At 34.5% G+C, this 144,179-nt stretch overlaps 9 protein-coding genes across 16 annotated transcripts in view; 4 read left to right on the top strand and 5 right to left on the bottom strand.

The window, feature by feature from the left end:
* The first annotated feature begins 2,358 nt into the window (after positions 1 to 2,358).
* On the top strand, positions 2,359 to 8,919 carry LOC133315617 (casein kinase 1-like protein HD16). Of its 3 annotated transcripts, none has more exons than XM_061517270.1 (17): positions 2,359 to 2,848; positions 2,976 to 3,086; positions 3,176 to 3,249; positions 3,354 to 3,423; positions 3,517 to 3,572; positions 3,685 to 3,756; positions 4,785 to 4,879; positions 4,988 to 5,054; positions 5,149 to 5,278; positions 5,356 to 5,574; positions 5,681 to 5,811; positions 5,902 to 6,076; positions 6,230 to 6,320; positions 6,471 to 6,628; positions 6,729 to 6,917; positions 6,998 to 8,316; positions 8,394 to 8,919. In XM_061517270.1, exons 1-16 carry the CDS (start codon positions 2,759 to 2,761, stop codon positions 7,055 to 7,057), a joined length of 1,788 nt encoding a protein of 595 aa, XP_061373254.1. In that variant the 5' UTR covers positions 2,359 to 2,758; the 3' UTR covers positions 7,058 to 8,316; positions 8,394 to 8,919. The 3 variants fall into 3 exon arrangements, with proteins under 3 accessions (XP_061373254.1, XP_061373253.1, XP_061373255.1); XM_061517269.1 differs by having other exon boundaries at positions 2,360 to 2,848; positions 5,669 to 5,811; XM_061517271.1 differs by lacking the exon at positions 2,359 to 2,848 and having other exon boundaries at positions 2,974 to 3,099; positions 5,669 to 5,811.
* A 12,115-nt stretch (positions 8,920 to 21,034) lies between these two features.
* On the bottom strand, positions 21,035 to 28,406 carry LOC133315631 (uncharacterized). 2 transcript variants are annotated; one of them, XM_061517295.1, is made up of 10 exons: positions 28,097 to 28,406; positions 27,793 to 27,872; positions 27,624 to 27,701; positions 27,298 to 27,410; positions 27,124 to 27,189; positions 25,415 to 25,516; positions 24,709 to 25,273; positions 23,339 to 23,544; positions 23,014 to 23,177; positions 21,035 to 21,401 (listed from the first exon to the last, which is right to left on the bottom strand). In XM_061517295.1, the coding sequence occupies exons 1-10, from the start codon at positions 28,225 to 28,227 to the stop codon at positions 21,266 to 21,268; spliced, it is 1,641 nt and encodes a 546-aa protein (XP_061373279.1). In that variant the 5' UTR covers positions 28,228 to 28,406; the 3' UTR covers positions 21,035 to 21,265. The 2 variants fall into 2 exon arrangements, with proteins under 2 accessions (XP_061373279.1, XP_061373280.1); XM_061517296.1 differs by having other exon boundaries at positions 27,793 to 27,912.
* Positions 28,407 to 31,935: 3,529 nt separating this feature from the next.
* On the top strand, positions 31,936 to 44,974 carry LOC133315642 (amino acid permease 8-like). The gene is made up of 8 exons (XM_061517308.1): positions 31,936 to 32,076; positions 33,403 to 33,502; positions 41,990 to 42,223; positions 42,333 to 42,426; positions 42,949 to 43,166; positions 43,446 to 43,579; positions 43,886 to 44,113; positions 44,552 to 44,974. Exons 1-8 carry the CDS (start codon positions 31,936 to 31,938, stop codon positions 44,972 to 44,974), a joined length of 1,572 nt encoding a protein of 523 aa, XP_061373292.1.
* A 5,683-nt stretch (positions 44,975 to 50,657) lies between these two features.
* LOC133315636 (amino acid permease 8-like) lies at positions 50,658 to 60,306 on the top strand. Its single transcript, XM_061517303.1, has 7 exons — positions 50,658 to 50,881; positions 52,181 to 52,414; positions 57,417 to 57,510; positions 57,895 to 58,112; positions 59,242 to 59,381; positions 59,515 to 59,736; positions 59,845 to 60,306. The coding sequence occupies exons 1-7, from the start codon at positions 50,818 to 50,820 to the stop codon at positions 60,265 to 60,267; spliced, it is 1,395 nt and encodes a 464-aa protein (XP_061373287.1). The 5' UTR covers positions 50,658 to 50,817; the 3' UTR covers positions 60,268 to 60,306.
* An 8,996-nt stretch (positions 60,307 to 69,302) lies between these two features.
* LOC133315633 (endoribonuclease YBEY, chloroplastic) lies at positions 69,303 to 78,196 on the top strand. 2 transcript variants are annotated; one of them, XM_061517298.1, is made up of 12 exons: positions 69,303 to 69,811; positions 70,244 to 70,495; positions 70,610 to 70,705; positions 71,195 to 71,384; positions 71,522 to 71,590; positions 71,671 to 71,771; positions 72,047 to 72,139; positions 75,347 to 75,418; positions 76,112 to 76,231; positions 76,313 to 76,363; positions 76,816 to 77,004; positions 77,741 to 78,196. In XM_061517298.1, the coding sequence occupies exons 1-12, from the start codon at positions 69,413 to 69,415 to the stop codon at positions 77,906 to 77,908; spliced, it is 1,800 nt and encodes a 599-aa protein (XP_061373282.1). In that variant the 5' UTR covers positions 69,303 to 69,412; the 3' UTR covers positions 77,909 to 78,196. The 2 variants fall into 2 exon arrangements, with proteins under 2 accessions (XP_061373282.1, XP_061373284.1); XM_061517300.1 differs by having other exon boundaries at positions 71,195 to 71,378.
* A 3,940-nt stretch (positions 78,197 to 82,136) lies between these two features.
* On the bottom strand, positions 82,137 to 85,562 carry LOC133315627 (early nodulin-93-like). Of its 3 annotated transcripts, none has more exons than XM_061517288.1 (5): positions 85,326 to 85,443; positions 84,311 to 84,559; positions 84,051 to 84,112; positions 83,105 to 83,180; positions 82,137 to 82,718 (listed from the first exon to the last, which is right to left on the bottom strand). In XM_061517288.1, exons 2-5 carry the CDS (start codon positions 84,441 to 84,443, stop codon positions 82,621 to 82,623), a joined length of 369 nt encoding a protein of 122 aa, XP_061373272.1. In that variant the 5' UTR covers positions 84,444 to 84,559; positions 85,326 to 85,443; the 3' UTR covers positions 82,137 to 82,620. The 3 variants fall into 3 exon arrangements, with proteins under 3 accessions (XP_061373272.1, XP_061373271.1, XP_061373273.1); XM_061517287.1 differs by lacking the exon at positions 85,326 to 85,443 and adding an exon at positions 84,650 to 85,301; XM_061517289.1 differs by lacking the exon at positions 84,311 to 84,559 and having other exon boundaries at positions 82,139 to 82,718; positions 85,326 to 85,562.
* Positions 85,563 to 89,820: 4,258 nt separating this feature from the next.
* LOC133315629 (RNA polymerase sigma factor sigC) lies at positions 89,821 to 94,342 on the bottom strand. 2 transcript variants are annotated; one of them, XM_061517292.1, is made up of 7 exons: positions 94,109 to 94,342; positions 93,761 to 93,837; positions 93,100 to 93,663; positions 92,778 to 93,008; positions 91,474 to 91,614; positions 91,169 to 91,369; positions 89,821 to 90,223 (listed from the first exon to the last, which is right to left on the bottom strand). In XM_061517292.1, exons 1-7 carry the CDS (start codon positions 94,215 to 94,217, stop codon positions 89,942 to 89,944), a joined length of 1,605 nt encoding a protein of 534 aa, XP_061373276.1. In that variant the 5' UTR covers positions 94,218 to 94,342; the 3' UTR covers positions 89,821 to 89,941. The 2 variants fall into 2 exon arrangements, with proteins under 2 accessions (XP_061373276.1, XP_061373277.1); XM_061517293.1 differs by having other exon boundaries at positions 90,088 to 90,515.
* Positions 94,343 to 102,304: 7,962 nt separating this feature from the next.
* Positions 102,305 to 106,807, bottom strand: LOC133315620 (amino acid permease 6-like). Its single transcript, XM_061517277.1, has 7 exons — positions 106,680 to 106,807; positions 106,320 to 106,553; positions 105,158 to 105,251; positions 104,812 to 105,026; positions 104,501 to 104,643; positions 102,952 to 103,179; positions 102,305 to 102,837 (listed from the first exon to the last, which is right to left on the bottom strand). The coding sequence occupies exons 1-7, from the start codon at positions 106,756 to 106,758 to the stop codon at positions 102,412 to 102,414; spliced, it is 1,419 nt and encodes a 472-aa protein (XP_061373261.1). The 5' UTR covers positions 106,759 to 106,807; the 3' UTR covers positions 102,305 to 102,411.
* Positions 106,808 to 142,410: 35,603 nt separating this feature from the next.
* The window catches only part of LOC133315657 (CSC1-like protein At3g54510), a 10,832-nt gene continuing 9,063 nt past the window's right edge, over positions 142,411 to 144,179 (bottom strand). The window contains 4 exon segments of the mRNA XM_061517323.1: positions 142,411 to 142,599; positions 142,957 to 143,190; positions 143,410 to 143,688; positions 143,916 to 144,179. The exon segment at positions 143,916 to 144,179 is cut by the window's right edge and continues 16 nt beyond it. Coding sequence (XP_061373307.1) covers positions 142,450 to 142,599; positions 142,957 to 143,190; positions 143,410 to 143,688; positions 143,916 to 144,179 — 927 coding nt within the window. The 3' untranslated portion in view covers positions 142,411 to 142,449.

Below are 144,179 nucleotides of genomic sequence, written 5' to 3' on the forward strand. Positions count from 1 at the left end.
TTTAAAGGTGATGTCTTTGCATGTTAATGGGTTAAGCAAGTAACTAACATGTGTATGAATCTGTATAGACCCAAAAATGGAGTCTTGAACGCATTTAATTGGTAAAAGTTAGACCTTTGTTGGATATCTTTGCGAAATGCAGAAACTGCATTCTGTCGCGAAATATCCAGATATTTGGTCGATAAATATCCGGATATTGATATCCGGATATGGATATCCGGATATGGATATCCGAATATGGGGATCTGGGTATCCGGATATGGATATCCCGATATTGCCAGTGAGATATCCGGATATTGATATCCGGACATGCCCCCGACATATATCCGGATATTCTGGGATTTCGAAGAACAGTAGTTGTGCTGTTCATACAGTAGGCTATTGGCGGTTTGTGGACCCTAGATTGATGAAGTTGAACTTCTGTAATAATTGGACTAAGTCAGAATCAAGTGATTAATGACTTATGGTGTTGTGGGAAGCCTTAAGACGTAAAACGTAAAAGGAAAATGTAGTCTTTATGTCTATGCTATTGAGCTATGAATGTTGATATGCTTGCTGGTCCTAAATCAGATTATGATCTGCTGTGTTTGGACATTGAGCTTGTGTGGACTTGACTTGGATTGATTGCTTAAGAGGTAAGCTTTCGTGTCCTCGGTTTAGCCATGTTGTGGTTCCACCATGTCCCATGGGAGTATGGTTATATGCATGTTGTGTTACATGCTTTGAATATTTGAAATGTTGTTGAGCTTTATGTGTAATGACTTTTAATATGCATGTGTTGTTCCATCTTGACGGTAAGCCTGAGTATGTGGCGTCATACAAGACGGTGATCCGGGGTGGATGCAAGTGGCGTCTTGCACTATGTGTGAGTATTTGACGTATATAAATCCTGCATTTCTCTGGCCAGTAGAATAGAATTGACACACATGACATGATTATCTGCTGCATTGCACTATTTTAGAACTGATGATGATAAACTGCTTTTGAACTTATATTGCACATGTAAGTGAGCTTGGGGTGGAAGATCCTTGAGGACCCGTTGTCTTACTGAGATTTCTTGTTTAGAGATCTCACACCACGTTTGGGGAATGCTTATTTTAGGTTCAGGTAGTATGGGGACTGATGCCTCTGGCGGCAGGAGGCCAGAGCTTAGTTGATGATATTGCTGTTAGTTATGCTAACCTGTATGAATGCTGGATTTGGATGCTGTTTATGTTTTCTGCACTTATATGCTTATGTTGCTGTTGTTGAGACTGATGTTGGGCTTTGTTGCCTTGTTTGAGTGAGCACGAGGTTTGTCCATGCCACTTTGTGGTTAGTACTTTTAGTTGGAGCTGTATAAACTGTTAGATGGTCCGGTCTACGTTTTGTAGTTCCGTGACTAGAGACTCATACTTATGTTATTTAATTAATGAGGTATTTCAGTTAGCTGTTTATTGCAATGTGCATACATGCGATGTTTTGAAATTGGTTAAGTAATCAAGTTGGTAATGTTTAATGACATCATAATTGAAAAGAAAAAGATATTCCGCATTTTTAATTAAGCGCAGCTTAATACGATAATGATAACATTACCGGATATATACGGGGTGTTACATTTCTCATGAGTAAGATATACATAAAAGTATACATGGATCTATGTGAAGAGAAGAGAAAAAGAAAAAACTTTATAGGCTCCGTACATTTTAATTGTGTATAGCGGTATAAGAGCATATGTTCGATCATCTTCATATCACCTTTGGGAGGAATTTAAAGCCTTAATCATGAACCCGTCCCGAATCGATGAAGTGATGAAATATTTTAAGAAAAGATAAAATTATCTCCTATAATATAATAAATACTAATCTCATTCTTTAAAATGAATGTATCTTAAATAAAAAAAATAAAATAAGATACATGAACGTATGTTATTTTTCATTATATATAAAAAAATATGGATAGGATATTCTTATTATCAAATATTGTTATTATCATATCTTAATCGTTGATTTTAGCCAATCAACGATTATTATTTATTGCTAATTAATAATTAATTAATAAGTTTGATTTATGAAAATAATAATCATTGATTTTGACAAAAATCAACAGTTAATATATAATAATAATATTATTTGATAATTACATTATTTACTAGTAACAATATCACATCGCAAGAAATATGTGATAAAAAACATACTTTTTTTGCAAACCACGTAGACATATATGATAAAAAAAACTATACGGACATAGATAATTCTGAAGCAAATCACAGAGCCATCCGTGAACTTTTCCCATTATTTTTTTGTACGTGTGCTGCTACGTTGCCCAAAATACCTGGAATATTTTTGTTTTGATTGGTTGATGGTGTCTTCGCTTTGCGATTTGCTTGCTCAATCCTCTCTGTTGCTTCCATTTCTACTTTCCGCTGTACATTACATAGATTGTGGAATTCCTGCGGATTATTCTGGAAACTTCATGACTCTTCCCATACTGATAGAGCTCTCCCCTTTCATGCTCTAAAGGCAACAAAAGCCTTTCCTAACAGCAAACGGCACCGTTTCATAACCCATACTCAAACCCGTACCCGAATCCGATTACCCTACCTGACAAACCGGCACTGCTAAGAACGCGCCAGAGGAGAAGAAGAACAACCACCGCCGCGCACACCACGAGAAATCGGAAGACGATACGTTTGTTACGAAACCGATCACCATCTTTTGAATAACAAGAAGACGCGCCTCCGCCTAGGGTTTCCAGAGAGGAAAAGAAAGAAGAAGCCATGGATGACAACCACGACAGCGGTGGCCGGAGCGCCGACAAGGCTCCGGCAGCCGAAGACGAAGGAAGCACAGCTCCCATTCCCGAGAAGGTTCTTGTTCTTGTTCTTGATCTTGTTATTATAAACCAAGTATTCTTTTGTTACATATTGGAAATTTAAATTTAATTTTAGTTTTTTTTTTGGTTTTTTTTTTTGTTTTTTGGTTTCTTGGTAACAGGTACAGGTAGGTGGTTCTCCGTTATACAGAGTACAGAGAAAACTTGGGAAGGGAGGGTTTGGACAAGTTTACGTTGGTCGGCGCATCGGAGCCGGTGCCGGAGCCGTAGAGGTTTGGCATTAGTGTGTGTATTCACATTGTTTGTGCTTAGATACATGTTTGATTCTTTATTATTCACATTGTTTTTGCAATAATTGCAGATAGCTTTAAAGTTTGAGCATAGAAAGAGTAAGGGGTGTAATTCTGGACCTCCTCATGAGTGGCAGGTTTACAAGTGAGTGAGTCATCTTTTCTTTCCTCTGGCTGCGGAAGTCTTGCTTAAATTTTAATTGTTTTTCTTTTCTTTCTTCTTTTTTATTTTTTTATTTTTTCAAATAGTTCATTAGGTGGTAGTCATGGTGTTCCACGAGTTCATTACAAGGGGCGGCAAGGTGATTACTATGTTATGGTATGTGTTGAGAAAGAAATTCTTTGATAGAGGGATTGGGGGTTTGTTTTCGTTTCTTTTTTAATGTTTTTGTAACCTGACATTGCATTACAGGTCATGGATATGCTTGGCCCCAGTCTATGGGATGTATGGAATAACAACTCACACTTGTAAGTTTCTCTCTGAGACTTAAAATGTTAGTTAAACGTGATGCGTCTTATTTTGTTGATGTTGTAATGAATATTGTATATCTAACTTTATTTTTCTCTTTTGTGGCTTTAGGATGTCTGTTGAAATGGTGGCGTGTATAGCAATTGAGGCTATCTCCATATTAGAGAAGATACATTCTCGAGGGTGATTCTCTTTTTCTTGATTCTGCTTATGATATATGTCTGGCTTTTCTTTTGTTGAATGGATTGGATATAGTCCAGAATGCTAGATTAATCCATATCAGGGTTTTAAATTGGGGTTGCAGTCATGGTTGTATTGTGGCTGTTGCAGCTGATACAGTCCACAATCATGGCCTGATACAGTTGCGACGGCCACCATAACCGAGATGCTGCGGCCCATCACGTGAAGCGGTCTGCAATATAAATCCCTGATCCATATTAGGACGTTTTGGCTATGTCAGTGGCCTGACCGGTCTCACCTTATGCAGTTATTTAGGTTTTCTCTATCTTTAGCTTGTGAGAAAAGCATGACCAATAATTTGTTATTTCCTTTTGGTGACATAGAAAGAGCAATGTGTTTTATACCTCTGGTTGAGTAGCATTTATATGAAAATAAATTGGATATTTAGATTTTATGTTAGTTTCCTTTCACTGTGTTTTGGTACAATGGCAACTTGAATGTTTGAAACTATGAGTATGATCTCCTGCAAACTACGAAACCCCTCACCTCTAGACAGCTCCTAGTGTCTTGTTTTCTTTCACTGTATAACTGAATTTCTCTTATGTGTGGGACGGGGAGGGGACTCTTTTTATTTATAATTAGTGTGTATACCTCCTAGATAAAGATTATTGTTTTCTCAAACCATTTTTCAAACCATAATCTTGTAAGTTAAAACTGTACCATCAGTATATATAAATTTTGAATGACTTTTACTGCACAAAGGATTGTATTATATTTGTTGAAATTATAAGGATTTTGGTGGAAAAGGAGTGAAAGGAGAAAAGTGACTGCAAATAATATGAGATTAGATTGATATGGGATGTAATGGATTTGGGGTAGATACAAACCACTAGCACATATTTATACTAATAATTAGGTCAAGTACTAATGTTGAATTATAATATAATAAGACCCATAACCGTAACTTAAGATTCTAACGGTATCAATCTCATTGTTATAAAGAATCTCATCATGTTGCTGATATTTTTCAGTTATGTGCATGGTGATGTAAAACCTGAGAATTTCTTGCTTGGCCCCCCCGGAACTCCTGATGAAAAAAAGCTGTTTCTGGTTGATCTTGGATTAGGTAAATATACCATCTCATCGTTGAAGCTTTGGTACTTCCACTTTCATTTAAAGATTTGCCTAATTTCTCATAATTTGTCTATGCTTTCTCTCCTCTTTTACCTTGCAGCAACCCATTGGCGTGATACTTCAACTGGCCTTCATGTTGAGTACGATCAACGTCCAGATGTATTTAGGTATTTTATATGCATATTTAATTTTGTTATAAACTTCGTTAGCGAAATCCAGGCTTCTGTTTGATTTGCATCTTGCATACCATTCTTGCCATAGGGGAACAGTTCGATATGCTAGTGTGCATGCTCATCTTGGGAGAACAGGTAGCAGGAGAGATGATTTGGAATCTCTGGCTTACACGCTAATCTTCCTTCTTCGTGGCCGGCTACCTTGGCAAGGATATCAGGTTGTCTTTCAAATATAGTCAATTTAGTGTTAATAATAAATAAAAATGTGTCATTCTAATAAAATTGTTTTTTGCAGGGAGAAAATAAAGGTTTTCTTGTCTGCAAGAAGAAGATGGCTACCCCCCCAGGAACTTTATGTTCCCTTTGTCCTCCACCTTTTCGGCAGTTTGCTGAGTACATAGTGAATTTGAAGTTTGATGAAGAACCAAATTATGCAAAATATATACCACTTTTCGATGGAATTGTTGGTCCAAATCCAGACATCAGACCAATAAACACAGATGGTGCTCAGAAGGTATTAAATATGCTATTGCTTCAATATTTTACTGTTTACTGTTTTTCAGATAACGGCTGAGCGTTGTGCTATTTTTTTGGTTTGTGCTGTGAAGCTTATATATCAGGTTGGACATAAGAGAGGAAGATTGACCGTGGAAGAGGATGATGATAACCAACCAAAAAAGAAGGTCAGAATGGGAATGCCAGCAACACAATGGATTAGTGTGTACAATGCTCGCCGACCAATGAAACAAAGGTTTCCTTCTGAAATTAAATAAGTCTTTGCATTTGATATTAAAATGCTCAGAGTTTAAGTATTTTATTTATTTATTTATTTATTGTTTAGGTACCATTACAATGTTGCTGATGTCCGGCTATCCCAACACATTGAGAAGGGATATGAGGATGTACTACTTATCAGCAGTGTAGCTTGTTGTTCTAACCTTTGGGCACTTATTATGGATGCTGGCACTGGTTTCACTGCACAAGTTCATCAACTCTCATCCTACTTTCTTCCCAAGGTTGAGTTGTCCTTTAGTTTAATACTGTTAGGAAGTTGTGGCATTGTGTTTGATGTTACCTATATTAAGTTTATATTTGTTATAGCGTATTCTGTATTGTATTTGAACTTAATGCAGGTTGAAAAACTAATATAACTACTATTATTTTCATAGGAATGGATTATGGAACAGTGGGAAAATAATTATTACATTAGTGCCATAGCAGGAGCTAATAATGGGAGCTCGTTGGTTGTAATGTCCAAAGGTAAGTCCTTGAAGCTCTATTCTTCAGGCTTGGGTATTTTGGTGGCAATAGTTGACTTTACTGTTTTAAGGACCTGTTTGCATACTTTGGCCGGTTTTATTGTGTTTATATTGTTGTGTCTCACTTCTTTTGGTGGTTTGTTGGTTTTAGGGACCCAATATTTACAGCAATCCTATAAAGTGAGTGATTCATTTCCGTTCAAGTGGATCAACAAGAAATGGAGAGAAGGATTTTACGTCACTGCTATGGCCACTGCTGGAAATAGATGGGCAATTGTTATGTCCCGTGGTGCTGGATTTTCAGACCAGGTTTTACTATTTCTTTTAAAATATTTTTTAATTAAAATTATTAGTTCTATTGAAAAACCATGTGATTTATCTTTGTTTTTCTTTCTAAAATCAATTCCAGGTTGTGGAACTTGATTTCCTGTATCCTAGTGAAGGTATTCATCGAAGGTGGGACAATGGTTACCGGATCACTTCAACTGCTGCTACATGGGACCAAGCTGCTTTGGTTCTTAGTGTTCCAAGAAGAAAACCAGCTGATGAAACTCAAGAGACACTCCGTACATCTGACTTTCCTGGTACTCATGTCAAGGTAAATACTAAACCTAATTTTGCTCTAACCGCTTTCATTTCTGATCACAAATACTTATAGTTGAGATATCGTTTATGCAGGAAAAATGGGCAAAGAACCTCTATATTGCATCTATTTGCTATGGGAGAACAGTTTCATGAACTATGAAGTTGTTTGAAATTTCAGCTTTACATCATTTTGATTTCTCGCATCATACTGCCTGCTCTTACATCTTCCACTCTGGGAACTGGAGATCCTCTCTCTTACAAGTTCTTTGAACAAAGCAGTTCAGCATTGATGTATGCTAAACCTTTCTTTATGGTCTCCATCACTTATCGTATGATGCAATACCTGTGCACTGTATTCAACTGTATCATAATGCTTATGAGCAAATTTAGACCTTTATTGTCTATTGAGATGAGTCTTCTGATAGTAAGTTTGTAGAGATTTGAACAATAATTACTGTGTTGAAGGCATGTTTGCAGGCTAGGCTTTTATTATTGATAGTATTTTGCAAATATGCAACTTCCAGTGAGAACTGGATATTTTGAGCTGCACAACCTTGTACTTAAACCTCTTTTCTCTTTTGACTTAAACTACTTCTGGCCTCTTGGATGTCTTGAGTTTGACCGTAACCTTAAAGATGGAAAAACAGACTCTGGGAGCAGTATGTAACTATTTAACTTTTGTAATCACAGTATTTTTTTTTCGTGATAATTATATTTTTATATTCAGTTACATTCAACTTGGTTTTTGACAGACCACAATGCCATCATTTTATTTATGTAGAAGCCACCCTAGCAGGAAAATGCTTTTGTTGCTGTAGGCCTGTAGTTACTTCCAATTCTTTCTTCCTTTCTTTCTTTCCGGGTTCATCTCATTAAATGTAAACAGGGTAGTGATCATGCTCAACTTTTATTTTGATGCTGTGCTTTTGACAATTTTGTTTTGCTCTCAGAATGTAAATTTATATAAATCTCTTTTGGGTGAACATGAATTATTTAAACTTTACCACAAAAGCTTTAGTTTGGAAGAGTATGGTATCTACAGGTGTCATTCTTTGTAGCATATGATTGTTTTAAGAGAGGAGCCATGTGAGCATGCTCACTTTCTAGGTATTGCAAATGATAGCCATCTATCTGCTGCTTATGTGACTCTGGCAATTACATCGCTTCATTGTTCTAACCGCATTTTTCTCATAGTATCGAAAATCTGCATTGTCTCCTGGTCAGTCATTCTAAATGACTGGGTGCTAATTTTGTTAATTGTTTCTACAATTATGCATGGCGGAATTCATTCTTTATTCTGATGAGCAGTTGGCAATCTCGGAAGCTCAGCTGTTGTGATACTGTTTACACTTTTTTTGTGCCTGATCATTATTGACTTGTATATCCCGAGTTTACCATAACATCTGGAGCAGGTATTTGATTCTGCAACTATTGTTATTTAAATCTCTGATATATTGTGCAGCTGAAATGTTTGCGTACTTTGATCTAGATATGCCTTTATATCGATGAAACATTTGATGTTCATTTGGCCTGACGGCACAGAGTTTCAGTTCCTGACAGGTGGTAATTGTTTTCTTTGCTTGTTTATCTCGTTATCTGTTATTTTATTCACATTTCTCTCTCAATAAAATCTAAGGTTCTTTGGATACTTAATTCAAGTTCAGTGGCAATGGCTGTGGTAACTCGGAGATTTGTACATGTTGGTTCATACCGTGATTATGATTTTGGAGCAACCCATATTTTGGTGAAAGCTGTTCAAGGAAATGGAGCTTTTGGATCTGAAGCTAACTTCAATTTGAGATATTTTAAATTGTCAGAAAACTACCATATTTTGAATATGCAATCAATATCAGCTAGTTTTCATTGTGTTTGAGGTTCAATAGATTTGCCTCCATTAGGAGGTGTAATGTTGGTATGGGTAATTCTTGAATGTTGGCTGGGGTTCATGTTCAATTGTTTTGATATTTCATTTGTGCTTTAATGGTCCTGCTTTTGGTAACGTAATAAAATGTAGAATTGTGTTTCTCTGATATTTTGAAGGCACCGTAAAATAATTTAATATGAAACATATAGCAAGTTTGCCAAAAATAATCATGGCAAAATTTTGTTTTTGAAGGAATCTTGGCAACAGGGTTGCTGCCTTGTGACCTCGTGGTTTTCGTGGGTTTCTGCCAAGCTTATGGGCGTTTGGTACAAGGATTTTGGCCGAATTTCCAGGAAATTGAATTTTTTTAAATTTTAAATTTCTGGATATTATCTAAATTGAATATAAAAATTATATTTTTGAAAATCGAGATTCCGGAAAAAAAAAAAAATTTCTCCTCTGCCTAAAGCCCAAAGGAAATCTGCATCTGATTTGTTGGATTTGGAGCTCGTGACATTTGGAACTTCTTTGCCTGTGTTAAGAATCCTGTGAGCTAGAAACATCTCAACATCATACCTGCAGAAAAGCCTGACCTTCAGACAAATGAAATTAGTGAAGAATGCTTCAAGAGAATGGTCACAAATACTGTCTGTATATCTGCATGGAGAACCATTCGCAAATTGTACAAATTTTAATAGTGTAGCAGCTCCGTAAATTTATGAAAACTATTCATTATTGTTAAATCATCCATTCCCCTTTTAGGCCTACAAGAAAGCTATACCTCAGAAAAAAAATAAAAATAAAAGGCGTGCATAGTTGACCGTGGTGCATCTTATTTAATTTACATATTAAATTCCATTACTCAATGAACTGAAGGTTTATTACTTATATGGGCCAAAGACAGCGTTGAATCAAATTCAATCAGCCTTTACTAAAATAAAAATATAAATGCATGCCTTGTGGATATAATATGATCTATGATGAAGGACCTATAACTGATGCATGGTAAACATGGCGTCATGGGTTTAATATTGTTTGGATGGATATCTGCACGTGGGATTTCGCCATTGGGAAAGGCTACAAGAGAATGCTTTTCCTTCAGAAAGGTATAGATGAATATTGCAGTGAGATTAAAATATAAATATTTCATATCCATGCCACCAGAACTCATAAATTAATCCAAGAATCTAAGCCAACTGCAATAGTGGATATCGACTCACCATGTTCCATCTGTTGATGGCCTTTCCTCAAATTCCAACTCTGATGGGTCTTGGATATTTTTTCCTATAAACCAAACATTTCAGACTCAATCTCCACTGGATGAACTCGTACGATACCACTCATTACGCGTAAATTCGAAAGTATCTAGTAAAACAAATATATCAAGTGAAAGAAAGAAAAAAATAAAAGGAAAATATAAATATTTTGTTTTCCGAATTTTCTTCATTGCTTCGAAGTCACTTATGCATCTTGACCTTCACTCAGTGTCATTATTTTTATCTAGGGAACATGATCCAAATACCAAGTGCCAACAACACATAAGCCGTCTTATGATATTTCACATGTAAAATAAATCCCTTACACATCAAAAGTAAACTTGCCTAGTTACTATAGGCTTAAGCAGCAATGTTAAATACTCTGCAGGTTTTGACCATTTAACTGCTTGAAAAGTTTACAATTGCTACATTTTTTTTTTTTTTTGAGATATTCCAATTGGTTTATCACTTAACGACTAGTTCAATTCTTGGCAGGTCCTGAAACTAAGGCTTTAAATCCCTTTTTTTTGGAGATATTCCAATTGGTTTATCGCTTCACGACTAGTTCAATTCGTGGCAGGTTCTGAAATTAAGGCTTTAAACCCCTCCCAAAATAGTATTAGTGAGAATCGACAAATAAAGCCCATTAACCAAAGCATTTTTTTATCTCTTATTTTGTGCTTGCGTGTGTAGTAGTGATCGGGTAAATTACAACAGTATAACGCTAATGTGTCAGATGTCAAAAGTATTTAGAAAAGGCAAAAGTATTTTTGCCTCTGCGACATAAATATTTTGTCTGTCACATACACATATTTATCATGATCTAACATTGATTCTTTTTTTTTAAAAAGACGTCGGATCGTGATGAATATGTATAAATCTTTCTGCCATAGCTGCAGAAAAATGAAACCCTTCAGAAATAAACAAAAAAGAGGAAGAAAGATTTGGATAATTTGTATGAGGTCACAGGTTTGAAGCTTATTTTCGATGCGGGTACGTACTCCTTTGCCTAAAAAGGAAAAATGGGTGGAAATAACTATAGAGATGAAAGTAATGTAAAAGTGTTATTTTTTGCTATATTTAGTAAATGATGTACTGACTACTCACTACTCGGTAGGACAAAGTATCGAAAATATTTTTCACATGTTCAAACTTCAGTGCCATATAAAAATTAGAAATAGACAAAAAATAGTAATAATAATAATAATTCAATTGACTAAGGATAGATAAACACACAACAGAAACCTAGAACGTAGAGGCGAGTTGATAAATCAGAATGGATGCATAAACATGAAGTTTAAAACATAAAAACAAAAGTAGTAGCTATGCTAAGAACCTCAAGAATTGCAAGAAGTCTCACCTTCCTTACATTCAAGGTCTTTAGCCACTACTGGTGAGTCGACCGCACTAATGCGTTTGATTAAAAAAATTATGAATTCAATGTAATTTTGAAATTATATTTCAACCTAATACATTTAGTCTCGCCTTTAATGGATGCGGGACTTAGCTCTCTTCCCTTACCTCCCTTTTACGGGTCATTAGGATGTAAATGAATTAGGTTAGATTAAGCTTTGACTTAAATAGGTCGTATAAAATAAATTGGGTCTGTCCTAGCCTGTTAGTCTATATAGGTCCTGATCGGAACAGATCTTTACAACTGGGCCGATCATGTGATCTTCCTCTACACAGCCTGGAACCGTCCATCTTGAGTCAGAGCATCTTGCAATTGGGCCGCTTTATCCCATGGGTCTTCAATGGAACGCGATGGGGGGGTGTACCTGCAAGACACTCTGACGCTCAAGTCAGATTTGGTTCAAGCAGGTTTAATTATGTAGGAGAAGATGATGTACCTTAGGGTTGATACATGTATTTATAGTGGAGAGATGTGCAGCTTGGAGGGTGTCTTTCTTCACAGTGAAGGCAAAGGTTCCTCTCTATTGGTTCTTGTGGGTGGCTGGGATAAGATGCAGCTTGCTTGTCTTGGTGCCAAAGTATTAGAGCTGCCATGTTTAATGTTGAGGAGCTTGATGAGATAAGGCCATTAATATTGTGCAGCTTGATGGCTGTCATGGAGCTTGCTGTTATAGATAAGATAGCAGCTTGTGGAGTTCGGTGTCTGTCATGGTGCTTTTAATATTATGGAGCTTGCAGCCTTCTTGGACTAAGGCTTTTCTGGGCCTTGTATTTGTATAATACTTATCCAGATCAGGTCTCAAATTACAAGTCTGATCAGACCTATATTTAGAAAATAAAAGTCTTGGCCTAAGACTGTTTAAGCCTATTAAACATTCAACAATTAAAAGAATAACTAAAATAACATTACTTTATTATTCAAAATTATTAAAATAATAATTTTATTTAAAATAAATAATATGATATAGGTCGGCCTGTAATCTTATAGGCCCGACATGCGTGAAAAAACCTATAACCTATTTTCTAAATACATTTTTTAAAAAACTTAAGTATGTTCTATTTTATGATTTATATTAGGTCAAGTCTGACCTATTATAGGCTAGACCGCCAGCCTAGCCCATTTAGATCAGTGCTGATAAGAGACTTCAACATAAAAAGCCATGTTAAAATTGATAACAAAAGAATATCGAAATAAGAACAAACAGAAGGAGACACCGATATTGATAACAGTCCCATCTTCCTTCATTCTTCATCGACGTCTTCTTCCATCATCTTTCAGCAAGCCAAGCTAATGTGATGGAAAATATATTCTTGTTTTGAAACATTCAAGAAAAAAAAGCTAATTTTACTTTAAAAATATATAATATTGTTATTATTATTTATTTTAAGAAAATGACATTGTCTAGTATGAGTTCTGGTTAATTTGTTTGGTCTTCTTTAGTATTTTTCTTAGTTTATTATAAATTTTTATGAGAAAGGTTCACTTGTTTTTATTGCGTTCCCTTTGTCTCCTAATTTTTTAGCACATAAGTAATAATCTTTTATCCATATAGAAAATATACTAATTAACACTATAATTACAATAATATTTGAACTTATTTTAATATTTAGATCTACTATATCTGAAAGTAAGGAAAATAAATAAATGTTTTGATCGGACCAGATACGGTAGGGATGGCCCAATGCGTATCAAGCCCAAATCACACACGGTTGAAACTCCTTAGATGGTAACTGGCATGGGCCTGGTACTGTTGATGTGGGATGAGCCTGAGCTATTTGTCCTTCGTCCTTCACGTTGCACCGGATGGGGGTACCTGCGAAGACACTCCGACGCTCAAGTCAGTATCAAAGGCAGGTGTTTATGTTGTGAAAGTAAAGGATAATCGTACCTTGGTGGCACAACGTATGTTTATATAGTAATCAAGATGTGTGTTTGGAGGAGACCTTTCTTCATGGTGAAGGCAAAGGTTCCTTGGTGCCAACGTAGTGTGGCTGTCATGGTTTAAATGTTGAGGAGCTTGCCGCCATGGTGTCTATTAGTAGAGTTGTGGCGAGCTGGAGCTGTCCATTGCTTACTGGTGTGAGGGCGTGGTGGTGTGTTGCCTTGGCCCTTAAGTTTACTGTCTGTAGAAGGTATCCCGTTGCGTGGGGAGTAAGTATATCCTGCATGCTGTGATGAGGCACTGCGCCGTGTATGACGCGATGGGACTATCGCGCCTGGTGTTCCGCGATATGGACATCGCGCTGGTGTGACGCGATAGGGTTATCGCGTCCCGTGCCTGTCTTTTATGCCTTGTTCCAGGTCCTTTATGGGCTTGGGCTTCCATGTGTTTATTGGGCCCTGGTTAGGCCTATATTATATCCGGATCATGTTTTAAATTAGAATTTTAGTTTTAAAAGTTTTGGTTTTAGTTATATTAGAAATGATTAATAACACATTTCATTCATTACTTTAATAGTAAGTTCATTCCAATCATTTGAATAAACCATGAAAAATAACCTATTAGAAATAATTCATTTTTTTTTATCTCCATTGTGTCAGTCCTGCATTCTTTATAGGCGAGATTTATATGGGATTTATCTGCGGGACTAAATACATTAGGTTGAAAAATAATTTCAAAATTACATTGAATTCTTAATTTTTTTAATCAAACGTATTAGTGCGGTTGAAATGCCAAACTTTCATCCAAAATAAAGGAATAATTAAAAAAAAAATAAGAAGGAAGAACTAAAAGCCACAAAAACAAAAAGCTCCTTATGTTAGAAAACCAATGTTTAAAACAAGAAATGGATTCTATTACGTATTATTTAATATGAACGTGTTATATGAGATAATTCTATTACTCTATATTTCAATATTTTTTATCTCTCATTTCTAGTCATCACAAAAAAAAAGTGTTGACTTGGGGTTGTTTGGTACACGAATTTTTCTCGGATTCCTGAGAAACTGAAATTTTTAAAATTTTAAATTTTTAGATATTATCGTAAACTGAATGTAAAAATTATATTTTTGAAAATCGAGATTCCAGGACAAATAAAAATTTCTCCTGTATCAAACGCTCCCTAAGTCTATTTTATGAAAGGTTTGCCAGGTCGACCAGAGGAGCGGATTGATTTGGCAAAACAAGCTAACCGAAACAAACTTATTATAATGGTATAAATGGTTGTAGGAATACATCTTTGATGTTGGTAGTAAAGTGATCGGAGTGCGTTAGCGACAACTGGGATTCGAGAATGTTGTCAATGGCATGGGTGGGGCATGCTATCAGCAACCATGATTGGAGAACTTCCACATAGTGATCAATTGACAACTGAGTATTCAAGAATTTGCTTTGATCAAGAGTTGAAGTCTTGGCTAAAGCAAATTCTTTAGAAATTAGAGCAAAATGTCTTATCTACTCTGTTTCAATGAGAAGACAAGATGATTGGAGGAGATTGAATGAGAATATTCCGGATTATTTAAAAGGGATAGGATATTGTGACACACAAATAATGTTACGCACAATGTTACGACCACATCTTAACCGTTGATTTCCGCCAATCAACGATTATCATTTTTCAATTCAAACTCATTAATTAATTATTAATTCGCAATAAATGATAACCGTTGATTGGCGGAAATCAACGGTTAAGATGTGGTCGTAACATTGTGCGTAACATTATTTGTGTGTCACAATATCCTATCCCTATTTAAAAACAAATAAATTATGTCAATCTTATCTTAATAAAAAATAAATCTTATTATGTCATGACACAAATCAATGTTATCACTTCTTTAGGTTACAGGCATGGCTGGGCATGTGAGAGTTAAGGATCGATGACTCCCATCCCCACACTTGTCATCTGATCTGGATATATATTATCTATTATTAAAATACAAGACCTAAATCAAAAGCCTTCACAATAAAGCAAAGCCTTAGTCAATGAAGGCTGCAAGCTCCACAATATTAAAAGCTCATGACAGCCAGCAAGCTCCTCAATGTTAATGGCTATACGACAGCAAGCTACACCCTCTACATACTTCTGCAAACATTATCTCCAAGCCTCCCACAAGAACCAATAAAGAGGAACCTTTGCCTTCACCATGAAGAAAGACATCTTCCAAGTTGCTCATCTCTCTACTATAAATACATATGTATCCACACTAAGGTACACATCTTCTTCTATATAATAAAACCTGCTTGAACCATATATAACTGACTTGAGCGTCGAAGTGTCTTGCAGGTACACCCCTCATCTTGTCCCATTGAAGACCCATGGGTTAAAGCTGCTCAACTGCAAGATGCTCTGACCCAAGGCACTTCCAGGCCATTTGTGTAGAGGAAGATCACATGATCGGCCCAGTTGTAAAAACATATTCTGATCATTGGCGCCGTCTGCAGAGAAAGGTAAACTTCAATTCCCACCCCAAAAGGTACGCACCATCTGTGTGAGTTTTAAATGTTTTAGTTATTAACCCATGCGCGATGCTTTTCCTGAGATTGGTCAGACTTTAGACACTGTTAACTGTCAAATTAGTCCTACTCAGAGGCGAAACTAGAGGGGGGCTAAGGTGGGCCTCCGCCCCCCGTAAAATTTGTTAGGAAAAAATTATATATATATATATGGTATTTTATTAATATTGCAAAATATGTGTGAATGGGTAAATTACTGACATGCGTGAGCATGCAGAAGCACAAAACCTCAACTGCTCAAATCAAACTTCTGAAAATTGTTCAGCTTGCAATTGCAAGATAAGACAACTGAAGAGGAAGCGCAAACATTTTCATTGAAGGGGGCGTGAGACTCAATCTTGAAACACTCTTCAAGTACCTCTTCACTCTTCAGTGATAGTTAATAACCCGCCTCAGCCTCTTTTATCTTCTTTTGGGGTAAAATTTAAGAAAATGATTCAACTTTTGCATTTTCATTTTTCATTCAGCTTCTCCTAATTGTACTAGTTTGAAAAGTCAAGGGAGATTTTGGTTATGAAGAAGACAAAGAGAAGTTAAATATTTCTAGGATTAAAATATTAAAAAGTGGGGGGCTTGATTCGGTTGTTCATTTCCCAATATATAGGTTATGTGTTTCAAAAAACAAAAAACAAGAGTGTGCAAAAAGAAAACAAAAAATAGTGAAAACAGAGAAAGAGAGTGTCGTAGCACTTAAAGGAGGCGTTTGTTAAAGAAGAAAATTGGGAATATGATGGAATTTTTTTTCTGGGTAAGTTACTAAAATGTGTTTGGTAGGCCAAATTTTTTTTCTGAAATGTTGAGTTAATTTTAATGATGTTGTGTGTTAATTTTCCCACCACATGAAAAAAAAACAATTTCACCCCTTCAATAGTAATCTTCCCCAACTATTTTACATAGAAAATCAAATGATGGAAAAAAAATGTTCCTAATCATATTTTTACTTCACCTCCTACCAAATATAGGCAAATAATTTTCCAACCCCATTTTCTTAGGAAAATGTTTTTTCACCTCCTACCAAACACGTGATTGTGAGATTAAAAAATTGTAGTGTGTTCTCCTAAATTATTCTTAATATCTTTAAATTTCCAACAATTTTAGCTATAAAAAGAATGAAAGGACATATATAACTTTGTGGGTATCTAATTTATTGATAATAGATAACATGATTTATTTTTGGATTCGTCTCTTCTGCAGCAATAGCATATGAAATTTTTTGTAGCAAACATATTTATACATGTGGATTCTGACATTTAAAAAGAAAGAAAAAAGTTAAGATCCGCATGCGTAAAATAAAATCAAGAACAAGCTTCGAAATAAAATAGAAGACCAATTTCTTGATGATTCTTTGATTACATACATTAAAAAAGAAATTGTTTTGAGTTTTAACACGGATTCAATTATATATGAGTTTAACAATAAGAAAATATGTAAAATAAGAGTCAAATGAAATGATCTTAATCTTTGTAATAGATTTCTTTTAAATTTTTTATATTAGGTCTGTATTATATTTCAAATATTTTTGTTTATAATATAATATTTTTTATTTTCGCCTCCCGTCATTAAAATTTCTGCATTCGCTACTGATTGATTATAATATCCATCCCGCCATTTATAACCATCCTGAAATATTACGACATTAGATGCTAATATTTATTTGATATAGTTATTAGAATACCCATCCCGCAAAGATACGTCGTGATCCGAATTATAATATCCAAGCTGCACAATTGGCACGAGAGATAGACGTAGAAATAGGAGCACATGAAATTGATTTGAAATGCCAAAAAGGTTAAAGTTACTAAGTGAGATTGTGAAACGTTGAGGATAAGGAATATATTCCATATATGGACCTGTCTTTCCCATCTCGGACAAAAAGTATTAGTAGAATCATTTATTGAAGTGTTTCAGAATTTTTATTTTGGGTGATCCCGCAAAAGTTTTAAAGGTACCCTAAATGGAAGATCCAAAGTACCTAGCAAGTTTGAAATTTTGATACAAGTGAGATATGATTTCACAGGGGTGTTAGAAAAGCTATAGAAATTAGCTATCCCATTGAAGATCAACCTCAAAGTTGGATTGAAAAAGTGAATGATTATGAACTCCCTTAGACCAATTTTTAAAAAATTGACATTGATTTTAAAGTCTCTGTATAATTGATTTTCACACTCTGGAAACACCAGAATATCAGTGAATGTCGCACAAAAAAGAGGCTTCGCGAAAAAGAGGGCTTATCATTAAAGGCATCAGTTTGATATATGTGGAGTTAATATGTTGGAATTGACAAAGTCTAGTCCGAACACATCCTAAGCTTACGAATCATCTTTATATATCACCTAAATAAGGGTGAATTATGACAAACATAAAATAAGGCCTGTCAGGCTATCATATATGGAATCTTTATGTGATTTAATCACTATTGTGATCATACTTCTTACGAGATTACATAAACTTGCAGGATGCTCATGCGATAAAAATCGTGACATATATGACTTATTTTGACAATCTTATGTCTCTGTTATGAAACTCATGAAAGTTGCAGGGATCCATGAATGATAAACGACGAAGACATAAATCTCGCATGAAACACAGATAAACTCGGAAAATTTTACAGTTGATATATGCAAAATTATTATGAATTGCTTTGAACTGATTCAATTTCATTGAACTTATCATCTTAATGATATGACATTATTCTGTGAGATTTGTGAAAATTACAGGTTTCACCAAACAAAAGAAAAGTCCTCCAAAATAAAGCGCGATGAAGAATGAAAGGAAGATAATAAAACTTCCTCCAAATGAAAGGATCCTTCAAATAAAAGGATCCTCCAAAAGGACCCTTCAAATAAAAGGATCCTCCAAATAAAAGGATCCTCCAAAAGGACCCTCCAAATAAAAGGAAGATAATAAAACTTCCTCCAAGCTACAGCGCGATGAAGAATATGCGAGGAAGATAATAAAACTTCCTCCCAGCTACAGAGCGATAAAGAATATGAAGATAAAGCCTTAACTGGTTAAAACTTCCTCCAACGCGCAATCAAGAACAAAGGAAGGTAAAACCTTAACTGGTTAAAACTTCCTCCAAAGCGCGATACTTCTGGCAACATCAAGTACAAACTAAGCGACATCGAACCACAGAACATGCAAAATAGAAAGGTACGCCAAATATATAAATTATGAATTATGAATTGTATAAAAATGCAGAATACAATTATGAAACTCTCAAGCACCCATACAAAGTATAGACCATAGTTCCAGATAAAGGAACAAGCGCAATGAATTTTCCAAGTTGATAAACCGATATGTCATCTCGCCAATTTATACATCTCACTACTCATGCTCTCAGCATAAGCAGCGAGCTGGGGGCTTCTGATCTGGATATATATTATCTATTATTAAAATACAAGGCCCAAATCAAAAACCTTCACAATGAAGCAAAGCCTCAGTCAATGAAGGCTGCAAGCTCCACAATATCAAAAGCTCATGACAGCCAGCAAGCTCCTCAATGTTAATGGCTATATGACAGCAAGCTACACCCTCTACATACTTCTGCAAACATTATCTCCAAGCCTCTCACAAGAACCAATAAAGAGGAACCTTTGCCTTCACCATGAAGAAAGGCATCTTCCAAGTTGCTCATTTCTCTACTATAAATACATATGGATCCACACTAAGGTACATATCTTTTTCTACATAATAAAACCTGCTTGAACCATAACTGACTTGAGCGTCAGAGTGTCTTGCAAGTACACCCCTATCTTTTTCCATTGAAGACCCGTGGGTTAAAGCTGCTCAACTGCAAGATGCTCTGACCCAAGACGATTCCAGGTCATTTGTGTAGAGAAAGATCACATGATCGACCCAGTTGTAAAAACATGTTCTGATCATCATCTAAATACATGTCAAACTTAGGTCAGCTATTGACAATTATATCGATTGATCTTCAAAAGTTTAGCACTTATTTTAAAAATATTTTTTAGTTTATATAAAATAATGTTTTAATTTTAATATTATGATTAATTATTATATAATTTAATTTAAAATATTCATAATTTTAAGATTGGATCGGCCAGATAGAGCGTGGATCTAGTGCTTGATGTTGGTCCTTGGGTCCAAAGGATGCGTACATTCCAATTTCTTAACACGCTTCTTAACCTGCTTTGATAAGGTGCTTTCAGTTGCAGAGTGCAGACAAAGAAAAGCGTAATTACAATTGTTTTATTTTATTCCATAAATAATTTTTATTTTATTTTCCTTTAACAGTTTAACGTATGACGACGTGGACAAGCCTGCTTTGTTCCCGGGATTTGTCAATAACTCGTACGCAACTTGAATTGAACTCATTTTCCATCCAATCTAAACCAATACATACAAATCCAACATAATCCTTCCATTTGTATATTGGTTTTAATGGTCTAGATTTACTAAATCCTATTTACTTCTTTACTTCTTGGATGCTTAATTTATCACCCAATATATCCATTAAAATGCATCTACTCAACAACTGACCTTGCTTGCATGAAACGCTAAACTTGGCCACCATTGTCCAAATCAGATTTTCATCACATTCTACACCACCCACCTCTCTCATCAGGAGTAAGAAAATTACATATTTCCCCCCAAAATTTTTACCTTTAACGAGCTAACCCAGCTCTAACCAAGTTAAAAGGGCCAAATTGAATCAATGTTGTAAAGAAATAATTCAACTCCAAATTTTAAGGAATTGGATAAGAATTTTTTTAATAATTTATATTATTATCTAACATACCCGCTCATGCAAGAGCTCTTTGGAGTTGAAGCATGGATATTGTATAGATCCAATTTTTTATTTACCTTGTATTTATTTTAATTCCACTAGAAAGTGAAAGGTGGTAAGAATCGAACTTATGACCTTATACTCACTGAAGCTTTGATACCTTGTAAATAACCATTTCAACATAAAATTTTAACGTATTGAATGAAGACCTTTTTATATATTATTCTCTAACCGAAGTAAAGTCCATGGCAACACATAGGATGCCAGGATGATGGAGTTAAACAGAATAAACAGAAAGTGAAAACATAAAACTAAAGCAACACCTCTGACGTTTTTAAGAAACAAAGAGTTAAATTAATGCAAAATAAACTTGTTACAGATCTAGCGGGATATAATCCATAATCTAAAATGTGAAAACACCATAACTACAGGAGTTACAAAAAATGTTGCATCTTAGATTACCTTAAGTATTTTTAAGTTTTTGCAAGTTCTGTGAAAGGCAAGCAATACATATATCATCATTGACCGTACAACATGAATATGGATTTCCACATAAAGCTGAAGATGGGTGATTGTATACAGATCAAACTCATAACTAGGTGGCTACTACCCATGAAGGTCTTAGCGCATTTCTTCTGCAACTCGACAATTACGTATCCCCCAAAATGACCTGGGTTTCAGTTTTTCGTTCTTGGCTGTAAAAAACCACCCCATTTGGGTTTCACATGTGGCACAGTTAGCGATTGTCCTTTGGTACCTGCCAAAAGTTGCAGATTGACTGGCATATTAGCTTCTTATGAAACAACACCCCCCACCCCCCCTAATTTTTTTTTTTTTTTTTTTTTGAAAGTTATACATAATGCAGCCTTTGCTCAAGAAGATAGGGGAGAATATTCAGTGTTAATCACAATTCATTATCTATATCGTGGTATACATTATTGCCCAGACTTAATAATTTTCTTCATCTTTTTGCACTCTTATCACAGGCTAGCAAAGAGGTTAAACAGTTCTTGGGAACTAAAAGTTCACTTAAAGAAAGAAATGTCATTGGAAAAAAGGGCCATTGACACAATAAGGCAAGGGAGAAGGTACAGGCCGGCATTTATATTCATAAGTGTAAATTTATAATCACAAAATAGTGAGGCAAGAAAATCCATAAAATGAAATGGTAGAGACATGTTGTAGGTTTATACGATATTGCTGCTGCCAAGTAAATATCCTAAAACATTTTTTAATGACTTGTGTTACAACAGACTTGGATTCATGGTGAACCCTACACATAGTAACATATCAACCAAACCACTAACCGTTAAACCCGACTAGCGAGTGTGGAGTGGAGGAAATCCTTGTACGTAGCCTTACCCTTGCATAATTGCAAAGAGGCTGTTTCTTGGATTCGAACCCATGACCTTTCAGTCATGAAGGAACATTTTTACCACTGCTCCGGTTCGTCCCCTTACATAGTAACATATCAACCATTCAAAAGAAATGATGAACAGCATTCTATAAAGAAGTTTAGAAAAGAACCCTAGCCCATATAAGTTCTATGGCTACAAATGTTCGCTGAAAGAATCTGACATTTCATTCTACCCAAATACTCAACAACCAATAATAACAATGTCATATACACGGCCCACAAGATAAATGCAGTGACGAGAGGGTAAATGTTTAATAAACACAAAAAAGTCTGCCTCAACTCTCCAGGAGCAACAAAAGTACAGGTGGTTGCTTCTTATAGATTTCATCCTCCAGATTCAGCAGTAAAGGTTATAGAGCAGTTAAGAGTGCAGGTTTACTAACAGATATTAACTTGAAGGGACAACTAGGTATAAAAAGAACGGAATTCAGAGACATAGCTTGACCAATACCCTTAGAGTCACCGATGATGGTGATGTGGTGTCTTGGGTTGGGAGATGATAATTTTCAGAAAAGGGAAGAACGACTAGCTATTTCATTGGAAGCACTAGAATCAAAAATCAAAGACCAACATAATGGAATTGACAAACTATAGAATCACCCATATGGGCTAAAATGGCTGAAAATGGGCCTTGTTGGGCAGCCCTGAGTTGAAGATACTCCTTGTACTCATTATTCTCAATACTTTGTGCTTGAGACTAAGTTGCATTAGCATAATTCTTTGGAAAACCATGCAGAGAATAGCACCGGTCCTGAGTATGTCTCAGGTAGTTGCAATAGGAACCTATTTGGGAACCAATTCCGGCTGATGCCTTTGGCAAAGGAACTCATAGCAGACAATCAATAAGCATGATTTAGAGTTAGATCCTTGACACGCCATATTTATATATAGAGCAACAAGTTTGTTTGTATGTTCAAGACATCCACAGGAAATGAAAATGGACAATACTTACCCAGGAAACCAACTGTATTTTGTAACTGCTGGCCCAGTAAGAGCTAATCCATTTGTCTTGAAAAGAGTCATTATCTCATGCACATAACCACTTGGATTCACAGAAGCACCAAGAGGACCCTCACTAGACATCACCAACATATCACTTCGCTTTGCAATTGTAGTCTGCAAAATTAGAAATATTGAAAAAAGAAAAAATAAACATTAATCTGTGCACTTGATGAAAGTTGAAGAAGAAAATATAGTTACAAAATTGTCTCTATCTATATTGAAACCCATAAAAAATTATGTGCAAATTTGTGGGGCGTTGGTAAGACAATGATTACCTGGCAGCTTTTACATCGAATAAGAGCAATGTTCTCTAGTAATTCAATTTCCCTGCGCAACCTATGTGAGATGCCATCAATATCCAAAAGCTCCTGCTTTGTAGATACAGAAACAGGTATTTTACTGGCAATATAAAATGATAAAACATCAGGCTTCTTAGCAAGAGCATCCATGCTTGGCACCCCAACAATTTGTTTCCACATATCTGCAGATTAAGAACAAAACTATTAGATTTTACTGAGATTAGCATTTTTAGACGGTTTCACAATAAAAGAGACAATTTCAGACATTAATTTTATTTGACATTTTTAATTCATTACCAAAGTTTTCACCTGAAAAAGAAAAAATCAATTACAAAATATATCAAAAATGGTACATGGATGACTTGGACCGATAACCCTTTTGGGACTAAGAGTAAGTGGATAACTTAACAAGACCAAAATTGAGATTTATCAACAAAACACACAGAATTAAGTACCCAGTTATCAAGAACAGGCAAGGCATCCGATTAATGAGATTAGCAAGCATTGAGAACAACATCAACCCAAAATCGGAAAGGGACATGCCCATGAAGTAAGAGGGTCCAAGTTGTTTCAATCAGGTGTCGGCTTATGCATTCAATACAATAGCCCCATTTTGTTAAGGGGTATGAGTACATTATCATGCACATTATCACTCCATAGTATGTGGATAGGGACACCAAACTGAGTGGAGATTTCATTATAAAACTGTTGAAAGATAGGAAACAGCTCAAACTGATTTTCCATTGAAAACAACCAAGTAGAATGAGAGTAAATCATCAATAAAAGTCACAAAATATTTGGACCCCATTAGTAGACACAGTACGACATAGCATGACGACTAACTCTATTGGTTTGCACTAATTTTTCCCCTAAACCCAACCCGATGATTACACCCATAGTATGCATCGACATTATGAGGCCCTCTAGTTGACCAGAAAAATCGATAACAACATTGCCAAGGGCTTATGATCAACAGATTCTCTATAAGCCCAAAGGAGATACTCTATAAATGTGAATTTCCATATGTAATGTTCAGTCAATGTGAGGATAAAAAATATCCAAAATCAAACATCAAGATACGGACAAATGCGTAGGTTGGTTAGAATTATACTTGTGGATTTAGAAAAATTGTTTCTGGAAGTTTTAACACATGCATGACTTCTTCATAAGAATTCTCCATTCAGATCGATATTTGAATTTTAAAATCGTACTGACCAACCACACACAGAAAAGAAAAGTAAGGCTTTATTCAGGGAATAATAGTGATATTATAAATATATAAACCCAAAGTTTTAAACATTAAATAAATGGTTAATAAAGAGGTAGAAGATGCAAAGCAAAATTACCTGCAGCCCTTTGTGCAAGGCAATAGGAGTCAAACATACGATATACCCAATGGGGCCAGAATGCTCTTGAAATTCTATGTGATGAGTAGGCATCTATATTTTTATAACACCTACTAAGCTCTTTCCCTACGGAGAACTGTTTTCCAGAAGTGGAACAGTTCCCAATTCTTGAATCCAGATTCTCAGCATCTTTTCCATGGTCAGATAGCAATGATCTTAAGATGTAAGAGTCCTTTAGGTTGGATCTAATTTCCTGATCTGACTCGTACGCGAATTTATCATCACCACTGCTTGATGATTCATCCAAGTCATGCTCATAACTGGAACAAATGATTGATTGGTGGATTCTCCTTTCCTTTAGAGAAAGTTCACTCTCAAAGCTCTCTTCTGAATCATATTCCCCATTTTCAGACCCACGTACTTTAACAGGTGAATACCTTGAAGGCAACACACTTGAGGTGGCATGGCTACGGGGCAGATTACTTACCCGTGTTAATTTTCCAAAAGCACCCCTTGGAGTTCTCGATGGTATGTCTTCCTCAATAATTTGGATTTCTCCACAAGTCTAAGAAGAACCACCCCAACCAGACAAAGAAACAGGAAGAGATAGACAAACAGAGTCATCAATCATTACTTACATAGCCAATGCTTATGAAGAGAAAAACTGAACTAAAAAAAAAGGCAGTAAGCATGATAATATTCTAACCACTCCTTCCACATCAATCCAACACCTTCTTAGGCGAAAGCGCTGCTGTCCGCAGGTAACCACATTCAGTGAACCATCCTCTAGACGCCCATATTGTCGAATCTGTAGAGATAGGTTTGGCAAGTAATGTAAACAAATAGACCAATTCACATTGATATCAGACTATAGCAAGAAAACTCTAACTTGTAAACACAGATGATTTTTTTATTTCCCCCAACCCACCCCTCCAGGGTTAAGGGTGGTGGGTTTGCTCATTGCTGCAGCAAAATCAGATTAGACAACCAGAACACCCACTGCCATTCCCACTACCAAACCAAACAGCCCACCCACTGCCATCATATCTGATTAGACAACCCTCAACTCTACCACCATCAAGTCCATCGTGTTCAATACCTTGCCACTCATTCCCAATAACCTACCCGGTCTAACATCCTACCTATTGCCTTATGGGAAAAAATTATCCGCGATGGACCCAAGTCATTCATACTACACTCAAAGGTCGACGAAAAATAAACCACATTGAAAGGACAACCCCTTGAAAGAAAGACCCAAAGTTTGATGAGTGGGATGCAGGAGGCTTCTTTATCATAATCTGACGGCAGAATTCTATGACCTCGGAGGTTAGTCATAATTGCATGTTCTTGCCTATTGCTCATGAAATTTGTGACATCCTCAGTAAGACTTGATCCATGAAATAAGACCTTTTATGAGTTGAAAACCAAGATTTTTTTTACCAAACAAGAAACTGGTATGCTAGGGTGCAAGTCCATTGATAAACCTATGGATCCCAACATCAAACTTATACTAGGACATGGGGAGCCGTTGACCAGATATTTCCTTCATTGTGCATGTAGTAAGCCAATTTCTTGACTCCCCATGGGACTTTCATTGGGATACTGTTATTAGGATACTTCAATATATAAAACGGCACCGAGCAGAAGATTATTATTTAAGGATAAGGAGCAAATGTAGATTTCTGGCTAAAAAGTTGCAAACAGGGCAAGCTCTCCTTTCAAGCTACTGTGTACTTTTCGGGGGAACTTGATTTTATGGAATGCAAGATGCAAACTAAGTTGCCAAATCAAGTCCAAAAGTTGAGTATTGAGCAAAGGGAATTGCAATTTGTGAGCTCATTTGGTTGAAGTTGCTCAAATCCCAATCTAAAAGATAGAACTGGATTTTATATGTTACGGGTAGGCGTGTAAATGGGTCAGGTTAGGCCAGACTTTGGCTTTGATAGCCTAAGCCTATATAAAAAAACATTTAGATTCTATACTAGCCTATTAGCCTATTAAAGGCTTGATTTATTGGTCGGGCCTGTCCTATTATAAAAAACTAAAAAGCCTAACATGGCCTGTAAGGCCTACCAAGTTGCAAACTAAAGTTTATAGGCCCAAACCAAACTAAAATATAAAATTTCTTATTCACAAAGATCATATGAAATAATATTTTCATTAACAACACATGAAATAATGTACATAAAGATCACATGACAATGTTCATAAAGATCAGGCCAGGTTGTAGGCCCCTGATAGGCCTTCTAACCCATTTACACCCCTAGTTAATGCGGGCACATAGATGTACAAATGCAACTGTAAATAATTCAATATGAGTTTGTTAGTTAATGCGGGCACATAGATGTACAAATGCAAGTGTAAATAATTCAATATGAGTTTGTTATAAATAGCACATCAATTCAGAGGAAATACCTCTGCAGTTGTCCCAGTGCCTGCTGAGTTCATCCTATGATTTGCAGGATCACCGCGAACTTGAATCTGGAAGGAGCATGTTCAAGCATATCATATCCATGTATTATAATAAAAACTAGAAGATACTCCAAGGCATGATTAATCATGAGCAGTTGTCATAACAAGTTCACCTACCACAGCAATGGTGTAAGGAACGTTGACTTGATTCAAAGCTCTCTCAATAGCAGCCACAAAATTGGATCCAATAACTCTCAGGGGAAGAGTAGCCCCAGGAAAGAGTACAACTCCTGAATATTACAAGGATTAGTCTATGTTTATATGTTTCCCTTCCTAAATAAGAGTTTCTCAATATTTTTCACTAATTTCTAACTGCATGTCTATAAAAGCAGGACCACAACAATGCAAAACCACCAAGGTATCAGTCTCGTTAATCAAATTTTAAGAGATAGAAAAACCAAAAAACACCATACTAAAATCCACGAAGGAGATGACATAGATACCGTCCAGGCAGAAAAGAGGAAGGTTCAATACAGCACCACCATCCAAGAAAGCTGCCCTGTGGTGTTTCTCTTCAGAATCTAGACATGCAATTAATATCGTGTAACATCAAACAATCCAGTTGGAAATCAATGTACCGTAGAAAATGAGCATATACAAAAAAATGCCTACCACCCAGATAAGTATGTAAGGATGGCATACAGGTATCGTAAGTAATTTCACCGATTAAGATCACGCCGCCATAGCCACCACTAGTGCATTCCAAACAGCATGGACAGAAAACTGTCAGTGCTACAGAACAAAAAAAACTCAAATTGGTCTATTAGGACGATATAGCACTCAAACACTATTTTGTAGTGTGCAATATAGCACAAAGTGTAATTCATCAAAATCGAAAAGAATGACAGGGAAATTGAATTAAACACCGGAAGATCGACAAAAGCATAGGTTGACGAAGAGAAAGACGGTAAATTACGTAGGGTTACGGTCGTCGTCAGAAGAGAGATCATCGACCTCTTCGATCTGCAACTCCTCTAGATCGAGCTGGCGAATCTGCTCGATTTGGTACATCTCCCTCTCGAGGATTCTTCTCTCGTCTTCTTCCATTTTCAAGTGCTGGGGTTTTGGTTTTGTCAGAAGCCAGAGGATTCGAAAATGGAAATGAAAGAAAGTTTGTAGCACAAAGCTAAACTAATTATGGCCGCTTTGTGTTTTTATTCTTAGGTTTTGTGTTTTCATTGGAAGGATTCTCAATGTGAATCTCAATCTGCAATTTCCTTCACCAACAATTTCCACTTGTTATTACCTTTTCCCTCCGTATGCCACAGTTCTCATTCAACTTATCCGAAGAAAGAAGTCAAGCCCCATCAAACTATATTCCATGGTTTGATTTTAGGAAAAATTTAAAAGGGATAATTTTTTTTGGTGCTTATCTTTGTCTATCACTTTACAAAAAAAACTATTAGATCAGAATCTTAATTAATATTTAGGCAAAGATAAGCAGAAAAAAAATAGTAATATAACTTATCTCAACTTCAAAACAAGGGGCAGGATATACTTATCACCAAAAAAATTTACCACCTTTACAATTAACGTAATCATCATTGATTTTCGTTAATGTAATGGTTATAATTATTGAATTTATTGAAAATTAATAATTAATTAATAAATGACCAAATAATTTTCAATAAATTATAACCGTTAGATTGACAGAAATCAATGTTGATTAAGTTAGTTATAAAGGTAGTAAATATTTTTAGTAGTAAGTATATCTTTCCCCTTAAAACAAACCCTATAAGTTTTCTCATAATCATTTACCCCTCCCTAAATTTTTTAATTATTTACCCCCTTGCTTAAAGTTGATTTATCATTTATCTTTTGACTTGATTTTTCATCCAAAATTATAATTAACAGTGTTACTTTTTTTTATAAAATATCAAAACTAGCCTTTAAAAAAAAAGCTTTAGTTGATCTTCTTCACTTTGTCACAATTTTTTATTGGAGATCTGAAAGCCCTTTTTGCAGGAGCTACCTCCATTAAAATGAAAGGCAAAAGTAAGACACTTCTTATTTACAGTTAAGCTACCATAAAATAAAACAAAGCCCATAAAGAGACAGAAAATTGTGGAGTCTAAAGAGTAATGGGTACTCAACATTATTAACTAAGCTTGATAGAAAGAAAGAAAAAGAAGATAAAAAAAGAGGAGCATGGAATAATCCGCTGAAGCTCATATTCAACACAAGTCCATCTCAAAGACCCCATTTTCATTTGAATGTAATTTTGAACCTTGATTTTTCAACCTTGTCCTAAATTACATGTCATGAGAGAGAGAAAGTGGGTGATTTTTTTTAATTTAAAATTTAAATAAAAAAAATTATGTTGTGTCTATTTCTCTCTTAAAATGACATAACTTTATGTCATTTAAAATGACAAATACTTTTCCCTTTTTTAATTTATGGTGAGTAAATTGAAAGAAAAAACTTGGCAAAAGTATGAGTTAAAAAATGTGAATAACATCAATATCAACAATATATTTATCCCAAACTAATTGAGGTCGATGATAGATCAACTCAAATGAAAGATACAAAGTGATTAAAAAAAGATAAAAATAAAAAAGATAAAAAATAAAAAAAGATAGGGAAGGGGAAAAGAAAAAAAGGGGGAGATGAAGAGGGAAATGACTAAAAAGAGACCATATGGAACATAGGAATAACAACGAGTCTAACACTCCATCATGCTTATAGCTTTTCTCTATTCTGTTCTAAGGCTTACTGTCTGTCAATCTATATCCCACCCACTCTATCAAGTCTTTTTTACTATCTTCCCCTAACTAAGTTTCGATCTACCTCTACCTTTCTTTGTGTCGAGCTCTTGGTAACAAGTTTTTGTTCTTACGGGAGTATCCATGGGCCTTCTCATTATATGCCCAAACACTTCAATCTATGTTCTCTTATCTTTCCAGCCACCGGACTATTCCTACGCTTCGTCGAATATCTCCATTTTTTATCTTATCCATCCTCGTATAACCAGACATCTACCTTAACAGCCTCATTTCTACTACTCTCACTTTATGCTTATGTTGCTGATGTGTTGGCCAACATTCAGCTCCATATAACATTGCATGTATTATTGCTGTTCTATAGAATTTTTCTTTTAGCTTAAGAGGAATTTTGCAGTCACACAAAAACCCAGTTGCCCTACGTCGTTTCATCCACCCTGCTCTGATTCTATGATTTACATCCTCATCAATCTCTTTACCTTTTTGCAAATTTGATCTCAAGTATCTAAAAGCATATTTTTTGGATACCTCTTGACCAAGTAGACGCATGGGATATTGGTTTACATCTCTTACCAGAGAAAACTCATACTTTATATACTCAGTCTTGCTCCGGCTTAACGTGAATATTTTAGACTTCAACGTGCTTCTCCATAATCCAAGTTGTCTATTAACACCGTCTTTGGTCCCATCAATAAACACAATATCATCTGCAAAAAACATACACTATGGTACTTCCTCTTGAATATGTTTTATTAGTTCATCCATAACTAATGCAAAGACATAAAGACTTAGAGCCGAACCTTGGTGTACACCTACCGCATAGGAAAATAACTTGATGCTCCATTACAAGCTTTCATATATGTCATTGATTGCCTTTACATACTTTGATGGTACTTTTTTCTTCTCAAACCATAAAACTTTTCTTGGGACCCCATTGTATGCTTTCTTATGATCTATGAACACCATATGTAAGTCCTTTTTCTTTTCTCGATATCTTTTCATTAATTATCGCATCAAGAAAATGGCTTCCATGGTACATTTTCCTAGCGTAAATTCAAATTGATTTATAGAAATCTTAGTATCTCTCCTTAAGCGATATTCAATAACTCTCTTCCACGTATTCATAGTATGACTCATTAACTTAATGCCTCTATAGTTAGAACAATTCTGAATATCTTTCTTATTTTTGTAAATAGGCACTAGCATATTTGTCCTCCATGCACTAGACATCTTATTGAAAAGATTGGAACCATTTTATTGCCACATCCCCCAGGCCTCTCCACACTTCAGTAGGGACACCATCAGGTCCCAAAGCTTTATTAGTCTTCATCATCTTTAAAGCCTCCTTAACTTCATGTGTATTAATTCTGCACACAAATCTTCTATTCAAATCATCGTAAGTGTCCTCCAAGTTCAACTCGCTTTAATAATATTACATAACAATTATCTTAGGCGATTTATAAATGTCTTAGGGGGCGTTTGGTACAGGAGAATTTTTTTTTATCGGGAAAAAAGATTTCTGAGAATATGGTGGGATTTTTTTTCCCCAGATAAGTTATAAAAAGGTGTTTGGTAGGCCAACATTTTGACTTTTTGACCCATTTGCCCCTCATTAATTAATTAATAACCATTTTGTCCCTTACCCAAAACTATCTACCAACCTGTCCCTCTTTAATCGATTAACATGAATATTTAATCGATTAAATGGTCAAAATAGGCAAAAATAGTTGACTCGAGATTTAATCGATTAAATCTCTCTCTTTAATCGATTAACTTGAATATTTAATCAATTAAAACTTATATTTAATCATTTAAATATCCCAAATGAACGTGAAAGCATTGATTGAATGAGACAAACAAGAAAAACTCGCTGCGTTCAAAGGGGATGATTAAGGTTTAGTTTACTCTAATGATTAAGTTTTGGCTGCCCCAAGTGTTCGTTTGAAATCTGTCTTGCTGTGAAGAAATACGAAATGGAAGTATTTCACCCCGGCCTGAACTGAAGTTTGAATATGTTAATAAGGGCAGTTAGTACATGCATGGTGGTCATCCTCAACCAGTATATTGTGATTTAGGGACTTCAAAGGGTAATATTGATATATATACTGATTGTAATGCTAACAGTGATGGAAGTATTAGATGTGCTCCAAAAGAAATGAGGGATTGTGGTGACTGTGTATTGGAGCTGAAGTCCATACTTCCAAATGGATGAATTTCTAAGTTGGAAGCCAAAACTCGTCACATGCTGAAGAATTTTTGCAAAATTGAGCACAAAACTCTTCAGAAAGTAGCAATATTAAGCAGCAAATCAATGATAAGAGCTGCGTTAATGAACAAAGATTGGTTCTCACTACGCAGTGAAGCAGCGAGTTTTCCTTGTTTGTCTCATTCAATCAATGCTTTCACGCTCATTTGGGATATTTAATCGATTAAATATCCATCTTAATCGATTAAAGATGGATATTTAATCGATTAAATCTCGAGTCAATCATTTTTGCTTGTTTTGACCATTTAATCAATTAAATATTCAAGTTACTCGAATAAAGAGGGGCAGATTGGTGGGTAGTTTTGGGTAAGGGATAAAATGGTTATGAATTAATTAATGAAGGGCAAAAGGGTTAAAAAGTCCCAAAATTTTCCTAAGATTATTTGATTAAGTTTACTGAGTTGGTGTTTGGTTGATTATGAAATATTAGTAGGAGAAAAAGGATCTATTTACAAAAAAAAATTTATAATTTTTTGCAAATTACACTATGTACTCCCATAAGTACACATGTAACCTTGTGTACTTCCGAAGGTACATAGTATAGTTTATAAACAAAAATTTTGTAAATATAACATTTCTCTTAGTAGGAACGTAGGGATTATTTTACAAAAATAATCCCACCTTTATTTTTTGATTCAAAAAGTATAACGAGCAATTGCTGTCATTTGGTACCAGGTCAATTCACGAACTCCATTTGTGCACATATCGTACAAAAAATTAAGGTTAATTTGGTCCAAATAATCACAGTCTCATTTTCACTTCCCCAGGAAAAAAACAATTTCACCTAATGCATGAACTTTCTGCTACGGTTGTCGTACATATCTTTATACACAACAACAATAATTGGGGAAAAAATTTACCCGAGAAACTTTTTCTTTTTTTTTTGCTAACAAACGTGTAATTATAATATTCTCTAACAAGTTTTTCCAGTAATTGAAATATAATTCTGGTATTAATATATTTAATCCCTAAATTTTCCCAAAAAATATACTAAATTAATGATGCTTGAAAATCTCGAACAGTTCCAGTAAGTAATATTGAGTTGGACAATGTCAAACAGTGAAGTATCACGTGTCAGAATTCCCTTTTTATATATTATTAAATCGATTGATTTGTACTTTTTATTCGTTCAACCAAAAATATTCCAAATTTGCATTTACACACGTGCTCCAGATTTGGAAGCGATCTTCGTTCATTGCAAAGAGTTTCAACATTAAAGAGCAGTAATTGAGGAAGGAGATTGAGCTTGAGATGGAGATGGAGGAGGGTGTTGAATCGAGAGTAATTGCAAATGAGGGTGCTCTTCTTGATGATGATGGCAAACCAAAAAGAACAGGTATGACATTAATTCTTTCATTATTCCTCTGAGTTTTCCAATTTGGAAAATTAAGAAACTTCAATTTGTGGTCTTAGTTGTCTAGTGAGGGAGTAGCTATTATAGAAAACTAAGAGGATTTGAATATGTTGTTATATTTAATGAAATGGCTGATAGCCAATATATACACAAGTCGGTTATACAGAATCAAGGAGGATCAACTAGAATAAAGTATACTGTTCAACAAACTATACATGGAATAATAAAAAACTATTCTTGCTAAAAACTAGGACTTAGTTGCTAAAGGATAAGATCAAAGGTGATCTTCTCCTAACACGCCCCCTCAAGTTGGAGTATGAAGTGACGAAATGCCCAACTTGCTGCGAAGAAAACTGAATTGCTTCATGCCAAGCGGTTTGGTAAATATGTCTGCGAGTTGCTGATCTGTACGAACGTAGGTAGTAGTGATTGTATTGCTGAGAACATGATCGCGTACAAAATGACAATCAATCTCTATATGTTTGGTACGTTCGTGGAAAACTGGATTAGCAGCTATTTGCATGGCAGATTGGTTATCACAGTGCAACTGCATAGGGTGTGAATGTAGAACATCAAGCGAGTCCAGAAACGATTTGATCCATAACAACTCAGCTGTAGCTGCTGCCATTGAACGATACTCAGCTTCAGCGGAGGAGCGAGACACTGTGGGTTGCTTCTTTGTTTTCCAAGAGATAGGAGAAGTACCCAACATGATAAAATAACCAGTAACTGATCGACGGGTGAGTGGACAGCTAGCCCAATCCGAATCAGAATATCCACGAAGAAGGAGATCATTGTCGGATCGAAGGAGTAAACCTTGGCCAGGATCAGTTTTGATGTACCTTAAAACGCGGATGACAGCATCATATTGAGCAATAGTAGGATTTTGCATGAACTGGGAAAGAACATGGACGGAGTAACTTAACTCAGGTCTAGTAATTGTCAAGTAAACCAAACGTCCTACGAGTCTTCTGTAACGTGCGGGATCCGAGAATGGAGGACTTTCTGTAACTGCAAGCTTATGATTTGTTTCGAGAGGGAAGGCACATGGTTTGCACGCAAGGAGACCAGCGTCTTCCAATATGTCGAGAGCGTACTTTCGTTGGCTCAGAAAAAGACCTGATGGACCGTGAGCTATTTCGATGCCAAGAAAATATTTAAGAATCCCCAAATCCTTGATGTGAAAGCATGACTGGAGAAAGACCTTGACATCGGTGCATAAGGCATCATTGTCGCCCGTTAGAATAATGTCATCAACGTAGATGAGAAGAGCAACAAAGTGGCCATCTTTGTGTAAGGTGAATAGGGTGTAATCTGCCTTGGATTGGATGAAGCCATATGATTCAATGGAAGACCGCAACTTAGCAAACCAATTGCGAGGGGACTGCCGCAAACCGTAGAGAGATTTACGTAAGCGACATACTTGATGTGGTTTGTGATGATTGAAACCTTGTGGAACGCGCATGTAAACTTCTTCGGTAAGGTCTCCGTGTAGAAAGGCATTCGTAACATCCAACTGGTATAGGTGCCATGATTTGGCAGCAGCTACCGCAAGAAGTGTTCGGACACTCACCATTTTGGCTACAGGAGCATATGTATCGAAGTATTCTTCTCCAGCTATTTGATTGTTACCGGCAATGACCAACCGTGCTTTGAATCTCTCCACTGTACCATTTGAGTTGTACTTAATGCGGTATACCCACTTGCATGGAATGACACGTTTTCTTGGTGGCAAAGAAGTGAGTTCCCACGTGTGATTTTGTTCAAGGGCATCTATTTCTTTTCGCATTGCTACACGCCACCTTTCATCAGTTACAGCATCCTTGAATGTTTTTGGTTCAACACCAGAAGAAATGGCAGCAAGGAATTGTTGATGTTTGGGAGAGAATCTAGAACAAGAAACAAAGTTAGCAATAGGATAAGCCATACCTGAGGAAGGACTGGAAGAAGTAGAAGAAGCTAGTGGATTATGTGCGATGACTTTGGAGCATTTGAAATCTTGGAGATATGATGGAGGACGGCGAGAACGGTGACCACGTCCCAAAGGTGCAGATGGATGTGTGACTTCTGGGGGCTGTTCTTGTCGGATAGAAAGCTCATTGGAGACAGTAGGGGCAGATTCGGGCTGAGCCTGTTCAACAGGGAGAGTGTCTTCAATTAAAGGGACAGGGTTGGTAACAACTTGGGAATCAAAGGATGGGCTTTGTGGAGCAAGGGTTGGTTCGGGTGATATGGGGTTATGGGGGTTTGGGTCGTGAGGAATATCAGTGGTAGGAATGACTGTGGTTGGTGCAAAAGGAAAGGTGTTCTCTTCAAATACCATGTCTTTGGATACAAAAACAGTATGTGTTTCAAGGTTATAAAGCCTCCAACCCTTTTTGCCAAAAGGATATCCCAGGAACAGACACCGAGTTGATCGAGCTGCAAACTTGTCCAACGGTTTGGGACGTGGATGAGCATGGCAAAGACATCCGAATATGCGAATATGATCATAGCTGGGTGTGCGGTTGAAAAGACATTCATATGGTGTTTTTCCTTGGAGAAGAGGAGTGGGGGTTCTATTGATTAAATGTACCGCAGTTAGAACACATTCACCCCAAAACTCGATAGGAAGACTAGCTTGAAAGCGTAATGCTCTTGCAACATTCAAAATATGTCTATGTTTCCGTTCAACACGACCATTCTGCTGTGGTGTGTCTACACATGATGTTTGATGTATAATTCCCATATCGGAATAAACCTTGCGGAGATTATGAGCACAAAATTCTGATCCATTGTCGGAGTGTATTATTTTGACCATGGTATTAAACTGATTACGTACCATGAGAAGAAATCGAGTTATGTATTGGAACGTTTCAGACTTGGTGGTCATTAAATAAACCCAGACGTTTCTGCTATAATCATCCACAATTGTTAAAAAATATCTTGCACCGGTTAGAGAGGTAGTTTGATATGGACCCCAGATATCGCAGTGAATAAGATCAAAGCATGCAGTAGTTTTATTAATGCTAATAGGGAATACAGTACGAGTTTGTTGTGCGCGTAGGCAAATGTCACAAACTGAAGGAGAATGACCCCTATTTTTATTCACTGTAACAAAAGGAAGAAAGCTTAAAAACTGAAATGAAGGGTGACCCAATCGACGGTGCCAAACATCTGCATTCTGTTGAGTGTGAGCCGCACATGCAGTAGAGATGGATTTGTTGTTGGATGAGTCATGCACATAAACACCAGCTTGCAATCTACCCAGTCCAGTCTTGATCCTCGTTATGGGGTCCTGCAATTCACAGCCATTGTGAGTAAAAGAAATGATGCAATTTGTATCAGCAAGTAATTGAGCAACTGATATGAGGTTGCATTGTAATTTGGGAACATATAACACATTCTGAAGAGAAATATGAGATGTCAACTTAAGACTGCCACTGTGATTGGAAACAAGTTGATCACCATCAGGTAAACCTATTGTAGTGGGTGGAATAGATGTAACATTGGAGATTAAATGGAGGTTCCCTGTCATGTGTTGAGAAGCGCCACTATCCACCAACCAGGTAGAAGGCAGAGTGTGATTACCAGAAAGGGATGTAGTGTTAGCAGACGGTGTAGTGGAGGAAACAACCATGTTGGCAATTTGCTGTAGAAGCTCAGGACTCAGGTTGGGAATCGAGTTTTGGTTGGACACTATAGGTGTTGCAGCTGCTGTTTGTGATGCAGAAAAATTGAATGGGTTGGGACGCTTGTCATTAGCATTGATATTGACAGCGGAAGAATCTGAATCAGAATCAGCCATTGGGAAAGTGGATCGATACCTTCAAACTGATACCATATAGAAAACTAAGAGGATTTGAATATGTTGTTATATTTAATGAAATGGCTGATAGCCAATATATATACAAGTCGGTTATACAGAATCAAGGAGGATCAACTAGAATAAAGTATACTGTTCAACAAACTATACATGGAATAATAACAAACTATTCTTGCTAAAAACTAGGACTTAGTTGCTAAAGGATAAGATCAAAGGTGATCTTCTCCTAACAGCTATATATATAACTAGGAATTGGAGACCTTCGAGTTAAAACGTGACCTGGTTTCGTGTTCATTGCTACTTGTTAATTAGATGCATTGTATTTGCCATTTGCTTTTGTCCATGGCCGTACGCGTCTATGTATCCTTATCTCTTTCACAATATAAAAAACCCAAATATCAGAGAGTTTCGTTTCGATTTGGATCCTTTTCATAAATTTGAGTTGTAACAAATTAGAGTTTTGTGAATGAAAAAAAATAAAAGCAATTGAAATCCTTTTACCCGCAATAGTACAGAGTCCGTTTGTTTGAGGTTATCAAAAAAGTAACTTTTCTCTTCCTTATTTTAAAAGTGTTTTTTTATAAAAGTTAAGTTATTTATATTTTTATAAAATATTTAAATTTTAAAAAAATATTTGACTTTTGACTTTTGCTTTTCTTAGAAGTTAAAAGTTTTAGCTTCTGGAAAAAGTAAATTTTTGACTTTTTTTGTAACTTCTATTTTTTTTAAAGCAGACATCCAAACAAACTAAAAACGAGAAGTGCTTTTTTATTGAAAAAAAGCAGCTTTTGAAGAAGAAAAAAAGCTCATCCAAATGGGCCGAATCGATCTTATAAACTGACTTTCTAAAATCAAGAGTTTCATAACTATATTACAAAAAATGATATGTACAAAGATATTTAAAATTGAATGGGAGTAAACACACAGACACATATATATAAAATTACTTTACATACACAATTTAAATTTTATCTTTTAATTAAGAAATTAAGTATTTTTGAATAAAAATATTCTAATTTTACAAATAAGGTATATAATATGGTCGTATTTTTAGCCTTATATTTTACTTAAATCTGAGTAGGGATGTGCATGGAGCGGTTCATAATCAGTTTTGAAAAAATTCAAATCAAACCGGTTTGAAATGGTTTGGTTTTCAAACCGAACCGGTTTTTTTTTTAAAAAACCGGATTTTATTATCCAAACCGGTTTCAAAACCGGTTTATGGTTCATAACCAGTTTTGATTTAAAACCAGTTTTAAACAGGTTTTAATTCAAAACCGATTTTAAATCAAAATCGGTAATGAACCATAAACCGGTTATCAAGTTCAAAACCGATTTTTTAACAAATTCAAAATCGATTTTTGATGGATTGTGCTATTTTTATAAGTAGTTATTTGTTTCTCCCGGTTATAGGTAGTTGACCAACTATTACTCTCAAGAATCTTCATTGTTTTGGAACTCTAAGGAAATTGTTTCACGTTATTTTTATAGAAAACATTTCCATCAAAATTCTTTATAGAATTCAAATTCCGTCAAAAGTTTTCGACAAAAACATTTTCGTTAAACTTTTTGACAAAAAAATTTCCGTCAAAATTTTTAACGAAACACATTTCCAACGAAAATTTTCGACGAAAAATATTTCCGTCAAGTTTTTTGATAAAAAACATTTCCATCAATATTTTTCAACGAAACACATTTCTATGAAAAATTTTCGTTGACGAACAATATTTCGATAAAAATTTTGACAAAAATGTTTTTCGTCAAAATGCTTTATAAAAATATTTTTCGTCAAAAAATTTGAGGGAAATGATTGGAGGGAATTTAGATTTCGTAAAGAGCTTTGACAAAAAATAATTTCGTCAAAAAATTTTTCTGAAATATTTTTCGTCAAAATTTTTTACGTAAATATTTTTGGTCAAAATTTTCGCTGTAAATGTGTTTTGTTGAAAATTTTGCTGAAAATATTTTTACGTAAATATTTTTGGTCAAAATTAACGCTGTAAATGCGTTTTGTTGAAAATTTTGCTGAAAATATTTTTCGTCAAATTTTTTTACGTAAATATTTTTGGTCAAAATTTTTCGCTGTAAATGCGTTTTGTTGAAAATTTTGCTGGAAATATTTTTCGTCGAAAATTTGGACGGGCATATTTTTTGTAAAAAAATTTGACGAAATTATTTTTTGTCAATTTTTTTTATGGAAATGTGTTTCGTCAAAATTTTTTACAGAATTATTTTTCGTTGAAAAGTTTGACAGAATTGTTTCTGTTGAAAGTTTCGACGGAATTTAGATTCTATCAAGAATTTTGACTGAAATATTTTGGCCCTAAAAAATTTATGTCAGTGATTATGACAAAATCTTGTTCCGTCTCTAGTTTTAACGAAAAAAATTTCGTCTCTATTTTTTACGTAATATGATTTTTGTCAAATTTTCGACGAAATATTTTTCTTTGATAAATTCTGTTAGTATTTGAGACTTTTCTAATAATGTCACATTTAAAAATGATTTATACTTATGTAATTTTCACATCTTAATGCTAAGGATAAAAGATAATACTTATTTGTTCTTTAATTGTAAAATAGTTTGGTTATGGATAACCAATTATTTTTATAGTTTGGTAAATAACCAGTTTATAAAATAAAATGCAGTTTCATATGAAACCGATTTTTAAAAATAACCAATTTTTAAAATGGGGAGCGGCTTGGTTATAGATCGGTTTGGTTCTTTTGGACATTTTGCACATCATATCTGAGTATAGGTCAAGAAGGATAAACATTCACTTTTTGGTTGACGATTACCAAAAAAAAAAAACTGGTAATTAGAATTAATTTTTTTATTTTTACAATTTAATATAGATCTAATGTTCTTTGATAGATCAAGCTCTTTTATCAATATAATAAAGTGTAATTAACTGATAATATAAATAATTTTATGCAAAAATTAAATCTTAAACGTAATGTGTTTGAAATATTTTATTTTATGTTAAAAAAAATTCAATTAAAAACTTCTTGAAATATTTTTTTTAAAAAAAAATTATTTTTGTAGTCGTTACAAAACAAACATGTATTAATCTATAGAGGTAGGATCTTTTGACACTAATGTCAAATTTGAAATTTGACAACTCATCTGAGAGCCATTAGATAAAAAAAGATCAATGATGTCACATGCTTACAAATCAGAGTCGTTGATCTTTTTTGATCTAATGGCTCTCAGATGAGATATCAAAATTTAAATTTGACACTGGTGTCAAAGAATCTTACCTCTAATCTATAACCAAGAAAAAGAACTACCGGAATGAGTTACGGCTCAAGAGTTTAAGATGATAATTATATATTGCGTTTAATCATCCCAAAATAATAAAAAAAGCATATTATTATTGGCTATAGTAGAAACAATTCTAAAAAATATTTTTATGATAGTATTATAATATAACATATTTCAATAGGAGATGCAATCATATAGGTACTTAAAGAAGGGTAAGTATGTTTACCAAAAAAAGAAGAAGGGTAAGAATGACTAATAGAAGATTGATTTGGTGCCAATTAAGATAGAAACTAGTTATCTATTTATTTATTTGAGTTAAATTCAAGTAATTGTGCAATTGGCACTAAAAGTTTTATACATTAAAGATAAGTTTATTTCATTAGGGAAGAGGGCATTTTAAAAAAAAATCCATTTTTGAATTTGGGTAAAATCAGGAGCTTTGCCCATTTTTATTCCATAATCTCATATGAAGGGTTTGAACTAATATTCATAATGAAATATAATCTTTATTTTGAATATTTAGGTTCAAATCATTGGCCAACAATTAGAGAAATTATTTTTCTATATCATTTAACGCAAAAGCTAACTCAAATACATCTTCACCGAAAAATGGTCCTTAGATGAGCGCGTTCTTCAGTAAATTATACAATGTGTAAGAAAATCGAAAGTTTGATCGGAGTGCATTAGAAATTTCAATCGATGAAACGAAAAATTATGGTTGTGAGTAGTGATTACTGATTACTCTCGTTTTCATCATAAACAAGTAATTCCGAATTAATTCTCCTAAAAATTTATAAGTAATAATTTTTATTATATTTTGTTTTAGGACTTAATGTTTATCGAATGGGAAAAGTATGTGTCACTTTAAAGGATGTAAAATTGTGTCATTTTAAGATAGAGAAAAAGATAGATAAATGAGAAGAGAGTGTTGACAAAAAAAGTAAAGGTGTGGGTCCCACCTCTTTGTGACAATGAAATGATATAAATTATGTCATTTAAAAAGATAAACACTTTTCCCTTATCGAATTCATAGAAATAAAATTATCTTTATATTTCCAAAACAATGTCATTTTAAAATAAAATAAAAATGTTTTGAAAAAAAAGCGTATAACAAAAGAGAAATAAAATTTTAAAATATCCTACATTAGTTCCTCAAATTCCAAAATGACATATTTTTTTAAGGGTGTTATGAATATAATGTTATAGACACATAAATATTGTGGGTTTTACTGTATAGAAAAGAAAAAAAATAAAAATAAAGTGGATCTCACACTTTTTCGAGTGAAAATTATGTTATGTAACGGGACATTTCTATTTCCCATTTGATAATTATGGTCCTCTTTCGCAATAAAAACATTTTCCCCTATGGCTTACAAATTTATATTATATTTAACACAAACAGGGACAGCATGGACTGCAAGTGCACATATAATAACAACAGTGATTGGTGCTGGTGTGCTATCTCTGCCTTGGGCCATGGCTCAGTTGGGATGGATTATTGGTGTATTCTCTGTTTTGGTCGTATCTTGTGTCACTCTCTATACTTCCAATCTTCTAGCTGATTGTTATAGATCACCAGACCCTGTCACTGGCAAGAGGAACTGCACCTACATGGAGGCTGTGAAAACCAACTTAGGTACTTAGCTAAACGCCAAATCTCACGTCTCATGTCATGCCACTTCTACTTGATTTCACATTCAAGTTGAATCCTAATTATTTGTGTACGCATGTGTTTCTTTTGATAGGTGGTAAAATGCATGTGGTATGTGGATTGGTCCAATACGTCAACCTTAGTGGGGCTGCAATTGGATACACGATAACTACATCTATAAGCGTGGTGTAAGTTGTTTTATGCTCTTTCACTTTCATAGCATGTGACCATATACAACACTAGTGTAGTGAGTATCCCAACACGGCACCTGTTTTTTAATTTAATAGATAGGGATATATTAGAAAAAGAGTTAAGTTGATGTAGAAGATATGGTTACGCTAGATGAAAATTATATGTTTAATCGTAATAATTTTTTTACCTATTATTGTAAGAAACAAAACAACTTTACATCAGCTATATTTGATATTTTATGATACAACAGCAGAGACACAAAACCTTACAACTGCTCTATGCAGGTTTAGATGGTCATCAATTGTACTAAAAAAAAAAAAAAATCATTCTCCATTAAATCTCGACTAACGAGAGTAGGGATAAGGATAATCCTTATACGCAGTTTTGCCTTGCATATTTGCAAAGAGACAGTTTCTTGGATTGGAATCTGTAAAAATAATTCAATTTTTGGTGACTTTAATTATCGTGAAGTTAGCATTATTCCAAACTGATTTGTTGCAAAATGTTGCATATTTCAGGGCAATACGAAAAATCAATTGCTTCCACAAAAAGGGAATTGCAGCTCCATGCCAATTTTCGAACAATCCATACACGATTGGTTTTGGAATTGTTGAAATATTTTTGTCCCAAATCCGCAATTTTCATAAGCTATCTTGGCTCTCAATCTTAGCAGCGGCCATGTCTTTTGGTTATGCATTTATTGGTATTGGACTTTCTCTTGCTACAATCATCCAAGGTTAATAATTTCCACACCTTTCTCAGTCATTTTTGAGTTCTATATGAATTTGAATATTATATGAGCACGGATAAAGTTCATCATAGATCTCACACAATCTCATCACAAGTCATTCACTTTTTCCCCACATTCAGGGGTACACACATGGCACATTCAACAAGTAAATAAACAAAACAGAGCTTCTATTTTCTTTCTTTGTTTTTTTAATTACTATTTTGCTGAAATATATTTTGTTAATGTTAATGAGGATTTACATTTGGAAAACATGGATTAAAACAGGGAAAGGAAGAAGTACCTCTATAATTGGAGGAAGCAAGGAGCAAAGTTCAGTAGACAAGTTATGGAATATGCTCGTTGCACTGGGAAACATTGCACTTGCTAGCAGCTATGCTCAAATTGCGATAGATATCCAGGTATGAATAAACTGTAAATAAGGCCTTTTTAGTTTCCATAGCACAAAGTTTCACTTTTCCAATTTCGTACTTATAAAACATGGGACCCTTTTTTTAAATGTTTAATCTCTTAATTATGTAAGCTGAGATATGGTTCCTCTTACTCTTAGTATAAATTTGAAACAAAATAAAACTTCAAATGAAGTTAAGGAACATTTTCAGTATCAGTGATTGTATTTATCTGCTAATACATTTGCACTCTCTTGAAAATGAGATATGGTGTGTCCTTACATTAAAATTGTTATAGTGGCGTGGTATGAAAAATAGGACTCTTTAAAGTCATCACCGCCAGAAAATAAAGTGATGAAGATAGCAAACAAGATAGGAATATTCACCATGACAATTATCTTCCTCTTATGTGCCTGCTCTGGCTATGCTTCATTTGGCTCAGACACTCCTGGCAGCATTCTAATGAGCTCTGGGTTTAAAGAACCTTTTTGGCTTATTGACTTAGCCAACGTCTTCATTGTTGTGCACCTCGTTGGAGCATATCAGGTTTTGACACATTGCCTTTAAATTCTTTGTATCATGCTCAACCTGTGATGTACTTGAACCTTTTATCCACAATCATGTAGAGTATATTTGTAATAAGCAAATAGGAATTAATTTAATTTATAAATTTTTTTTTAAAAAAAATTATAAAATAAAAAAAATACTTTCGTCTTAATTTTTTTAATAATATTTTTTTATAGTACTTGTGATTATTAACATGGACCTTGCCTGGTTTTATCAAATGCTATTCTACTTGCAACTCATGAATTTAACCAAGTATGATACAAGATAATTCATTTCAAAATGAAATGAAATAAAATCAATTCTATTTTCTAATAATTCCAAACATAATAGATTTTGCATTTAATTATACTATATTTGTTTGTTTATCTTAATATCACAATGATATAGCCATTGATCTTGAATAAATTATGCATGCAGGTAGTCACCCAACCTATTTTCGGTGTAGTTGAAATGTTGGCTGGTCAAAGGTGGTCAGGATCAAGTTTTGTAATGGAGGAGTACCCAATGAGCATTGGCAAAATGAGATTTAGCTTTAATTTCTTTAGGCTCATTTGGAGGACCATATTTGTCATGGTTATGACTGTTCTGGCCATGGCAATGCCCTTTTTCAATGAAATGCTAGCCTTTCTTGGGGCCATGGGATTCTGGCCCCTAGTGATATATTTTCCTGTGGAGATGTTCATTGCCAAACAGAAGATCAGGAAACGAACAATCCAATGGATTGGACTTCAAACCTTGAACCTTTTATTTATGCTCGTGTCATTAGCTGCGGCCTGTGCAGCCATTCATGGATTGAACCGAAGTCTTTATAAGTACAAGCTCTTTATGTATAAAGAGTAGCTTTTAAATATATAATGTATGAGCTCCAAATTTTTAATGCTCAATTGTTACATGACAAGGATGAGGTAAATTTTGAATTCATTTGTGTTATGTTCTTGTTTAGGATCAAAGTTTTGTTCTTAAGGTTTAAGAATTACAAGTTGTGTTGTGGTAATAAATAAATAACTCAGCAAAAATTGTATGTGCAAATTACATTGAAGGTTTCAAAACCCAGCCAAAAAATATATGAGAAAACTTCAAAAAAATCCCAATAACTTTTCTCGTAATCATTTATCCTCTCTCTAAAGTCTTGAATCATTTACCCCTGACTTAAAGTTTTTTTTATCACTTACCCCTCTAAGTGAGAGGGTAAGTGATAAAAAAGCTTTAAATCAGGGGGCTAAGTGACAAAAAAATCTAAATAAATGTGTAAATGATTCAAAAAATTTGTAAGAGGAGTAAGTGATAATTAAGAAAACTCATAGGAAAGTTTTTGAAGTTTTCCCAAAATATATTGAAGGCTTTTGAAAACTTGAGGACGTAGAAAGCTACACAAGAACTTTTTATTTAAGGACAAGAAAAAAAAGCCTTAAACTTATAATAATAATAATAATAATAATAATAATAATAATAATAATAAGGGGTTAACATTTCTGCAGTTGTTGTACGTGCAGCAATCAAATACTTGCCATATATATACTTGAAAGCATTAAATACGAGAAATCATAACCATACAAAGGATGAAAGCATTAAATGTGAGAAATCATAACCATACACATGTCGTTGTTGTACGTAAAGAGGCTGCAAAAATGATTTTACCTAATAATAATAATAATACAGTGAACTTTCCTAACGGCTACTTCTCATGTATTGCCACTAATCACAATCAGTGTTTAAAAATTTGGCCCAGCCCGGCTATCGACTCGGCCGAGGTCAGGAGTTACGGAGTCACAGGTTCAATCGAGGAGGGGGGTCATGGGATCACTTCGTTGACCCGGTTTTATACATTAAAAAATATAAATATATATCCTATATGAAAAATTCAAAAAAATTAAACCACTAATCATCAAAGATTCAAAATATACTTAACATAATTTAACCAATTACATCTATAAGTCAATATTACACAAGCAATCAAAGTATCAAACACATATTCCAATGGAGATCAAACTTAGGCCCTCGTTATCCTTCTCACGCACCTACAACAACGTGTGCTTTCCTTATTAGAACCTCAACTAATCCATGGCCAATTTAGATGCATTTTTTTAGTAAATAATTTAGATAAAATTTTACTCTATAGGGTTATCAACCATCAAGAACAAATACTTTTCGCATATAATAGATGACTTTTTACATCTATTGAGAGGAGGCACAATTTTCTTCAAGATAAGCCTAAGATCAAGATATCATCATACAATGATTAAATATGTAGATATCGTTAAGTCTGTAATTAGAATTAGATATGATCATGATGATTATTTAGTGATGCCTTTTGAACTTATAAATACTCCTACAATATTCATGGATTGTACGAATAAAATTTTTAAGTCATATGCAGATCAATTTATAATGGTATTCATTGAACATATGATGATATATTCTAGGATTGAAGAACATAAGCAACGTCTTAGGATTGTGAAATAGTTGATACCAAATTAAAAAAGTATGAATTTTGATTAAGAGACTTGAAAATTTTAAGATGTGTGATATACAAATGATGAATATCTCAAGATCCCAGAGAGATCAAAGATAACTATTAAATTAAAAGTTTCTTAGGATTAGCTCCTTATAAGAGGAGATTTATCAAAAGATTTTCTCAATTAGTTATACCCTTAACCTAATTAACAAGAAAATCAAATCCATTTTTGTTAGAGAAATATAAAATCATTAATATAACATCTCTCAACAATTTAAGTTTTTGGGTTGAAATGGTTCTTTACATGATATCAGAGCCGACGTGATTAAGTAATCATGAGTTTGATCCTCTTCTCCGCCATTATATTAATAAAAATAATTAAATATTATGAAATTTCTTAGTACAAGTAAGCTAGGCCTGATGCATCATCCACCATTCAATGGGCTCTCGTGTGAGGGCCATGTTAGAGAAATATAAAATCATTAATTTAGTCTCATCTAACAACTTAAGCTTTTGGATTGAAATGATTTTTTACAATTTTGTGTGGACTAAGGAATGTGATTATTGTTTCCAACACTTAAAAATTATATTGACTATCACTCCTATTTTAGTAATTTGAATCCATTTGGGAAGTTTGAAGTGTACAATGATCTTCAAAGAGAAGGTTAGGGTATGCATTGATTCAAGATATGAATGTTATGGCTCACGCATTTAGACAACTTGCACCAAATGAAGATATTATTGTGCCCATGTTTTGGAATTGGTGGGAATAATCTTTTCACTTAAGATTTAGAGACTGTGAACACCCAATTTTGTCCCAAATATTTAAAAATAATAAAAACATAAAAAAGAAAAAGAAAAAAGAAATAAAAAAAGAGATTTGTCCTTCAATAAGGAAAAAAGGAAGAGAGCAATGAAAAAAATGGAAAAGGGAAGGAGGACCATTTCAGAAAAAGTAACAGCTTTGAGTAGGACCTCTTCCAACCACGATATATTCTTCATCCATCGTCCGATTAAGCTAAAAATCTTTTAGCAAGATCTTGACTCATTGCACATCATATTCAACGATGGATTTGTGATTGGAGGCCTGTACCATTCCCAGAAAATTCAAAACCGAAACAGGTTTCGCGAGCGATTTCTACTGCAAGAAGCGTTTTTGGGAGGACCATTTCTCTCAAACGAACCGTCCGATCGTCCTAAAATTTGGTCAGCGTGTTCTTCTTATATGACACTTCAATCTAGCCGGACCAATTTTCGAACCAGGCTTCCTAGCATCAGATATAAATTTTGAAAGTTGGTCTGTTAGTTTTGTCGGGAAGCCATATTGCAGGGATCGTTTCTCTCAAATGAACCGCCCGATCTTCCTCAAATTTGGTCGGCATGTTCCTCGCATATGATACTTCAATATGACCGAAGAGATTTTTGATCTAAGCACTCTGGTGTGAGATATGGTGGTCGGAAAATGGCTGTCCACAATGAGAAAAAATCACTATTCCTAATAAGTCCCACATTGCCTATCTCTCATCCCTTCATCCTCCCTTCCCCCTATATAAGGAGCTTCTCTCCCTTCCTTCTCTCCCAGCGATCTAGACTTCTGGTATCTTGATACTTTGGTATCATTAGAATATGAGTTTTGTACTTTGGTTTCTTGATACTTTAATTAGGTTGTGTAATATTGACTTATGGTTGTAATTGGTGAATTATGTTAAGTATATTTTGAATATTTGATAATTGGTGATTTGTTTTTTAATATTTTCATATGAGGTAGGTTATACTTACAACCTTTTTTTTAGAACCTCTTACAACCATATCTTAACACCGTTGATTTTCGCTAATCAACGGTTATGATTTTCGCAAATTAAACTCATTAATTAATTATTAATTCATAATAAATGATAACCGTTGATTGGCGAAAAACAACGGTGTTAAGATATGGTTGTAAGAGATTGTAAAAAAAAAAGTTGTAACTATAATCTTCCTCTTTTCATATAAGATATATATATTTATATTTTTTTTAATATATAAAACCGGGTCAGCATAGTGACCCCGTGACCCCCGGTACCCCATGACCCTTGACCTTGGCCGGGTCGATGGCCAGCCGAGTTTTTAAACACTGATCCATTAGACAAATTATATATTCAAAAATAGTAATGATGCATATAATGTTATTAAATATTGTATCTGATAGAGATTCTCCATTTAGTTCTAAATTTTAGGAGGCTTTGGAAAAATATTTATAACTAAATTACATCATAAAATACTTTATCATTCTTAAATTGATGGACCCATTAAGGGAACTATTTAAAATCAAAAGAATACGTCAAAGCATGTGTGTGTGAGAAAAAAAATTTAAGTGATTCGGGAGTTTATGGTACTTTCATTTAAAAAAAAACAGTTGGATTAAATTTTTTTGAGAAAAACTTCAAAAAATTCTGGTAAGTTTCTTTAGCATCACTTATCCTATTCCTACAATTCTAAATCATTTACACTCATAACTTAAGGGTTTCTTTATCATTTATCCTCAGATAAGTTTCTTTATATCTCCTTCATGTACACATCATACTGATCATAGACAATGAGAAATTTTAATTGACTCGTTCCCACTGAGTCAGTGGTGGGAGGGGAGCACTTTTCGTGGGAGTAAGGAAAAACTCTGGCAAGTATTTAACTTCAACTTGTTAAGCACTCTAGAAATGGAAATTAGCAATTTGTTGACATGAGAGTAGAGGAATGGGATTGTCTCCGTGTGAACGCATGACTCGCATCTTATCTAGACAGCTGGACATCAAAGAAACAAAGAAAGGGGCGACAAGTTGTAACAATAGTGCCATTAATATTGGACATTCTGATTTTTTGTAAGGTCTTTCTACAATATATTATTTATATTTTTAAAACTTCACGTGTCATCATATATTTTTTAATATTTTAACTTCAATCACTATCTTATATTATATTATTGAACCCAAAAAAGAGTAAAATAATATAGGAACAATTTTATTTATTGTTACGAAATATATTCATATTCTAACTACCTAACCATGAATCCCTAATGGATAATGATATAATCATCGTAACAGTATAAGATGATAAAGATAATAAAGATAAAATTCTTATCCTTATAAATAAGAGATCAAGTCCTACATCAACTAGGAGATCTACACAGTCCAAACTCAAGAGGTAATCCTTATAAATAAAAGGCTAAAGACTCCTAGGTACACACACTTAACTCATTTAGTACTACTGCCAACACTGTGCACACACTCATATCTTGGCTATAATTCTATTGCTTATGCGCAGTGATTGAGATATTGACCATAAGTCAACCAAGATATCTGTGTATAGGATATCTCTGAGCGCATACCTTACGGTATAATTCTACGGTTTTCTATGACCGAACATTAATATTTTTTTAAAGTTATTATTCTTATTATATATTTTTTTTTGGTGAGGATTATTCTTATTATTTAATTAGTTATTATTGAATCAATTTAAAATAATTAATCAAGTAGTAAGAATAGTAAACTAAAACGAAAGTAAATATAACTTTGCTAAAATAATATATGAGTTAGAATATTTTTACTATCAAATATTTCTATTATTAATTTATTATCATTCTAATTAATGTTGAATTCCATTTTTTAGCCGATAATTTCTAAAAATTTATAAAAAAGAGAGAAAAGAAAAAAATTTAATGTACTCTACAAAATAAATAATATAATTGTACTAAAGTGATAGTAAAAATATTTGGTAGAAAGAATATCTTATCTTATAATATATATGCAAGACCGAAACATTAAAACACAAAAAATAAATAAAATAAGAGAAATTTTAAAAAAAAAAAAATTTAAAATTGTTTCAAGTAAGAAAAAAATACAAATTAATATTTTATTTAAAATTTAAATTAAAAAACTTTCTTCTCGTATAATTTTTATTACTTATATAATTTTCTTAATTAAAATGACATACCTGTATTTTAAAAACACAATCATTAAACCCATAAAATAATAAGTTTCTTCTATATTAAGCCGTGTTGGATATGATCAGTTCCACTTAATATACTGGCGAATTCAGAAGTGCATCGTTTTTTCCCCCATAAAAATTCAAGATCTGCAACTCTAGCAAAGTGAAAAAAAGAAAAGAAAAGAAAACAACCGCGAATTTTGCTATATATTAAATTGGTGTGAAGATACCTTCAGTGAGTTGATAGTTGACAGAGAAGGGGATCTAAATGGATAACACCAAGTCTCTTACGGAAGCGGAACCCGACGATGATGGCCGAATCAAAAGAACTGGTTCGTTTTCTCGCTCTCTCTCTCTCTCTCGCGCAATTTCTTTTCATTTTTTATTCTCGTCTCAGATTCTTGTCTTCAAGAGTTTTATGACCAACTTTTCAATGTTTTAAATATCTCTATTTTTTATTGTGATTAAAACCTTAAAAGTGACGAAAAAGGCGTACAATAATTATGCTACGACGGCAGTGATCTTTCTCCGTTTCATTCAGCAACCTAGCTTCTCCATCAATATTCAATATGAATTCTTATTGGCTCTGGAATATCGAAGATTGGAATTGCCAAAACAATAATTTTATTGAGAAAAAAAAAAAAAAGTGAAGATATTAGTTTTTTTCTTCTTTTCTTTATTAATAACTCACGAATCACCCTTGGCAAAGATGATAAGAGTCTGTCTGAGCCCAGGTCTCGAATTTGAGCCTTGGTAATAAAGTTTTTTTTTTGGGAGCTGTCGTTTTAATAAGGTTTGATAATTGCTCGAATCTGTCCTTTTAATAAGGTTTGACAAGTGCAACCGGATGTAACTCTTGTGTCATGAATATTGGCAACCTTATCCATATTTTAGTTGAAAAATACCGAAGGAAATTATTCCGATATTTATAAATATTTTATTTGCGATAATTATCAAGCATTTATTGATTGTGTTTATTTAATAATTTTGAGAATTTAGGAAATAAATGGTTTGCGACTCGTAAGGAAAGTACAAACAGAACGGTACATGGTGAAGTCAAACGTATAACTAAAATTTTTATGATATTGATAAATAATAATAAAAATTTAGTATATATCATTGAAGCAGATATATGGGACCCTGGAGATAGCTCTGCTTTTACAGATCTTGTTCCTGTCGCTGCTGTTTAGTTCTTAGTTTTTTTTTTCTGTTTTTCTTCTTTGTTTTGGGGCTTTGGCTCCTGTATGTACCTAAATAAATAAAGAGTTGTGTGTTATTGATAATTTGCTTATTAGATCATAAGATTTTTAAATCTGATTTAATGGGTAAATTTTTTTAAATATTTGTATTGACTTTTAAACTACTTCTAACAATCAGATAAATAATAATTTTTTTTACTGATTATTTTTTATTATAAATAGTTAGAGAGATTATTAACCTTCTTTTTATCTTGAACTTGTTGAAATAAAAAAGGTTAAAGTGTATAAAAAAAAAAAGGGTTGAAGTTCCGAGTATGTTGGGTTCAATTACATGGTGTGGCCAGACAATGAACTTTCTTTGCATGAACAATCAAAAGTTAAAAACCACAATAGTTAAGTTGAGCTGAACATATATTGGTTGTTTGTTTACAGGGAATGTGTGGACGGCTACGACTCACATAATAACAGTGGTGATTGGGGCAGGGGTGCTGGCTCTGGCATGGGCAATGGCCCAGCTAGGATGGATAGCTGGTATAGGCAGTATGGTGGCCTTTGCATCCATATCCATGTTCACTTACAGTCTTGTAGCTGATTGCTACAGATATCCAGACCCAATCAATGGCAAGAGGAATTACACTTACGTCCAAGCTGTGAAGGCTTATTTAGGTAATTTACAGAATTTAATCTTTTCATCTCTTTTGTTTAAACACCATCATGTCATGTGAACAAACAATCATAATTATTCAATATCCTGAGAGTTGGTTCAAGACTTCAAGGTGATAATATAAGTCTCATGATAGATAAAAGAGAAGAGTTTCGAATCCTGAAGAGAAGGACCTTTTGGAATTAGGCTTGATTCGGAATTAGTTTTATATTCGTGTGGGCCCTTTCCCGGCCTGGGTTGTGAGAATATATGGAAAAACTCACTCGCCTCAAATGGATAATTAGAGTCATGGAATTCAAAATTCATAAATCAACTTTCAGCAATAAAAACGATCTTTTCATTTTCTCCATTTTATGACGATGATATTTTTATGAATGAGTGACTTGAAAAAGGGTATTCTAATATATTATAGAATGGTAAATAATATGTACAAAGGGTTCTCTATTTATAGAGAATATTTGACCTACTTTTAACCTAATGGGCTTGGCCCAATACAACAAAGGGCTTGGCCCAATACAACAATAAATGACTAAATAAAAACTAAATAATAACTAAATCAATATTATTTACAACACTCCCCCTCAAGCTGAGGAATAAATATTTATCATTCCCAGCTTGCTAGTAAGTTCTTGAAATCTGTCTGAAGGAAGCCCCTTTGTTAATAGATCAGCCAATTGACGCCCAGTGGGAATGTATGGAGTGGTAATCAACCCGCTATCAAGTTTCTCTTTGATGAAATGGCGGTCAACCTCAATATGTTTAGTCCGATCATGTTGAACTGGATTATGAGCTATACAAATAGCGGACTTATTATCACATAGCAGCTTCATAGGTCCCTCACATTTTATTTTGAGATCATCAAGAACAATTTTCAGCCACAGTAACTCACAAATGCCTTGAGCCATAGCTCGAAATTCAGCTTCTGCACTTGATCTGGCAACCACATCTTGTTTCTTACTTCTCCATGTCACCAAGTTACCGCAAAGAAACATGCAATAACCAGTGGTAGAACGACGGTCAGTCACGGATCCAGCATAATCAGCATCTGTGTAGACTTCTAAAGATAGATTGCCATCACGTCGGGATAACAATCCTTTACCAGGAGTACCTTTAAGATACTGAAGAATTCTCTCTACTGCCTGCATGTGTTTTTCTTTTGGATCGTGCATAAACTGACTGACAACACTAACAGCATAAGCTAGGTCTGGTCTAGTATGGGCCAGATATATCAATTTCCCAACTAGCCGTTGATATTGTCCTTTATCAACTGGAGGACTCTCTTCTTCATAGCCCATCTTGTGATTCTGCTCAATAGGAGTATTAGAGGGTTTACACCCGAGCTTTCCTGCTTCTTTGAGAAGATCAAGAACATATTTCCTCTGGCTGATAAAAATTCCTTTGCTTGAATGAGCTACTTCTATCCCTAGGAAATATCTCAGTTTCCCAAGGTCTTTGATTTCAAACTCAGAGGCAAGCCGTGTTTGCAGAATCTGTCTCTCCACAAAATCATCACCTGTGATAATAATATCATCAACATATACAAGGAGCACAGTAAGCTTCCCATTTTGGGAGTGCTTGAAGAAAAGAGTGTGATCTCCTTGGCTCTGTCTGTATCCTAAGGTCATCATAACCTTAGTAAATCTTCCAAACCAAGCACGAGGTGACTGCTTCAATCCATACAAGGCCTTTTTTAATCTACAAACTTTATTTTCCCCCTTCACAGAATCAAAACCAGGCGGGATTTCCATGTAGACTTCTTCTTCTAACTCACCATTGAGGAAAGCATTTTTCACATCAAATTGATTTATATCCCAATTGTAATGGGCAGCAAGGGACAACAAGATTCTCACCGTATTCATCTTTGCAACTGGAGCAAAGGTTTCTTCATAATCAATGCCATAGGTTTGAGTGTAACCTTTGGCCACTAATCGAGCCTCATATCTCTCAAGAGTGCCATCAGAATTATATTTCAGGGTATAAACCCATCTGCACCCTACTGCTTTCTTTCCGTTGGGTCTATCAATAACCTCCCATGTTTTATTTTTCTCCAAAGCATTCATCTCCTCTTGTATGGCTTGAGCCCAATTCCTATCTTTCAAGGCTTCATGTACTGATTTTGGGATTGCAATAGAATCTAGTGCTGAAACAAAGCTTTTGTGCTGCACAAAAAGATTAGCAGAGGAAACAAAGTGGGAGATAGGGTATTGAGTACAAGAGGGACAGGAGGAACAAGTTTTCTTGTGACAAGATTTTTTTCCTTTTCTAAGAGCAATAGGTAAGTCATCAGAAGTAGAAGCAATGGGTAAGTCATTAGAGATATCAGAAGAAATAGACAAATCATGAGAGGAAATAATATTAGAATCAGAAACAGGAGATTCAGAAGAAATAGGAGATTCAGGACTTACCAGTGGTTCAGACGATTGAGGTTGCTGGTGAGACAGTATGGGTTGTATCTCAGGTGTATTTGAAGGTTCTGACACACCAGGAGCAGACACACTAGGAAGAGAGAAGATTGATCCAGACTCAAAGAAGGAAGGGGACGAGTCTTCTGAAGAACTATTCTCCCCCTGACGATGAGGACCCAGGAAATAAGATTCAGATTCTTGAAAGGTGACATCCATAGAAACAAAAAATTTCCGACTTGGTGGATGATAACACTTGTACCCTTTTTTATAAGGGTTATAACCAAGGAAGACACACTTAAGAGCCCTAGGATCCAACTTACTCCGATGTTGTTTATGAACATGGACAAAGGCAACACATCCAAACACTCTTGGTGGAAGGCTCTGCAATATGGGAACAGAAGGAAAGAAGGAAGTCATGGAATGAATAGGACTGATATTGTTAAGGACCCGTGAAGGTAAACGGTTGATCAAAAAAGTTGCAGCTAATACTGCTTCTCCCCAATAAGAACTAGGAACAGATGTCTGAAAAAGTAGTGCTCTAGCAACTTCAAGAAGGTGACGATTTTTCCTTTCAGCAACCCCGTTTTGTTGAGGGGTATCAACACATGTGAGCTCATGAATCATACCTCTGTCTGAAATGAATTGTGACAGGCGTTGATTGACGTACTCAGTACCATTATCAGATCTGAGTCTTTTAATACCCTTACCAAACTGAGTCTCAACCATGTGATGAAACCGAATAAATATCTCTGGTACTTCAGACTTGTCTTTCATCAAGTATATCCATGTTATCCGAGTACAATCGTCAATAAAAGAAACAAACCACCTAGCACCTGAAACACTGTGCACTTTAGAAGGGCCCCAAACATCAGAATGGATAAGAGAAAAATGTTCTCTGCTTTTAATAGTGCTAGAAGGAAATGACACTCGATGGTGTTTTGCAAATTCACAAACATCACAATGAAAGGTCTCAACCGACTTATTGAGAAACAGAGAGGGGAACATAGACTTCAAAAGACTAAATGGTGGATGCCCGAGACGCTTGTGATGGAGCCAAATCATAGACTCTGCAGTAGAAGGATGACGTGTCATTAATAACTGATTTTTGCTAGCATGGTCTGGAAGGAGATGATACAACCCATCCTGTTCATTAGCAACTCCAATTGTCTTCTTCGTGGTAAGATCCTGAATAAGACAATGAGAAGGAAAAAATGTGATAGAACAATTCAAATCAGTTGTAAGTTTTTGAGTGGAGATAAGATTAGTAGAAAGCTGAGGAACATAAAGAACATTTTTAAGAAACAAGGAAGGTTGAATTTGAATGTTACCAGAACCAATAACTGATTTATGGGATCCATCAGCTACGGATATAGTATAACTACCAACAGTAGGATGATAAGAACAAAATAACTCAGTACGACAAGTCATATGATCAGTTGCACCAGAATCCAAAATCCATGAGGTTTTAAAATCAGTGCAAGAAGCAAGAAGAGATATAGAACGTGTGCTCTTACCAGATAAGATCGAAGAACTATCATGCTCAGCCATTCTTTAACAAAAAAAGTTAACAACCAGCGATAAAATCAACCAAACAGAATATCAAATGACCTCTGATCAGAAAAATAATTATAGATCCAGACAGAAGACGAGAAGAATGGTGGTGGTCCGGTCCAAAAACACGGCCGCACGCACCTCCACGCGCCGGAGAAAGGAGCTGCGCGTGGGATTCACTCGCCGGGAAAGGGGCGGCGCGTGAGAGCGCGTGGATGGGCTTCGCCGACTGAGATTTTTCTGGTGTGGTCGTCCGGTGAGCGCACACCTGTCTGTGGGTGGTCGCGGTTGAAAAGTCGCCGGAAAGTGGTCCAAACGGTGAAGACAGATCTGATTGGAGGCGATCGGAGGTGTTTCGGTCGTTTGTGGCGGAGGAACACTGCGTAGAATGATAGATCGGAGGAAAAATAAGGTCAACAATGGTCCCCTTGGTCCAAAAGGTCCCCGGAAAAATTTTCCGGTGGCGGCTAATGGCGGCAAGAGGCAAAGAAATTAGGGTTTTGTTAAAAAAGAAGATAATATGTGCGGAAGCAAAGCCCTCAGATCGAGAGCTCTGATACCAACTTGAAAAAGGGTATTCTAATATATTATAGAATTGTAAATAATATGTACAAAGGGTTCTCTATTTATAGAGAATATTTGACCTACTTTTAACCTAATGGGCTTGGCCCAATACAACAATGGGCTTGGCCCAATACAACAATAAATGACTAAATAAAAACTAAATAATAACTAAAACAATATTATTTACGTGAAATATTTTACACGACTATGGTACGCTAAAACAAAAGATAAGAGCTTCTACATTTACATTATCTACTTATTCGGGTACTCAAAAGGATTTTTTTTGTCCAAGTATTGCTAGTGATTGGCTGGGAAATAAATATTTTTTGTGGGAATTAATGCTCAATAAAATACTTGACGAATAATAAATATACCGATAAAAAAAAAAGACACAGGAAATGGTAGCAACTCTCCCAAGTTATTCATCTGCATATATATCTGGCCTATTCAATTCAATTAGTTCCATATTGCTATTTGATAATAGGTGGAACAATGTATGTGCTTTGTGGATTGGTCCAATATGGGAAGCTCGCTGGGATCACGGTGGGATACACAATAACTTCATCCGCAAGCTTGGTGTAAGTTACTACATCAATAGTTGAATTACGACTAAAGCTTTATCATAATATGAAAATTATATGATCGAGTCTAATTTTTTTCTTCTTTAAATCAATATGCAGATCTTATACTATTTGCAAATTTTTAATTAGGTTTCTATATTTTAAAAGTATGTAACTTGACTCTTATAATTTTAAAATTTACAATTAAATTCTTACAGGAAAAGCATCTGTTTTAACGGTAATGATGGTTTTAATGATAAAAATGTAATTAAAAATTTTTAGAACTCCAGAAAGCCAATTATAAACTTTTAAAATATAGAAATAATGAATAATTTCCAAATACGGATTAATTTAATCTTTTATGTTTTGTGGTTTATGATGATGATGAATGTATTGTGGCAGAGCAATAAAGAAAGCAGTTTGCTACCACAGAAGAGGACATGAAGCTTATTGCAAGTTTTCTAATAATCCCTACATGATCGGTTTTGGGATCTTGCAAATTTTCTTGTCCCAGATCCCAAACTTTCACGAGCTAACATGGCTTTCAACCGTTGCTGCTATCACCTCTTTTGGTTATGTACTCATTGCAAGTGGGCTTACTCTCTCGGTCGTGGTCTCAGGTATTTTCTGCCATTAATTCATTAAAAATGTTTCAATAATCACTACAATGGACTTCTGTCCAGTATATTAGCGGGTTGTCTCTAGTACGGGGTTAAATGAGTAATGAGATACATGCAATGAAATTTCATTATATGACCAGCTAATATAACTCGTATACGGTACAATTTTTTTTTTTTTTTGGGTTGATGCACATTTATATTGGACCTACGAGAAACCACAAAAATCCAAAACCTTATCCTCAGCTTTTTATCCTGGGTAATGATATATATGTACCATTATATAAATATCAAATTTGTGGTGTCATTTTCTTTTGGTAAATTTGTGTGAATTTAAAAATTGAATTGAATAATTGTATTAAGTTGTAGTTTGGCCTTTATGTAAGCGTTTAATATTTTAAAAATTGTGGCTAGAAAATTTTATCACTCTTACTAATCCTGTAACACCACAAGAAGTTCAAAACCGCATATAAATGTCCTAAAATGACAGCAACGCATCAATCTAGTTACTGTGCTTGTTACTTTCTCTTCCTTTAAAATCATTTTATTTAGGCTATTTTAAATGTCTAATTGGGGGTTATGATTCTAAGAATCTTGTATAGAGTTCAAATTAGAAACTAAGTTATACACTGTAAGACTTAGGTTCACTACATCTAACTTTTCTTTTCATTTTTTATTTTTTGGTTTTCTGTAAGCTAAGTAGTCCATCAAATTCATGAAAGAGTAACACACTACTGCACCACCCACATTAATTTTCCCAAAGGAAACAACGCACACACTTTCTTTAAGCACATTGAATTTGTATAAGCAATCCAATGACATGGACAAGTGTATCAATTTAAATCAAAAAGTTTAACAGGGTTAAGTATTTTTTTTAATCATATTAGAGGTGCAAGCATTTTAGTAGTGAAGAAGATATCCAACCCCCACATACTTTTCTAGGACCGAGACCCAGCTGCACATTGATTCCTTATATAAGAATGGTGAAGTAGGTTAGACTGTTTACTTCCAATTGTGTATTACACACTATTGTTGAACTATTAAACTGTAAATTAGTTCTTTTACTGGTTCAATGACCTGTCCAGTTTTCAAAAGCTTGTGTATAATTACATAGGCATTTTGGGCATGGCAGGAAAAGGAGCTGCAACCAGCATAACGGGAACCAAAGTGGGGCCAGGACTATCTCAAGAAGATAAAATTTGGAGGGTTTTCAGTTCAATGGGAAACATAGCACTTGCTTGCACTTATGCTACCGTTATTTATGATATAATGGTAAAACACACAACTATTACTTATTATGATCACTATTTTAAGAAATCAAAAGCAAATAAAGAGATGCAACTACTATAGCAAATTGGAATTATGTGTTGTTACAGTGAATCTGATTATTCCATACTTTGTATAGGACACATTAAAATCATATCCACCAGAAAATAAACAGATGAAAATGGCTAACGTGATTGGGGTCACAGCAATGACAATAGTTTTCCTGGTATGTAGTAGCCTTGGCTATGCTGCTTTTGGCGATAACACACCAGGGAACATCTTCACTGGATTTTATGAGCCCTTCTGGTTGGTCTCTCTGGGGAACGTATGCATTCTAATCCACATGATTGGAGCATATCAGGTTTGATCATTATTTTTTAAATTTAAAAGTTAATACTAACATTGTTCTTGTATATTTTGGTTGAAGTTTGATGTCTAATATATGTGAGAATTCAATATTTTGTTACAGGTATTGGGCCAACCATTCTTTCGTATAGTTGAAATGGGTGCTAACATGGCGTGGCCACAGTCAGATTTCATAAACAAGGAATATCCAATCAAGATGGGCAGTGTAACAGTCAGGTTCAACTTGTTTAGGCTAATTTGGAGGACGATATTTGTGATATTGGCCACAATTTTGGCCATGGCTTTGCCATTTTTCAATGAGATTCTTTCCCTGCTTGGAGCAATTGGGTTCTGGCCTCTAGTTGTATTCTTTCCTATACAAATGCACATTGCCCAGAAACACATAAGAAGACTTTCATTGAAGTGGTGTATGCTCCAACTTTTAAGCTGCCTGTGCTTCCTTATTTCAGTGGCTGCTGTGGTCGGTTCAATTCATGGAATTAGCAAAAATCTCCATAAATACAAAATATTCATGTATAGACAATAGCTCTTTTGAAAACCAAAATCTGAAATAAATGCAGCTAAATTGCCCTTTTATTTTTTCTTGGGAGATGACTGAGCTCGCGTAAACTAAGTGGTCAATGGCAATTATATCTACATATCATTTTTAAGTGAAGTATGTAAAGAACCTTAGGATACACTATCCTAAAAGCTAGCTCAAAGGGTGGGAGTGCCGAAGGTCTTATAAACTCCCACATTAGTTGCTCTTCAACCAATGTGGGCCTATATATCTCAACACGCCTCCTCACGCAAGAGCCATCTTGGCTTGAAGCGTGGATTATGCAACAGGCTCAATCTTTGGTTTATCTTTTTGTGCTTCCACTTTAAAGTGGGGGGCGGTGAGGATCGAACCTCAAGCTCTGATACCATGTAAAGAACCATGTAAAATGGACTATCGTTGGTGGAACCCTTTAGCAACTAGCCTTGCTTTGTATTTGAGTATAGAACCATCTAGATTGTACTTTATCCTAAAAACCCATTTGCATCCTATAGGTTTTCTACCAGAAGGAAGAGATACAAGATCCCAAGTCTTGTTCCTGATGAGAGCATCATATTCATCTTGCATAGCATGAAGCCAATTGGGATCTTCCATTGCTTGAGTTACAGTTGTGGGTTCAAGGGAAGCAGAAAATAATTTTGGTTTGAAAACCCCTGTCTATTAGCTACTGGAGGAGAGGCAGTAGATGCACTAGGTGAAGCTGCAAGGACTGGAGGAGATGTAGTTGATGCAATAGGTGAGGCACATGGGGACTTGCAATTAAGGTCAGTAACAGGTGCAGTAGTTGAAAAAGTGTGAATAGCTGGTACAGTAGCTGATATAGTATCATTGGAAATAGAATTAGTAGATAGTTCAACATGTGCGATATTCGAAGACATTAGAGGTGCAACAGTGGGAATACAAGGAACTGACATGTGAGTAGATATAGAGGAAGTAGGTACTGTGGAAGGTACAGTGGATAAAGGTGGATGATTAAATGGAAACTGTTGTTCATCAAACAACACATGACGTGAGTAAATGACTTTACCTGATGGTGTAAGGCATTTATATCCTTTGTATGAAGGATTATAGCCTAAAAAGGTACTTGGTGCAGACCTATAGTCCATTTTATGGGAATTGTATGGTCTTAGATATGGATAACACCTACAACCAAAAATTCTTAGGAAGAAGTAATCTGGTTCCTTATTAAACAGAACCTTACATGGAGATTTATTTTGAAGACTGGAGGAAGGTAGGAGATTTATTATGACAGAGGCAGAAATGAAGGCATCCTCCCAATATTTCTGTGGCAAATGAGAGGCTGCTAACATGGATAATCCCATTTCAACAATGTGGCGATGCTTTCTTTGAGGGGTGCCATTTTGTTGGTGGATATAGGGATATGTGAGTCGATGAACAACTCCATGGGTTTGAAGAAAAGGTTTGAGAGCAAGATACTTTTTGGCATTATCAGTCTGCAAGCATTTCAGTTTTGTATTGAGTTGAACTTCTGCCATTGTTTTGAAATGAGGAAATATAGAGTGCACTTATGATCTGGACTTCATAGGATATAGCCATGTATATTTGCTAAAGGCATCAACAAAGCATATATAGTATTTGGAGCCATTTGTGCTATCTATGGGAGCTGGACCCCAAATATCTGTATAAACCAATTCGAGTGGTGTGTGATAGACAGTGTTAGAGGTAGTAAAAGGGAGCTGATGCATTTTTCCCATACAACATGCACAACACAAAGGTGGTTTTGTATTATTGAATGGAATTTACAATGAGAAAGTACAGATTTTACAGTTGAAAAGGAAGAGTGGCCTAATCTGCTATGCCATAGTTCTAATACAGAACCAGAATCAGAATGACATTTATTGTGTATGGACTGATCTGCAGTTTGCACTTGATAAGCTGAGTGCTTGAAAGACTTTATTGAATTTGCTCCATCAAAGGCATAAAGACCATCTTTAAGCTTTCCTTGGAGAACAATCTCCTTGGTAGCCTGAGATTTCACAAAACAATTATTAGCATGGAATTCAAAGAAAACATGATTATCCCTGGCAAATTGTGATACACTTAGGAGGTTCTTCGAAAGACCAGGTACATGGAGCAGATTAGGTAAAGAAAAGGATAAAGAATTGGAAGAGGATTGTAAAATTGAATTACCAACATGCTGAATTTTCATACCTAATCCATTACCTATTTGAACTGTATCTGAACCTTTGTATGTAGTCTTTGACAACAAGTTTGATGCATCAGGAGTGAAGTGGTTCGAAGCTCCTGAATCAGGATACCACGTTGGATCAAAGACTGAATAGAATTCAGAGGTGCTGTCATCTTGATGAGCAGATGGACTGTTTCCAATGATTGCAACATTTGCTTGCAAGTTTGGAAGTGAAGATTCACCACGTTCTGACCTGCTGTTGAAAGGATTTGGAAATCCCTGATTGAACCTGTTGTAGCATTCCCATGTTGTATGGCCAGGTTTGCCACATAGCTGGCATTGAGGTCTTCCACTATGCTGCAGATTGTGTGTTCTCCCTCCATATCTGCCTCTAAAATTATTGAAGCGACCTTCTCTGTTGAAGTGTGAAGGATACCTCCCAGCATGTGATCCATAAGACTTTCTAACATTCATTTGCGCCAGATTGGCTTGCATCAGGCCAACATCAGTTTTTCTGTGTTTTTCCAGACGTTCTTCTTGAGCCATAAGAAGAGCCTCTATTTCACTTACAGAGTATGGATCAGAGCTAGCTTTTGGGGTGGTGTATCCCAAGGTTCTTTACATGGTATCCAAGCTTGAGTGACTATAAGGTCACAAGTTCGATCCTCACGACCCCCCACTTTCAAGTGGAATTAAAATAAAAAAGCACAAAATGGTAAACCAAAAATTGGGCCTGTGCAATTCCACGCTTCTAGCCCAAAGGGCTCTTGCGTGAGGGGGCGTGTTGAGATATATAGTCCCACATTGATTGTGTGGACAACTAATCTAACCTTTATAAGGTCTTGGACACTCCCACTCTTTGAGCTAGCTTTTGGGGTGGTGTATCTCAAGGTTCTTTACAAAGTATATCTCCTTATCTTAGGTCCAACAAGTGGTTAGCTAAAATAACTTGTTCATCGTCTTAATTATGGACTTCCCATTAATTTTACTTTTTCAAGTTCAACATGTTGGCATAGCTTGCCTCTTCAAGAATGATCATGTCATTTCTTTAGCAAGTTGTTTCCTGCTTTTATGTTCAATTTAGTTGTTGGACTTGGATTTGGTTTTGGCCATTGACTCTCTCTGGTTATATGAAATGACTAGAAATGGATTCTCTCAGTGTCATTTTCAGTTTTTCCACATTATAAGGTTATGAGAGAAAATCACAATCCGATATTATTTTGAAAGATAAATGGTCTCCTTTTCTCTTTGATCACTTTCCATTCTAATATTTTCTCTTGAAGACCCAACTACAGTCGTCATGAAAAAGTTGTTCCTTCCATGTAAGATCCAAAGAGTTAAATTTCTGGTATCAAAATCGATATCATTAGCAGCAGAAATTTTAAATAGACCGATTTAATACAAGAGATATACAATCCTATCTAATAAATACAAAGGATAAGTTATGAGTCAGCATCTAATCAAATGAGTCATCCTAATAAATATAATGAATCTTGATAAATACAAATGATAAGCTATGAATCAACAACTATTCAAATGATAAGAATGAGTCATGATGAGTCATGATCATATCTTCTCCAACACTCTCCCTCAAGTTGGAACATGTAAAAGATGCTGCAATGCCCAACTTGAGAAGAAATGTAAGAAATGCAACATGGCCTAAGGCTTTTGTAAAAATATCAACAAGTTGTGATTTGGATCGAACATGAGCGGTAATAATATTGTTGGCCATAATATGTTCTCGGACAAAGTGGCAATCCAGTTCAATGTGTTTAGTATGTCCATGGAAGACCGAATATGCTGCAATGTGCAAAGCTACCTAATTGTCACAAAATAATTCCATAGGTCCATCATGTGCCACCCCTAATGATGTAAGGAAAGCTTTGAGCCAAACCAATATTGTTGTAGCAGCTACCATAGACCTATACTAAGCTTCTGCTGAAGAACGTGCGACTATCACCTACTTTTTAATTTTCCATGAGACTAGAGAGCTGCCCAACATAACAAAGAATCCAATCAGTGATCAACGAGTTAGAGGGAAGGAGGCCCAATCCGAGTTGCAGTATGCGTGTATCTTCAAGTCACAATTGAACTGCAAAAGAAGACCTGGGCCTGGGTTCCGTTTCACATATCTAAGTACCATCATGATTGCATCAAAATGAGCTTGCTTTGGCTGTTGCATGAGTTGTGAGAGTATGTGAACAACATAACACAAATCAGGCCTAGTAATGGTGAGGTAAATAAGCTTGCTAACTAGTCATCTGTAACGCTCCGAGTTTGCAAATTCCGGTCCATCCGTCAAAGCCAATCGATGATTTTGCTTTATAGGAAATTGGGCAGGCTTGCTGCCACTGGGTCCGATTCTTCAAGGATGTCCAGGGCGTATTTACGCTAACACATGTAAATTCCATTCTTGTTATGGGCTATTTCAATGCCAAAGAAGTATTTTAAACACCCAAGATCTTTTATCTTGAAACACTTATTCAGGTATTCTTCCACCATGCTATAGGCTTCTGTGTTATTTCCTGCTAGTGCAATATCATCCACATAAATTAATAAAGCAAGAAAGATGTCACCTCGGTTTAGAGTAAAAAGAGTGTAATCTGCACGAGATTGCTAAAAACCATATGCCTGCAAAGATGTTAGCTTCGAAAACCAGTTCCTAGGTGACTGGCGCAACCCATATAAAGACTTCTTTAAACGACACACTTTATTTGCAGAACCATTGCTGAAACCCGGTGGAAACTTCATATAAACCTCCTCACTCAAATCACCATTCAAGAAAGCATTGTGAACATCTAACTGGAGCAATTCCCAAATCTTTGCAGCAGCTACTACCAAGAGCGTTCGAACACTAACCATTTTTGCAACAGGTGCAAAGGTTTCACCATAATCATCACCAGCCACTTGATAGTTCCCTGTGATCACCAACCTTGCTTTGTATCGTTCAATTGTACCATTAGAATGGTACTTTATTTTGAACATCCATTTGCTTGGAAGATCATGCTTCCTAGGAGGTAATTCAGTTATCATCCAAGTGTTGTTTTTCTCCAATGCATTGATTTCTGTTCTCATGGCTTCAATCCATTGTGAGTCTTTCATAGCCTCTCGAAAATTGTTTGGCTCATATCCTGCATCAATTGCTGCCACAAATGCTCTATGTTTTTCAAAAAAATTAGACATACTAACATAGTCAGTGGATGTGTACCTTGTACTTGAGGAGAGGTTGGTCTGGGTGATGTCATATGTAGTCATATGTGTTTCTGCCGAATTGCACTCATAGTCTTGTAAATAGATTGGAGCTTTTCATGTTCGTTGCTCTCTGACTTATGTTCTACTTCCATCAGCAGGATTGTTTGCAGGAATGTTACTAGGAATCACTGCTTGTGAAGGAATACCCCCTTATCTGCTGCAGGTGTATTTGTTTGCGCACCTGCTAGTGATTGTGCCTCAAATGTTGGTACATCGTCCTAATATCTTCCACTCATTTAACTGTTGTTGGCAAAGAAGAACCTACTTCCTCTCTTAGTACAACAGGAGAATCTGCTTCTGCAGTTTCAAACGAGAACACCTCTTCATGAAACTTCACATCTCTGGACACAAAGAATTCACATGTGTCCAAGAGCCTCCAACCTTTCTGCTCTACTAGATACCCCACGAAGATACATCTTCGTGATCGTGATGCAAACTTGTCACTTGGTTTAGGTCTTTGATTCGCAAAACATAAGCATCCAAATATTTTCAAATGGTCATAATTTGCCACAGTACCATATAACATCTCATAAGGCATTTTTCCATCAAGGACTTTTGGTGGAGTCCTATTGATTAGGTGAGCTGCTGTCAATACACTTTCTTCCCAAAAATCATTTGGCATACACGCCTGAAATAGCAAAGCCTGTGAGACATTAAGTATATGTCTATGTTTTCGTTCCACACACCCGTTTTGTACGGGTGTATGAACACATGATGTCTGGTATAATATTCCTATATCAGTATACAATTTCATGAAATTATTAGACTTGAATTCTGTCTCATTATCAAACCTGAATAATTTTACTACTTTGCCAAATTGGTTACTGACCATTGCAAGAAATTTTTTTATTCTATCATATGTTTCCCGCTTTTCTGCCATCATGTACACCTATACGGCCTTATTGTAATCATCTATAATTGTTAGAAAATAATATGCTCCAGATGAAGAAGGAGATCGATAAGGACCCCATGTGTCACAATGAACAAGGACAAAACATGATTTACTACGATGAGCACTCAAAGGAAACCTAGCTCTAGTCTGCTTAGCATGATAGCATACATCACATGCTTTATTGGATATAACTTTATTTTGAGAATTCAAAAACACAGGAATCATAAAAACTATTTAATGAGATGGGTGTCCTAGCCTTTTGTGCCACGTATCAACTGATTCTAACGCTCGAACTGTTGAATCCGAAGCCTACATGGGCTGAAACACATAGACTCCCTTATTGAGTTCACCCAAACCAATCTCCCACTTCAGTACTTGGTCCTACAGGATACATCTGTCATATGCTGGGATGCACCACTATCAATAAACCATTGTGAATGTATAACCTTACCATAAAGTTTCTCGTCAGTTTGTGGTTGATCTACCAGTGCAATAAGTTTTTGGAGAAGTTCAAGAGTCAAAGCCGAGTATACTCCTGCTTGTTGTGGAGTCTCGATTATCTGTGGTGCATGAGCTTGTGAATGATCATATCTTCCTCTTGACCTTCCTCTACCTCGTCCTCTTCCAAAGCTTTGGTTAGGTGGATAGCTATGGATTGCCCAACACTTTGAAGGATCGTGGTTGGTCTATCCACAATGATGACAAGGCATTCGTTTAACTTGTTTGGCGGGCATCATACATTGCATTGGGGTCTCTGTTCCCACCTTGAGTTAGTTCGAGCTGCATATCCCATCACAATGCCTCGCTCATCTTTATTATGAGCAATGGTACGATGAGTCTGCTCCTGTGTCATAATAGCATATACCTTGTTGACATATGGGAGCGATGAATTATTTAAAATCTATGAGCGCAAATTCCCAAAGGTGGCTTCATCCAACCCCATAAGGAACTGATAGACATGATCGTGCTCTTTTTCTTCATCAACCCCTTTGTGTAAGCGCAATTATCACCAAACGCGCAAGACTTGCTTCCCTTAAGTTCGTCCCATACTTCTCTCAACTTCGTGTAATATTCTCCAACACTGCTTCCTTGTTGCCTTATGCTGGCTAAGCTCGCCTTGAGTTGATATTGACGTGGAAAATTCTCCAGTGCATACCTCTCCTTCAAATCATTCCAGAGGTCCTTCACCTCATCGAAACATTTGATGAAAGGTTGTAACTTTGGATCAATGGTGTTGTGTATCCAACCATTGATCATAGAGTTGCACATCTCTCAAGCGTGTTATTCCTCTCCTTCTCCGGTTTCTTCACGGATCAGGTCACGAATCTTAATTTGATTTTCGCTTTGAGTACGTTTTTTCATGAGTTTTGCCTAGTTCTCATAATTGGCTTCTCCTCGCAGCATCACAATCGTCAACAAGATTCCTAGGCTATCTGAACCTCCAAAATAAAATGGTGAGCCAGGTTCTAATAGTTTTAAATTGTTTATTCCTTCGTTGGCCATCTTTTGCTGGGCTAGCTTTCACACTTTTCTCAGAGCTTACAAACTGCGAAAGTGTTTGACAAAAGATTGCTATGATACCAAGATAAATTTCTGGTATCAAAACCTTGATTTGATATCATTACTAGTAGTAATTTTAATTAGACCGATTTGATACAAGAGATATATACTCTTATCTAATAAATACAAAGGATAAGCTATGAGTCAACAATTAATCAAATGAGTCATCCTAATAAATATAATGAATCCTAATAAATACAAATGATAATCTATCAGTGACCAATTATTCAAATGGTAAGAATGAGTTATGATCATATCTTCTCCAACACAAAGATCCATTTGCAAAATATTTTGTTCATAACTAAGGTAACAAATGAATTAGAGTTGCCACCTTAGAATTTTGAAAATGTGAGTTGTGTAAGCTGAAGTTGGAATATTTCAGGGTGATACAGTTCCACATCCACATTGGTTGATAATAGTGAATATAAGTAAGAGCTATGATGCACCGATTTTGGGCAATTTTACTGTCGTGCTATTAAGGTTGATGTCAAAGATATTAAATCAATGCTCGTCAAGTATATTTAAGAGTTAAAAACATTTTTATCCTCAGCAAATTTTACGATACCCGCTTTAGTTTTTAGTAAATAAAAAGGTTATTCGTGGTCCTAAGAAATTTAAAATGGATTCATTTAGTTGAAATCATTATCCTTCATAAATTCAAAAAATACTCATATTAGTCCCTCAAAAGTACTAAAATGGATCCACTTTGAATTTTTTAAAAACTATGAATAGCCTTTTATTTGCTAAGGACTAAAGCGGATGAGGACCGAAAATAATATTTACTCTATATTTAAAAAAGGTGGAGAACGAAAGCAAATAAAGAATATGAGAAAGATACACATAACAATTTTTTTTAAAAAAAAAAATGCTAATCTTGATATATTCAGATTTGTCCTAAAATCCATTGAGAACTTTAAGCATTCAAAGAGTTGGGATGAAAACAAACCTAAAATAAAAAAATTACAAAAAATGCTTCACAAAATAAATATTTTAATGTAATTTTATTTGCAGCATTACATTATTAAACATTTAGAGTATCAAAATACAAGTTTAATCCGTAAAATATTGATTTCATTTTATTACTAATAATCTTTTTTTTTTTTCTTTTTTTTTAAATGGATTGTATTAAAACAAGCAAGGGCCTCTTGCGCTTAGGTTAGGGGAGGGACGGAAAAGCATACCGAGGATATTCGCTCGCCTTCTTGGATACATACGTTCAGGTTACTGTCACGCTTGCTCAGGCAAAAAACCAAGCATTTGGTGGGAAACTCCATTTCTATATGCTTCCCCGTTTCTCCAACCTCCTCCGTCACCCTCCTATCGACTCCGCCCATGTCATGGCACGTGCCATTACTATTACATGCTCCACTCAACCTCATCTCTCTTCCACTCCCACCCCTATTCGTTCCTCTTCCCATTTCGGTTTCACTCATCTTTCGAACCCTCTTAATGTTTCTTTGCTTTCAAACTCTTCGCTTTTGGGTCGTAGCTTTCACGCCCTCGCTCCGTTCCCAAACGACGGGAATAATAACCGTTTCGGGGCATTGGTGGGAGTCCGTGCCGGACAGAGGGAGTATCGGAAGGTGAGGAGGCGTGCACCCAAGAGCAAAGAGAAGGAGTTGGAACTCTGCGTCGAAATTTGCATCGAAGAAGATTTGCCTGATGATCCTGAAATTTTGGTAATTCACACCCCGCCATTTTTATTTTTCTTTATGTGATTTTAAGCTATGGATTATAATAAGAAGCTTAAAAAGAGGTTCCATTATTTATTTACTAGATTGAAGTCTCAGTGTAAACGAATTAGAGAGTGTTCGAAAAGAAAGAACAGAGATGAGAGAGAGAAAAATGAATTTGAGAATTTTCTGATAGCTTTTAGCTTGCAAAGCAAGCTTGAGTCAGAAGCTGTTACAACCGTGGCTTAACTGACTTGCCACCTCAGCTAACAGAATAGCTGTTAGTTGTTACAATTGTGGCTTAACAGATTTGCCACGTCAGCTAACAAACTCTCAATCCGTTGAGAGTTAACAACAGTTACTCTAGGAGCTGTAGCACTCTATTGCTGTACTAGACTACTCAACTTACTCTGATGCAGTGAACTTTATTGAGTGCAGAGCATTGCCGAGATGCTTCGTCTGAATGTTCCAATGGCAATGAAACTGGCATTTGACGGTTTGAAAGATTCCGGGTATAAAACAAGAGATCCTGCTATAAATGATGTTGGCGGGTTCGAAAGTGTTGAGATATCGGTGCTTCTTTCCAATGATGAGTTTATCCGAAAACTTAATAAGGAATGGAGAAATGAGGATCACGCTACTGATGTTCTTTCAATGTCATCACATGAACCTGGACTCAAGCTTCCTATTGTAAGATATGCATTGTCTGGCTGATTATAAGTAGGGCAGGATGTTGTTGTTGCTAATCAGTAAAAACTCAGAACCATGGGATGCTAAGTGCTTGATGAATTCTGTTATTTGCAGCTTATGATGGGTGATATTGTAATTTCTGTTGAGACAGCGGCGAGACAAGCAGAGGAAAGAGGGTATACACTTCTTGATGAGATACGTGTCCTCATGGTTGGTTTCATGATATTCTGACTTGTTTCTGTGTTGTGTCAAAGTTTATTTTGTTAGATTATATTACCTGCTACAGGCATGGTTAAATTCACACGAGTGAGGCAATTGCTTAGTTTTTTCCTTGAGTTTCTTCGAGTAATGTTGATACTTTGAACTGATCTTTTGAAATATGTGTCTTTATCATAAATGTTTAAATGAATTCTTTAGACATTTCAAAAGAGAGAAACGAAAAGAAAATTTAAAATAGTTAATACAAATACTTGATTTTCCATTTCAATTTGAAATTTGAATAGAAATAAATTGTAGGATTAAACTTAAGATACTTAAGGTGGAAAGTGAAGTGGTGTTTCATTTAATTCTGGGTGTGGGTGTGTAGCTCAAAAAGAAAATGAGATGAGCATGTTGGTCCTTTATCTTCTAAGACTGTCTATACGTTGTGTGAACTGAAAGCCAAGACTCAAGAATATTAATTACTTCATCTTTTCACAGGTTCATGGCTTGTTACATCTTTTGGGATTTGATCATGAAATAAGCGAAGAGGCTGAAGTGGAAATGGAGAGAGAGGAGGAACTCCTTTTGAAGAGTCTTGGTTGGAAAGGAAAAGGGCTAATAAAGAGTGCATATGATGCTGACACAGATTCAAATTCAAATTCTCAGCAAGACAGTTCAGATGGTAATTGTATGTTTTACTAATATGCATCAGGATTCTCAACTTATGTTAGTTTTTGGTTTTATATGCTTCCCTCTAATTCAAATAACTGTCATTTGCATAAAAAGTATGTGGGGGAAATAATCTTACATATGAATTGTCTAAAGACAGGAAGAAAGAAGGCAGTCTTAGATTTTACAAACCAAAGTTCAGCTATATCTTCTGTGACATGGATGGTAAGATCACAGCGAAACATACTCTTTAGATATTCCTTCGTCCTTTTCTTGGTTTTGATAGACTCCTGTATTATATAAAGGAACATTGCTGAACAGCAAAAGTCAAATTTCCACTACAACTGCCAAGGCTGTGAGAGAGGCCTCATCAAGGGGTGTGAAAATTGTGATAGCTACTGGAAAAGTAAGACATATTAGATCCATGATTTGTCATGGTTTCATGTTGTGAATTATTTATTCTGTATTGGCTAATACATATCAATCATTGGTTGCTGTTACTTCTATATATCTTAGTAAATTTTCTAATATAAATATAGACATTCAACCATAATACATATCAATCATTGGTTGCTGTTACTTCTATATATCTTAGTAAATTTTCTAATATAAATATAGACATTCATATGGTTGAAAATATGTTCTGATCATTAGTTTTGACTTTTGACCATGGGGAAATAGGCTCGTCCAGCTGTGATAGATATTTTTAAAATGGTGGATTTAGCTGGAAAAGATGGCATTGTTTCAGAATTTTCTCCTGGGGTTTTCTTGCAGGTAATTTATTTTTGCCCTTTTAATGTTCATGATGCTGCTTGATGCAGCAAGGCAGTCCATATATGTGGTTGAAAGTATCATAATCCCTTCTCTTACATATTTATACATTTGTTTGTGTAAAACAATATTGCATACATTTAGCACCTACCATTCAATATTCTGTCAAAATTTACTATAAATAGCTATGCTACCTCAATCTCATTAAAAATAATCTAACAATAGACTTTCAGAAATAACTTAAATCACCAGATGGATATTTCATGACAATGATAACCTTAGAGGATAATCTTATGGAGATTTCTAAGATAGGCTGATGAATAAACACAGATGTAGACTTTACTATGAGAATTGTATGTGCTGTCTCTTACTAGATTTATATGTCCATACTTTCAGACCTACTTATATAGAGAAAAATACATACCAGGACTCTGATCTATTGAAGCTTCTGTCTTCCTGTATATTAATTTCATATGTCCATACTTCCCTCCCTTCAGTTCAGACCAATGTAGAAATTTATACTAGTATTTTGGTCTTCTCTACCCTCCTAATTGGCCTATAAGCTTCTGTTTTCCGATAAACGAACATTTGTCAGCTTCATCAGTTCTTTGACATAGTATGCTTAATATTTTTGTTTGTAATCATTAAAAATTGTAAATGAATTGAATTGAATTGAATTGATTTCATTTAATTTGGAAATGTTAGAAGAAATCAAGACAACGCGAATAGGAATGACTAACTCAATATTGTTTGTCTTCCTGCATCTATTTTTACTGAAAAATAAAGACCGGTACAAGAAAGATAGAACCATCCCGATGATACAAAATAACCTAATAAGCACATGTATAAACAACTATTTTCTAACATTTCCCCTTAAGCTGGAGCATAGGTGTTAATATGAGTGTTTTTGTGAAGACATTAGTGAGTTGTTCTACAGATCTGTCTAGTGCCAACAAGCCTTTGTTGAATCTTTTCACGCACAAAGTAACAATTGGCCTCTATATGTCTTGTTTTTTCATGCAAAACAGGATTAGAAGCAATATGAATGGAAGTTTAATTGTCAAGCACAATTTCTTCGTGTTTTACTTTTGAAATCAATCTCATCCAGAAGATGATGTTGCACACCTGTTCACATGTAGCTTGGGCAATGGTATGATATTTTGATTCGGCATTGGACCGACCAATAACATTTTGCTTTTTATTTCTCTAAGAGGCATGTTACCTCCAACAAAAACGCATATAAGGAGAGAATCAATAGAATAGCAAGAGAGTCAATACAAGCTACTAAGAGCTTAGCATAACTAAATAAACTGTGGAAAGAGACAAAAGAAGAGATAGGATAAGAAGAATTGTGCTTACCTTTTTGCAGAGCAATCGAGAGATTACGGCTAGACACAATAGTAGGATTCAAGGAGGAAGGAAACTTAGGAGGCGGTGAATTTGGAGGTCTAGGGAGCGGTAGTATGGTAACAGCAGATGGTTTGTTCATTTGAGCAGTCTTTGGGAGAGGAGAAAAAAGGTTGAGGATGAGGCCAAGAAAAAACATTGGAACAATATGATTTGCGGAAATAGATGTGTAAAGAACCAATTCAACTCAAAAGCTTAAGCTGTTGGGTGATGCTACATTAATGGTTTTAATATCTCAACACGCCTCCTCACACGAGAGCCCACTAGGCTTGAAGGGTGGACAATGCACAGACCCACCTACCTGTGCGAAGAAAGAAATTCCACTAGAAATAAAGTGGGGGCAGTGAGGATTGAACCTGGTACACCGAGGTTCTAATATCATATAAAGAACCAATTCAACCCAAAAACTTAAGTTGTTGGGTGATGCTACATTAATGGTTTTATATATCTCAACAAGATGAAACAAAAGGAGAAGATATAGGAAAGTGATATACTTGGAAGTCATCATCATTACTTATGGGAGACAGGAGATAACTCTAAAGAGAAAGGAGTGGTCTCAGAGAATGTCAGATCTGCATAAACAAGATTGTGATGCAAATCAGGAGAATAACGTCTGTGACCATTTTGACTGAGAGTAGCCTAGAAAGATACGTGATAGAACAAGGATCCAATTTAGAGATTTGAGTACAAATATTCTAGAGAAAACAAGTACAAACAAAATTGTAGGAAGAGGAGCAAACAAAGACTGAGAAGGGATGAGAAGAAAATAAGGAATTTGACCATCTAGAACAAAAGAAGGAAGGTGACTAATCAAGTAACAGGCTTTAGAAATAGTGTCCATCCAAAATGGTTTAGAGACTTTCATTTGAAAACAAAATAGCACAGGAAACTTCAAGTAAGTTGTGGTTCTTTCTTTCAGCCACACCATATTTGACAAGATTTCTAAATCTAAACTTTTGAAATTCATGAGATCTTTGAATTCAAGTCATTTCCAATTTTTTAACATTCCAAGTTAAAGATTTGATTTACAAATCAAATCATTTTTTAACATTCCAAACACACCAATTAAGGACAACATCATTGCAATTACAAGAAAAGGATATTTGAAAGGGCAAAACGTACCAAAGCTAACTCTTTAGTTATAGATCATGGTCATCAGAACAATCAATGTAATAAGTAATGAATATTTGGGTTCTCTCTACATGCATATTTAAGTGTAAATGTTTTTTTTCCCTGTCAAATAATATACTTTGTGACCAACAACCATTGGTTTAAGTGGTAAGGAACTTGTTTCTCTTAACCGGATTTTCAAGTTCGAGCCTTGTGAATGATTGGTCTTGGGAGAGTCATTCCATATACGGGTCCGACCGAGTTCGAATCGGATTAGTCGGGTAATATATGAATCAACGGATAAATCCAAAAAAATAAAAACAATATATTTTGTCTTTTGTTTTATTTTTGTAAAAATACTGCATCTTTGATGGAATCAAAAGTTTTATTCACGAAAACTGTGTCATTGTGCATTTTCCATCACAGATGTTATAAAGCACAAAAATAAAAAACTTAAAGGTTCAATATCAACATCACCTTTATCCCAAACAAAAGAAGCTCAGAGATTACATATTTGATAATATGAAAATCGATAATTTGATGAATTTAGCATTGTATTGTTTGATTGAATAATCAACGGCATGAAGTGTCTGACTTTAATTTTGTATATAACTCTGCCTCTTTCTTAGTTTCTTTGTTTTAATTTTCTGTTATCGTTCTTTGCCTTACGTTCCATTCACCACTTGATTCCAGGGATTGCTTGTTTATGGTAGACAAGGTCGGGAAATATTTAGAAGCAACTTAGATCCAAACGTCTGTAGAGAGGTAACCTCTTTAACTCCGCTTTTCCATTTCCCTAGAAAACTTTTCCTTCAAAAGAAACAACAAATACTTTATTTGATTTCAAAATGTCCTGTAGTCCTTTGTCCTTTTAGACTTAATTGCAAAGGTTAGCTGTTCCTTTTTGACTTGTTATCACTGAATTTCCCAATTGCTTATGTAATATTATGGTAGTGCTGTTGTTTTAGCCCCAAATCAAAACCCTGACCCACCCTCAGTGACCAGCTTAAGTTTCCTGCACTAAATTTTTTTCTAGTTTGGTTTTCTTTTTACCTAAATGAGAAAACGAAAGCATTTTGAATCCAGCTCACTTTCAGGCATCTTGGAAATCAATTTCTTGTCACAGTTTCTATATAACAGAAGGACTGAGGGTTTCAACTTTCAGATTTAAATATCTAATTATTTATTCAGGAATTACACTGATTGATGGGAAGATTCTTCGTGCTATTGTATAAAAATAAAAATAAAAATAAAAAAATCACTCCCCGTTAAACCCGACTAGCGAGTATGGGGTGGAGGAAATCCTTGTACGCAGTCTTACCATTGTATAATTGCAAAAAGGCTGTTTTCTGTATTTGAACCCATGACCTTTCAATCATAAAAGAATAGCTTTTACCACTGTTCGCCCCCTTTCTTCGTGCTATTGCATAAAAGAAAGATTTTTGTTCCTTTATGCAGGCATGTCTTTACTCCTTGGAGAGTAAGGTTCCACTTATTGCATTTAGTGAAGGCCGCTGCTTAACCCTTTTTCATGACCCACTGGTTGATTCACTGCACACAGTATACCATGAACCGAAGGTACCTCATTTTCAGAATTCTATTTGCTTCCTTGCATTCTATTATGCCATTTGCTTTGTCTTAGGCAAAAATACTTTACAGGCTGAGATCATGCCTTCTGTTGAACATCTTCTGGCTTCTGCTGACATACAGGTATTCACTATGACAAATCCTTGCTCCCTGGTTTCCTTGTTTGATTACTGTGTGCATGCGTGATAATTGATAGCATAATTTGCAATTCATTATAGGCAGCTATTCACTGCACAACACTAAAGGTCTTCCATACCAGGAAAGGAGGAATGACTTGTAATTTGAACCCTTAGTTTGACATTTCACTTTAGAAGTATATTTTTTCCCTTTGTTTTACTTCTTGTTTTATATTATTGAGTAAATATCACATACAAGATTGTCTTTAAAACATTTCACTTTAGAAGTATATTTTTTCCCCTTTGTTTTAGTTCTTGTTTTATAGTATTAAGTAAATATCACATACAAGATTGTCTTTGACTGCACCCCATTCTCAAATAGAACTGCAGTGAAGAACCTAATCTACCTAAATTATTTATATTTGCATATCTTGTTAACACTTACATTTGGTTCTACAGAAAATGATTTTCTTAGACACTGCCCAGAGTGTGGCTAATACTTTACGGCCATACTGGTCAGATGCAACAAAAGGTCGTGCCACTGTTGTTCAAGCTGTGCCAAACATGCTGGAAATTGTACCGTTGGGAACATCCAAAGGCAATGGAGTAAAAGTGCTACTAGATCATTTGGGGGTTACTGCTAAGGAGGTGCCACAAATATCTGTTCACCTTTGATATTTATTGTGTTGTCTGTCTTGCCCAAACTTTCAGTAAAGGAATTCACATATATGAAATGGGTGGTAATATTTGAGTTAACATAAGATAGGCTGTTGAGTGACATTGAAGACATTTAAAACTAAACAATAAAAGGTTAAGGGTTTGAATCCGGGAAATAGTTTCTTTACGAAAATATAAAAAAATAAGACTGCGTATAAGGATTTTCCTCACACCTACCTTTGCTAGTCATTTAATTTTATTGTTTAAAATTTAAGGCATTAGATTCTGGTCATTGTCTCTTTACACCTTCAACCTCTGTTTTGCAGTTCAAAAAGAAGAGGTAACAGGGCCTTTGTTAACTGCTGCAATTTAACTACGACATGTATGAAACATATTTAATATAAATAAACTATATGTTATGGCATAACAGAAGCTTGATGTGATTTCAAGCTATAATGATTGCGTCTTTGAGATATGACGTTTGAGTATTATGTTAAATGTCTTGAGTACTTCGAGTTTTGGGCATCTATTATCTATATTAGAAAATGTTTGCAATGTATTCGTTTATTGGCCATCTTCACCATGGTCACCTGGTGATCCACCATTAGTGTTTTTGGAGTTGCCCGCTCGTTGCTGCTATCTGGGATTAACTAACTACAAATATATAACAATGTTGTTGTATTGCCTCCATCTTAACATTTCTTTGCTCCAAATTTCTTAAATGCAGATAATGGCTATTGGTGATGGGGAAAATGATGTCGAGATGCTAGAGCTGGCTGCTCTAGGCATTGCGCTTAGTAATGGATCAGAGAAGACCAAAGCTGTGGCTAACGTAATTGGTTCCAGCAATGATGAAGATGGTGTAGCAGATGCCATCTATCGGTATGCATTTTGAGCAACTGAAGGCTACAATAAGCATTTCATAGTAATTCTATAGGGGTTTAAGCTATTACCCCTGATTAATTTTTTTGTTTTTTATTTTCCTTAAAAAAAAATATTAAAGTTGAAGAAAGTATCTCATATCATTTATCTCAATCATTAGAAGAATTTGTAACTAGTCTTTTTATTAAGGTTGCATAGGGCTTATGTCTAAAGGCATGTAAGCTTTGCTTCCTTTTTTACAGTATGAATTATGAAGAAAGGAATATCAAGCTGTTACTGTGAACAATTTGATGAATTTTGTTTTGGGTTATTTGCATTTGCCATGGTAAATAATAACCCTTGTAGATTATCGCAATTTTTTTTTTTTGAAAGGTTCTGAGGCCATTAAACTAGTGCTGTCAGGTCTGAATGCACCCATGCAATGTGCCCGCTGACCCAAATCCAATGTATCTAATATATTTAACCTTTTTTTTTTGGGTAATGCTACTATGCTAGTATTTAATATTTGATTAATAAATTAATTATGGGAATTATTATTATTTATTTTAAGGCAAATTAACACACTCTCAAAAAGGTTTATGGTCATTTCAGTAATAACAATAATAATTAAAAGTCTACTCCAACAATGAGACCAATAGAATCAACCTTGACTCATGATATGTGAGGCTTCTGGTTAGTTTGATAGCCTACCCAAACTTGAAAACACGGAGTGTATAGTGTATATGGTTTGAATAATAGGAAGAGCTATAGGCAATAATGAAGACACTACCTTCTGCTCAATATTTCTTTCTCTATCAAGCTCTTGTTTGAAATTGTTCCAGATGACACGAAACTAGTACAAATTGTTCCTCGTCTTCAAAGCTCTCATAATATATTTAAAAGACATTTATCACTCAATTTATTAGACATATAAGCTCGACCAATAGAACAAATGTCAGAGAATGTTCAATCCTCTAACTTCACTTGGACATTAAAGACGTGAAACAGCTCCTTCCAGCCTTCTTTGATATGCTTGCATTGGGACTGTGCAATGGGTTATGAGTTCTCTTTTTATGAGGAATCTCTCTCTTTGATAAATCTTCTACACACCTTACATCTGATAGGGATGTGAAGGTTCTGGATTTTCCTTTATAGTACTTGGAAAGCCCTCTCCTGCAGATAACACGGGGAAGTAATTCATTTGAGCCAAGAAATCAACGTAACAAACACCTTAGACTGTTTGATAAACTACTAATGAAGAGACTTGGATTTCTTCAAGACACTTACTTGGTAGGGAGTTGGACCAAAAGCTCAGAAAAAACATTTGGAGGCTCACTAGATGATGATGGTGATGTTGAGAACAAAAATGATGATACATCTGCTAAGTTTGGTGAAGATGCCAATTCAATTGATTCCTTGGATTCATGTTTGAGGATATAATCATTTCCTTCAACAGTCGAGTAACCACACGCTGCAAAAGATATGTTAGTACTAACATTTCTGATTCTCTTGTCTGTGTTCATTGAGGCTCTAGAAGTATCAAAGAGCAAGCAACTTTGAAATCTTGATTAACTCGCGAACCTTAAGAAAGAATAAAGTGGGAAGTCATATATATATATATGGGGAGGGATCTTTTGACTCTAGAGTAAGACTTACAACTCTTACTCCTCATCTCAACCGTTGATTTCTGTCCATCTAATGGTTATCTATAACAATTAATTATTTATTTATTTCAAATAAATAATAACCGTTAGATGGACGGAAGATTATTTATGAGGAGTTAAGTCTTACTCTAGAGTCAAAAGATCCCTCCCCTGTATACATATTGTAGAAGTTTATTTATTTATAATAAACTTCAGACGTTAAGATGATAAGCACTTTACTTCTTTTTATATTGTTCTTAGTTTCTTTTCGTTGCTCCTTAAGATTATCATTTTGTATATTCTATTGAATCTAGTGTTGTTTCCAAGGATTAGGGTAAGCCATTATCTATATATCCAAGTCCAAGTTTTGTCATCTTTTTGGGGGTATCTTAATAACTACGAAAATTTAGCAGAAAAGGATCTTGGAAGTTAAACAATAAGTTGAGCCTAGTTTGTTGGCGCGTTAGGCCTTGCCAACCAAAGTCATGAATACTTACTTAAGCATAAGACAAATTAAATCCAAAGGCATTTTGACAAAGCATTATCCATTTCGTTAATATACTTGTCTCCCTCTACACTAGCTCAAAGCATCTTGAATTTAAAGCAGCCCCGACCCAATCTTGGGAGAAAGAAAAAAATAAAAATAAATTACAATCTAGCTATGAAGATATTCTTCTAGACGGCCATATTGGCAAGCTATACGCAGAGAAATGTCTGACTACATTTGTGATTGGCAATTTAGTTTCGAGCTTTACGTTTTCGTGCTTTATTTATTGGGTTTAGTGTGTGTCCTTTTAAAGGATGTAAGTTGTGTCCTTTTAAAGAATGTAAGTTGTGTCTTTTTAGTGACTTACACAAAGGGTGTGCATAACAATCATTCTGTTCCCTGACACTGTTTCTGAAAAGAAATAATTCTTTTCTGTTTCTGTGCTTTGGAACAGTTTCTGAGGAAAAAAACGTGTTTGATAACATGTTCTATTTTTATTCCGAGAATGAGAATTGCATTTGATAACACGTTTTATTTTTTATCCTGAGATTCAAAATTACGTATAAATCTATTTCTTTACTTTTTGTTTACAAAGTTCATTAATTGTATAAAATAACAAATTGCAATAGAATTCAACCACAACGCAAAAGTACTTATTTGGAAATTCAAGAGCCCTAGCCCCAATTTAAAAAATCCCAAAAATTTGCAACTTAAAGTTCTAATCACACGCCATAAAAGAAGAAAAATTAAGTAACAAAATAAACTTTTATTCCTACCATTAATCTGAGATTCAGCGAGACGAAGAGATGAGGAGCATACCTATTGTTCTTGTGTGAAGGAGAAAGACGTGCAAGTGGGAACGCAAAAGAGAGAGGGAAGGAGACGAAGAACTTCCGCGATGAAGGAGGGTTGTGGTCTGCTGATATGTTGAAGGCCAGTGATGGTTTGATGTTGGTGTGTGAGGGGTACGAAGAAGTGAGAGAGCGAGGGAAAACTGATTCTATTTTTGTGCCCAGAATGAGAAAAGCAGAAATTTTTTTATTCTTTTTTTGTTTCTCGGCACAAAAATTAAACCGGTTCATCCGGGGAACAAAAAAATAAACTGATTTTACCAAACGAGTTTCTCATCCATTTTTATTCCCGGGAACAGAAATTAAAAAAAAAACTCATTCCGAGAAGGTTGTCATACACACCCAAAGTCTGACTGATCATACTTTGTGTAAATCTGAAAAAAAAAAATTTTCACTTTACACGTCAGCGATGTGACTGAAGAGAGAAAAAAAATAACTTTTCAGATTTACACAAAGTATGAGCCGTCATACTTTGTATAAATCAACTAAAAAAACACAAGCATGTGTCTTTAAAATGATACTTCTTTTTCACTTATTTATTAACAAAAAAATTATTTTATTTCTTCCCCATTTGCAAGAAACTTTCTTATCAACTTTTACCCTTTAACTTGGTAAAGTTGATATTAACATAATATTAACCACTCGAAGGGAAAAGAGAAACTATATTGCCTATATTACAAATTTACATGAGACGGATTTAATGGCATGAAACATATATAATCTACTTCAATGGAATCAATCTAATTATAATAAATGAGTTCAATGCCATGTTATTTAAGGGTGGATAAGATGGAATGAAAATTAAGACTTCAAAAATTTGAATTAAGTAAGTGATTAACAATAATAAATAAAATTACAATTCAAATTGTCATATAAATATTGAGTAACTTCTAGTCTTGGCCATGTAAAATAAATAATTTAAATTGACCCATCTCTCACCATAAAATAATACTCTCACTTCACTTTATATCTCTATAACTATGTCCCTTTTGTACATATATACACGCGGGCATGTACATATAAACAAATTATTCATGAGCTTTTAATGTCAAAGCATAGAAATGAAATCCATATATATTTAAAAAAAATCTATTCTCAAACTTTTAACTTGTTTGATTAGTTAAATAAACGAGTTTGATTAAGCTTTTTTTTTTTAATAAATAACTGAACTCATATAGGTGAATGGGCCATAGGTATATGGAAGGGAAACAAGATATGCAATTAGAATCAGACCAAAATGTCAAATTGCAAATAGAATTTTGTAAGTCAGAAGTATTGTTTTTTATTTTAAACTTTTATGACAAGTAGAGATTGCAACAAAAGCTAGCAAAGGACATGAAGTCACCCACAGCACAACTTACAACTTTTGAAGCCGTAGGGAGAGCAATTCCAAATTTGAATGTTACATAAAAAAAACCACTCCCCGTTAAACCCGACTAGCGAGTGTGAGGTGGAAAAAATCCTTGTACGCAGCCTTACCCTTGCATAATTGCAAAGAGGCTGTTTCCTGAATTCGAACCCATGATCTTTCAGTCATAAAGAAACAGTTTTACCACTGCTCCGGTTCGCCCCCTTTTAAATTTGAATGTTACATAACAACAAAATATTTTATTCAAGAAAATACACTTTGAAATCCATCTCAGACAGACCCATAAACAAAAACTTTGCAATAGGCCAGCCGAACTTGCATTACAAGAAGTAGCACCATCATGCCCCAAGACCAACGATATTTCTTACATGTTGCAGTTTCTAAGATATAACTGTATTATCTATTGTGTCTCAAAGAGTCTTCAAGCTTCGCATTCTTTCTTGCACACTCCAAGATAGTTTTATCAGCAGTGATGAAGTATGCAGCAATGGATGCTGTTCACCAACCACAGTTTAATGTTACTATGTATTCAAACACTTTGCAAAAGAGAATCAAAGTAAACGAAATAAGTCATGCATTTTGTTTACAGGGTGGATCAATAGCAAAAAGACGAGTCCTATTCCTTCTTCATTGAATTTTCAAAAGAAGGCAATCCTTTTCATTTAAGTACATACATGATAAATATATGAATTTGTTAATAAGCTCGTATCAAGATTTATTGCTTCTTGTTTCGAAGCCAATTACAGATACGAAGCCCTTAATGAAAAAGATTTATTATTGTTCATACAAAATCTAAAAGTACATTGATCTTAAATTAGTTTTTTGGTTCTCTGATACCAAGATTACAAGACTAAAGTTTCTATTTAAGTTGAGATCATACCAGCAGATATGATAAGTGCCTGTGCAGTATAATTGAGGTTTGCCTTGGCCCATGGAATCATGCGAACTGCAGCCAACTGTGAATTTAAAAAATGAAACATTAAATAAAGAATCTTTAATAGGCCAACCTATCATTAATGAATAGAGTGGCATAGAATGACATAATACTGAAATCAAACAATATTTAGTGCAATCTCTCTACATGATTTTAACATCATCAACAAACATATGAAGGTTACAGTCTGCCAGATTTCTCAATTACACTGAATATTAGGTTTTAGAAGTTGGTAACCCAAAGAGAAAAGGTTTCAAAAAGTAAATTGGTCTTGAACTCAAACTTGTCATATGGAAGTTCAATCTATCAACATTATTTTTGTGACATTATAACCACTATCTTAGTGTGTGAGGGACAATAACATTCTTAATTCTTACATTATACCAGTATAATATATAGCCAGAGGGAGATATGGTAGAGAAAGATTGAGTTTTATATGCCCTTCAGTCCAAACTGTTCACAACTTCATCTACAGCCATCAGTTACAAACATTTTCGGACAAAGCATCCTCGAGTTGCTGATGTCAAAACTCAAATGCTCAGAGCCCAAAGGATACAAGGCTAGAAAAATCAAGAAAGACCTTAAACATAAAGTCATGGTACACCTTAGAATTTAAGTGGTGATTGCTAGTTAATGCCAACTAGTGGGGTAAAATTAGGTCCAGTATAAAATGGTGGAGTCTTATCTTTCGACATCATAAGATTTTCTTTCACCAATTCATGGAGACATAAACCATCAACAAGCTGGTGAAATAAAGGACTTTATTACAGAAAAAAGTTGCACCCAAAAAGCTACATAAATATTGTTTAAGTGAATTTCTATTTATAATTCAAAACAAAATACGAAGCACAGTATCATTATCAGCAAGTCTTCAAAATGAAAAATTACATACTGTAGGCACGGCACTGGCGACACATGCAATAGAAGCTGCCTTGAATCCAGCACGCACACCTTCTGCATATTAAGAAAAGGTAGGTTAAAACTTATATAATTCAAGTTTCTCGTGATCTTTGGCAAACTTTGACAAGATCAGAAAATATGTAGCACATATATGCCCTGCTTTGTTGATGAAAATCTTGGAGACAGCTGAAGCTGAATGAGGACATTTACTTGATGTATGGCCATTGGCCAGGCAAACATACTGATACGAACCTTGGGAGAGCCTCACTGAAAAAGGTAGCCCATGAAGTAGGAGAACCCGAAGTTCATATAAACCCCACACCAAAGCCTTATGTTTCCGATACGGGACTCCAAATCCCCACACCTTGGAGTAGGATAATAACATTCCACCATGTTTCGCAGCCTCGGCGCCCACGCAGGCTGGGCTTTGCACTCGTCTTTTTACTAGCCTCGGACGAACACTTCAATGCCAGCGTCACCACTCGTGTCACTTGATTGCAACTGGATGGCATAGTGAAAGCGTCACCACTCGTGTCACTTGATTGCAACTGGATGGCATAGTGAAAGACTCTGATACCGATTGATACAAACCTTAAGAGAGCCTCACCTCAAAAAGCTAACCGATGAGGTAAGAGAATCCAAAGTCCATATAAACCGCACACCAGAACCTTATATTTCTGATGTGGGACTCTGACTCTCGTACCTTGGAGTAGGATCGTAACACATACATTACATCAAGCTCCTTGAATAAAGTTTTGCCAATCAGCAGAAAAGTAAATTAAATGCAACCCTCCCCTTTTAAGCTGTGCTTGGAAGTTTTTGAGCTGAGGGAATGGAAGAAGAGGAGGGATGTTTAAGGAGGGGAACTCTCTTCCCCTTGTTTTGATGCTAAAGTTAAAGTTAAAGTAGATGGTACAAAACTTATTTCCTTTATTTAATTCAAAATCAACCATTTCCCAGATCCTTAGAAATATTCCAATCAAGGATTTGGGTGATTTTTTAAACCTCTCGCGTTACCAAAAGAGCACGTAATGCTTCATTTATGATAAACCGAGATACCTCTAATGAAAATCATCAACCAATCATTTTAACCGACTAAAACAAGAATCCATAATCTAAATTTTATATCAGATACTCCTAATAAAAATCACTCCCCTTTAAATCCTACTAACGATTATAGTCCTAATATTATAAATAAAATAAAATAATAATAAACAATAAGATGAACCATTTAATGAAGTTTTAAAAAAAAAAATAGAAAAAATACCATTAGTACATTGCTTAGACCTCAAAATCTTCCTCTCCTCTGCCGGAGAAGCAATAAGGAAACCTTTTCTGTTGGCCATGTCCCTCAGTTCCGATGGAATACCCATTCACTTCAACACACACACACTTTCTTTGAATTGAAGCCTTAACAGCCTGGCTGCTTAATGCCAACGATTGACAAAACAAAATTGAATTCAGAGAAGTGCTGGTCGGCGGAACCTGTCTGCTCTTTGTTCCTGTTCGCAGGTGTTTGGGTCAAAGCCCAACGGGCTTCAACTGTTCGAATTTAAGCCCAAGTTTATTATTATATAAAAGGCATGTATTTCTATCTCTTGTAATACACTTCCTCTCTATCTTCTTTTTAGTGGGTCAATATGAGAAATATTATCCACATATATGTTACAAATAATTCAATTGAATGCGGTTTAAGTAAGGGAGAATCATAAGTTATATTATCATAAACCATGATAACAAACAAATTAAAACTAATAAAAAAATTTGTTTATAGTTGTACTACTTAATTTTAATTTAATCTTTAAGGCTTAAATGTATAATAATTTGAATTGATAATATTATATCAATATAGGATTAATATTAAATTTAAAAATTATATATGTATAAAACCACGGGTGGTCTAAGTGATATATAATACAATCACAACAAATTTAGGTGACGAGATGGAAACATTAAGGGTTAAGTAGTAATACATATAATATTGGATTAGGATTTTAAAAAACTATTTTGAGCTAAAAAAATTTATAAGTTTTAAAAGACTATCTAGAATTATAGTGACTTTAAAGAATTTTTTAAAAGATTTTTTTTACAATCAAAATTTCATAAAATTGGATTTTAAAGGATTTTAATAGCATTTATAAGATTTAAAAGGACAATATGAATTTATAATTTTTACAAAATCATATGAATTTTTAACAAACATTTAAAATTATAAAAGTTTTTTTAACTTGTGAAAGCCCGATAAAGTTCATTACTCCTTGTGACAGGGAGTAGGCCTGTAACATATTTCTTGCTCAGATTTAAAAGAAAAAAAACTTGTTGATCTACAAAAACTTGTTTCTTGCTTTTATTTATTTATTTAACAATTGAGATTAATGTTTTTCATTCTGAACACTCTCGGGGTTTTAAGTTTTATAATCTCATTACAAGATTTTTTTTTTTTTTGAGACGGGAAATGCCAGATTCCTTGAGGATGCTGAGTTTGGGGGGGGGGGGATAAAGTAAGGAATGTTTCCTTTGATGATGAAGAAAATTATATTTCTCTTCCTAATATTGTCGTCATTCAAGATGCAATTCCGATACAAACAAGTAATGATCAGGTACCTGTTCATTCGTTGTTATGGAACAGGCTTTAGTTCCTGACATTACTTTGAGTCAAGACAACAATGAATCGTCTCTTTTGCCACATGAAGAACAAACTCAACAAACACAAGAAGTGTCTTTAAGGAGATCTATTAAAGAAAGGAGAAACACAATTCCAGATAATTATATTGTGTTTCTTCAAGAGCATGAAAATATTTTAGGCTTGAAGGAAGATGATCCAATCAACTTCCAACAAGTCTTAGAAAGCTCTGATGCTCATAAATGGATTGATGCTATGAAAGATGAGATGAAGTCTATGAAAGATAATGACGTTTGGGATCTTGTCGAGTTACCTAAAGGTGCAAAACTCATTGGTTGTAAATGGATATTTAAAACCAAAAGGGATTCCAAGGGCAACATTGAAAGATATAAGGCACGTCTAGTTGCTAGAGGTTTCACTCAGAAGGAAGGCATAAACTATAAAGAGACCTTCTCTCCAGTTTCTACGAATAACTCTTTTAGGACCATAATGGCACTTGTGGCTCATTTGGATTTGGAGCTACATTAGATGGATGTAAAAACAATGCTTCTTAATGGTAACATTGATGAGACCATTTATATGGTGCAACCAGAAAACTTTGTATTTGGAGATTCAAAGTCTATGGTTTGCAAATTAAAGAAATCCATCTATAGCCTTAAGCAAGCTTCTCGTCAATGGTATCACAAATTTCATCAGGTTATCATCTCTTATGGCTTTGAGGTAAACTTGGTAGAAGATTGTGTGCACCACAAGTTCAATGGGAGTAAATTCATATTCCTGATACTATATGTTGATGATATATTACTTGCCAGCAGCGATATAGGCTTATTGCATGAAAGCAAGAAATTTCTCATTAAATTTTTTGAGATAAAGGACCTTGGCGATGCATCTTCTGTCTTTGGAATACAGATATTTAGAGATCGCTCTCAAGGTATCCTACGATTATCACAAAAGGCCTATATTGAAAAGATTCAGGATAGATTTGGCATGAAGAATTGTACATCAGAAGACACGCCCATATCTAAGGGAGACAAGTTTAGTCTCGATCAATGCCCCAAAGGTAAGCTAGAGATGATGGAAATGTCAAAGGTACCTTATGCTTCGGCAATAAGAAGCCTTATGTATGCCCAGGTTTGTACTCGCCCTGATATAGCATTTATAGTGGGAGTATTAGGTAGATATTTAAGCAATCCAGGAGTGGATAATTAGAAAGCATCAAAGAGGGTTATGCGGTATTTAAAGAGAACAAAAGATTACATACTCCCATATCGGAGGTAAGATGAATTAGAGATCATTGGGTATTCTGACTTCGATTTTGCTGGATGCCAAGATAGTAAAAGATCCACGTCAGGTTATGTCTATATGTTAGCTGGAGAAGCTATTTCTTGGAAGAGTGCTAAGCAGACACTTGTAGCTTCCTCTACTATGGTCGCTGAATTTGTAGCTTGTTTTGAGGCATCCAACCATGGGGTATGGCTGCGAAATTTTGTCACAGGGCTGCGTATAGCAAGTGGTGTTGAAAAGCCACTAAAGATTTATTGTGACAATAAGTCAGCAGTGTTGTACTCCAACAATAACAAAAGCTCTTCAAAATCGAAGCACATCGATATAAAGTTTCTGGTTGTTAAAGAAAGAGTTCAGAGTGGTCAGATTTCCATAGAACACATAAGTACGAACTCCATGCTTGCAGATCCGCTTACTAAAGGCGTAGTGCCTAATTTCTTTCACGAGCATACTGCTCATATGGGTGTTGTTTTGTGTGATGATACTATGGTTTAGTGGGAGTTCTTTATGTTGGTGTTCTATGTAAAAACATTTATATGTTTGTTTTCTGCAGAATAAAGATTTTGATGCTATTTTCCCTCTGAATATGTATATTTTGTGCTTGTGTTTCTGCTTTGTGTATGCAGAAAATTAAGGACTGATCTCGTAAAAACTAAAGTAGGACCAGTTGGAAATAGGCCTGGTTGAGATCACATTGCATGTAATATCCATGCCACTCGTCCATACTTGATCTATGTCATTGAATATATTGGTGTAATGACCATGGAAGGTTTAGTTACGCTTGACAGTGACAAAAGCTGCCATGATCTCATATTAATATAGGAGATGGACTAGATTGTATCTAAGGAGGAACCTAAGGATAAATAGCATACAGTAAGGATATATGATATAATTATCTCAGGTCAATGTGTAGCCCAAGTGGGAGATTGTTAGGAAATTATATACACTAATGTGTTTGTGGGCTACATATTGTATAAATAATTATATTATGCTATTTAATATAAAAAATCGCTCTTCGTTAAACCCGACTAGCGAGTGTGGGATGGAGGTAATCCTTGTACGCAGCCTTACCCTTGCATAATTGCAAAGATGATGTTTCCTGGATTCGAACCCATGACCTTTCAGTCATGAAAGAACAGCTTTACCACTGCTCTGGTTCGCCATGCTATTTAATATATATTGGGTAAATTAAAGTGATCAAATAAAGATGCCCAAATAGATTCCTAAGTAAGTGTAGGACAAATGTGTTGATACTAGTGTTGGACCAACTAGGTATAATGGGAGCTTACTGGCCCAACAATAAAGAAAAACACTATAAAAGGTTATGGTCCTCAATATGTCAAATAACAACCCTAGTTTCTTTTTCCCATCAAGAGAGAAACAGCACTAAAGAATAAGGATTAGAGCTATTTGATTGAGGAAGATCGCATACCCCATAAAGAGAAGATCATACTAAGGAATAAGAATTAAGGCTATTCGACTAAGGAAGATCGTATACCCCAAAGGAGAAGATCGAAGTTATTCTGTTGCTATGGAGACATGTATGCCTCCACCTTTATGTTAATATTCCTTTATAATTTGGCATAATGGTTCTTGATTTGTTGGTGATGGTTATCACCATAAGGTTAAGAGGAATTATTATTCCAACAATGCTTATACCTCCACCTACTCAGTTTCCTGACGCCAACTGAACTACCATCATTTGGTATCAACACTCCATTTTAACACTAGAGTTTGAGGCTCTCTTCTACGTAGTCAAAACATCTTTGTGTGGTCAAATGCTGCACTGGCAATACCTGATAATGCTTTTTCAGCTAGGAACACACAAGCGACAAGTCACCAGGATGATAACCAATAAAAAACTTTATTTGATACATAATGCATACAACCAACTCTGGACCAAGAGTTTGTACACATCCATCATATACAAATGAAATGAAGATGATATTGAAGCTTAGCAAAAAACCAACAATATACTACAGGTCCAAATAATATTTTAATTTTGAGATGGTTGCTTCGTTCCGTAACTTTGTTAGAGCTTTTTTCTCTATCTTCCTTATCCACTCTTTGGTAACTTTGAAATGCCTCCCTATATCTTCAAGAGACCTGGACTGGTGATCATTAAGACCAAAGCGTAGGGTTAGTATTTGCCTCTCCCTCGAGTCCAAGCCTTTCAGGAGATCATATATGTCTTTTCTCATGTGCTGCTTCATGACAGCTTCTTCAGGACTCTCTATTAACGAATCCGGCATTAGTTCCTGCAGCATCAATTAATGCCACAAAACAGCTTATATATACCTGATAATAATATTTACAGGATAATTGTTCATGAGACTAGTATTTCTATATAGGCTTTTAAAGTCGCCACATCATATAACCGATTGCATAAAAACTGCAACATGAAAACTTGATAATAATTTGCTGCCCTGCTACCCAAATAAGAAGGTTGTATGTTTTATGAGACTGTCAATGGATATGAAAAAAAAACAAAAGAAAAAAGAAACATGCATGGAAAACTATTACAGCTCTGGATTCTTTAGGGCTTGAAACCTGCAAAATAAAAAGGAAGAATGAAAAAAAATTGGGGAATGGAAGAAAAGGATCTGTTTATTGATGAGAAAGACAAATGAACACACAAGAGACACTTCTCTTGCCAAGGGGCAATCCCCTTTAACTGGGCACTCTCAGCCTAATCTAATATTTGTCAAAAGCTGCTCCTAATATAGGGGTATTCCCCTTATATACAAGTCATTAGGCTTCCCTATTAAGCTACTAACTAACTAATTGCTTCTAATTACCCTGGTCCTATCCAAGGCCCTTTTACAATCTCAGTCGTAACACCAACAAAATCCTGTGAGGAAGAAAAACTTAACAAGAAAGAAATTGCAGTCCTCACGAACATAGGATGCTTACAAGAGGGCATGCTTTTGATTATTTGATTGAGGATCTCAGTTTAGGAACCTATTGATGAACTGAACTCAGCAAGTAATTTATCTTCCTTTTTCTTTTCTTTTTCTTAAAGGCACATGCCTTTCTCATACTCCCAGAAATGTATTGGGATTTTCTCCTTTGGTTTCATTCTTCAATGACAAAGATGATAATGTAAAAAAAGAAAAAGAAAAATTACTAGTAAGATCACAACACATGAAATAAGAAATGATGAGTAGCAAGAGAGTCAACGATTGGAAGAATCTTAGTCTTACCATGTATTCTACACTAAAGTAGTCCCCAGTTTTCTGATCAATTGAGGCAACTATTCTCCGACAATTGCTAGCTGCTCTGATTTTATTCAGTGAAAGACCTGTCATCTTTGCGATTTCATAATCATCTGGGCATTTCATGGATGTACTTTTCATTGCTTTTCGTGCTTTCAGGATCTGACTTAATGCCCTGCTCAATGACCACTAAAAAGAATAATGAAGAGGAAAAAAACATGAGGATCAAATTCAAGGTCTGTATTGGATGAGACTGGTACTAAGAAAAAGTCCTAAGCAAAAGAGGAACATACAGGAATTATTATTCCTCGAGCATATCGTTCCACCATTCTCGACATTGATTTCCTTATCCAGTACTGCACATAGGTTGAGAATCTGTAGCCCCTTGTACTGTCAAATCTCTCTGCTCCTTGGAGAACACCTACATTTCCTGCCTATTAAATTTAAAGAAAAACACATAGGTTACTGAGAAGCTAACTGAAAGAGAATTCGTGTATGCATAGTTACATTTTCATTCTACATTTCTGCTTTCAGTCAATTTCTTAAAAACATCGATCAAAGCATCAATGGCGTTAGTACCTTACAACTTCTTTCAATTGTCCTTTCATGTTATCATGTGTTTAAAAAACGCTGTGTCTAATAAGAAGGCGTAAAGCAACAAAGTAAAGCATAAGTAACATATTGACCCAAAGCCATAGACACTTGCAGCCAACACAATCCCCAAAATCATCATGTCAGGCAATACCTTTTTGGTAGAGAAGGCTTATAAATCCTATGATGTTTTGGCTCTAAATCCTATGTCCGCGGAGATTTGGCATAAATGCTAATTTAAGATCTCGCCTATGGCTTAGCATTTCATGTTTATCTCTTTCACTGACACAAAAGATACAGGCACATATATTGCCAAATTATACTTCCCCTTGGAAATTATCTTTCAAATCACCCTCAGTGAATTGAGTTTACAATCCTAAAACTGTTATTAATTTAGTTAAAACTAATGATTGAGAGATTATTTTCCATGCCCATGATCATTTCCTCCACTGAAAAATAAGTCTTTCTTAGTGCTTTTTTTCCCATTAATCATTTTCTAGTTACTGTTTACCCACAGAACACACTCATTCCCATGGGCATATTTTTACTAGTTGAGAATAAAAACTTCAATGCGTCTTTGATAAGATCCGAGTGCTTTATTATGAAAGGGAAAAAAAAAGACCAGGTGTAGTGTTTGTTTCTAAAATTTGAGGGCATAAATTGTGGGTGCACTAAAATTGATTTAAATGAAAACTTCAGAGGGAAAAGTATAATTTACCCTATGCATATCTGCATGACCTTTCTTTCAATAAATTGATACCATCATCCAAATGTCCCTCCCTCCCTCTCATACACACACATATCACGAATGATTTGCAGTGATTTTAATTTTCACAAGTTGTTCATTGTTAGTTCTATAAAATACCAACTGTCAATCACGAAACTCAGTATCTTCTGCATGAATGATGAGTGACAACATAGGTAGAAGGCCAAATAGAAACTCGTCCTCAACAATAACAATGACAAATGACAATTAAAACGACGCACAATGACATTTGGAACAAACCTGAAGCAAATCTTCCAATGCTATTCCCGAACCCCTGTATTTCCTGGCAATGTATAGGACTAAAGAACGAGTACTCCGAATGAGCTCATCGCGACAACAACGACCATGATGCAATTGCTGCTGCAGCACCTTCTCATCAACTCCACATGCTTCTGCCCAGCTACTCAAGCTTGCTACTTGCTTTGTATCATTTTCTATAGCTGTTCTAATTTTCTCTAACTCTGCTACCACCTAGAGCATTGCAAAATTTTAATGTTCACCTAATTCACAAGCATGGTACAAAAATCACTCTAATATTCTTAACAGTTAACAATAAACTAACCTTTACGGCTTTTGACATTTCCACCTCCCTTCTAGCAATCATCGTTCTTCTATTTTTAGCATTTGATGCTCCTTTTACAAATGAAGCTGGGAAAGGTAATAGATCTTCTTGATTAGCTTTCAAAGGCAATGTTTGAGAGGAAACTTCTGTGGCAATAAATGCTCTCTTTCTTCTTGTTTTATTTTCCTTTTTCTTGCTAGAAGGAACAACTACTTTATCCATGTAATCAACTACTTTGCAGTTTCTCTTACTCTCTCCAACATGCTCATCAGTGTAGTCCAATACAAGTGAGGAAGTTCCAAAAGATCTTGAAAGACAAACGTTGAATAACTTGAGAGCTCCAAGCTTTTCTAGTTGCAATATAATATCCTTTTCCAAACTCAGTGCTTCAGAATCAGCAAAAGTCTCTTCTAAAACACTTAGATTATCCATTAACAAACGAAAATGCTGTGCCCTGAAAGACTGAAACTTTGTAGAGATTGCAGATAAATCCTCCCCAAAAGACATTTGGGTATTACCAATCATTTCATCTACGCTACTCAGCAACCTCATTCCTTTGTTTACCTATGAAATAAATAAACAACTTGTAAGATTTATTATTATTTTATTTTTCCTTTTGTTTTTAGGTATCAATATAATAATTAAAACCATAATGTTGAACCTTCGTTTCTTCTCTTTCTAATAAATCATTATCCAGGGTTAACCTCGTTGAATTGAAAGAAGTTTCCCTGCCTCCACCTGCATCACATTTCACCCAAAATTCAAAACAATAGGAAATAAAATGTATATTATAAGCATATAGACATTGATAAAGAAGATAAATAAAAATTAAAACATTTAATTCAGGAATTGACACATAGGCTGAAGGTTGAATTATAAGTTTATCAAAACGGTTATAAAGTATTAAAAAAAATGTTGTCTAGGCTGTAACATCATAATTTATGAGTAAAGTGAAAAATAATGATAATAATAATATGAAATTGGTATAGAGAGGAAGAAAAGAAGTGACCAGAAGATGAAGAAAGCCAGATAGGTGAATTGGTGAAGGAATGAGGAGAGTGAACAGGGGCACTATATCTGAGCCTGAGGTTTAGTCTAAAACCAAAACCGAAACCCATTGTGTTATTCTGCGTTCAGTGTGGCAAAGAGTGTCCATGAAATGATCGTTGAAGTTCGAAAAAACTGAAAGAATTAGAATGCCATAAAAAAAGTAAAGAGAACCAATGTGGATATGGCCATGCTGTCACTCCCACCACCAGTTCTTCATATCCCTCGCAATGGTTACTAAAATTTTAGACACTTTTTTTTTTTTTTGAGAAAAAAAAAATGACAAGGTTACGAGGGCCCAATTTTGGGTCGAGCAATCGTTAGGGCCCAATAGGTGGGCTTTTACATTTATTGGCTATTTTGTTTAATTAGTTTTATTGGACTTGGTGCTCTTTTCTCTCTGTAATTGTGATTGTATATATATACATTTTGCATAATTATTTTTTATGTTATATTACTGTAAAATTTATTTTATATGAGTATTAAATGATGATTTATCAGGTCATTAAATAAGATTGACTTTATTAATAAATATTTTAAAGTTTATTTTTTTAAATAATATACTAACACATAATTTGATATTAGTGTAAAATTACTTTACACTAATAGCATATCAAAATTAAACTCGTATAAAGTTTGCATTAAAATGTTATATAACAGCCTAATATTTAGTCGGGCACAGTAAAACATTTTCAACATTTCTTGGTATCCCCAAGACATGCACATTGGTGTGTATTTTAAGATAGCATTTTCGATACACCCGATATAGCTACGACTTTCATTAAAAAATTGACATTTGGATTAAAACAATTTCTCTCTTTTTCGTACACACATCATAGAAATATCCTATTTTGATTGTCCTTTTTCGGTACATTACTCATTTTCTTTAGCAAGTCGTGCCCTCACCCTATTTGGGGGGGGGGAATGAACGATCATCAAAGCTACAAATAAGAGTTGTTGAGATATAGTTTTATCAGTTTTCTCTTTTTGCTGTTTTCTGGTGTTGTGTATTAACACAATCAGTTAGTTTGTTACTCCTTTAGTTAGTTAATGCCACTTGGCCTTTTCTCTTTGGTTAAGAACAGCACTATAAATAGAGCGCATGTAGCATAACTTAATAGCCTTTTCACACTTTCTGTTATGTTGAATAAAATACATTTCAGTTTCTTCACCTGTAAGATGGTATCAGAGCTTCTCAAAGAGCTCTGATCGCCATTTGTTTTCTCTTCATCTTCATCCATTTGTTACTTTTTTTTTTGTATCTTTGTTCTTGAACTTCAGTGTTCTTCATAGTTAACAACAATATCATAATGGCGAATCAGAGTCCCATTGAGAACCAAGGGAATGTTGAAAATTCAGATCCGAATCAATATACTGCATCAACTAAAGTTGTAGATCCTTCAGATTCAGGTAGTCCTTATTATTTACATCCTAATGAGAATCCATCTTTGGTTTTGGTTTCTACGCTTATGGATGGTAAAAACTATCACGGTTGGGCCAGGGCCATGAAAATGGCGTTGATATCTAAAAACAAGATTTCTTTTGTTAATGGAACAATAACAGTTCCAGACATGTCTGATTCACACTTTGCTGCATGGGAGAGGTGTAACACCATGGTTCTGTCATGGTTGCACCGTTCGATAACACAATCTATTTCGCAATCGATCTTGTGGATGGATCGAGCATTTGATGTATGGAACGATCTCAGAGAGAGATTCTCACAATCAGACATCTTCAGAATCTCTGATCTGCAAGATGAGATTTATAAATTGCATCAAAGAGACAAAGGCGTTTCAGATTACTATACGAGACTTAAGATCCTTTGGGATGAACTCGAAGCCTTACAACCAACTCCAATATGTAAGTGCATTCGTCCTTGCTGTAAAATTGCCTCAGAGGTTAGGAGGATACGTGAAAGAGACTATTCAATTTGTTTTCTCAAAGGCCTCAATGAAAGATTCAGCCACGTGAGGTCTCAAATCATGTTGATGGATCCCTTACCATCAGTCAATCGTGTGTTCTCCTTGGTAACACAGCAGGAGAGACAGCTTCAGTTAGAGGGAACCATACCCAATCATGAGACACCGAAAACATATTATAATTCTGCAGACCACACACAAGGCAGAGGACGTTCACAATTCTCACAGGCCATCCAAGCACGAGGCAGAGGACGTGGTCTATCTGGTGGACGAGGGAGATCTTTTGGAAATAAACTGTGCACCTATTGTGGAAGAATGAATCACACAGTGGAAACATGTTTTGAAAAGCATGGGTATCCACCTGGTTACAGACAGAGAACCATAGTGCCCAAGGCAAATGCAATTGAGGCGTTTAATGAAGATCGAGTCTCAGGATCTGAAGTTGCAGATTCCATTATCTCAAAGGATAATTTCACAAAGGATCAGTATCAAACTATCCTCAATTTAATTCAGCAATCTATGCAGCACTCCACAGTGAATTCTACTCATAGTAGCAATATGGTGCAAGCCAAAGCTCTCAGTGCTGAGACTAGTGACACATCCTCAGGTAACTCCAAAATTAGATGGATTTTGGATACTGGAGCAACTGACCATATTACCTATTCCTTTGCAAGTCTATCTTGTGTTCAAAATATTGAACCTATTGGTATCACCTTACCCAATGGCAACCAGGTGCTCTCCTTTCATTCTGGCACTGTAGTCCTTTCAAATTTCTTAACATTAACAAATGTGTTATATGTTAAGGACTTTAAGGTGAATTTGATATCAATCAATAGACTAGTACGAGAGTCTAATTGCAATGTGATCTTTCAGCATCAGAGATGTATCATACAGCAAATTCCTTCCAGGCAGATGATTGGTTCTGCTGAATTGGAGAGAGGTCTATACATGCTCACTCAGCAATACACCAAACCAGTTGATGATAAAGAAGAAACTTCATGGATAGCAGACAATCAGAATAAGACTCTAGCAGTGCAGTCTACAAGCACTGACATATGGCATAGCCGTTTAGGACATTGTTCCAAATCTGTAATAAAAGATATGATGAACAAGTACCCTTTTATTTCTTGTCCAAATATGAATGATCCCTGTGATGTGTGTCATTTAGCAAAACAGAGAAAATTACCATTCAATATTAGTTCAACTATTTCAAATTCAGCTTTTGATTTAGTGCATATTGATATTTGGGGACCATATGTTGTGTCTTCTATACATGGTCATCGATTTCTTCTGACAATAGTAGATGATTATTCGAGATTCACTTGGGGAATACTCATGAAATCTAAATCTAAAACAAGACAGCATATTCAAAATTTTGTTATTCTCATCAAAAATCAGTTTGGTGTAACAATCAAATCATTTCGCAGTGATAATGGAAAAGAATTTCATATGGATGAATTTTATGCACAAAAGGGTATCTTACATCAAATTTCCTGTGTAGAAACCCCTCAACAGAATGGAGTTGTAGAGAGGAAGCATCAACACATACTAAACACAGCAAGGGCCTTACACTTCCAGAGTAAAATTCCTATCGACTTGTGGTCATATTGTATCATGCATGCTATTCACATTATAAATCAACTTTGCACACCTATGTTGAAAAATAAGTCTCCTTATGAGCTATTGTATAGCAAGCCAGCAGTCTTATGTCATCTAAGAGCTTTCGGTTGTCTCACATATGCCTCTACAATAACCAGTGGTCGTTTGAAGTTTGATCCACGAGCTAGGAAGTGTGTACTTCTTGGACACAAAGATGGGATGAAGGGGTACATTTTGTATGATTTAGTTTCCAAACAGATTTTTATCTCACGAAATGCTGTGTTTTATGAGGATAATTTTCCTTTTCACAAGCTGCATACAGATACACAGGTTCCTTCTTGCCCTTTTATGGTTGAATCAAGCATTCCATATGACATGCCTCAATCTGCTATAACACATGGTGATGCATCAAACTTTCCACCTGTCATCACAAGTAATGACGTGTCACTACCAACTCCTACTGTTGTACCACATGTTGCTACATCACACCTTCCACCTATCAACACATATACTGACGTGTCACTCCCACCTCAATCTGATACAGCACTTGGCCACACATCAGAAAATCCACCGATACATACTTCCACTCCTCTACACCAGCCACGACGTTCAAGCAGGTTAAGAACTCAACCCAAGCATCTCACTGATTTTATATGCAATTCTTCCATTGTTACAGAACCACACACAACTCAGAATCAATGCGTTCATCCATTTTCAGCAGTTATTTCTTATGATAAATGTTCTCCTGCATATTCCTCTTTTTGTCATAACATTAGCTCCTTTGTTGAGCCCCGAACGTATAAGCAAGCACACAATCAAATGAATGGATCATTGCCATGGATGAAGAGATAGCAGCTTTGAACAAAAACCAGACTTGGAAGTTTGTGGATTTATCTCGTGGAAAACACCCAATTGGCTCAAAATGGGTGTACAAAATCAAACACAATCCAGATGGTTCCATTGCTAGATACAAGGCACGGTTGGTGGCTAAGGGCTATAACCAAATGGAAGGAGTCGATTATTTTGAGACTTTTTCTCCTGTGGCAAAATTGACAACCATAAGAGTCTTACTAGCGCTTGCTGCAGCTCGTGGTTACTTTTTGGAGCAGCTTGACATTAATAATGCGTTTCTTCATGGGGACCTTTCTGAAGAAGTGTATATGAAGGTTCCTGATGGAGTTACAGCTCCTCATCCGAATCAAGTTTGCAAACTCCAGAAATCTTTGTACGGCCTTAAACAGGCCAGTAGACAGTGGAATGCTCGCCTCACCACTGAACTCTTAGCTCTTGGTTACTCCCAATCATCTGCTGACCATTCCTTGTTCACTAAGGTCAGCAATGGTTCCTTTACTGCATTATTAGTCTACGTTGATGACATGGTTTTAACTGGGAATAACCTTGATGAAATACAATCAGTCAAAAATCGTCTAGATTATTTGTTCCGTATCAAGGATCTTGGTCATTTAAAGTTCTTCCTTGGACTTGAAATTGCCCGTTCACAACATGGCATAGTGGTCAATCAACGTAAGTATGTCCTGGAGTTGCTCTCAGACAGTGGTCTACTTGGTGCACGCCCTGCTTCCACACCTATAGAGCCCACTTTGCGTTTGTGTCAGGATCAAGGAGAAATTTATGATGATCCAGCAGTATATCGCAGACTTATAGAACGCTTGCTCTATCTCGCTAACACTAGACCCGATATTTCCTTTGCTGTCCAGCAACTTAGCCAATTTATGGCACGTCCAATGAAGGCTCACTATAATGCAGCTTGCAGAGTCCTTCGATATCTAAAGGGATCCCCTGCTAAAGGCCTGTTTTTCCCTTCTCAGAATCACCTCACACTCACAGGGTTTGCAGACGCTGATTGGGCTACTTGCCCGGACACTCGACGTTCTACAACTGGTTTCTGCACTTTCCTTGGATCAGCCTTAGTCTCCTGGAAATCCAAAAAGCAAACTACAGTCAGTCGCTCATCAGCCGAAGCTGAATACCGTGCTTTGGCCACCCTCACTTGTGAGCTTCAATGGCTCACTTACTTGCTCCATGATTTACACGTTGCTACTCCAGGCCCTGCAATGGTTTACTGCGATAACCAAGCAGCCGTTCATCTAGCTCATAATCCATCTTTTCACGAACGTAGCAAACATATTGAGCTTGATTGTCACGTTACAAGAGAAAAGATTCTAAATGGTTTGATTCGTTTGATGCCCATTTCCACTTCACAACAGATTGCAGATATGTTTACTAAGGGACTTCACCCAGCTCATTTTCGAACGTTTATGGACAAGTTGGGATTTAGAGACATCCACCTCCCAACTAGAGGGGGGTGTTGAGATATAGTTTTATCAGTTTTCTCTTTTTGCTGTTTTCTGGTGTTGTGTATTAACACAATCAGTTAGTTTGTTACTCCTTTAGTTAGTTAATGCCACTTGGCCTTTTCTCTTTGGTTAAGAACAACACTATAAATAGAGCGCATGTAGCATAACTTAATAGCCTTTTCACACTTTCTGTTATGTTGAATAAAATACGTTTCAGTTTCTTCACCTGTAAGAGTTTAATAGCGTCGCTTGGGTTGGAGTTGGCCGATTCCATTTTTATTTTTTTGCAAGGCTCTACATCATATCCACAAGATTGTGTTACTTTTCACTTAGTCTAACTACATTTACCATGGACCTAACTCAAATTTAATTCCTTCTCACATGCTAATGAGAAGAATTTTAGTGGTTCCGGACCACCATTTACTCAGTGGTCTGGACCAATCAAAATCATACAACTACTGAGGAGAGAGGGGAGAGAGGAAATAAAAAATAACTTTTTGTCCAAGTGTCATTTCTTGAATGGAAAGACCATATGGGGCCCGGAGCACCAAAAAAATTTCCCATGCTAATGGTCACTTATTGGCTCTGCTAGGGTTTGTGAATAATGATTTATATGAGACGAGGCAAGACTACCTTACTCATAACATAATATGTAGAGAAACTAGCTAGGGAAAGAAAGAAAAACCTGACGACACATACTATTAAAGATAAAATCTCTATTATTTTTTTCTGAAGATAGGATTCTCCTGACACATCTCTTTACTATTTTTCAGTCAAAGTTATCTGAAGATAAGATTCTTCAATCAACGTATACTGGACAGGGCGTCTAGTTCTATATACACTTTGTCGTTTGTATTATCCTGTCCAATTGTATCCAAAGAATCTGTAGAAACTGGACTTGATACATCTTCTTCCTCTTTTATCTTTTCAGATTCGAACTGCTGTCTGATTTATTTCTGCTCATTTAAGATTTCTTCTATTTTCCTCTTTAATGTCTCTATTTTCTTCTAAGAGTAGCAACTTTTAAATACTAAGTTCTACTTGTATTGGTCTTGCAATTGTAATTTGTTAAGTGTAGATTATCTTCAACTTCCAAATGACAAATGGATCTCGAATGGAGACAACAACATCAGTTTTTGTTTCTACAACCTTATTCTACTTGTACCTTTACAGGATTTCTGGACCAGTTAATGAGGGGGCAGTTTTTGGTTAAATAGAAGATAGCTTTTGTTACTTACTGTATTGGTAACTCATGATACAATCAAAAGGTCATTCCCTGCTGAGGTGAATCATGCGTGTGTTTCTTGCCAGATGTGAGCCGGCCAAGAACTATTTTCATGGTTCCTGATATTAATGCAGCACATTTATTTAGAAGGTAGGATATTTTTACTGTCAAATGTTTCTATTGTCAATTTACTATCACTCTAATCACCGTGGGATCCCATTTTTCAGCCGACAATTTCTAAAAGATTTTTAAAAAAGGAAGAAAAAAAAAAGCTTTGAACGTACTTCCCGGAATATATAGTTATATTTTATGATGCACAGACACTAACACGGAGGACACGGGACACGACACGACACGCCGACACCTTAATTCTAAAAAATGTCATATTTCGACACGCTAAGACACGTTTTGATATTAAATAATATTTTTAATATATGTAATATAATATATATTTAACACATATAATAGCCTATAATAAGTCATATAACCAATCAAATATTCAAATTTCATAACATAAATATAAACAAAAATAATTTTTCTTACCTTGTTAATTTTTCAAGTCAAATTTCATAACAGAAAAAAATTGATTTATAAATGATTTTTTTTTATTTTTAGTTAATAAAATAAAATTAAGACTAAAAAAAAAAAATGTGTCCAAGCGTTGACCACGTGTCGGAAAAAATTAACTGCTTATCGGAAAAATATTTCGGAGCGTGTCGGAGAGTTAATCACGTGTCCCAAAATATTGACCACGTGTTGAACGCGTGTCAGAGCATGTCGGATACGTGTCCGACACGCACATTTTTTTAAAAATGCACGAGTCCGTGCTTTAGAGGTTATATTAGAGTGGTAGTAGAACATTTAGTAGTAAGAATGTTCAACCTCGCTGGTAGTCATAGCAAATCCTGAATCTTCATTCTGCCATTGAAATACAATTTGATGCAGATACAAGCTTAAATGCAGGCTCTATTAAATCAAAAGGGTATTTATTGTTCTGCATGTCACATAGGGCATCTACTTTTTAACCATCTTGGGCATTATTCATTGCATATCTACTCCTGCTGGGTGTTGGTGTTCTTTCTATCCCCAAGAATTTGATAACAGTACATTATCCATGGACTTGCCGATAACTTATCAAGATAAGAGAGAGAGAGAAAAAAAAAAAAAAAGGTTACAAGAAAAGAAAACAAGGTAACACTAGAAACTATTGTTGTGCTTTGAAGGGTTGATATTTCTTGAGAGCCTGAGCAAGTCCCTGGATGGAGCCCACAGCTGAGATAATAGAAATGACCAAGCAGGCCCAACTCAATATCTTGAGCCCAATCCACGTGAGGGAATATCTTTGCATGTTGGATCGCTTAACATACATCTCTATGGGGAAGTAAACCGTCAATGGCCAAAATGAGAGTGAACCAATCAACCCCAAAAAGTCATTGAAGAATGGAAATAGCATAGCTATAACAGCAGTGAAAATCACATATGCAGTCCTCCACACTACCCTGAAAAAGTTCACGTTATAGCTTCCACATAGAGGAACCTTCAAAGCGTGCTCACCGTTTATAAATTGACTATCTGACCATCTTTCTTTGCTCCATTTCTCAACGAACCCAAATATTGGTTGCACGAAGACCTGGCCATAGAAAATAAAAAAAAACATGCATGAACAAATTAAATATATACATATACCATAGAATATGAAGCTAGATAATATGCTTTAATAAATTCAAGTTATTTACTCAATTACCTGATAGGCCCCAACTAAGTGCACTGCTATGCAGACATTGGCAAAGTCTATTAGCCAAAAGGGCTCGTAGAAACCGAACCCTGTGAGGAAATTTCCTGGTGCATCATTTCCAAATGCTGCATAACCTAAGCACCCACATAGCACATAAAATAATGTTGTAGTCGTAATGCCAATCAAACTTGCCCTCTTCATTGCTCTGTTCTCCGGAGGGCTTGATTTCAGGGTATCCTGCAACAGTATGGTGGGCATGGAATCTTTACATGCCATTGATATTAATGAAAAATGTAATTTTAGAAGGTTGACAAAGATTTCTTGAAAAAAAAAAAAAAAAGTTGTTAAATCATATTTATATATGTGATTTTAATGTCACATGAGAGAAATTATCCCTAGTAACCTAACACCATGTTGTTTTGGGTTAGGGAATTTTTTTTAAATTTTTAATTTATTTTAAAGTTATATTAATTTTTATCATGATAAAGTCTTTTCCTAACTCCAAATCATATCGTTTTGAGTCCTAATAGATACACTTATCTTTTATATAATATATATTTGTGCCATAAAGTCTTAATGAAGTATAATTTTCATGGTGGTGCCGTTTATATTGATTAGCTTGAAAGAATAAAGCCATTTATCAGAACATAAAACTAGATAAAGTATGGTTATACTGTTCTAAAGTAATATTTAATTATTTTTCAGAAAAAAAGTGCCATTTGAGATAGCTGTCTGCGGATTTAATGGTTCATACAAAGAAGGAATCTTAATGATCCACAAGCTACAGATAGGTATAGCCGTATAGGGGCTTAAAAATAAATAAATAGTAATACGCATCTCTATGATGGAGATGGAATTTGCCTTAGCATCTTTTCCAAGATAGACTAAAGAATATAGAAACTTTTTTTTTATCTTGTTTCTATTGCCAATCTTCTTATTTGGGATACGGTATACGTCCTCTGCAGTCCTTGTCATGACAGCTCTGCCATGGTTCTCATGAATTAATGCATGCAATCCTGAAGGAGACTATATCTATACTAATATTGAGATAATTATAATATATATGGATCACACGTAAGTCAACTACAGAAGAAGAAAAAAGAAAAAGGAAAAAAAAAGAAACAGTGGTCAAAAATAGTAGTTGGGGTCAATTATGTGTTGAAGACTTTAAGTCAGGCACACGTTTCAACTTTAAGCATGCATCAAAATTCAAAATACGTGAATGGTCAACCTTTCTTTATATAATCCTTTCTTACCCCAATTTTTGCCGTCTCTATCATAATGAACTACATTACTATTATTGTTATTATTGAAATTTAGCTTCAATAATGAGTCATCTGTTTTCAACTATCCACACCACACTTAGAACTACAAGAACATTATTATGATAGTTACACAAATCTATATTCATAAACTTTTTATATATTATTATGCAAGTTATTAAATAAAACTTCGGTTTTATTGTAATTTTTTAAAATGATCTATACATTATTCAAGTATTATTTAACCGTACAGAATATATACATTAGCAAATAATACATATATAAATATAGCTTGCCTGGATCTCAATGAGCACATTAGAATAAGCATAAGCGAAGGCAATGTCACCAACAGCTTGAAACGTCCTCCAGACCTTTTCTGAACCTGTAACGTCCACTCCAATTTGCACCCCAGTTACGGATGTTCGTCCATGTCCCCCACCTTCAAGCAAGGATAAAAAAAATTGTTTGCATTTCTCATATATTATTGTCACACACTTATATAATAAATGTGGAAGTGAAAACAAGGACCTTAACTTATTATTCTTAATTTAAGATCTTAAGTTGTATAAAAATAAATTAATTAATTGATTTATAATGACATGCTTACCTGCGACTTTTGCAACGGATAGGCCTAGGCCAATGGAAGAATAAGCAAAAGACATAATGGCTGCAACGATAGAGAGCCAAGAGAGCTTATGGAAGTTTTGTATCTGGCTAAGAACAATTTCGATGCAAGCAAAAATGATCATGGAAGGGTTGTTTGATATATTGCACTTGTCTTGATGCCCATGTTTGTGAAAACAGTTCGACCTTCTCACCGCCCTAATCAGTCATCATCATATATTTAAAAAAAAAAAAAGGGAATATATTACGTTTCTTTCTCTATCTCTCTTTTATATATTGATATATATATAATATGTATAAGTCAAAATTAAGTTGATGTGGAAACTTACACCATACTAATTGATGCAGTTATTGTGTAGCCGATGGTTACACCTACAAGATTTATATACTGAGCCAATCCACACAGCTGATATCTCCTGCCTCCTATGGACATATATACATAAGGTAACAAATTAAAGGTGCATCAAACTTTCATTTAATTTGGTCAGTTGAAGGTTTCTATATATATATTTAATAAAATAATAATAGTTCTAAATGTAAAATCCATGTAAAACAAGGTTCTTAACAATGTAAATTAAAGTAAACCTTTCGGCACAAAACCCTGTCATTGGAAAATGGCATATTCCCAGTAATGTGACGTATCTCTCCAAGAACACAAGAAACTATGATAGTTTATTGGCTTTGACAATAAAAAAGAGTATTTTAAAACGTGAATTCTCATATCAGTTCAAAGAATCGAACTCGTGGAACACCAGAAGATTCTAATTCACCTCAAAGAAGTAATCAAGATCGGTTATCCAAAAAAAATTGAATTCTCAAGTGTCATGTCTCACCACCCTTAACTTTATCAACTCAAAGATTGAATAGCGATAGATATAAATTAACAAAAACCGTAAAACTAACTTACCAAAAAAAAAAAAAAAAAACCGTAAAACTATATAGTTGTACACGTTAGGAGAGACAGGGGAACCAAATAAACTAATATAGATGTACACGAACCTCTCGTTGGCAAGGTGGAATCCAAACAAACAATGAGCTATTAAGGAACCAAATAAATAATAAATGGAATTCCACTAACCTCTTAACTTAAAATGTTTATACATGTCACCTATTAACTCAAAATTTTAATACAATAAGTTTACAAGTTATTTCAGTTATATATTTTGTATGGAATAAAATATTATATATATATATATATATATATATATATATATATATATTATGTCTATTCTATCTATTTTTTTTTTCAATACTGTTATATCAAAATATCAGCTGACTTTCATTTTTTTCTTTTTTTTTTTCTTCGGATTTTTTTTTTCTATAGATTCTGACCTAACGAAATTGAATATCAGTCAGTAGAATAAATATAAAAAAACAGCATAATATTTTATCTCATTTCTTATTTAGTCCATTCTTAATTAATAAAACTAAATTAAATGAAATCCCGCAAATGATTATCAAAAAATGTTTTTTTACTCTTCATCTCCATACCTAAGATAGCTCTGACAGCCTCAGAATAGGTGTAGTTTCGCTTGCCATGGACAGGGTCAGGTGAACGGTAAGAGTCAGCAAGAAGAGTGGAGGTGAAGTAGGTGATAAACGAGAAGGCAAAGAGTACTGCAGGACCAGCTACCCAACCCATCTGCGCAATTGCCCATGCAAGAGATAGAACACCAGAACCTATCACAGCCGTTATGATATGTGCACTAGCAGTCACCCATGTCCCTTCATATTCATACCAAAAAAAAAAAAAAAAACCATATTATATATCATATTACAACCATAATCCACAATGACAAAGTAACTCTTTAAAGAACAGACCAATAACAGAAGTGTATAGTATATATATACCTGTTCTTTTGATTCGTCCATCATCGTCGAAGTTTTTGCCACCATCTCCAAAATTAGCTTCTGGGGTTTCTATGTGCATGTTGCTATTCAGAAATGGACCAGTACTGGGAAAAGAAGAGAAAGAAATAGTTTATGTGTTTTGTAGTGTTTGCTTTAGCTATGTGTGTAGTTTCTTTATAGTTTGTTGTGGAAGCGTAAAGGGGAGCAGAGATATTTGAATTAGAGAAAAAAGACAAGAGGCATTGTAGCCCGTGAGAGAAAAAAATCATACTAGAAAGTCAAATTGGGCGGCAATTTCGAGTGGCACATGTAATTCAACGATAGGTGAGGAATTTACTCAAAAAGTGGCTTACTTTAAAGAAAGGCCAATTATAGAGAAATTAAAAAATAAATAAATAAATTTCAAAGCATTGAAATGATGGCAGATTTAGAGCTGAACAGGAAGAGTGAAAGTATATGTTTAATCCTTTTTATTATAATTTTTTAAAAAGATTTAAAATTTTAATCTTAAACCTGTCTTTGGACTAATCACAAAGTGACGGAGCAACATAATATTTCAAAAAAAAAAAAAAAAAAAGACTTTTGGGGGTTGAAGGGAGTGGAATTTTTAACAGGGCTGTGTACCATTGAATGTGGCAAATCCTGGTCATGCAGTGGAACCCAGGTGGTCCCCACATGCACTTTGTGTCTTTTGCTTTTGTCCATCCATTTGCAGATTATATACCACATCTGGTGCCTTTTTTAAAGGACATGTCACTCTCTAAATAAGGCATCATGTATTATTAAGTGTGGGAAAGGAATCATATAAACTGAATTATACATCAAACCAAATTTCACCATAAATAATTGTTTTCTGAACTTATTTAAGAATTAAATTATTTTTTAATCAATTTAATATAAAATCAAATATTTTTTTTCTAAACCGGTTTGGTTTAAATAACTGGATCAGTTTGTCAATTTGATTTGGTATAGAAAATTGAATTATTTGCATTTTTAAAAATGTAAACAAATCACATAATTTGAGCAGCTTTACTTTTGATACCTACGGGGCATGGCATGGCTTCACTCTCTCTCGAAAGTTGATTTATTTAACTTGATTATATTATGTGAAAAAAATTTAACCATCAATAAATAAATTAAAGGTGATGATATTATAATTTCATATCCCAATATTTTTTCTCTATCTTCTGTTATTATTATTGATTAATCCTTATATAATAAAGATCTTTTTATATGATATAACTATATTAAAAAGAGAAAAATAAATCTTATATTGTAGAAAAATTCTAATATCATGTTATAGATACATCAAATGTGGAGTCTATCTATTTTAAAAAAATAAAAAACAAAATAATGAGTAACACATCTTTTTATAGTATGTGTAGAAAGAATTTGTTTTCTCATGCAACACAAGAAAAACAAACCCTTGTTAAAAATACATGAAAGGATTCACTTCTCTTTCTCATCCTCACTCTCTCCATTCTCTAATTTTATGGTTTTATTTTTAATTTTTTATTTAGAACATATTAAAGTGTCCATCTGCAAAATTTCGTTTCACAGTGGCAAACGAGGCCTACAAAGATTGATGGAAAATCCTAGAGAAAATATTTGTAGAGAAAAGAGAGTATTATAGAAATAAGGGATGAAGAAGAATTTTTACAAGAGTAAATATCTTTTTGGATCTTTAACAAAAATATGATTTTCACTTTAGTTTTTTATAAAAAAAATTAGTTAATTGTTCCATATGAAATTCAAAGTAGATCCACTTTAGTCCTTTTGATAGACTAATATGAATTTTTTTTTAATTTGTAAAGAACTATGATTTCAACTAAATGGGTCCACTTTGAATTTGTTAAAAACTTTGAGACTATTTTTTTTTTTTTTTTTGTAAAAAATTAAAGTGAATATCGTATTTTTATTAAGAATAAAAAAAAATTCTCTTTTTACAAAGGAAATAAGATTGATGTATAGGGATGAAAAACGAAGGCAATAATTGTGCCATGTGGCACTGGATGGGGAAACCCGACACAGCAAGTCATGAATTCATTGGGCCGATCAGCGAGTCTTTTGAGATGAGCTCATTTTCAATAAAACAGAGTACCTACTTCTATATTAAAAAGGAAAAAAATTTAAGATATGGATAAAAATATTAATCATGAAGATAAGACTAAGACCTGCTAAGCATCGTGGTGGGTGACATAGCATTTTCGGGGGAATAATTCAGGATCGTTGCATTTGAATAATAATTTTGCCAAAAATATCTAGCATCTACTGTATACCTAATCCTAGCATCGTCAGCATGGCACTTTTACGGTTTGACAAAGTTATTACCAATAGATTGTCTTACAGACCACAAAGTGGTGGCCTGACAATATGTTAATTTTGTTGCACGAGGATGAATGAGAACATAATAGAATACTATATTATTCTATTTATTTAAAATTTACTATCACTAATTATAAACACAAAAAATTTATTTATCTAAAATTTATACTCACCAATTATAAAAACAGAAAATTGCAAAATCCTAAGGGAAACTGATAAGAACCACACTTCTTATCGAGAGAAAAGATATGAAAAGGAACAATCAAATTCTTATTTCTCTGCATGCTTTGGATCGATACATTGAGTTCAATTATATTCACACATTTTCGGGTTATTCTAACAAAATAACCAACCAACTTCCACTCCTTTAATCCTATACAACAGCATTTACACAACTACTATACAACTGTCTTTTCATACAAGCATCTATTTTACAGCACCCTATCTACTACTATATATTCACAGAGTAATCTCTAGCACAGCTAGGTGCTCCTCTGTTCCTTGATGATTTCTGCAACGTAACACTCGCCTCGACCCTACAAGAGGAACCTTGTCCACAAGGTTCAGATGAGAATAACAGCTCTTCGATTCTTCGTCATCCTCTCATGATGCATCTTCCGGCAAAGAATTAGACCATTGAACAAGTCATTGTTTAATAGTGTTCCCCTTCCTAGTAATTTCTCTGGACATTAATACTGATAAAGGGTGTTGAACAGGAGAATTATCATGTGATAAAATTGGCATAGAGAGCGCCGGTGTTTGAGAGTCACCTTTGAATGGTTTTAAAACTGAAATATGGAATGAAGGATGAATTTTGCACCCCTCAGGTAGTTCCAATTGGTAAGCTACTGAGCTGAGCACACGTTTGACCGAAAATAGGTCAAAATATCTCTTGGCCAATTTTTGATTGCTACGCTTAGCTACCGTAATCTGCCTATAAGGCTTCAACTTAACCAACACCAAATCCCCAACTGTTAAGCTGATATCCTTCCTGTGACGATCAGCTTGTATTTTCATACGATTTTGAGCTGCCATTAAGTGCTTCTTTAGCTGCTGCAGTAGCTCATCTCTATGACATAATAGAGTGTCAATGGCTTCTATTTTAACAAGACCTCTCGGGTAGTGAGGAATCATCGAAGGAGGTTTACCATACAAAGCTTGAAAGGGTGACATTTTAATGGAAGAGTGGAAGGTTGTGTTATAATGCAACTCAGCCCATCCCAGATACATGAACCAGTTTTGGTTTTCATCATGACAAAAAGCTCTAAGGTATTGCTCAAGATAGTGATTCATTACCTCTGATTGGCCATCCGTTTGAGGATGGTAAGCGGTGCTAGTCTTCAATACTGTCCCACTGAGTTGAAAGAGATTGGTCCAGAATTTGCTGAGAAAAATACTATCCCTATCCGAGACTAGGATACGAGGGATTCCATTTAACTTCACAACCATATCACAGAACAGTTTAGCCACTAAGGAAACTGTGTAATGAGGTGGCAATGCTCCAAAATGAGCGTATTTCGTGAGGCGATCTACCACCACCAGAATAGTAGAGAAGCCACGAGATACAGGTAGCCCGTTGATGAAATCTAGAGTTAGATCCTCAAACACTCCTTAGGGAATGAGCAATGGTTGAAGGAGACCCAATGGTGCAGTAGTGGGAGTTTTAATCATCTGGCACGTAGGACAAATTTGCACAAATAAAGTGATATCCTTACGCATCTTTGGCCAATAAAATGAAGCAGAGATTCGTAGGATTGTGCGTGTAATACCTGCGTGTCCTCCCAATTGTGAGGAATGGGCCTCATTCATCAACGTTTCCCTTAGAGCAGAAGTGGAACTCAACAGGAAACGGTTCTTATAGAAGAGAATCCCCTCCTTAGTGGATATGTGTGGATCAGTACATTCATTGTCCAACATCTATTGATGCAGCAAAATCAAGTAAGGGTCTGTCATATTCTCCTTTCGCACCTTATCCAGAATCTGAAAGGAAGGTTCTGAAAATAAAACCAACACAGCAGCATCTGTTTGATCCTCATAACTACGATATAAGGAGTCAGCAACAATATTCGATACTCCAGGTTTGTATTCAATCTTAAAATCATACCCCATGAGCTTACAAGCATATCTTTGTTGCTCCATTGTTTGGACCGTTTGTGAAAGCAGTTCCTTTAAACTACGATGATCAGTTCTGATGATGAATTGAGAGCCCAACAAATAATGCCTCCAACGTTTCACTTCCTCTGTGACAGCATACAATTCACGCACATATGTGGATACAGCACGCATACGTGGACCAATCTTCTTACTAAAGAAGGAAATAGGTCTACCATGCTGTAACAAAACTGCACCCACTCCTGTAGATGAAGCATCTGTCTCGACCACGAAGGGAATTGCAACATCAGGTAAAATAAGTACTGGGGTTATGGACATGGCCTCTTTCAAGGCTGCAAATGCTTGTTGAGCCTCTTCACACAAGTTAAAAGCATTTTGTTTCAATAAATCCGTGAGAGGGGATGCAATAGTCGCATATTGACGTACAAATCTTCTATAATACCCAGTTAGACCCAAAAATCCTCTTAATTGCTTCACATTTCTCGGTTGAGACCATTGAACCATTGCTTCCACCTTTCTTGGATCAGCTTTGACACCTTGTGCATTTACTAAGTGGCCCAAGTAATCAAACTCTGACAGTGCAAAGGCACACTTACTCAACTTCACTAGGAAGCTATTTTCACGAAGGCAGTGTAAGGTAACCTGCAAATGAAGAACATGCTCCTCCAAGTTCTTGCTAAATATTAGGATATCATCAAAAAAAACTATGATGAATTTTCGTAAGTATGATCTAAACATACGATTCATAGCAGATTGAAAAGTAGATGGAGCATTAGTTAGCCTAAAGGGCATAACTAGAAATTCATAATGTCCCTCATGGGTGTGAAATGCAGTCTTATGAGTATCTTCAGGAACTAACCTTATTTGATGATAACCACTGCCAAGGTCCAATTTTGAGAACACCCCTGCACCATTCAACTCATCTAGGAGTTCATCTATGGTGGGAATTGGGAACCGGTCCTTCACAGTGATATGGTTTAGTGCACGATAGTCTACACACATCCTCCAAGTTTTGTCAGATTTCTTCACCAACAGCACCAGAGAAGAAAAGGAGCTATGACTCTCCTTAATGAAACCCGCTGCTAAGCAATTTCTGATTTTTGATGGTGCGCATATCTGTAGGATCTTAGATTAACAGCCCTTGCTCCATCTAATAGGTCGATGGCATGATCACAACCTCTCTTTGGAGGAAGGCTCTGAGGTATTTGGAATACTGATTGAAACTGAGTAAGTAATAACCAAACCTCTTATGGCACTCTCTCCTTCATAGCAGTTAATTCAGGTAGGATATCCGATTGTGAGGGTACTGGTTCTGCTGTGACTAAGGTGAGACAATTTGCTTGCTGCTCCTTGCGTGTTGGAATTTTTTTGTCTCCATACAACACTACTCTCTGCTTCTGCCACATGAATTCCATAGTCATCTCACCATAATCATGCATCACTCTGCCCAATATTTTAACCACATTATTCCCAGTATGATATCTGTATTCATGGTTAAATCAATAACCCACAAATCTATAGTGAATGCTTTCCCTTGAATATGAAGAACCACATTGGAGCATTTCTTGTCACAAGACATAAACTCTCTATTGCCTAAGTACACTTTCATCCTTTGTGTTCTTGACATAGGTAATCCCAAGACCTCCACCACCTCTCTTTTCACAAAGTTGTGGGAACTCCCTGAATCTACCAATACCAGTAATTGTTTCTCCTTTACATTGATGGAGAATTGGAATGCACTAGAATTATGATTACCTGATAAAGAATTTAAGGCTGCATCTAAGGGTGTGATATTATTGGCATCGGGTTACCAAACTATATGCTCCTCAGGCTCCTGGTCATGCTCCTCCATATCTCTTGTCATCAGTAAGAGTTTAGTTTTGCATCTATGTCGTGAAGTCCATTTTTCGTCACACGTATAACAAAGACCAAGTTCCCGACGCTTCTGCAAATACTCATTTGAGAACTTCTTAATTGGTATATTATAAGGTAATGCTGGTATATTTGTGGCTTGGTTTGTAGTGGAAAATGAGGCTGGTACGTTTGTGGACTGGCTTGTTGTGGAAGGTAGGGTTAAGGTGTGGCTGGTGTGGTTACTTCTGAAGAAGAATTGGTCTTATAAAAAAATTTCTTGGGAAAGGTTGGGTTTGATGTAAATGATGAACGAAGGTTAATGAAATGTGCTTCATACACCAATGCTAATTGCATTGCTTAGTTAGGGGAAATCGGTTTGTGAAGTTGAATTGCTCTTCTAAGTTCTGGAGATAAACCCGAAACAAAGAATGTCATCAAAACATCATCAGAAAAATAATAGACTTGGTTAATCAAGGATTCAAACTATTGAATGTAATCGACTAGGGTACCTGTTTGTGTGAGTTTGGACAATACTCCTCTAAGATCTGTATAGGCAGATCCTCCAAAACGTTGACACACTGCATTTTTAAGATCTTGCCATGTTCCAATCGAGCCTCCCCTAAAAAGCCATTGATACCAAGGAGAAGTTGATCCTTCCATCTTCAATCCAGCAAGCCTCACCTTGTACTCCTCTGGAATTTGCTGTAACCCAAAGTACTGTTCTGTTCTAAAGATCCAACCATGTGGATTTGTTTCGTTGAAGGCTGGAATTTCCATACGAACAGCTTTCAGTGGCAATGGAAAATCTGACAACGTTGTTCGATGATGAACAAAAGATGCAGCTTCTGGATCCGGAGGTGGACGAGGAATTGTAGAAGAATTCTCACGTCGAGTACGCTCCTCTCTTCAAAGGATCAGTTCTTGAAGTTGCTGCATTTGTGCAACCAAATTCACGAACTGGGTTTGGTTTTCACGTTGACTTTCCACAAAGCGTTGATCAATCCGAGTCTGGAATGCATGATTCTCTTCTCTGTCTTGTTCAATTCGAAGTTGAAGAGAAGAAAATTCTTCTGCGAGTTCTTGGATGCACATGATGATGAAAACACCAAATGATAAGAACCACAATTCTTATCGAGAGAAAAGATATGAAAAGGAACAATCAAATTCTTATTTTTCTGCATGCTTTGGATCGATACATTGAGTTCTATTATATGCACACATTTTCATGTTATTCTAACAGAATAACCAACCAACTTCCACTGCTTTAATCCTATACAACAGCATTTACACCACTACTATACAACTGTCTTTTCATACAAGCATCTATTTTACAGCACCCTATTTACTACTATATATTCACAGAGTAATCTCTAGCCTAGCTAGGTGCTCCTCTGTTCCTTGATGGTTTCTGCAATGTATCAGAAACTTACAAAATCTTAGGACTTGTTTGAAATCTGTTTCGAAAAATAATTTTTTAATTTTTAAAACAAAAAAAATCTATTTAATAAGGCCTGTTTTGTAAAAAAATAAATTAAAATTGTATCTATTTTTTTAAATAAATAAAATTTAGATAATATATTTGAGTTATTTTTATTTTATATTTTAACTTTTAATTTTTTAAAAAAATATAGAAAACACTAATATCATTAATTATTTTATAAAATAATTTTAAGAATAAAAAAACCAGAACACACTTTAACATACTCTTAATTTCTCATTATTTTTTAATCCTTCAATTCAAGGCTAAAACGAGGGACAACGACCAAATTGTCACTGTTTACACGACTCTGAATTTTTTTACCAAAGTGTCATGTCAGCAGTCTCGCTACAACATGTGGCGAGTTAGAATTGGCCACGTGGCAGCACCTCGTTAGCCACGTAACTAGCTGCGTAGTGCAGCGAGTTTACGTGGCAGACAATCCCTGTCACAAACTGTCACGTGGCCTAAAATGCTGGGCTACGTGGCGTCTTACGTGGCTGACACGTGTGTAACTCGCTATGCAACATAGCTGGTTATGTGCCACTTTTTCTGATAGTCTAAAATACCTTAACTTAACCTAAATTAAATTAATACTCCTATATTAATATAAATTAATTAACACACATAAATTAAATTAAATGAATTTAGTTAAAACTCCTAAAAATAACTAATTAACTATTCTGAAATAGTTTAATTTAATATACACTGAACTAAAACAAAAATAATTAACAAATATTAATTTAGTTTAATTCTTTAACACTACTAAATTATATTAAATTATTTAACCTTTAGAAATAATTTAAATTAGCATAATTTAATTCATAATAAATTAATATAATTAACACTCCTAAAAATTAACAATTGATAATTCTAAAATAATTTGAATTAATTTATACAAATTTAAACTAATTAATTAACAAACATAAATGTCACTAAATTCATTAACACTCATAACTTATATTAAATACCTTAACAGTCTAAAATAATTTAACTTACATAACCTAAATTAAATCAATACTCCTATATTAATTTAAATTAATTAACACACATAAATTAAATTAAATGAATTTAGTTAAAACCCCTAAAAATAACTAATTAATTATTCTAAAATAATTTAAATTAATATACACTCAACTAAAATAAAATAATTAACAAACATTAATTTAGTTTAATTCTTTAACACTACTCAATTATATTAAATTTTTTAACCTCTAAAAATAGTTTAAATTAGCATAATTTAATTTAGTTTAATTCATATAATCAACACGTGTCACATATGCACGTAATCAGCTGCTCAGCTAAGCGAGTTTATCATAGTGTAACACGTGTAACACATGCGTGAGTGCTTTAACAGCAGCCACGTAAATAGCTAATCAATTCAGCGATTTTGGCTACGTAAGACGTCTCGTTGCCTTTGGCTACGTAAGACGTCTCGTTGCTTAACATTTTAGGTCACATGACAGACTATGACAAGGATTGTTTGCCATGTAATTCGCTGCATTGCGCAGCTAGTTACGTGACGAATCCTAACTCCTCACATGTTGTAATGAGACAGTTGACGTGACTCTTTGATAAAAATTTCTAAAGGCATCACATTACGGCAATATAAAAAGAGTCGTCCTTCAAAATATTCTTTTGAAGTATCTACACTCAACGCGGCTGACCACTTTTTTCTTCGGATTAGGTGAACCAACCACGAGACCCATTTGTTTAATGGTTTTGGTATCAATCCGTGTAAAGACAGATACGAATGCATTGAAAAAAGAGTAATTCTGATGGGACTATGCCAGTTTCCTCGACGAATCAAACTAATTAATGTTTGCTTCCAATATGGCTCATTTTAAGCAGTTATTACGGTTAATCAAATATGCGTCAATTTTCGTAACAGTGTATCGATAAGCTAACCAAGTGAAGTGACAGGCAAAAAACTACATAAATCCTTAATTCAAGTAAAGGACTCTGTTCCCATTATTCAATTACTCACAAAGTGCAGGAACCCTGAGCCACTTTAATTTGGTCCCATCTCTCACATTAATTTACTATAGTATTGAACCTCATTAGGTTCTGTCACATACAAATTAAGATTTTGTATGTTTCGCTTATTTCTCATGAAGCTATATGAACAGAAAATGGTAGAATTTAATTGGATCAAATAAAGTTACTGTAAAAAATATTTATTTTACATTGCTAAATCAAAATAGTTCTAATGGTATTGACAAAAAATTATGGTCAGCCATTTGGAATTTAAAAGTATCCAATTAGATAAGTTTGTTCCTTTGAAAGACTACTCATCATTGTCTATCAACTAGGAGCTTCTTGGCAAACTTTAGATTGTGTCCTCCTAGCTGTCATATTTGTAATTTTCATGAGGAATCCATTATTCATATGGCACGTGACTGTCCAAAGATTAAAAAAGTTTGGTCTGATCTTTTGAGGCCAAATTTGATAAATGATTTCTTTGATACTGATTTAGATGCTTGGCTTTCCTTGAATATTCAAAATGTATCTATTTTGTGCTTTGATGCCCCCTGGTCGTTGGTTTTTGTTGTTACTGTTTGGTTAGCTTGGTAGTGGAGAAACAATCAGGTGCATGGTGCGGAAAATAACGGGAAATCATACAAGGTGCAGTATGTAGAGAGTCTAGTTCGTGAGTATACACAAGCCTGTATAACTTCTAAGGGGACAAAGCTGACCAAAAATTACATTTCTGTTCCTATTAGATGGTTACCTCCGGACAGAGGTTGGGTGAAATTAAACACGAATGGTGCAGCCAGGAGTGATGGCAGGGGTGCTGCTTGTGGAGGAATTATAAGAGATGAAAATGGTTATTAGATAGATGGGTTTGCTTACTATATTGGTCATTGTTCATCTTTTGTTGCAGAATTATGGAGCGTCCTCCAGGGTCTTGAATTTGCTTGGGCTAGAGGTTGGAGATGCTGCATCTTAGAAAGTGATTCAAGCTCAGTTATCGCTTTGCTCTCTAGCGGTGGAAGAGCAGCTCGAGAGTCTCGCTTAGTGACTCGGATTCGAGCATGATTACAAAAGAATTGGGAAGTTCACCTGGTTCATGTTCTTAGAGAAGGAAATAGTTGTGCATATTGGCTTTCTAAATATCCTTTACACTTGTAAATAATTTTTGTGTTTTTTCAAACCCTCCTCCTGGTATTTGACCTTTGTATTGGGCTGATTTGTCTTTGTCTTGTAATTTCAGAACGATTTTATTGAATTGATCTCTTTGGGGTGTTATTGTTAACCCCCTTATATTACCAAAAAAAGATTTTGTATGTTTCTGTTAGGATTTTGTAATTTTCTGTTTTTATAATTAGTGATGATAAATTGTAAATAAATAGAATGGGACTGATAAGAAATTTTTTAAGCCAATCACATACCTGGAGATTCACCGAGGAAGCGATGTGGGTAACAAGATAAAGTGAAAATATAGGTAATATTGCAGGCAATACTATCTTATATATTTTTTATTTGATTTGTAATTAATTAGAATTTGTTTTATAATTAATCAATTGTAATTTAATTTGTATGTTTCCTATAGTAATAATGATTTGTGAAGAACTTGACAGGTTTCTCAAAAGTCTCCTTCTATTTATTTAAGATTTATAATCACTAATTATGAAAATATAAAATTAAAATATTTAATATTGCAAAACATATAAATTGAATCCTAATTAATCAAAAACCAAATTAGAAAAAAAAACATTATATAATATAATAGATTTTGAAAATTGCAAGGAAGAGCCCGAATATATCCTTATATTAATGATACAGGTAGAATTTTGACCGTTCAATATTGTCCGAACCAAATTGAAAGAAGTGTCTATGACATTTTTGACTCAGACTAGTATGGTATTATATTATGTTCTCATTCATCCTCATCGCAACAAAATTAGCATATTGTCAGCCCACGACTTTCTGATATGAAAAGACAATATGGGTAGCACATAGCTTTGTCAAACCGTAAAAGTGTTATGCTGACGATGCTAGGATCATGTATATAGTAGAGGAATAAATATGTGGTGCTACTGTTGCACCAAAGACTCAGTACATCCCATCAATAGAAATATCACATGTCAGCTAAAGTTTTCTTTTCTCTGCTAAATTTTTTCTCTTTCCTATGATGTGTAATGCTTTCATTGGTGGGATGTACTGAATCTTGATGCAACAGTAGCACCAAAGATTTATTCATAGTAGAGAAGAAGCTAAATAAAGTTTTAGCCATTAGGTGAGTTTTCTCTCGTAAGAGTTTAATTTCATTTTACATCACATAAATAATTTTTTTATACACACAAAAGAGAAAAGGGTCTCATCACTTTTTTTTTCTGTTCTCTTATCAGTGGGTCTTATTTATAATTTTATTTCTACAACATGAGGTAACTACTTTCCTACAACATAAGAAAAGTATTTCCCTTTCTTATATTATATGAAATAATTTTATCTGTTACACTCACATGAAAATGTGTGTGCTTTTTTTTTTTTGTCTCTTTTCTCTTCACATGGAACCACATACTCTTATATATATAAAATAATTTTATCTATTATAATATGAGAAATAATAATCCTTACTTTTAATTAGGATGATGCTTTTTAGAACTTTGTCCTGGGATGAATTCTTTGTCCCTTTTCTCTTCACATGGCACCACATACTCTTATATGTATGTATAAGATAATTTTATCTATTATAATATGAGAAATATTAATCTTTTCTTTTAATTAGGATGATGCTTTTTAGAACTTTGTCCTGGGATGAATTCTTGTCCTCTTCAAACCAAGCTCTAAGTGAGAGGTTAATAATTATAAGTGTAAGATATATATATATATATATATATATATATATATATATATATATATATATATATATATATATATATATATATATATATATATATGGGCTTATCATTTCTCAAGCTGTCGGAGATAAAGTTATCTCCTGCTACTAAATTATAACCGTACAAAGATGAATCAATGGTGATAAAAGAAAAGAGAGAAAAAAGGAATCATAACCATTAAAAGGTGAATCAATTAATATAAGAAAATAAATAAATAAAACGACGTAGTTTGGGGTAGCCGGAGATAAACTTATTTCAAGTTGCCGGAGAAATATTTTTCCCGATACACACACACATATATATATATATATATATATATATATGAGTTTTAAGCCCTAAGTTGGATGGGTTCTAGGTTTTTTGAACTCTTCTTATATACTAGACCATATTAAACTTTAGCTAAGAGCAAAACCCAACATCTCTCCCTCTAGTTATGGCAAAAATTTCCATTGAAGATAATTTCTCTCATATATATCTAGTTTGGCCAAAAAGACGTTGGGATGGTCCCTAAGGGCAGGTTGGGTTTTTTAGATGAGCTATGATCTGGTTGTCATTGTTAAGGAACTTCATGGCCAAAGTATGAGTTGGTCTTATGGCTCCAAGAGTGTTCATGGACAAGCGTCCAAGGGAGTTATTGTAAAACTCCGGGAGTTATAACCCCATGACTGGAAAATCAACGAAGCAGATTTTAATTTCATTGATTCAACAATAATGACGATAATTGCTTTAACAATTGTTTTTAATATGATTCCACTGTTTATTCATATTTTAATTTTACAATGAACCACAGAGTCTTTTGAAATAATAAAACTATAATAAATAAGCTTGTTTTAACTTAATAAATGTATTTTTGTTTTCCTTTATAGTTTTCGTGTGAAACAGTTCTCGACGAATATCTCTGTTCTTTGCTTCATTTTCTTTTTATCCTTATAAATTTAATTATCCTGTAGTAAATTCAAATATTGGATTTAAAATCTTTGAGAAAGATAATTTTCATTGTTAGAAAGAAAATCAAGTCTATTGTACTCTGGCTGATTTTATGAATCTTATATAAAGTACAAAGAAAAAGAAAACAAATTATTCTCATGATTTATTTTCTTGTAAATTATTTTATGTTTGTAATAATGGTTGTAAATATAACATTTTCCGAAAAAAAAAAGATTGTAAGTATAATCTATTTTGGGAAAGGTTATCCTTACCATCATTTTAACCTTAATTATAAGTGTTACTACTTATTTATTTATCGTTGAATTAATTTAAAATCAATAGTTGAAAAGGAGGAAAAATTATTTGTTGTTGATTTCAAATTGATTCAACGACAATCAAATAAATGGCTGAAATGATGGTAAGTATATAACCTTCCGAAAAAATATATTGGGTTTATACTCTAATCCAAACACTTTATTAATTGAGAATTTTATAAAAGTTATGTTGTAGGAAAAGTGATTGTGTCATGTTATAGAGATTCATTTTCCGTGTTTTAGTTTTTTTTTTTTTGCTTCAAAAAATGCGGGCCTCACAAAATGTTGTTTGTATAGGAAAAGTGATTGTATTATGTTGCATGATGAATATAAACTCCATTATTTATTATTTTATTTGCGAAAACCTTGTCATCAATCCGATTGCAACATGTTTGTGTGTATATATACTAGTTAGGGCGTTTGGTACAGGGTATTTTTTAGGATTGTCGAAAAACTAAAAGTGATAATCTTATTTACCCATGTTTGATACTAGATTTTTAAAATTTTCTTGAAAATTTAATTTTTCTGGAATTTTATTTTGTGTGTAATTTTTTTTAAAAATACCATCCAAGAATATCATTCAGGGGGTGGTATTTTAGGATTTCTATAACAATAAAAAATTTAATACAACTAAACATAGCATCAAAAAAATTAACCCAACATTTTCGAAAATATTTTAGTCTACCAAACAATTTTTTGGTAACATTCGCAGAAAACTTATTTTTCCATCATATTTCTAAAAGTGGTGATTGCCGATAAAAAAAAATGTCTCATCTATCAAACGTCTGTTAACTTCTATTTTTTGTTGAAATTTGAAACAGTTTGTTTCAAGTTTGAAATCTGTCATTTAAGTTTCATATTGTTATCGGTAATATCCTATGACAATCAGTAAGTAACCATGTGCGATTTGATATTAACAAATTATTCAATGCTAAACCGAATACAATTTATCTATTTAATATTTATACAATATACAAAATAAAAAATTTAAAATATACACGCTGTATATGAAATATTTTTCTGTCAAATTTCATCCACCCAAATTATTTTAACCAATCATGGTAGAAATTGCAACATGAATGGAGAGAGAAATAAAGAAAATTTAATTAAGAAGGTAAGTCTAATTTTCTTTAAAAGCAAAAGTAATATAGAAAGAGCACTATTCTAAATCATTACATAAAAGGCAACAATCATAACTATAAGAAGTAATGCTGGAAATATGTAATAAGCAAATTGGGTACCAAAATACAAAAGGGAAAGGGCAATGAGGAGTAGAAACATTGCTTCCCCTGCAAAACCAGATGATCCACCATCGTTGCTCTCTAAGGTCACTATTGAACCATCACCTTTCTCACTTGCATCATATTCAGTGTCACTCTGCACCAATGAATGCATGCTTTTGAGTATAAACATATTTGACAATAAACTATCATTAAATAAAATTATATTATAATAAGAGCATATTATATTTATAAACATTTTGTATACAAACTATACTATGTACTACTTGAGCATATACTACTCGTAATTAGGGGTGAAAATGGGTTGGGCTGGGTCAAGCTTTGCCCCGAAAAGCCCAAGCCTACGTCAAAAAATTTCAAATTAGCCTGGCCCAAGCCTAGTATGAGTCTAACTGTTAGCCTGGTTTGACCCGTTTATAAAAAAACAAATGGCCTAGCTTGACCCGTTAGCCTGTTAATTTTTAACTTCCAAGCAGAACATGAATCAACTTTACAAAGTACTCAAATTCAGTTGCTACACCAAAAATCATAATTTCAACGTCCAAACAGAATCATGAATCATAACAAAACTCATACAATATGCACTTAAGTCATTTTCGAAAGCAAAATGCTCAAACTAAATAACATATATTTCATCAGATCCAATAAACAAATTCATACTATGTAAATTAAAATAACTACATGAATCCAACAAACAAATCATGATGCTTGTAGTAAGTATAACTCTCCCAAAAATCTTTTAATATATTCATATATACAATCTAACATGTTGAGATGTTGGTTCCTCCTATATAAGAAATAAAATAAGATTTCTATTAAAATATAATCGAATATAATTAAGTTATAAATAATTGCAATTGATTAAATTTATATCTTTTGTTTTTTCTTCAAGACATACTTACTCTATTTTATTTTATTTAAAATAAATAGTACAATATAGGCTGACATGTGACCTTATAGGCCCAGCCTTTTGAAAGTGGGCCTACGACCTTTTTATTAAATAGGCTTTTTTAAGGCCCAAGCCCGGCCTATTATACAAAATATACTAGGTCAGATCTGGCCTGATGTAGGCCGAGCCGTAGGCCCCTGTAGGCCGGCCCGGCCCAGTTTCACCCCTACTCGTAATACATAGTGTAGTTTCAAGGGCGGAGGGAGGGGGTGCTAGGGTGGGCGGCCGCCCCCTCCCTAAAATTTGAAGATTTTTTTTTTCTGCTAGACTGCACTTCTTCCTTCTCATCTAGCAGTGGTCTCTATTTTTACGCCATCATTTGTTGAAGAACTTGTTTTCTCATCTGCATCACATTCCCTTCTTCAATTGGTTTATAAGTTATAGTTTCATCATGCTTCTCAAATTCAGATTATGTTGTATCCCCATCAAGCAATCCCATTAGCAGTTTCGCACTACATTCCTCATCTTCAGCTTGTATTTCCCTTTTAGAAATACAAACCTCTCTTTTGGTGGTGACCCAACAGTTTTCAATGAGCTTCACGTTTCCTACACCAGTTTCCCCTCTATGTATTCCTCAACAGGTTTTGTTCTTCGCTATTCTCCCTTCTCTTCCATCTGGGTCACTCTGGTTAGAGCTCAAAATCATGAAAATCAATTCATTTTTCAAAAGGGTTGCTCTTGTTTTATTTTGTTATTTTGTTTTCTAAAATTGGTAATTTTTTTATCTTGTTTTTTCATTTTTTTTGTTTTACTCGTGGTTCATTTTCTTGCAATAGTCCCTTTTGAATATATTTGAAATAGTCTAGATTGAGAAAGCTATTAACTTGTTCAAATTTGAGATTGAAACTAGTTGTGGAGTTGAAGTATCGCGCCTCTGTGAAAATTTAATGGAGATTAGTGAGATTCTACTTATGATTTTTGCTTCCATTTCATTTTTATGTTATGTTGTTGTAGTTAAATGTGCCTAAAATTTATTGGAGATTAGGGCTCTGTTTGATTGTTGTTTTTAAAAACAGTTTTTTAGTGTTCAGAACAAAAAAACAAAAAAACTCGTTTGGTAAGGCTTGTTTTGTAAAAAATGTTTTGAAAACTATAACTGTTTTTTTGTTTTTAGAATCAAATTTAGAGAACATGTATGAGTTGTTTTTATTTTCTGTTTTGGTTTTTAACTTTCAAAAATTAAAAAATACAGAAAACAACTGTTTCCAGAACTATTTTACAAAACAGTTTTAAGAATATAAAACCAGAACATAATCAAACACACCCTAGTTCTTTTGTTTTCTAAAAATCAGTTCTTTTGTGTGTGTACATTTTCGCTCCCCCACCCATGAATTGCTGGCTCTGCCATTGTGTAGTTTGTAAATATAATTAATCCCTTTTAATAAATCAATATTGTATGTTTTAGAGAGTCACTCACCTTGCTCAGAGCCCGAACCTCGCAACTTGTAATTGCAGTTATCATGAAGAATGCTACAAACGCCAAAACAGTGCTTTTTGCAAGAGCCATGGCGCTACCTATCAAGCAGAAAACTTAGGATAACAGGAGAGAATATGGGATATTGGGTGAAATCATCTGCTAAGCTCTTATTTATAGAGTAATTTTTTTCTTCAAAAAAATAATGAAGTTACCTTCTTTATTGCGTATTCTGTTCGATTCTAACGTGTTTACTCTTTTTAATATAGATTCTATTTTATTTTCAATTATGAAATTGTTGCGAGACGAGATCCTTAATTGAGCAGAATACGTTTGAGAACTATGTTTCTTTCCTTTCTACGAATTTATTTGTTTCCTTTTTTCTATGATTTTGCATGCGCAGGGGTAGGATTTTAATCAGATTCTTATTAAACAGAGCAAATTTGAATACAATCATATTGATTTACTAGTTATCTTATCCGTGATATGTATACGATTTACTAAATGTAATATTTTTACTTAATTATTTACTAAGATTTATTATTGTATAAATCAATGTTATTAAATTCAACTCAATCATTGACCCGACTAGAGTACTAGTTTATTGGTTATTAGTTCAACCTGTGATGAGTCACATGATGAAATAGTTGACTTGATAAATATATATAAATTTATATTTTTTTTTTAAAATCCACAAACATACTCATTCAAAATATTTTAATACAATCGTCCACAAATTTATATTTTTTATTTTGAAATCCACAAACATACTTAAATATATGTGAAAAATAATATTAATTTTAAATATTTTAATATAATCGTCCGTTATCCGTTTCATGAAAAAGTTGCTAAATTCTATATCGGGCCCCGCAAGGTCCACAACCAGTGCAAAATCAACAGCATATTAATTTTAAATATTTTAATATAATCGTCAGTTATCCGTTTCATGAAAAAGTTGCTAAATTCTATATCGGGCCCCGCAAAGTCCACAACCAGTGCAAAATCAACAACAATTCTTTCATATTATTTTCCATAAGAAAGTTGCTAAATATATTATATATCTTACACATCAAACTCTACAAACTATGCAAAAATTAGGAAATTATAAACCAATTCAAGACGCACTAATCTAGGTGCATACAATTTCCAGTGATAATCATCTTGACGAGACAAATCTACACACGAGAATCTGGAGTTTTTAAAATGAATATTTTAAAATTTTATTAAAAATACACACCAAGATTTTCTATGACTCAAGAGAAGACACACCAAAAAAATATTTTATTAAGGACTTTTTAAAAAAAATGAAATTTGGAGTTTTTTCTACATAAAAATTAAAAAAATGAAATCTATGAACACACCTGGTCCTCGACATTGAATTCACGCTTGTAAATCGTGTGAAGAAAGTGATAGCGTTGGAACAAGGATAATATTAAAGAGGCATTACCCTGGTTGGAAACAATCCTTAAGGCGGCAAGGTAGGGAGACTTGAGCACAGAGCTAATGGCCTTGTGGAATAAAGAGAAGATGTGAATCAACGATTAGAGAAGAAAAATGTTGGAGCAAAGGTGAGTGAAACGGCGATTGCGAGAAAGGGTTTTGTTTGAGAGGAGTTCTGATTTTTTAAAATTTTATAAACAAAATGGTATCGTTTTATTTAAAAAAAAAAATGACCTGACACTAGCTTAAATAATATATTAACTATAAAAAAAATATTAGCTTTAAAAGATCAACCTTACAATATAATTCTCAATTTACTTTTCCCATATTTTGCACTATCATTTACTTTATTTCCATCCTCACATTTTTTTTTCTTATATGTTACTTATGAACGTGGGGGAGCAGACATATTGACAAGTACAATTAATGTTATAAAAAGCAGATCGATTGGTCGGGTCGACTAGAAAATTGATGAATCGGTAATATGGTTTACATATTGGACCTACCATGTTATAGAATTGATATGACCCGATGTGACCCGATCGATTTTTGTAAAAAACTATGACCAGATCAATTCAACTCGTGACTAGTTTGTTCTTATCAATTGATACATTTTTTTCACTCTCATATACAAATAATTTGTTTTCTTTAAAAATATTTGAGTGATCTGTAACTTATTAACTTACATAGATTATGTACCTACAATATTAATATTATCTTTGATTATGCAATATGCAGAAAATTTTGATTTGATTTATAATTAGATGTCGTCTACTGAACCTAAAATACCAGTATCACAAATATTATATGTTTGATTGATCTTTTTTTTAGTAAACTCAGGGGGGCCAACCGTAACAAAGATTAATTCCCCATCGAGCACTGTCGGACCCTTTCAGGGGCGGCCCTCTCAAATCTTTTTTTCCATTCCCAGAGCTCGAACTCGAGACCTCTGCTTAAGGAACCCAGGCTCCTTACACCTATGCCAAAGGAGTTTGGTTTGTTTGATTGATCTTTTGTTGGATAATGATGTGTAATTTATTATTTTTTATATTAAAATATTTGAAACATGTATCATTTTTTATAGGTATTTATGTATATTTATAATTTTTTTAACATAAATTATAGATTTACATATACTTATGGGGTCATGTGGTTAAACTAGTGACCGCGTACCTTAACTCGGTCAATAATCGGGCTGAGTTCAATAACACTGAGTACAAGTGTTGTCATCAACAACAATGTTATAAAGGGTTTTAATTTTATCATGTAGTAGGAGAAAATTTTCTCATGCTATAAACACATCTTGTATGAGGCCCACATCTATTAAAAAAGTGAAGAGATAAAAGAAAATACTACATGAAAATTGAAAGGTCACTTGTAAGAGAAAACAATTCTCTTACAATATGAGAAAATATTTTCCCTATTATAAAACCTTACACCAATTTGGAACAGATTTTGTCATTATTCTTGAAATTGTGTCACGGTCACAGATTGCCTCACAAAATCAAGAACATGTCACCAATACACTAAGGGAAAAATTATTTTTATGCTACATGTGATAAATTTCTCTATTACACACCCTTCGATAATTGTGCCACTTTTTTTTTTTTTTTTTCAGGTGGTAGAGCCCACAAGTTTATCTCTATGACATGAGATAACTTATCTCCTTTAACCTGAGATTAATAAAACCCTACACTAATTACTGCTTTCTCCCAGTTTTGATATTTTATCACTCTTTCGAACTCATTTAGCTTGTATATAGTACTCTTTTTTTAAGAGCGGATATCAGTTTTCCTTCTATTTTGTGGGCTTTTAATAATAATAATAATAATAATAATAATAATAATGATGACGATTTATTTCTCAATTCAATATCAAAGTTACTTTTGTGCGAACAATTATTTTTATCTCTTCAAATATCTATAGGTAAAATTTCCTGAAAAACAACTTTGTTTTGGAGGAAGGGCCTTGGATTGTGGCAGACCATTATGTTTCTGTTCAGCGGTGGCGGCCATTATTTGATCCTTACGAGGACAACCTTAAAAAATTAGCTGTTTGGATCCGTATTCCGGGGTTACCTATGGAGTTCTATACCTCCCAACATTTGCGGAACATAGGTGATCTATTTGGGAAAACACTGAAGATTGATAGGAACTCTATACGTAAAAGTGATGCTGATGATGGGGTTGTTACGGAAAGGGCCAAGTTTGCGCGTATTTGCGTAGAAGTAGATCTCAGTAAAGGCTTCTTGTCTAAATTCAATCTCATTAATAAGGTTTATACGGTAGGGTATGAAGGCCTTCACATGATCTGCTTTGCATGTGGTAAGTATGGGCATAGGCGTGACACTTGTTCTTCGGTTTCGGTGTCAACCGATAGTCATTCTCACCAAAAGGATGTTCGTGCAGAGGTTGTTAACAATGGTGTCAGGCGTGAGATGGCAGAAGGTGAAGCTTTTGGTTCTTGGATGATTGTCCAAAGGAGTCAACGGGGAAGGAAGGCAAAAGCTACCATGGAGACTGCCGCAATCAATGCTGCCGCAATCAATGCTACCGCAATCAATGCAGCCGGGAATCAGGGGTCATCCGTTACAACTGGCCAAAGGAGAATTAATGCTCAAGGAATAAATCATTCTGTTTCACGTCCAGCTAAAATCAAGCAGCAGAAACCCGATAATCATGTGGGAATTAAATCGGCTACAATGATTAATGCAAAAAATAACGGTTCTGGAGCTTCAAAGGTGGCGTCTTCAACGGCTGGATCAAGATTTTCAGTTATTTCTGACGAAGTTAATGATAATCATGATGTTAATTATGAGAATATTCAAATCATTAATGATAAGCATGGTCCCTCTAAGGTAACCGCTAGTGCTGATTTGAAAAAGGGTTTAAATAATAAGATTTCGAATTTTCCTCGTGATAAACGTCATCTTTCAGCAGCTATTCTCCCTAGCTCAAATATAGTTACAAATTTGGTGGGACCCTCTATGCCAAATCAAAATCTAAGTGGCCCTGAGCTTATGCCAGTTGTTCAAAAAGGTACTGTTATTCCTCAGGTAGAAGAAAGGATTTTGTCTCGACCACAAGAGGCTACCGTTTCCAAGTCTTCTACTTTGTCGCAAAATGGAAAAAAAAAGAAAGAGTTACGTGATGAAATTAACAGGAATAAAAAGGCAGTTGCCTTATCTATTGTCCCAAAGAGTTTTAAGCAAAGGGCTAAGCCGTTCATTGCTTCGAGCTCGGCAAAAAAATTTTCAGCAATGGACATTAATGGCAGAAAGCCTCTTGTTCTCTCTTCTACATCATCTCCTCCACATGTGGTAACTCCCTCAGATTCCGGTAAAAGGGAGGATGGGGTTGATATTTCCATAATAACGCATGACAACAAGAGTCCGGTTACTCTTTCCAGCTCGAAGGATGTTGAGGCTTCGAATGCTAGTTTGAGACCTGCTGATGTACCCTCGGTGATGCGGGATAGTTTTGATCTCCCCAAAGTCTAATGATAGGGTGTTTTTCATCCTTTCTCATTATTTTTTGTGGTTTTTTGATGAGTGTGTGTGTTTGGAATTGCAGGGGGGCTGGAAAAAAGGGTTTTTCTCCCCTTATTAGGGACTTGTCTCGTCGTTTTAATATTCAAGTTATGGCTTTGCTTGAAACTCGTATCGGAGCTGACCGTGCTCAGAAGGTGGTGAAAGGCTTTGGCTTTCAAAAGCATGTTATGGCTCATCCTCAAGGTTTTTCTGGTGGCCTGTGGGTGTTATGGAATGATAATGAAGCTCAGATTCAGATTTTAGAGTCTCATCGTCAGTTTATCCATTTAAAAAAATTTTGGCGTAATAAGAGGAATGAGGAAGCTGTTACTTTTGTTTATGCCAGTCCGCGGCGTCTTGAGAGGGTGTCTCTGTGGGATGCTCTAGGAAGGTTACAACATCAATCCTCGGAGGCTTGGTGCATTTTGGGAGATTTCAATTCTTATTTGCATGCAGCAGAAAAGGAGGGAGGTGGCCCGCCTGATTGGAAGAGTATTTATGATTTCCAAAATTGTATTATGAACTGCAATCTGGAAGACTTGGGTCATCAGGGGCCTACTTTCACTTGGCATAGAGGCAGACTGAAGGAACGTCTTGATAGAGTTTGTGCGAATGAGCAGTGGCAATTGTCCTTTCCTGACAGGGTTGTGACTCATCTTCCCTGCTACTGCTCGGATCATAGACCTCTTCTTCTCTCGGAGGGTCCTTCTCCTCACCATCCTGGAGGGAGCCGTCCATTTAGATTTCTGGCAGCCTGGCTCACTCATGAGGATTTCCCTGGCCTAGTGCAGGAGTGTTGGAATGGGAGTACAGGTTGGGGCACAGCTAGTGAAACTTTTCGATCGAATGCTTCTCACTGGCATAAGGAGTGCTTTAGGGAAGATGCCAAGCTTAAGAATAATCTTCAGGCGAGACTAAGGGGTATTGACCGTAGTCTTAGTCACCATCCTTGCCATGCTCTAGAAATTTTGCAGAAAGATCTTTGGCGTCAGTTGAATCTCATTTATATTCGGGAGGATCTTACTTGGTTTCAGCGGTCTAGGGCTAGCTGGTTGAAATATGGTGACCGGAATACGAAATTCTTCCATTCTACTACAGCTGCTAGGAGGAGGAGAAATCGTATTGATGCTCTGAAAAATGATGCTGGTGATTGGATTGGTGATCCCTCTATTCTGATGAATATGGCGGTGGAGTATTATCGTAATTTGTTTAAAGAGGATAATACTGCTAGACCTGGGCTTCCAATTAGAGGCTATTTTCCTCACCTTGTGCAAGAGCACAACATTCATATTGGTAGCATTCCTTCGAATGAGGAGATTAGGAGTACAGTTTTTCCCATGGGACCTCACAAAGCTCTAGGGGTGGACGGTCTTCATAGTCTATTTTTCCAATCTCAATGGGATACTGTAGGAAGCTCTGTTTGTGATCTGGTGAAAGATGTGTTTAATAATCCCCAAAAAGTTCGGGATATTAATCAAACTCTTATTTGCCTGATCCCGAAGATAACTTCACCTCAATCCCTTAAAGATTTCCGGCCTATTAGCCTTTGTAATGTTATTTATAAGACTATTACTAAGCTTATTGCTAACCGTTTGAAATTGCAGATGGATAAAATTGTTATGCCTAACCAGTGTAGTTTCATCAAAGGAAGGCAAGGGACAGATAATGTAATTATTGCTCAGGAAATTATTCACTCTATGAGGTCAAAGAAAGGCGCCAAAGGTTGGATGATGATTAAGGTGGATCTGGAGAAAGCTTATGACAGAATTAGCTGGGACTTTCTCCGAGATACTCTTCAGGATGTGGGACTCCCCCCAAATCTCATTAATCTTGTTATGTGGTGTGTTTCTTCTTGTTCGATGAATGTTCTTTGGAATGGTTCTACAACTCAGGAGTTTTTCCCATCCAGGGGGCTTAGACAGGGTGACCCTTTGTCCCCATATTTATTTATTCTTTGTATGGAGCGACTTGGTCATCTCATTTCCCATGCAGTTAGGCAAAAGTGCTGGAAGCCGATCATGTTGAGGAGAAATGCTCCTCCCATTTCTCACCTCTTTTTTGCGGATGATCTTATTCTTTGTGCGGATGCATCCTTTGATCAGGCCCAAACCATTTCCAAGGTGCTAGATGATTTTTGTCTTTCTTCTGGGCAAAAGGTTAACCATGAAAAAACAAAAATTCTCTTCTCCCACAATGTGAATCATATTTTGGCAGAGGAACTTAGTGGTGAGTTGGGCTTCTCAAGGACGGTGGATCTTGGAAAGTATTTGGGTATTCCTCTTCATCATCGCAGAGTTGGGAGGGCGGCTTTCAGTCATATCCTCGATCGAGTTCAATCTAGGATTAATGCCTGGAACCACACCAGTCTTTCTCTAGCAGGAAGAATTACACTTTCGAAAGCTGTTCTCTCAGCTATTCCAGCCTACACAATGCAAGTCTCTGTTGTTCCTCTCGGAATCTGCAATGATATTGAGAAACATATTAGGAGGTTTTTGTGGGGTTCTAATAGAGCATCTACTCGTCCTCATCTGGTTGCGTGGGATCAGTTGTGCATGGATAAAGATCATGGAGGGCTGGGTCTGAGGAAAATGAAGGAAGTTAACAGGGCTTTTATTATGAAAATTGGTTATGGGATCCTTTCTAATCCAGACGCGCTTTGGGCTAGAGTTTTAAAGAGCAAGTATAAAGTTCAGTCTGATTTGGTTCCTAATATTTCTGCTACTCGGAATAGCTCCTCTCTTTGGAAAGCAATTGTTTCGTCTTGGCCTGTGATATTACAGCATTCCAGAATTTTGCTAGGTAATGGAAATTCTACTCATTTTTGGGATGACCCATGGGTTCCGGGTTGTGGTGCACTCTCATCCTATGCTGCTATTTCTGATCCCTCTCAGATAAATCATCAGCTAATGGTCTCTGATCTTGTCTCATCCTCCGGAAGCTGGATGTGGGGGGCTTTCCAGCATAGTCTTCCCGATCACGTCAATGCTCGTATTAATAACATCCTTCCTCCTTCGGATGTTAATGGTCATGACCGAATTTTGTGGACAAGGACATCTGATGGGAGTTTTTCGCTGAAGTCCGCTTATATGGCCATATCCAGGGGTAACGAGGAATCTACCAATTTACCTTGGAATCGCGTTTGGCAGTGGCATGGACCTGAACGGATTCGTACGTTCCTTTGGCTGTTGTTAGGAGATAAAATTTTGACAAATGAAAGGCGTTGCAGACGGCACATGGCGGGTTCAGATATATGTCATATGTGCAATTGTTTTACGGAAACTTCCTTACATGCGGTTAGAGATTGTATTGCAGCAAAAAAAGTGTGGGAGATTGCAGTTAAGCGAGAGGCTTGGGAGGATTTTTTCTCTAATCTTCAGCAATGGGTGTTGTCCAATATCTCTGAGGATCGTAATTGGTCCAATTTGCCATCATGGCCTCTTCTGTTTGGTATCATTTCCTGTTTCATTTGGCAAGCTAGGAATAAGAAAATTTTTCAGGGATCTTCTGTTCCTGCTTATGGCACTTTTAGAGCTGCTATGGTCTATGGTGAAGATTTTTCTTGGTCAGAAAACACGCTTCGGGTTGCTGGTCTTGAGACTAACTCGAATAAAGAGAAATTAGTTTCTTGGGTTTTTCCTTCGGACCCTTGGGTTAAGCTCAATGTGGATGGGTCAAGTATGAATAATGGAGAAGCTTCTGCTTGTGGGGGTGTATTTAGGAATGCTAGTGGAAGGTGGCTTGTTGGCTTTTGTAAAAATCTTGGCTGTGGTAATGTTTTGTTAGCAGAACTTTGGGGTTGTCTCCTTGGGCTTGAGATTGCATGGAGGAAAGGTTTCCGTTTTGTCTGGCTTGAAGGTGATTCCTTAGTAGCCCAGTTTTTCATAAGAGAAGGGTGCAGCTCTCATCATCCAGCCTCTAACTTGGTCTTGCGCATAAGGAATATGCTGGATTGGAATTGGAGGGTTAGAATTTCCCATATTCATAGGGAAGGGAATGGGGTTGCCGATTGGATGGCCTATTTTGCCTACTCCTTTGATTGGTCTTTACAAGAGTTTGACTCGCCTCCTTCTGGTTGTCGTGACAAACTTGAAAGGGACTATGTAGGAGTAGTTTGGTCTAGGAGGTGTTCCTAGTTTCTTTTTTTGTTTTTCTGTTTCCTGTTTGCTTTTCAAAAAAAAAAATTTCCTTAAAAGAACATTAATTGAAAAGAAATAATATTATTAAATATTGCTACCCAAAATTAGATTATCTTGAGCCATGACGAGTAACTGATATTGTATTCGAACAAGTCTATTTTGATGTAATGTTAATAAAAAAAATTATACTACAATTAATTATATATTGTTACATATTAAAAACATTGTGACTATACATTTTTAAACAATTATTACAAGGGTTGAGCTTTTTTTTAGTGATATAACAATGTTTGATTGATCAGAAATAATATAAAATACTTTCACACAATAGTGCAGTAAAATTAAATCTGCATCTTTTAAAAATCATACTCATCTTATGTATAAAATAAAAATCATACTAGAAAAGTTCATTTTTTCTACGGAATTTTTCCACGGAAAAAGGTGAAATTTTCATCGAAAACAAGATTTTCGATGGGTTTTCCTTTGTTGATAACAAATTTTTCAACAGAATTTATTTTCATCGGAAAATTTGAATGAAATTTATTCCGTCGAAAATATTCAACGGAAAATAAAAGAAATTCTGTAAAAAATTATTGTAATATTTTTCCACAGAAAACAGATTTTGTCGAAAGTTTTGACTGGAAATAATGAATTTTCGTTGAAAACTGATGTAAAGTTTTTTGACAGAAAACAAATTCTGTCAAAAAATTTCAATGAAAAATCAATGAGATTTAGTCAAAAATTGTTGTAATGATTTCGATGAAAAACAGATTTTGTGAAAATTTTTGGATGGAAAATCAATAAATTTTCGTCGAAAATTGATGTAAATATTTTTGAAATTCTGTCAAAAAAAATTAGATTTTTTTTTAATTTTAAAATTTTTAGATAACTTATCTACATTAAACCCAAAACGACGTCGTTTTGAGGCGAAAATCAAGGTATTTATATAATTATAATTTATTCCAGGGTTATAATAGTTTTTTTCATTATAATTTTTTAATTTTTCAACTTAAAACGATGTCGTTTTTGTAGCGATTGTAGATTACTTATCTACATTCACGGTAGAAATATTAAAACCTATATTAAATGCACAAAAGTCCATATGATATATTAAGCTAAGTATTAAAAAGACTTACAAAATTAGCTAGCGGTGTACAATAAGTATATATTGTAACCTTAAAAAATTAACAAATAAAATTTAACATATCAATACACAATATGAAACTGACTTTATAATTCATCGAGACAATTTCTTATAAGTCTTTTTTGAACTTTATATCAATACACTATCCTTCTATTCCAACACATACAATATTTAACTTCAGCAAGTAATCAAATGTTACACACATAGTATTAGTACAGGTTCTTATATGAACATCATCTTCATAATAATTAATATGTAGGTATCTAGTTAGGTAAAATTAAATCTTTAACCTCTATTAACCCAAATAGTGGCCCTTTCATGTAAGAAAGAAAAGAAATTTTTGGGTCTGAATATAACTTTTTAAGCTTTTAAAAGATTTATTTTTTTAATGTGTTTTAAATATGTGCATTGTATATGAGTATTTTAAATACTTAGTAAAATATATGAAGCATATATATTAAAAATAAAAAATATTTCTAAAATTATAAATAATATATGCATAATTAATTCAAGTAAAATCCATTACTCCAACTATAATACTATGATCGTCTCTCCATTTGATTCTGCTGACGATGTCAATACCATGAGAGGAATAATGGAATCTAACACATTGAAGTAACAAAATTAAACGCTAAGCTATCATATATCCCCAAAACCAAAATACCAAAACACCAAGTTGTTAGGTGGTTTTGTTTTGTATCTTTGAAATTTGTTATATTTTGATAGCTCGAATGTTATAAAATTGAAAAATGAGATATTCTTGAAAGAAAAGGAGTCCATAAGATATCTATTCTATAAGCAAAATAAAACTAAAGAAAAAGTAAAAATTTAAACCACTACCACCGCACATATCATAATGAATAAACCAGAGCCTATTAGTCTGTCAAAAGGAGAAGGAGGGAAATGATAAAAGAGAAAAATATTTCAGTTTGAGATATATTCATTTTCGGTATTTTCAAAATTACGTCGTTTCATTTATTTATTTTCTTATATTAATTGATTCACATTTGAATGGTTATGATTCTCTTTTTATCTCTTCATTTACCACCATTGATATATCTTTGTACGGTTATGATTTATTGACCGGAGATAAAGTTATATCAAATAGCTTGAGAAATGATAAGCCCATGATAAAATGTGATTAATATGTATAAAAATAGTTTTCAATTAGAAAATAATAAATTATGACTAAATTTCTTTGACAATTTTTTTTTGATTTATTATTTTATAAGGGTTTTCGAAGTCGAAATTTTTGACGGAAAATGAATTCCGTCGAACACTTCATATATATAATTTTTATTTTGATTTATTTTTTATATTGATTTTTGACGGAATTATTTTTTCGTCGAATTTTTTTGACAAAAAACAAATTCCGTTGAAAGCGTCATATATATAATTTCTTTTATTTCTTTATTTTTTTTATAAGATTTTCAACTGAATTATTTTTTCTTCGAAAATTTTCAACGAAAAACAAATTTTGTCGAAAACTTCATATATATAATTATTTTTTTTTGATTTTTTTTATAAGGGTTTTTGACGGACGAAAAACGAATTCCGTAGAAAATTTTATAAATATTTTTTATTTTATTATTTTAAAAGGGTTTTTGACGTAATTTTTTTTCCGTCAATTTTTTTGATGGAAAACGAATTCTATCGAAAACTTCATATACTTATTTTTTATTTATTTTTTTATAAGGTTTTCGAAGGAATTATTTTTCGGTCAAAACATTTCGACGAAAAATGAATTCCATCGAAAATTTCATATATATAATTCCTTTTATGATTTATTTTTTCTTAAGGTTTTCGACGAAATTATTTTTCCTTCAAATTCTTTATAAATATAATTTCTTTCCATATATTTTTTAAAAACTTTCAACATAATTCACTTTTTTCAAAAAAAATTGACGAAAAATAATTTCAGCCGATAATTTTTGACGGGGTATAATTTTTGTCAAAAATTTCAACGAAATACGTTTTTCATCGAAATTTCCGTCGTTAATTTTGACAGAATATTTTTTGTTAAAAATTGAGACTTTTCTAGTAGTGATATTTTTTTTTCTAACCTTGTCAGATCAGCAATCAAGTTGTACAGATCACTATTAAGTTTTATTCAAATTAAGAATTATACTGTAAGGTTAATCTTTTCAATCTAATATATTATTGAAACAATGATAAATCTTAGTAAATAATTAAGTAAAAAAGTTCACATTTAGTAAATTGTACACATATGACAGCTAAAATAACTAGTAAATCAATATGATTGTATTCAAATTAATTCTGTTTGATAAGAATCTGATTAAAATCCTACCCTTTGCGCATGCAAACAAATAAATTCATAAAAAGGAAAGAAAAATATTATCATACATATTCTGCTCAATTAAAGATCTCGCAACAATTTCATATAATTTAAATATTAAAAAAATGCAATAAATAAGTAATTACGATATTTTTCTTTTGAAGAAAAAATTGCTCTCTAAATAAGAGCTTAGCAGATGATTTCACACAATATCCCATTTATACCTCTCCTGTTATCCTAAGTTTTCTGCTTGATAGGTAACGCCATGGCTTTTGCAAAAAACACTGTTTTGGTGTTTGTAGCATTCTTCATGATAACTGCAATTACAAGTTGTGAGGTTAGGGCTCTGAGCAAGGTGGGTGGCTGATCTCTAAAACATACAATATTGATCTTAGAGAAAAGTTACAAACTTACAAATTACACTATGTCTGACTGGTCAGACTTTATTCAAGAGTATATTACCGATCAGACACTAGTTTGTAAACAAAAAGTTTATAAATATAACATTTTCCTTGATCTTATATATATTTATTAAAATATAATTTTATTTAATGATAGTTTATTGGAAAATATGTTTATATTCTAAAGCATACATTAATTGGTGCAGATTGACACTGAATATGATTCAAGTGAGACAGGTGATGGTTCAATAGTAACCTTAGAGAGCAACGATGGTGGATCATCTGGTTTTGCAGGGGAAGCAATGTTTCTACTCCTCATTGCCCTTTCCCTTTTGTATTTTGGTACCCAATTTGCTTATTACATATTTCCAGCATTAATTCTTATAGTTATGATTGTTGCCTTTTTTGTAATGATTTAGAATAGTTCTCTTTAACTAAATATTTAAAGCCATTAGGATTGGTCTGGTGGTGAGGGGTTTGGATAGTTTATATTAGGTTATATGTTCAATTCTCACTTGTATAAAAAAAAGAAAAAAAAAGAATAGTGCTCTTTCTATTACTTTTGCTTTTAAAGAAATTTAGACTTACATTCCCACTTGTATAAAAAAATAAAGAAAAAGAATAGTGTTCTTTCTATGATTTTTGCTTTTAAAGAAATTTAGATTTACATTCTTAATTAAATTTTCTTTATTTCTCTCTCCGTTCATGTTGCAATTTCTCCTATGATTGGTTAAAATAATTTGGGTGGATGAAATTTGACAGAAAAATATTTCATATATTGCGTTTTTCACTTTTTTGTATATTGTATAAATATTGAATAGAAAGATTGTGTTCGGTTTAGCATTGGATGGTTTGTTAATATCAAATCGCACATGTTTACTTGTTGGATCATGGATGGATAATATTGTCATAAGATATTACCGATAACAAAATAAAGCATTGAAACGTAATGACAGATTTCAAACTTGAAACCAACTGTCACGTTTCAAATTTTAATAAAAATAGTAGGTATAATACACAGAAGCATGTTGCAATCGGATTGATGATGAAGATTTTCGTAAATAATATAATAAATTTAAGTAAAGTTTAAGTGTTTGAATTAAAACACAAACCCAATATATTTTTTATTTTTTAAATGTAATTATTTAAAAAAATTCAAATATCTTTTTGAGTACGTCGGTCCAGTTTTGTATTACTGTAAACAGCAAAACTTTTGTTTACAAAGTTATGGAACGAAGCTTTGGGTAATATTGGTAGCGTTTCAGGAAACTTATGTCCAAATCGGATGCATAACTCAAAGGTGCTCTGTGTCATGCCTTTCTTTCAAAGGTGAACGAGATTCATTTGTTTTTTTTTTTTTTTTTTTGTCTCTTGGCTCTCACTTACTTTTTTATATGTTACATGAGACGCCGGATATAAATGAGCTGAGTTGAGCCAAACTTTAGCTTAAACGAACCAAGCTTGCAAAAAATATTTTGAACTTGACTTGGCCAGTTAGCCTGATACAAACTAAATTCTTGACTTGGCTTGACTTGCTTATAAAAAATTAAAAGCTTTGTTTGAGTTTGAGTTTGACTTGACTTATTTATAATTATAAAATGTATTTTTTTTTCTAATCTTACATATGTCCAAATGTTGATACTATAAATGCATGAAATTTTGTATTCCTTTATTAGAGAAAAAATAATCATAGAACTCACTTATTCCATATATAATTACATCTTTCATGCTATCTAGCCATGACCGAGGGAGGAAAGGAGAGACCAATACTCAGAGAGCTTGTTTGTGAAACTGTGGCTATGAGAGAATATTTGTAGAAAATCATAAAAAATAGGATAAATGATTCAGTGACATAAAAATATATTTTATAATAAAAGTATATTAGGCTAGCTCACGGGCTTTCAAGACAAGTTTCATTAAATTAGGATTGGGTTTGTTTGCTAAACAAGTTTTTTTTAAAGCTTGGGCCGTTCTATTTATTAAACAAGTCAGGTCAAGTCAAATTTAAAGCAAGTCAAACCTTGAACTTCTCACGAGCCGCTCGGCCCATTTACACCCCATCAGACAATGCAACATGAGAAACTACACTCCTTAATAAGAAACTATTAGCATTAATGGTTAGTCTCTCTCTAAAAGTACTTATAATAGGTAATGCATCGAATTTCTGCCTGCTTGACACGTGTCATTTTTTGCTGACTGTGCAGCCTGACATGGCATATTTCGCTACACTGTGTAGCGAATTACTTGCAAACATATTTCGCTACACAGTGTAGCGAAATATGCCGCGTGGTATTTTGGCAAAATTTACTGTTGGTGTAACAGCATTTTGACAAAATTTACTGTTATCGTGACAGTCTAATAAATTTTTTTGCGAAGTGTGACACTCTTCCAAAATAATTAACGTTTCGTTCATCGTTTACTCTGCTATTGCTACATATTATATTGGAGTTGAATTAATTAGATAAATGTCACTTTTACAGTACCATTGGATCTAATTGGATGTAATATGGATCAGTTTGGAAAAGCTTCAAATTTTGTTTTTCTAATTATTCAATGCATATGCAAATTGAGATTATATAAATTTAACAATGGCATAAATGTTAATGAGATACTCATGACGTACGTAGTATTATTTAGCACACAAGAAGTAAAAAATAAATCAACATTGATTTTTTTTTTATTGATTTCTTTCTCACCTCTAGTGAAAAAACAATTCTCTCATATATTTTTTTGGATAAAATATTTCTGCTTTTAATGTAGAATTTTTGTTTCTGCTACACTCATGTAAAAGTGAGTGGATCCCGTTATAAAGATAAGAGAGAGAAAAGATTAATGGAACTCGCTCACTCTTATGAATGTGAATAAGAAAAAATTTCTGCAGTAAAAGAAGAAACATTAAACGCATATTTTTAACTTAATTATGTCATATGAAAAAACTTAACTAATCATTGATAGATAAACAATTGTAATTTTAATAATAAAATTCTTAAAATAAAAAATAGAAAATTACCATATTAATTGATTATTGATCTATGAATGAATAATTTTTTTTGACAGGATTATCTTAAAATAAGACATTAAAGAAATTCATTTCCCACAAAAATATTTCTTATATTGAATTTTATTTTATTTTATTGTCAATTAGTTTTTCTATTATTGTTAATGTAATAATGTATATGTAATGAGCCATATTAAATATATAATTCAAAATATTTTCCCCTTTATTTAATGTGATAAAACTTAAAAAATGCTTTATTTTACAAACTAGTCTTTGAAATCAAGAAGAAAGTTTGAAATTTTAATTATAATTAGAAAAAGTGAAAATTTAATTTGATAGATCCATTTAAAAATGATTATATTGAATTAACTATGAAAATATTAATACTTTTAGAAATATTTAATTAATTTACCCCTTAAATAAAAGAAAAACATTAAATAAAACCAAAAATAATTTATAATTTTTTTTCCTATTTTATATAAGATCCATAAAATCAGCCAGAGTACAATAGACTCGATTTCTCTTTCTAACAATGAAAATTATCTTTCTCACACCTTTTAAATCTAATATTTAAATTTACTAAAGAATAATTAAATTTATAAGGATAAAAAAAAAATAAAGCAAAGAACAAAGGTATTTGTCAAGAACTGTTTTACACTGAAAACTAATCAGGAAAACAAAAATACATGTATTAAGTTAAAACTGCTGGGATGTGGTCTCTTAATTAGTGCGGAAGCAGAAATCTCATGTCGTCATCTCGAGCTCGGAGCTTGGCACTTTAAGGTCGGTTAGAAGTTACCAGGTCGGTCAAATCGTAGAAACAAGAAAAAATGCTGAAATGGGAGAGAGAAAAAAAAACAAATTTTTAACGTGAAATTTTTTCTCTAATACAAAAAAGTAAAAATCACATGACAATAGTCCAAAAATATTCCACTACAAAAAATAGGAGTACAAGAGATTCAATCTTCTCTAGTTACACTAGAGGTACACTCAAGCATCACCAACAAACAATAGTGGTTACAAGTTCTTCTCCAAATAGGTCTTACTCAAACTTCTTTTTAGATGGTTTTCTCACCAAAACTAGGCTAACCTATTACATAGGTTCATGTTTTTATTTAAGATGAGGGAAACCCTATATCTTTTTCTAGAATCTTCAATGATAAGGTGAGCAACATTTATGGATGTAGTTGGACAAACATTGACCCATGCACTCATAAACATGAACAGTGGCGGACTCAGAATTTTTTTTTATGTGTGCACACTTAAGGCGGAGGTGCCCCGAAGATTTTTTTTAAATTTTTTTTAAATGTATTAAAAAAATATAAACAAGAAAAGAAAAGTTTAACTTAACATAAAAAAAATAATAATCAAGAGTCAACTAAGCTGTTACAATAGAACGATCACAAAAGCATTCTTCGATTGTTCATTCCTTGAAAATATTGCATTATATCTTCATCATCAATTTTATCAAATATATCATATTCAACATAAGTTAGCATGCATGCGTTAAATCAATCATCACTTATCTGATTGCGCAACTTATCCTTAACAAAAGTCATTACGGTTTTTTACAATTTTTTTTAGGTTAGGATTTTACGTTTTACGATTTTTTATCCTTCTTCCGATTTTAGATAAGATTCCGATTTTAACTAGCATGGTTGGGCCTATGTTTACTTTTTTCTTTTCAATCTTCCTAATTCTTTTTTTTTTTACTTGACTTAAATTACCCATCTCTTTGAAAAAAAAAATATTCTCAAATTTGCAACAGTGTTAGTCAGCCTCTGAACATGATGCATGCTCAGCCACCTGCATTAGAGAAAGGAACACAAGCTCCAACAAAACAAGAATATTTATTATAGTTTTATTATTTCAAAAGACTCCGTGCTTTATTGTAATATTATAATATGAATGAAGAGTGAAATCATATTTAAAACCATTGTTGAAGCAATGATCATCACTTTGCCGATACGGTGGGAACCAAAAATAGCGGACAACACATATTGAATGATGCAATACTTTCTGCAACGTCTCACAAACCAACAAACACTATAGACTTAAGCATACGGCACATGCAGTAGCATATATAGTCATTTATGTTATTTTCTCATAATAATATAGGTTGGTATGGAATTGCGATTCATTCCTCCAGTGACCAACCACTTTTAGATATTAATATTTGTTGTTTGTAATAGTTAGATAGTGGATTTTTGTGAACATAAAGCATGCAGCTAAGTCATTTTTGTCAGCCTAATTCTATATATATAAGTAAGCTAAGCATTCACTTGAAAGGAAAGAAAATTAATTTTTGGGTTCTGAATCATTTGTGTGGCATTCCTTGAATCAATGAAATATAAATGCAAAATGGAAGATCATGAAGAAACTAATGGTGTGGAACTGGACTCTGATGCCAAGAAATTCAGTGGTCGTAAACCTGGTGGACAATAGGCATTGATTGCATTCTCGTAGTTGAACTCCAATACACCACTCTTTTCATCAACTTCATCATTTTCAGCAGCATCCTAAACGTAAAAATCAAATATAGCTTCGGTAAGATATAGCAAATCACTACATAGATGGTAACAGTTGTAGACATCAGACAAGAAATGATAAATTTAAAACTCTTAATTCAGAATGAACTTATTATTATTATTATCCTATACCATATATATAGCATATATTCCTTGTCCTCATTGAATCTGATTCCTCTTAAGTGAGATGTGTATTTTAGAGAAAAAATTGCATAGTTATGGAAAATCAACAGTTGAGATAAAATACATATATAACAGATTATAAAGTTAAAATCTCTCTAAAGGGCATCCCTCACTTTGGAGGAGTAAAATCCGTTTTCATTAATAATTATGAGGAGTGAAGTGTACCTTGAGAGAATAATGGTGAAAGGAAGGGAGAAAACGCATCTTGCAGTACTCATTGAACATCAATGTGAACAAAAGTAATGGAATGGTTGATATAGCAGCAGCTGGTTTTAACTTCAGTCCAAATAGACCAATCATAGTAATCTGCATCAGAATGATTGCAAGGAGAATGTAGTGATGAATGTATGGCCAATATTGTCCACATGTTTCGTAAGTAGTTTCATACACATCTTGAATCTGCAAAGTTCAAGTTTTACACTGCTTAAGACAATTCTTTGCCAGGGTCAATGGTAACTGCTTTATTTCAATATGAACAATTTTAGAATTTAGACTAACTTGGAATCACAACTAAAAAATCTGTAACAGAACATTTCTTGTGTGTCAGTGACTGTGCATGTGAATTTGTTTTATAGAAAAACACAATAAATGAGTGTTTGAAGATACTGATAAGCTCACCTGGTTGATATAGACAACAAAGCCTAAACAGAAGTAAACAATGAGAAATGGGAGCAACAATGGTGCAACTACTGCATACACTATGCCAATGAGTACTGAGAGAGAGACTAAGGGGATAATTCTAAAGTAAGGTAATGAATAAAGATAAGGACTTCTCTCTCGTTGAAAGCCACAGGTACAAGACTTCAAAATATCCCAAATTAGTAAGCCAGGTTGGAGAACTTCCAAAGAAAACCCTGAAAGACCATCTGCCAATATGTATGTCACAAAGAAATGTGCCTGGAACAAAGTACAGAAGAAAATGAAACTCATTAGCAAACTATCCAAATATAAGCAAATTAGACAAATTTAAAGTACATAAAATAATTCTTGAAAGTGTGCCCCAGTCATTGAAGAAAACTTCTATAAAGCTTCAACAATATTCAAAATATTATGAAGGGAATAAATAAAAATACACACAAATTAGACAGAATATGTCAGGAATAACAGAAAAGAAAACAACATACTTGGGCGGAGATGGCCCTGGCAAGATGACTAGGAATATTTTTAGGTTGACTAATAAATTGTCCAATTTCATCAAGAAGGGATCCTGATAACACACTGACGAAGAACACATTTCCAACCAGAAAGTAGAAAACCATGTTGCAGGCTTTGATCTCCTCCTTACTTCTTGCAATACATCCAGCTACTTTAGCCATAGCAAACATTGCAAATGGCACAACGTATATAAATCCTTTGAGTATAACACTTGGAAGATATCCTGTCACTAT

This window comes from Gastrolobium bilobum, unplaced genomic scaffold (assembly GCF_033153095.1).
Source record: "Gastrolobium bilobum isolate Gb01-03AN ecotype WA unplaced genomic scaffold, APGP_CSIRO_Gbil_v1 utg4030, whole genome shotgun sequence".
Lineage (NCBI taxonomy): Eukaryota > Viridiplantae > Streptophyta > Magnoliopsida > Fabales > Fabaceae > Gastrolobium > Gastrolobium bilobum.

What these genes read in the sequence shown, in the direction of transcription:
- LOC133315617 (XM_061517269.1), top strand. Translation starts at nt 2,759, where the DNA reads ATGGATGACAACCACGACAGCGGTGGCCGGAGCGCCGACAAGGCTCCG. An exon ending in GTGCTGGATTTTCAGACCAG is followed by an intron (nt 6,629 to 6,728) that starts GTTTTACTATTT and finishes AATCAATTCCAG; the next exon opens with GTTGTGGAACTTGATTTCCT. An exon ending in TTCCTGGTACTCATGTCAAG is followed by an intron (nt 6,918 to 6,997) that starts GTAAATACTAAA and finishes TCGTTTATGCAG; the next exon opens with GAAAAATGGGCAAAGAACCT.
- LOC133315631 (XM_061517295.1), bottom strand. Translation starts at nt 28,227, where the DNA reads ATGGAAGAAGACGAGAGAAGAATCCTCGAGAGGGAGATGTACCAAATC. An exon ending in GCACTGGGACAACTGCAGAG is followed by an intron (nt 25,517 to 27,123) that starts GTATTTCCTCTG and finishes CTATCTCTACAG; the next exon opens with ATTCGACAATATGGGCGTCT. An exon ending in GGATTGATGTGGAAGGAGTG is followed by an intron (nt 25,274 to 25,414) that starts GTTAGAATATTA and finishes GGTTCTTCTTAG; the next exon opens with ACTTGTGGAGAAATCCAAAT.
- LOC133315642 (XM_061517308.1), top strand. Translation starts at nt 31,936, where the DNA reads ATGCATGGTGGTCATCCTCAACCAGTATATTGTGATTTAGGGACTTCA. An exon ending in TGGCAAACCAAAAAGAACAG is followed by an intron (nt 33,503 to 41,989) that starts GTATGACATTAA and finishes TAACACAAACAG; the next exon opens with GGACAGCATGGACTGCAAGT. An exon ending in ACCTCGTTGGAGCATATCAG is followed by an intron (nt 44,114 to 44,551) that starts GTTTTGACACAT and finishes TTATGCATGCAG; the next exon opens with GTAGTCACCCAACCTATTTT.
- LOC133315636 (XM_061517303.1), top strand. Translation starts at nt 50,818, where the DNA reads ATGGATAACACCAAGTCTCTTACGGAAGCGGAACCCGACGATGATGGC. An exon ending in AGCTGTGAAGGCTTATTTAG is followed by an intron (nt 52,415 to 57,416) that starts GTAATTTACAGA and finishes ATTTGATAATAG; the next exon opens with GTGGAACAATGTATGTGCTT. An exon ending in ACTTCATCCGCAAGCTTGGT is followed by an intron (nt 57,511 to 57,894) that starts GTAAGTTACTAC and finishes GTATTGTGGCAG; the next exon opens with AGCAATAAAGAAAGCAGTTT.
- LOC133315633 (XM_061517298.1), top strand. Translation starts at nt 69,413, where the DNA reads ATGCTTCCCCGTTTCTCCAACCTCCTCCGTCACCCTCCTATCGACTCC. An exon ending in CTGATGATCCTGAAATTTTG is followed by an intron (nt 69,812 to 70,243) that starts GTAATTCACACC and finishes TATTGAGTGCAG; the next exon opens with AGCATTGCCGAGATGCTTCG. An exon ending in CTCCTGGGGTTTTCTTGCAG is followed by an intron (nt 72,140 to 75,346) that starts GTAATTTATTTT and finishes ACTTGATTCCAG; the next exon opens with GGATTGCTTGTTTATGGTAG.
- LOC133315627 (XM_061517288.1), bottom strand. Translation starts at nt 84,443, where the DNA reads ATGTTATTATCCTACTCCAAGGTGTGGGGATTTGGAGTCCCGTATCGG. An exon ending in TTCAGTGAGGCTCTCCCAAG is followed by an intron (nt 84,113 to 84,310) that starts GTTCGTATCAGT and finishes CTTAATATGCAG; the next exon opens with AAGGTGTGCGTGCTGGATTC. An exon ending in GGCACTTATCATATCTGCTG is followed by an intron (nt 82,719 to 83,104) that starts GTATGATCTCAA and finishes GTTGGTGAACAG; the next exon opens with CATCCATTGCTGCATACTTC.
- LOC133315629 (XM_061517292.1), bottom strand. Translation starts at nt 94,217, where the DNA reads ATGGGTTTCGGTTTTGGTTTTAGACTAAACCTCAGGCTCAGATATAGT. An exon ending in TAGAAAGAGAAGAAACGAAG is followed by an intron (nt 93,664 to 93,760) that starts GTTCAACATTAT and finishes TTTATTTCATAG; the next exon opens with GTAAACAAAGGAATGAGGTT. An exon ending in CATTGGAAGATTTGCTTCAG is followed by an intron (nt 91,615 to 92,777) that starts GTTTGTTCCAAA and finishes TAAATTTAATAG; the next exon opens with GCAGGAAATGTAGGTGTTCT.
- LOC133315620 (XM_061517277.1), bottom strand. Translation starts at nt 106,758, where the DNA reads ATGCACATAGAAACCCCAGAAGCTAATTTTGGAGATGGTGGCAAAAAC. An exon ending in ACTGCATCAATTAGTATGGT is followed by an intron (nt 105,027 to 105,157) that starts GTAAGTTTCCAC and finishes ATGACTGATTAG; the next exon opens with GGCGGTGAGAAGGTCGAACT. An exon ending in ATCCGTTGCAAAAGTCGCAG is followed by an intron (nt 104,644 to 104,811) that starts GTAAGCATGTCA and finishes CCTTGCTTGAAG; the next exon opens with GTGGGGGACATGGACGAACA.